Source organism: Ptychodera flava, chromosome 8 (genome assembly GCF_041260155.1).
Source record: "Ptychodera flava strain L36383 chromosome 8, AS_Pfla_20210202, whole genome shotgun sequence".
Classification (NCBI taxonomy): Eukaryota; Metazoa; Hemichordata; class Enteropneusta; family Ptychoderidae; genus Ptychodera; species Ptychodera flava.
The window spans coordinates 44,140,760-44,284,938 of record NC_091935.1 but is presented as its reverse complement, the minus strand read 5'-3'; the positions used below and the strand labels follow the sequence as shown (position 1 = coordinate 44,284,938).

Genomic DNA, 144,179 nt, shown 5'->3' with positions numbered 1-144,179 from the left:
ATTGAGTACATAAACTGATCTCAACCTTTTGTCACATTTTGCTAATCCTGCAAACAGAGTTTATGCAAGCTTTTGATTGACGGCCGGTTCAAATCACCAACAGTCATTGATTCCCCACCACAAACGCTTGAATTTCCTAAAAAATTGTCTTCCAGTCACGTAAGACTTTGAATGTAACCACAGAGTTTGATCGGCAGCAACTTCGCGCTGACCGCTTGGCAGACTGTCTTTGTTTTTGCGGCCGGGGAAAACTAAAAAGTGGCATTTTCTGGAGCGTGTGCCTGCGTGTTGCCTGTTTAGTGTCCACTTACACAATGAACGCCGCCATAACTTGGCGTCCTTTTAAAGGGAGGCTCCGCCTTTAAACTAACGACTCACAACAAAGCATTGGCATGCAGACAAATCATCGAAGACGGGCGGCAATGAGACAGGCATCGGATCACTATCTGTCGGAATTTCCTGCGTATCCGAGTAAGCAGCTTGTAGTGAAAACGTCGATGGTATGTCTACTGTAGGGCCAGCTGTACTAATCTTTACGGCCCTGATACGGCTTTTGCGGCCCGAGGTCGTACGGCGGAAGGGCCCGAGCGTGCGAGGGCCCGTACGCCGTGCGACCAAGGGCCGCAAAAGCCGTATCAGGGCCGTAAAGGTTTTATCATATACCTTATGGAATGATAAATATATAGTTTACATAATATTCAACATTGTTTAGGAGATAAAAATGCGTGCGATATCAAAAATTCATCGCCATTTGTGTCAGTTTTTCATAAATACGATGGCCGCTTCCCGTCGCGGATTGACATACATAATGACGTCATTTGTTTACCTGCAGAATTCTAGAACGCGCAAAGCAATATGCGTACTATTACGTGACCAACAGAGATCAAGGCTGAAATCGAGGTGTAAGAAGGACAAAAGCGTGATGTTGTTGTATTTTGGGGGTACACAACAAAGGGGGCTCACTGACGTACATTTGGCTGTCGCTCGACGCAACCGGACGTCGTTCTCACCGAAGTTCAGTTCAGTGAACATGACGTCTAGTCCTGGAGTCCCACAGGAAACTGCAGTCTAACTCTGCAGCAGCGGCACCGTACCGAGTAGAAAGCTATGTACAAATACGGTAAAGCACAGCCAACTACAGAAACAATAACAACAGTTGACTGTAAACAACAGGACCAGGGTTCATCATATCAAGCGCGCTTTAGACCAGCTGTACAGTCGCTTTTATACCCCTAGCTAGGTCATGTGACAAATACCAACCAACCCATAGAATTCCCTTGACAACTTCCACCGTTGAGGGCTCCAGCACAGATGATTGCCCAAATACAACACTCTTCCCCATTTTCTTTTGAAGAGATGGCTGTTATATTGTGGGCTCCAACACAAACGGTCGCCCAAATACAACACTCTTCCCTGTTTTCTTTTTGAAGAGATGGCCGTCTGCAGGTTACAAACTGGTAAAATCAGTTTCTTGTAATTTATACTGAACAGGCACGCACTTAGTATACACAGGATTTCACTAGAATTTAGAAATAAAAGCCGATGTTACCGGCGCGGCTCCACTGTCGCCACGCGCAACTACGATCTAAGCGAGCAGTTGTTTTCCAAATCTCGCGCTGGCTTTGTGTACGAATGGAACGTTTGCGGATAGCAACGCGCGTAGTAACCAGAATCGAGATAGTTCAGAAATGCACGCGATTGCCCATATTTGGGCACCGGGCCGGGGCGTGATACGTAAAAAAAATGCACGGATCTGAGGGCGCTTTCTCCCATAGCTTACACAGGCACGTGAATGTAGGTATATGGTACTTACAGTTTTTTCTCGATCAGTCGAGTTAGGTTCCTGCAATAGAGCATAATATCCTGTCAATTGTTCGGCTGGATTTGATTTTGCAATGACATTTTGATTAGAGTTAGAGTAATTTTTTTCGCCATTTCTGGCAGTACAGTCTGAAGATAATAGATCGATAGGCGATTTACTGCCACATACAGTGTCTGCATACGATTCTCGATTCGACCAGCTAGCACTTCGTCTTTGGTCTGGGTCTGCTCTTAGATGACTTTTTTTTTACTTTTGGCTGCGTTCCATATTTTTCAGTTTTTATGTTGATTTGTTCATGTGCATCAGATTGCTTTGCAACATCATCTTCAAGACATTTTACTTTGGTTTAGAAGCTTTAATTGAGTTCTTGAATGCGCGTCAAACGTTGTTGACTGTGCAGGCAACGCAGCTATGTCCTTAGACAGGGTAGAGACAGCAGAGTTCGTGTTAGGCCAAAAAAAGAATTATCATATACCCACATTCACGTGCCTGTGTAAAGCTATGGGAGAAAGCGCCCTCAGACCCGTGCATTTTTTTTACGTATCACGCCCGCGCCCCGGCCCGGTGCCCAAATATGGGCAATCGCGTGCATTTCTGAACTATCTCGATTCTGGTTACTACGCGCGTTGCTATCCGCAAACGTTCCATTCGTACACAAAGCCAGCGCGAGATTTGGAAAACGTCTGCTCGCTCAGATCGTAGTTGCGCGTGGCGACAGTGGAGTCGCGCTGATAACATCGGCTTTTATTTCTAAATTCTAGTGAAATCCTGTGTATACTAAGTGCGTGCCTGTTCAGTATAAATTACAAGGAACTGACATCACGCATTTGTCCTTCTTACACCTCGATTTCAGCCTTGATCTCTGTTGGTCACGTATAGTACGCATATTGCTTTGCGCGTTCTAGAACTCTGCAGGTAAAAAAATGACATCATTATGTATGTCAATCCGCGACGGGAAGCGGCCATCGTATTTATGAAAAACTGACACGAAAGGCGATGAATTTCTCCAAAACGATGCTGAATATTATGTAAACTACATGCTTATCATTCCATAAGGTATATGATAAAACCTTTACGGCCCTGATACGGCTTTTGCGGCCCTTGGTCGTACGGCGTACGGGCCCTCGCACGCTCGGGCCCTTCCGCCGTACGACCTCGGGCCGCAAAAGCCGTATCAGGGCCGTAAAGATTAAAAGAAATGTTTCTGGTCAGCGCGCGCGTCACTTGAACAACAGCGCGTCACCCTTTTTTTTCTGTTTGTGGCCGGCGGCCGTGGCTGACACCAAACCAAAATGGCTGAAGAGAAAGAGAAAATTCTTTGGGGGGCATGATCAGTGACTGCATGAACAGTATATATGTGACTATATTGATAAAACTATAAAACTGACCCTCCTCCCTCCCTTGAGAGAAAAAAAAATAAAAAAAAAAATAAATAAAATGCGCGTCGCCGCACCATTTTTAAAGAAGGACCTGACCAGAAACATTTCTTTTTTTTTTTTTGGCCTTACCTAGGTCAGCTCTAAGTTTGCTTGTACTCTTTTTCAAGAAGGCAATTTCTTTATGAAGTTGGCTTATATCTTGTTCATATTGTTGTCTCAACGCCAATACATCAGCCATAATAGTTGCTGTAATATCTTTTAGATTGCTGTCGGTACTATTTTCAGTAACTTCTTCGTTAGATAATTCGTCATCTTCAGCACCTGAAGGCTTTGTCACTTAACTTACTGACACTCGTGTTTGTTACAGTAAAGGCGCAATAATTGCTTGATTCTCTTCATCAAGGAACTGCATAAATCAAAGCAATCTTCCAGCTATTTATCTGGAACAGATAACTTTGCATTTCGTCTGTTGACACGTCGTGTAAGTACACCATCTGGACAATTTGCAGTTTGACGTACAAGAATGAAAAGATCGTTACGTAATTCATGAATTTCTTCTGTATTCTCATTCAACATGGATGGAAATTTCGAGATCCAGTGTTCTCTCGGCATCTTGTCATAGTTGTTCAATGCAGCAGAGAAAGAAAGAAATTGTCTAATTTACGGTCAACCGGAGCAGGGGGGCAGAAGACAGATCCCGTCCACACAGACTCCATACGTTTAGAACTTGCAGTCTTCAGAATCAATCCAAACTCTCTTCTTTGAACTGTCAAAAATCTGAAAAAAGGAGCACACTAAGGCGACGCGTGTTACGCACTGTAGCGCCCCCTTAAAGCTTTGCACCGGTGCATCTATTGAGAGGGCACTTCATGTTTGCGGAAAACACTGACTTAAACTGGCGAATCACAGCAAAGCATGGACATGCTTTTGCTGCGGTTCCTTACCCCTGCCCACTCCCTGGCTGGTGGTTGTATGGGGAGTGGGGCCCATACAACCACCAGCCAGCGAGTGGCAGGGCTGGTGGTAGTATGGGGAGTGGGGCCCATACAACCACCAGCCAGCGAGTAGCAGGGCTGGTGGAGTGGGGCCCATACAACCACCAGCCAGCGAGTAGCAGGGCTACGGAACCGCAGCAAAGCATGCTTTACTGTGTCTGTTTTTATTGATAACTAGTGTATTTGCTCCATCGCGATATTAAAGTCTATTCTGAGTGTATCATAATGAATTCACTAACGCTTCGATTCTTTTCTCACACTTCCCTTTGTAAGTTCTTCTCTTTCCCTTACTGTTTTAGAACAACTATAATTCAAGTACGAGAATTAATTATACTTGATTTGCGACTTGTTACATTTTAAAAGATGAAAGACGGGTCGGGGTAGATAATGTACTGCACTTTTAGAGTGCAATGGAAATATTTAGCATATCCTCTTCATAATCAGAACACAAACGACAGAGATTACAGTAGAGTGCAGAGGTTATTTCCGTAAAATCACCAATATTTGAAATCTAATTTGCTCCTACTCGTTTTCAATGTGTGGGTAATATTGAAGTTTTGATTTCACAAGTAAAGGCGGCGGGACTTCATTTTCTCTACACGTTTGAGAATGACTTCAAACAAGTTGTCGATTAGCAGAGAATTAAAAGATTTTCACCCTCCGAAAGTGTATACACAAGTACGTTATAAGCCCTATGAATTCTCCATCTCCTTCTCGACATATCAATGAATACACTGTATTCTTCATAGATTATTGACATTTATATATTAAAATTTATCGATATTGCTCATTAATACTGTGATTTCTATTACTCACTAAGCTGCCAGGCTGGACATATCATTCTTCAGTTTACAAGCGACGCCGAGTTTATCTGGGTCAACATTCATCGGAGGATATTCAGCGGGTACAAGTAGGAAAACTGTAGGTTCGAAGTTTCAGTATGGCAGAGTTATTGACACAGGGACAGGAGACGACCTACCAGAAGGCGTTACTTACAGAAATGTGTACGGATTTGCTAGAAGACTGAATTTACCATCGGGAGCCAGTAGACCAGGGGTGTATTACTGTGAGGCCAGTGCTGGAGGTGAAACAGAACGACTGCAAACAGTTTTGTGACAAAGGATGGTAAATATTCACAATTTTTCTTAACTTTGTTCTTAATGTTCCATAAGTTAAGTACGGAAAAGACATGCTAAATTGCTTCCTTTTTAGTGTTATTTTTGGTGCGTCTACAATCATTTTAAAATATGAACTGAAATACCAATTTAATATTTCAGCTTCTCAGGAAAGTTATTTTTACATTCGGGCTTATATGGATCAAATTTTACTATTCGCAACCGGGAGTACCTTTTCAAATTTTATCGGTCGGAACTGATATAAGCTGTTAAAATGCTAAATAGCTAAATTATCTGTAAAAGATATCAATTGCGGGTTTTGAGAACACTTCTGTTTAGGATAAATGACGTATTAAAATTTCTCTTAGTTATGTCAATATAACGAGTATCTCGCTTTTTAAACATACTCATCGCCTTTACTCCAGCCGTAACTGGGATACAAAATGCCAGATTCAAAGACAAGCCAAAATGGAAGCAATTAACTTTGTCAAATTGCTTTAATGGCTCTAAATACACAAAGATGCATACATTTTCTGAAAAGCAGAGTAGCAGGAAATTATGACGATGAAGGCTTGCGTCAGATTAATTTTATAACACATCGAAAAAAAATACCAAAAAGAGCCCTGTACAGGGTTTAGCCTTGCCTTAATTACACCGAACTAGCAGTTCTCTTACCATTTGTGCTGAAGAAGGTAGAGCAGACCGACAGCGAGTGAAATTTATAGAAAGGGTTTATTCGTCTGTGTTTATCGTTAGAATCAACTGCATTTTTGTACTGATTGACAACACGTAAACAAACTACTCGACCTCTCCAGTTCTAGGCATATCTTTTTCACGTCTGAACATTAGAGATAACTCTACTTGAGCATATTTTTCAGTAACCTGACATAAATCAATGAATCTGTCAAAAAGTAGACCTCCTCCAAGTCTGTGGGCCCATAAATATCACAGAAAGAATAAATTGACGGAATAAACTTTAGCAGACTGTCGCGTTATGGTAGACTGTTTGCAAATCATGGGGTCACGCACTGGCCCATATGTTTGGCCAGCCACATCTTCGCTTGCCAAGGTCTCTTGTCCGGGGCAGCTGTATGCTCCCCATGCAAGCGGACGATGGGCCAGCCAGTAAATGCTGGCGAGAAAAGTCAGGTGACTGGGGCCAAGTCTAGTCAAAAAGAAAACGGTAAGTGTGGTTCGTTGTAAAGGTTAACCAGCTTAGTGAGAATTGTAAAAGCGATGCCCATAATAACGAATCTCTGGTTTAGAGACCGTGTCAGGTAAACTGTCATAATTGTTCTGTTGACTTTAGGCTATCTGATTTCTACTCATCTACGTCTGTCTTGACCTTACACCCTTATTGTTAGTCACTGACAGGCTGGCATGATGCCTGATCTAATCGTCTTCTCCGCTCTTTTCAAGTTTTTTCAAGTTCAACATCTACGAAGGTCACTGTCATTAAATGTGAATACTAATACACTTAGATCAATTTTGTTTGTTCGGCTGCATCGCGTTTAGCTTAGGATGAGGTCTACAATGAACTTTGTTGTCAAATCTTCGCACTCAGAAAATATGATTTTAGTGATTTTATAATGAAGGAATATGAAAAATCTTTGACAATTAGCATGTATCTGCATGTGCAGCCAACTAGTAAGTTCTGTCAATTTTACAAAATCACCACAAAACCTATTTTTAAGCTGATACACAGATTTTACCTTGACCTTATAATTTAAAGGGGAAAGTGAAGCTCTTCGTAACTGCCTTTCCATCAGCATATGCAAAAACATACCCTTCCACTGAATTATAATGTCCTCGGCCCTTCAGTTTCTATGGTCTGCCCTCTCCACACTCACTACGATAGTTCAAGATCCCCACTCCCTTCTTCCCACCACTGACAGTTTTCTTCCGCCCATCAGATGCACATATTCCCACATGTACATTTCATCGATGCAACAATTTATCAATCGCCCAAATGTGAACCTGTATCTGGTTCAGGATTATACAGTGAGTCATTATACAATATTACCTAGAATCAATTTTATTGCAGCTGAAATCAAACCAGAGAGACAAACCGTGACGGTAGGATGGGGAGATGACGTAACATTGACCATGATGACGTCATTGAATGAAGCCTCGTTGAAATGGAGATATAATGGAACAGAGAAACCTGAATGGAAAGGTCACTATAGTATCCAGGTGCTTCATGCGAAGTCTAGCGATGCTGGAATTTATGAATGTTACATTGATGATTCACAACGCAAGGAAGGGAAACATGGATTCATGAGACTTATCGTTCGAGGTTTGTATAATTTTGATTAACAGCCCGGTTCACATTGATTCTTTTACAAATGCTTCTATATGTGATAATAACCTCTTTTCATAAAGATAAGGTGTCATGGGAATGAGTGGACAGTCAGGGATAATGATGAAATTAAGCCAGATTTATTTTCTTGCATTCATGTTTCTTAACATTGAGAACAATGGTAACGTTTCATTGTTTGTTGGCTTTGCTTTTTCAAAGAATATTTAAAATCCTTAAATCGTTTGTATTTTAACTTTAAAGATCGTTCGAGTCGATCGTTCGATTGTGGTAAACAGCAGTTTAACTCAGATTTTAAATAAACTATTGTTTAATCTTCAGATTGTCCCAGCGGTAAATGGGAGCCACCGAACTGCTTGAAAACATGTCCAACATGTTACAACGGAGGAGTATGCAAATCTGAGACTGGGAAGTGTATTTGTCCACCTGGATTTAAGGGACAGCAATGTGAAAATGGTAAATATGGGTTGCAAACAATCGCGATCTCGTGACTTTCTGATAAATTGAAGTGTTTCTGGTAATATGTGGCTAGAATGTTTCAATTAATTACTCATTTTAATAATCACAAATACAAATCACGGGGTCACCACTCAAGTTTGCATCCTAAGAAAGAAATTGCGTAGAATGTTGTGATATTTGAAATTGAGAAATTTAAATTTTCCACTCCGTCACATGTTATCTCTGTGAGGAAAATTACAGTTTTGATTTAGACAAAAATACTAAAAGCAGCAGACCAGCAAACCTTTGAAATAATGAGCGTGCGAAAAAATATCCCTTTGTAAATTCTATTTAAGACTGCTTTAACGTCAAATGATTTTAGTAAGGTGGTAAAATTACCTTACGTTTCTGTCAAGCCACGCCGCTTGCACTCTAGAATTACGAGGATTGTAATACCTGAGTAAGTGACAGAAATTCGATCACTATCTGTGTCACTATAAATATGATGAGTATAGGGCAGGGAGAAATTAATGATAGGATAACTAACCATGGCAATCTTTAATATGCAGCGTGTGGTAAGAACAAATGGGGCATTGAATGTGGACAGAGATGTTCTAGTCGCATTATGGATGCTTGTCGTAAAACAATGTACTGTATTTCTGATCCATATGGGTGTTCATGCAGTGCGTCTTACGGAGGATTAGACTGTGCAACAGGTAATAACCCTACTTTGATTTCTGTAAAATCGCTCTATGCTTTCATTAAAGATACAACAATACCACTATACCAGACATGTATATCTTCCTCCAACATAATCTGTACTGAAACAATTTACCAGAATTAACATATTATTGTTTCATCACACATCTACTGATTCAGCATGATTCTAGGCATTTCGTGAAAAATGATTCATTTTATCAGTTTGCCGTCATTATATCTATATTTGACGTCATCAAATTTTCCATTTCTTTCACCAACAAAAAGCTCCCTTTCTCATATCTTTCATAAATCAATTAATCGACCTTTTTCTTATTTATTTATTTATTTATTTATTTATTTATTTATTTATTTATTGTTCATTCATTCATGATTTATTGAATGGATATTTATTCGTCCTTTATTCACACAATTGTTGTTTGCAGATATCTAATGCGTAGGGCATATTTGATTCCTATTATTATCATAACTCTGTTGATCCGTTTAGAATGCAATGGAAAAAACCACCTCCTCAGTATGCCATGTTTTCGTACATGTACCCAGCGTTTTTGCAATAAATCAATTTGTGTAATTTGCGCCGGCTTTCTTTATTCTGCCGCTCACAATCTTTCAACGAAATAGAACCTGAAAAGGAAAGAAACACACGACATAATTAACAGAGAGAAAAATTCGAGCCGCCAATATCACTCAGTAGCTGCTTGTCACAATTGTGAAAATTTTGATAGCTGTAACAAGTAACAGCTCGCCATCATGATGTCACAAAGTACTTCAAACGCTTGCATTGCATAGATAACTAAAAATATACATTCACCGTCGTGGTTTCTGTCAAGAGGATTCAGGAATAATATAGTGAGTACATGCACAGAGCTTTATTTCCACTTGACGATGTCATGCAAGAATCGTGATTGTAAGAATACGATACCATAAAGAGACATCGGATTTACGACAATGTGTGTTAAAGATAGGAGAATCTATATGTTTCATTTATGCTTCGTTCACCACCAAGTGTTGAATGCTATTTCTTGAAATTCTTCTAAATTTATGATAATGTGATAGAATGTCAGTTGTGTGAGAACAGAAACCGCATGCGCATGCCTGAACCCATTCCCTTTGGTAATTAAATCTTTCCTCATTCTGCATTTCAACCATCGGGTATAATATCAGACAAAGCTAACTGTTCCAACGTTTGGCGGAAGTTTAAGTTTGTAGATTTTGAAGATCATGCGTAATGATATAGTTTGATTACAAATCGGGCGATCACTGTTAGAGCGATAATTCGTAAAAGGCAATCTCAATTAAAAACAGAAGCATAGCTGCAAGCTTCGCTAAAATTCTGAGTCACATAAAAGCAACAACAGGAAGTTAATTTAATGCATCATTTCCATGTACATGTTGGATGTTCATCCCTGCAGACTGTCCAGCTGGAAAGTACGGTTCAGGATGCACCCAATTATGTCACTGTACAACTAAGTGTGACAAGGCAACTGGAAAATGTGACGGTGGTTCATGTATGGAGGGATGGACGGGAACTAACTGTAACAGTGAGTGACAATGTATTATATTCCATTGTTTTCCATTTAGGAGCACTGAATCATTTACTCTTAATAACATAGTGCTTGTTCACTCCAGTGTTTTCATTGTTGAGTTGTTTCTTTTGTTTGTGTTTCTCTTCTGTATTTATGACAGAGAAATAATTTTTCGTTCAAGGTATGAAACATTCGATAAGTTGATTTGAAGGGACATGTCTCCTGTATCGGCTTTATCACTGAACAAATTGGCAAATTGTGCACCCTTTTTAATATCACACAATCAATGATCAAGGTCAACAAGCACTAATTCCAGGCTGACACTTTAAACGACTAATTTCAGTTCCAACGGCATGTCCGACTGGATTCTATGGTGAAGTGTGCAATTACAATTGTCATTGTGAAAACAAGGGTCCCTGTGATAAGACGAGTGGTGTGTGTTCAAACAACAAATGTGCAGCTGGATGGATCAATACTGACATCCCTGATTGCCAACAAGGTCAGTAGCCATGGACACACTCTTCAAATATTAAAATGGTAAACTAAGACGACTGGCAGAAAACTGCAAAATAGAACCAAGTGCCTGAAATCTAAAATTCACTCATTTACCGTAAAATGATAAATCCGTCTCGTGTCGGCTGACAGAAATATTATGTCCAATCAATGGATTTGTAGCAAACTTCTGTTTTTCTTCATCTGGAAGACCATTAATGAGTAGGCGGTTTATCGGCTTTGTCTTTAAAAGAATAGATTCAGTGGACACAATTTTCAAATCAGCACAGACTATCACCATGTAATCAGACGATGTGAACGAGAAAGGTGCCATTATAACGCAGTGTACGCAATTAGAGAATCTGCCGAAACATATCATGACCATTTGTCCTCCTGTGGTTGGGTTAAAAATAACGCATAGCCTTCCATTAGATGACGTTTCATCGAAATAATTGTACTCATAATCAGATATAATTGTTCCTTTGCGTGACACCTTTTTTTGCAGAAATACAAAACTCTTTACCATATAATTTGCATTTTGATTGATAACTTGAAAAACGTGCCATTAATTCGCAAATAGTCTGCTATTTACACTCTTGTCATGTGAAACATTTAATTTTTTTCTATGAATCTCTCAGATGGCACCAAGACATTAATCCAATCTCTAAAATACGTCAAAGTAAATCCTGGTGAAGAAACTTGGATAACATGTGAAGTCTTCGGGAATCCATTCTCATGGTCCGATGAATTAACGCTTCGAGATCTGTCAGAGCCAGACACGTCAATACCTAGCACAGCAACCCGTATGAGTGGGAAATACACATACTTCGCTAACTTTTCTATCAACACAGAAGATGAGAGAAGATACTCATTATCCCTGAAGAGTGGATCTTCAAAACAAATCACGGTTACCCAGTACGGTAAGTCACAGGATAAACTCCTAGATAGACACTCATCTCACCTCTTATAGTTAAGACAAATTTTCCGTAGTTTTCTGGTAGGAGAGCCCTAACTTTGTATTGAGGTAATTCACACATTATCATTTTCAGTAAATTGATATAATGGGCAAACACATCAAACTATGAAGACAATCTTTGATGTAATCTGCCTAAGTATACAATATTTCAGTTCTACCAAGATTCTCATCAAACAACCTACCGAATGTCAGCGTAGATGCAAGCACAGCAACAGTGAGATGGCAAAGATGGTCAGCAACCGATGATCTGGGTGATGGACCGATACAAGCATACATGGTGTACTACAAACGATCCGCAGATGCTGATTGGATATTACATGAAAATGTCGATGCTGGGGATTCGTCAACAAGTACATACAGCTCAGTCATCACTGGTCTTGATTGGTCAACTCGCTATGACGTCACAGTGACCTTGAAGAGACCAGGACCTAAAGGGGAGGGTAGCAAGGAATCCTTTGTGACAGTAACCACGCTCTGCGATGGTGAGTACTTCGTAATGGTAATACGCAATCACGCATACATTTTGTGCCAAGAAATTGCCAGCAGCTCCTTGCAGGCGAGCTGGCAGGGACATTTTTCTCATATCAACTCATGGGGAAAGGACGTTTGTGAATTTTTAAGGTAATTCTATGATTTACTCACTTTGCCAATTCGTAAAAAAGTAGTAATGGAGGTTAACACAGAACTTGGTCGTCGGACAGGGGTTGACCGAGAGGGAAGGAGAGCCATCTAACGGGGTAGAGGAGGACAGTAACTGTTCAAAGTTTTTGTAGTTGAGAGGGGTAGTGTGAGGGTTTGTGACGAGAAGAGCACCAGATACTACTTTTGTTATTGGGGGGGGGGGGAATGAGAAAAACTGGCGAAAACCTCGAACAGAGGGTCATTTTTAGACCGAAGCTGAAGGATTGAACAAACACTTTTCATTTCTCCTTCCGAATTTTAAACTGTTGAAATAACTTGAAAGAGTATTATTTCATACCTCTAGGTTCATGTTTGTTGTCTTGAAGCATTTTATCTGACCCTGAAGCTAGTCACGTGGAGACTTACAATGACATACCTGTATGACCGTTTGAATTATACTGTCATAGTCTGTATTGATTTACAGAGCCTACGGAAGAACCGGTCATTCTGAACGTGACATCTCCAGATCCACATACGTTGAAAATAGACATCGAGGTAAAAGTACCAATTATAACCTCCATTCATTTACCATTATTATATATGTGTATTGAATCGTGAAGAACATATTAATATCAGATCCCGTGTCTACTTCCTACTTACAAAAAATAATAGCTCCTTAATAATCCGTTGAGATGTAGCAAGACAACTGTTTAATTGTTTCTTGCATACCTATATTTTGTCGTTGCAGATTCCTGATCCATCGACGATAAGATGCCACGACAAAGGATACATAAATCACATGTCCGTTAAATACAAGAAGTCAGACACCCTAAGTGACTATGAACAGACCATTGTATCTGGCCACAGTTTCGGTAATGATGTCGTCGAGGGCCTCGTTGACGGCCTGCTGGCATACACGGAATACGATGTACTTGTTTCATTTTATAATTTCCATAAACAGAGCCCCTGGAGTTCAGTTTACAAGGCACGCACTGCGGAAGATGGTGAGAGTCAACCTACTAAGATTCGTTTTGAAGTATGTTTTGAATCGTGAAAGTTTCAAGTAAACCTACAGGAACGGCTGTAAGAACTTAACAAAGGAATTTCAGAACAGCCTGGAAATAAAGATGTCTGACCTGTTGTTATTACAAAAGAAACGTGCAACGAAATGAAAAAGAACGATAAAACAAAGTGCCACATTTTCGAAGTGTCAACCCAGCCAGTAACTGATCCATTCCTTCCTTACCCTATTTTTATATGGTCATCAATGTGATTGCTTTGATCTCATTTTCATCATTTTCTAATGCTTTCGCAGTACCATCCCAACCAAGGAACGTGACGGCAGAGGCAACCGTAACCGCACTTAAAGTCAATTGGTTAATTCCCGATCCAACGAATGGAGTCATCGATAAATATGAAATCCGGTACTGGAAAACTGGTGACCCAGTTTATAAGAAAGTGGGAATAATGATGGAAGATTTAAGAATTACAAATTCTTTTCTGATCACCAACTTGACGTATAAATCAAACTATACCATTCAGGTAATTATTAATATGTTGTCATGGGTATACTCGCTTGAAAACCTCGGACTCAATCCATTTATTTTGTGGAAAGAATCTCCTAAACACATGTCAAAGGTCAATGAACCTTAATACCAATGCCTACATTGCATTGCTGAAGTTCGAATGTTAAAAAAGTACTCCGCCAGACGTAGACAGCTTCTGACAATGACCAGCCCAACTGTTGGCCCTACCTATGTTATATAGCTATCCACTTGGTCTTTCTGAATCCTTCAAATGTACCGTTTACATCAAAGTTTCCATTCAACCGATATATTACCTTATCGCAGATTATTTCCTCAACGACGGAATGGTGTTAAATAAATTCATTTACAGAGTCTATCAGCAATAACCCAAGTTGTGTTTAGTTTGTTGAACATTCTTCCAAAATTTCTAACACTTCTATGCATTTGCTCCTGAAGTCACTATAAAAAAATTGCGAGACTTGAGCGAGAAAGCCTTACTTTCTCGCGATCGGTGAGAATCCCTTATCATTCTCACGGCTCTCAGTGATAATATTTTAATTCTCACTGGTGAGCAGTGAGAAATGCACTCCTTGGTGAGAATCAAGTATGATAACAGATTCTCCTGGTGAGACTGGAAATTCTCACCAAGCACAGTGGGTATTTTCACTGTGAGAATGTAACATACTCGTCATTCACTGGTGAGATTCAACCAGACTCACATTGGCATTGGTGAGAGTCGGCCAAACTTGTTGTTCACTGGTGAGAATCAATCTGGTTAATTGTCACCTGCAGTGAATTTGTTCGTTGTGATTTTAAATCTCAACATCATGTGCAGGTTATAATCTTATCTTCGTGTGAGCCTTTGAACCACAATGACTGCAACCGTGAAGTTGTTTACCCAAAAACTGATGAAGAGTAATTAAATAGATAGATAAAGGCCACTTTTCTTGTTTATGAGAAGAAAGCAAAGTCCGCTTGAACTGACTTTATTTTAAAGAAGCAATATTTACCAAGTGCAATGTGAGCAACACTGAATTAAATGCAAAAAATAAATGGCTCCCATTCTTTTTGCCTTGCAATAATTCTACTTTCTTCAAAAAATGATGTGCATTAAGAGCAGTTGACTTCTTAATCTGATTTTCCTAAAATATCCTACTTAATGCTGTACGCGAGCTTTCTGGAATGTAAGAGTTACGCGGGTTATGCAATACACGTCTCCCTCTCAAAACATTGCAATGATCAGAATATAATCACATGAACTGGCCCGGATCGCCCCCCCCCCCCCGTGTGACGTATAGACCAGGACAGATAAGAAAGCCATATTACTCGTATTGTACATTATCGAACGGAACATTTTTCCTGCACTGGTACCGTTCATATATATATATATATATATATATATATATATATATATATATATATATATATATATATATATATATATATATATATATATATATATATATATATATATATATATATATATATACTGGTACCGTTCATATATATATATATATATATATATATATATATATATATATATATATATATATATATATATATATATATATATATATATATATATATATATATATATATACACGCCGCAACACAGACCGATCTGTCGTGATCGATGCAGTGCTCTCATGATATGTTTACGAAAAAATGACGCTACAAATTCAGATACGGAAACATAGAAGGCATGTCAAACGAAATTTCGACTCGCTAAAGCTTTACCTATTCCAAAATATCGAAAGGGGTGCCGTCGATGGATTTAATAACTCGGGAATATCGCGGCGCGGCTCAAGTCGCACGACTAAATGTGGACTTCGTACTTTGCGATAACCAAAAAGCTACAACTCAATGTCAGTTCAAGGTGAACTGAATGAATAATTATCGTATGATCTTCGGGAAAGCAACATGGAACATCAAGTAATTCTACGAACAACGATAAATTTCCTTCATCGCACAATGCATTCCGTAAATTCTCGATCGAATCGAAACTGCAACGTAGGACTGTAGCGAAGACACAAGGCCGAACAAAACAAAATTGTGCTGTTCCGATAACCCGACCTACCCTATTTGTTACGACAGATAGTCAATCCTTTTTCGGGTAAAGCTTTCGCCAACGGCCCGCTGACGGCCATTGCAATCCACATCCTTTCGTACGGAAAATGTCGACCTTTTCCGGGCACACCCGTGGTCTGCTGCCAATTGACAGCAATTCCTATCTACGTGCTTTTTGTACAGGATATTTTCAACCTTTTTTCCGGCATACCTGTCCCCGGCATCCCATTGAATGCAATTCCAATGGTCGCACTTTACGGGAAATTTGTCCACCTGTCGTCCAATCGCCGCTCAAACCTTTAACTACCCGTGCTTGTGGTACCGAAGATTATCAGTCTTTATTAGCGGACACTTCTGTTACCTACTCCTGCCACCTGACATTCTTATTCACGCTCTTTCTGTCCGGAAAATTATCAGCTCTTTAGGGACTGGACGTAAATTAGCAGGGGGGAGGGCCGGGGGATTTGGGGGAGGGTCACAAATTTTTGAGCCTCTGTTTGGGGGAGGGTCACAATTTTTTGAGCTCCTCTAAGGGGGAGGGTCACAAATTTTTGGGCTTGTTGTCGGTGCACTAAAGGTAGAAAGCAAAATTGTTTGTATTGACAATTATGCTCACATGACATCACTCGCACACTGCCTCTTACTTTCTATTAAGTGCTCATTCCCAACTCTCTGTGTATCTCTTCCCCACCATTATCTTAAATAGGATTGTCTCTCTTGTTGCTATTCTTATCGCCATTAAGTTTGTAGCAAATCCAATCTATTGTTCCTCAGCTAACCTGTGGCACTCTGGCTGCCCAGTGTACATGTAGTGTGTTTCGTTAATAAACATTGGACAGTGTTTTTTGCTAAGATTGGGGAACATTGGCAACCCTGGTAAAATTTCTGTTGTCCGCTGGTATGACTGCACTGATATACCAAGGCTAACCCTGGTAAAATGACTTGGGAACCCTGGTAACATTTACTTAGGTACCGCCCTTAACAAAAACACTGCTGGATATTACCACAATATCTTGCATTGTTCCACTGATGTAGTCAATCTTGAACCTATAACTATTTGACAATATTATTTCTCATTCCACTTTTTGTTGATCAACAAAAGTTCCCTCTCTTTCATAAGCCACTTCCCTTTAAAGTTTAAGGCCAAGCTCCACCTTGCATCAGTCACTTTATAGGTACATGAATTTTAGTTTTTAGAGATACTATTGTTTAAAATTAAGAGTAAGTTTTGGTGTGATAATTAATAATTTTGATTCCAGGAAAGTGATTTTAGTATACTTAAATATTTCGGTACAGTCATCTAATTGGTATGGCTACTTGTGGCATTTTTCAAGTTTATATTGGCTTTACCTCGTGGGTACTATCTTTGGAATGGATAGTGTTCATTTGTGTTGTGAAGGCAGGATATATGACATTTGTTGAAATTTAATGTGGGTAATTTATACAGTGAATCAGCCATGTTGATCACGTATTCAGATTGAGCTTGATTAAATATGGTGATATCCAAATGTCATTTCAGAATATGGAGACTTGATTGGTCATGAAATAGTGTTTGCCACTTCTGTGTCAAATCAGGATCAGTCTATCCTCTATAATCTAGGCTGCTTTCTGTGATATGTTTAAAATGCAAAGAAACGCGGCACAAAAATTGACAAAATATTGTCAATGTTAAAACACCATAATTTCACACTATAGCATTCAATCTATGACCATACTTTGAATTGTTTGCTTAAATTATTGTTTGAATAGGCATAGCCTTTCTGTTGACCTTTCTCCACAAACAGGGCAACATGACCAAAATTTCTCATTGTCTACTGGAACACATAGTACATGTTATAAAACTGGATTTGATATGAGTGCAATGAGCACATGTACAGGTATTTTCAGTTCTCTGACTACACAGGTCTATCAGGGATATTATAAAATCCAGTGAACAATGGGGTCATGCACACATGTAGTTCTATATCTGTACCAGGAACACATTTTAATTTAAACATACATTGTACTTTCCCATATTTCCTCCCCATGTAGAGATTGAACTGCTCAATACATTGTACATGACCATATATCATTGTTATGGAGATCAGTGTCACATTGTATTTCCAGTATTCCCTCAATTGTCAATGTGATACATTCCAAAATTATGAATTTCACTGATATTTTGATAAATATTAAATTATAATTTCTTAAAAAAATGGCAGGCACTTAATATAAAAGAAAACATTTGAAGAGCATTACTTATCACAATCACTCTTAATGGAGTATAAGTGTGCTCTAGTCCATTATGAGCCAATTTGGCCATTCATTATTGGAATTATTGGACAGTCTGTTGAATCATAACATTCCACATCTGTAGTTCAAAGCCAAAGTGAAAGGGCACATATTTTATACTGCCTACTTTACATGATATATGCCATTGACTTGGTGTAGCAGTCTAAGCCCTACGAGAATGGTAAGAGTATTCAACTATTGGCTGCTGCTTTGATTGCCTCCAACAACGGCATACTCATCACACAGGTACAACCACTGTCGCAACGCAAACGCCTATGCACCCGGTAGAGAGAAAGCTCTTTGGGGTAAGTAGTCTTTGCGTAGCGACGGTGGTACACATATCCTCCTAGCGTAGGGCAATATTGCCGTTGTACCTCAATATTTGGACTGCTGTTTAGGTAGGACTAGGACATCAATTTGATCAAACCCTAAAAGGCAAACCCTTCAGTTTCGGAACTGCAGCTACATAAAGCAATATATGATACCACGGTACTACCAAAAGAGTGTGGTAGCTCCTAGCTTTGCATGGCAGGGCTGTGTGTTACCAGCGTTATACGGCCTGTGGTAGGAGGCCTGATAACGCGCGCTGGTACATGGTAACACAATGCAGCCCTGCCATGCAGAGCTAGGTCCACGGTGATACTGATACGCTCCTGCTTGGGAAAACAACACCGAGACTTGTGAATTGCAATATTGACATCCTTCTGATCCTTAATATATTTTTCATAAGCCAATAAGTCAATCATTTAAACATACAGACCTTTATTTCCTGAAAATGATAGGCTAAAATGTACAGTGTACGTCCAGAGAACTTCTTGGTACGGCGCGAAACTTGTAAACAAACTTGTATGCTTTGAAGGTATTTGAATATTTTTAGAATGATGTTCACAGTCACACTTGGAAGTAGTGACAATTTAGTCAAGTTGTAAGTGAAACATATTTGTGAAAATCATCATTAAATTAAGTACTTTCAATACTTAGACCTCAATCAATTTTGACAGTCAGGAAGAACGGACAGAAATAATTGAGAGAAATTAATGACTTACATGACGAATCTCTGACTTAAAATGACGTTGAAATTACTGTCATTTTCCAGAATACATGTACGTACAAAGCTTGCAGGTCAAGTGCAGAGGGTCAAGTATGATGGGAAATAGACCCAGAAGAAAGTTTTTAAATAGCTTTGAAACAAGCGGACCGCCAGTCTTGTTCAGTGGTCATCTAGTACCAAGACTTTAACTCTTTCACATAATGCTATGCTTGGTGTCTACCTCTATTGTGTACAACATACCGGTACATGATTCAACACTCAGCAGAGGACTGCACTTTCATATTGGAAATATTTGTGAGTTCAAATTGTGGTATAATCTTACATCCCTGTTCAGAAATGGCTAATATTATGATACTTTGGACAAAGCTATTTTTGTCAACATTTTACAGTACTATCTTGTCAATGCACCAATTATAAAAATATTCATTGCCACTATTTTAATACTTCAACAGTGCAATGGTCTTGCTGCTTGACACTCGGCTTGAATGAAAAGAATCTCTACTAGATGTGTACCAAGTTAAAGGGACAAAGTTGCTCATTATTGACATTATTTTGCCATTTAAATTTCTTTTGATAGATTATTCTCACTGTAATATGCTCACTCTCTGGTTATTGCAATTAAATTCTCACTTTTTATAAGGCACATTAACATGTGAAATTTACTGTGAAAATTTTTGGTACATACCTTAAATCAAATTATTAAGTGACCACATGTTATATCCATGCATGCATATGAGTTGAGCTGTGACAACCAGGGATTGCAATAAAACCCATTTCAGTGAGCAGCAGAAAAGCATATATATTCAACGGAAATTAAAATGACCAAAATTTTGTCAAAAATGAGTGACTTTGTCCCTTTAATGGCCAATGAAAATGGCTAAATTCCATGTTGCTGTTTTGTTAGTTTTGCCTGTCAGTCACTGTAATTTGAAACAATGGTGCATGGACAAGATGTTGGTTTTGTTGTTTACTTTGCAGGTCAGAGTTATATAAATTCATAAGATTTAAGAATTTTTCAGTATTAGCTGCTGTATTTTAGCATGATATGCTCTGTATTGATTCAGTTTGTCAGCCTAGCTTGATGACACTTTGGAGCAGTGGTGTCATTTTTGTGTCCAGTGAAGTCTTAAACTGTTTTTTGTGGTTTGTTCCACATTTACAAGTGTGCTGACAAAGTGGAAAATAGAGCATTTCATCAAACTTGTGCAGAAAATCAAACGATGAATTAATTTAATCATAGAGTTTATCCTATTGTGTTCCCGAGAACAATCCACCCATACCACACTGGAAACAAGAATACAAGTACTCCTTTATCTGGTGATTGGTTTACTAAGTTAACCTGTCCACCCCCAATTCCCTGTAAACAGGTCCACACTCACCATTGATAACAATGGGATTGGGCCAAACCATGGTGGTGTAAGAGTTAAACAGTATATTAAACCATTATCATAACAATCAAAATGCATATTGTGTAGGCAGAGAAATCAGGGGTTTCCCTTTTTATTAAAAGTACTGAAAAATCTGTAGCATAGAATTATCGAGATTTTTTCTACAAGATTAGTTTTACCCATGCTGGTCAAATGGGACTGACACCATGTCATTGAAAGTATTCTTAGCATATGTAAGGCTGACATCCATATCTAGACTTGTTCTTGTCACAAGCAGAAGCAAATAAAAAATTTGCAGACATCCCTTGCTGGTATCCATCTATATTGCCCTGTGTTGTAAATCCCTACCTCAATTTTTGATCGTTGAAGATTCGATCAATTTGTGATATTCTATTTTTTTGAAACTGGGGGAGGGTCACAAATTTTTCAGCCTTGCTTTGGGGGAGGGTCATAAATTTTTCAGCCTTGCTTTGGGGGAGGGTCATAAATTTTTGGTCACTCTCTTACGAAATCCCCCCGGCCCTCCCCCCTGCTAATTTACGTCCAGTCCCTTACCAAATACATCTGTCGCCAATTCCCGCCGCCCGACTTTCTAGTCCTCGGCAATTTAGGGGGTTGGTATGCCAAACCTTTATCAAGCTCATTCGTCGCCTAATTCCCGATACTCGACCACATACATCGATAGGTTTTTCGGCCATTTATTTTTTGCTGACTTATTCCTTATTGAAAGGCAAATTTCGATTAAAAAAGAAAATCAATATAAATTGATGTTTGGCAGGTATAGATATTACCATCTGCGGCAAGTATAGAAGCAGAATAAAATTTGTATATTTTTGTCTTTTTGACGAGAGGTTGGTAGTAATGCAGCGGCATACTTGTCGGCCTCGGCCCGTTTATTATAATTGAAATTTCAGCACTTTAGGTACGGAAGATAGTCAGCTGTTTATCGGGCACTTATCGCAAGCTGCCCGCTCAGAGTCATTCAATTTCACGGATCTGAGGTACGACAAATTGTCAATCCTTATTTGGGTAAAGCTTTCGTCAACGGCCCGCTGACGGCCATTGCAATCCACATTCTTTGGTACGAAAAATGTTTACCCTTTTCATACCTGTCTCCGGTAGCCCATTGAATGCAATTCGCACTTTAAGGTTCCAAAACAAGAAATTAACCTTTTCAATCTAACAATTCTGTCGTGGTTAATAAACTCAGAACCCCCGTTAGTTGTACATTTTCTGAAAGCCTAGATATGAGGGAACATTTTGGTAACAACAGTGTCACCATTGTTTACATAGGAGGCCCTTTTGTTTGTTTATTATGAGAGTTGCTATGTCAACACTTGTCGATATTACGATATCGCTGTCACGCCACGCTGTCACGCCGTGCGAACGGTAGAATGTTTGATAAAGCTGGTCTATAACATGATAAGAACTTTAATGGAATAACAACGCGATAACATAACAAGATTCAACATTTCATTCCCGGTTTTTAAAGAGTCTAGTCGATTCTCACCAATGAACGGTGAGTCTGATTGATTCTCATCAGTAAAATTGCCATTCTGACTAGGCTTGTTGAAAATTTCCAGTCTCACTGGTGAGAATTTGTTACCATCCTTGATTCTCACCAAGGAGTGCATTTCTCACTGCTCACCAATGAGAATTCAAAATGTCTCACCGATAGCAGTGAGAATAACTCGAGATTCTCACCAATCGCGAAAAGAAGCGTCACTTTCTCGCTCAAGGCTAGCAATTCTTTCCTATAGTGAGTTCATCTGAAGTTTTAAAAATATATTTCTTGTCATATTGACTGTTTCTGAATGTCATGTGCATTTAATAATCTCTCAGCTAGTTCAGGTTGTGCTTGGCATAGTGAATGGCATAGTGATGGTGAATTATTTTGTTTCATAAAAATGTCATATTCTCATTGTCCCGAATGGCTGGAATAAGTCACGCGACGAGAAAATTGATAAGGCTAAGAGTATACTGGATTGTAAAAAGTGACGTCAGGGATATTTTGTTATAGCCTGCGACATTAATCTTGAAAGTACCCGATCTTATGGTCTTGAGTGGAGTGTCGTCTGCACAGCACGCAGCTTTTAAGGGGCGGTAGATCGGACCACGATGAGCGATTATCCTCTGACAAAATGAGTGATATTTAGCATTATAATATGCTTGGCTGCAATCCGGCAATCTGATTGGCTGGAGCCGGGGTTTATATTCTCAACAAGAAGACCTGCGCGCCGCGTCACATTTTTGAGCTCGCGCAAATTTCGAACGCCAACTTGGAGTTCAACGCGTCGTAATGTCGAACAAGTCTATGGCTTCAGATTGTTTTTGATCGTTAAATTTTAGGCTAGTGCAGCTTGACGAACCAAAATATGAAGAGTTTCTGTAAGCAGCGGAGTCTGTGTAACAACACCACAATTTTTTTTAAAGTTTTATGAGCGTTTTTTTTTAAGAAAAAATTCTTCAAGTTCGATGTCTAATCGCGATATCGATGGGTTGCGTAACCGTAGTTTATGAATGCAACTGTGCACGCGCGCGCGTTCTCAAACGTTCTTTTTTAGAGTTTGTATGAGGCTGGGCGCTCCTGAACTGTCGTTCCAACTTCGGCCCTAAATAACGAAATTGTCCACTTGTTTTTAACTTCAACATATTATAATGAGGTTATAAACGGTGCGCTCGGGTATTTGGTTGCGGATATAAGACCTCTGGGGTGAAAATTAGCATATTTGGGTGAAATAATCACCTCGCTTCGCTCGGTGATTATTCCCGCCAAATATGCTAATTTTCACCCCAGAGGTCTTATATCCGCAACCAAATACCCTAGCTTGCCGTTTATAACCTCTAATTCCAACGACGAAGGAACTTGAAACCCTAATGACCGGGCAAGGCATATCTTACTACATGACACTTTCATGCTGTAACGGGCTTTGGTATTCTTGTTCGAACCACAACAACAAATATATATTGCAAACTTGGCCAGACTCTTTCTCCGCGTTTGCGGAAAATGTGCCAATTTAACAAAACAATATAAGCGAAGACATCCAATTGACATCCTTTGCCACACACGAATCTTTATTATTATGAGCACTTCAAGTTCTCGCACTGATGCAGAATATTAGTTCGTTATTGTTTGTTTGTTTGTTTGTTTGTTTCCTCGTGGAAAGAAAGCTGTTCATGCTCACGTGGCTGAATATTTCACTTTTCAGTTTTCAAGGGAGATGTCACCGGTTCAAGAAATTAGTATCCCTTGACATCAGCTTTTCAGAGCCAGTGGCAGTGCCCTGTGGTAGGAAATTCGAGAGCAACCAACAATATCTGTTTTGTGTGTCACGCGACTTTGTCCTGGTAATTCATAGAATGAACATGTGGCGCGTTATATTGACAGACACAGAGGCCTAATTTTGTTTATTTTAAAAAGATAATTGACTTAAGATACCTGTACGATAAAGCCAATACTGCAGTAAAGACGTTAGGTTATAAAGAAATCGATTGTAAAATACTGTCACTGCATGAAAAGCCAATAATACTTACTGTATTTGCATGGATTATTGCCTGTATTTTATCTGAAGAGTGCATATACGGATGAATACAGTCAAGAATCCATTGTTTGTATTCAGCAAGCCTGTATTCATGTGGATTCATGTAAATTCACGTGTATTATTCAATAATATAGTCAACTCATTAATGTGAATTTATCTGTATTACTGCGTTTTCATGCAGTGTGTAGCAATGAATCATTGTAGATGTCCTTATGTTTTATCTGAACGCATTTGTTCGGTATTGACTTGACAGATTCAGGCATCTACGACCGCTGGCCTTGGCCCTCCAAGCCAAGCTTTAGTCATCCAAACAACAGACATACGTAAGTATTTTTTCCGATATTATGTCAATGTTACATTTATCGATAGAGGGGGGAATTATTAAAAACTTCAGTTGCATTGAATTTCTTTCAAAGCATCCTGAAGACCCTAGTACTGTCAGAAATGTTTGGATTTCACTGACCTAAGAGTCACATCGCAATGTGCTTGCATAGGGTATTCAGTAGTCATTAATGATAATAAAGAAATATGGAAAATATGAAAATTATTGTTGTTGATGCTGTTATTATTATTTTCATCATTATCATCATCATCATCATAATGAAGCACTATTGGCAATTTTGAATTCCTACCAAAGTTTGCCAGCCTAGCGAAAATACTCCATCAGTGTATGTAGATAGAGTACTTTTCGCTAGGCTGGTAAACTTTGGTAGGAATTCAAAATTGCCAATGGTGCTTCATTATGATGATGATGATGATGATGATAATGATGAAAATAATAATAACAGCATCAACAACAATAATTTTCATATTCTTCATATTTCTTTGTTATCATTAATGACTACTGAATACCCTATGGTGCTTGTTGAAATCTTAAAATTGTAGAATATGTGCGACGTCTTGTACACACAGGGCATTCACGGTTTATATTTTTTTCTTAAAAGTGCCCGGCCCGCCTGGCAGTCTTGAAGTTCAAGAAATCAACGATAATAGTATCACTATAACATGGACAGAGCCGATCACATTCGCCGGTGATATTCAGAATTACGGAGTAAGTTATGTTCTTCCAAGATATTAAATTAGAAATTGCATATAGATCATGATGATCAGATCTACATTACACCACTTTTTAATCTCATTAACTGTTCAAAAAAGAAATATTTCTTGAATACTATGTCTTTTTCCGTGTTATCAAACATGTCTGCCATGATTCATTTCTTTCAGGTGTCATACCATTCCATTGAGTCAGTCTTCAAGACATTCGCAAACACGTCAATGTCATTCACATTGGATGGGAACAACCACGTATATACATTGGAAAATCTAGCCGCTGGTACACGGTATGAAATCAAAGTCAATGCTAGTACTGCAAAAGGATTTGGAGACAAGAAAACCATTGTGAGTGGAACAACGTTGTCAGGTAATAAGTTCAGCAAGATTTTTCTCAATGATTTACATGCAGAAAAGCAATGTTTTTGGATGAGTTCTCTGTTGTCTCCTTCTTCCTACGACTCAAATTAATTAAGCGGAATACAGATTACTTTTTTACAAATCGTGTCATTTTGAGATCATAGCCACTTCTTTCTAAATTATCTTCTTGCCATATCCGCTGAAAAGAATTTGAAACAAATGAAAAGAATCTTCAAAACATTTAGATATATGCTATAGTGTATGTTGCATCCATAATAGAAAATAATTGCTATTTTTATCATTGTTTTCATCTTACAACACAGTAAACCTTTCTACGATACTGCCAGTGACAGCCGAGATGATGAATTATACCGAACGAACCAGGAACACAGCAACTATCAAACTGCCTCAACTTGCAAAGGATACAACGCTGTCTCAAGATACGAAGTTCATGTATGAATAGAAATATTCTAAGATTATAAACCATATACTTTATTGTCGATGATCATGTAGCAGCGATTTTAATATTTGGAATTGATAGAATTCTCTAAACGTTTGCCTTATGAGTTCTAGCTCAGTTACCCAAGAAAAATTCATCATCGGACGCTTACCCATAACCCAACGCTTTGGTTAACCTCAGTCCCAACTGATAGGTTTTAACCTGTGCACACTCACTGCCCTGTAAACAGGTCCACAATCATCATTGATATAACAATTAGTTTTGGCCAAACCACTGTGGTGAAAAGGTTAAACGTCTGGGTGATAAAAGTCCAGGGATGTCTGCCCTGTTGATGTCAAGTATTATGAGACGGAGATCCATTTACATCTGTAATTCAAATATGAACGTTATCAGTCGTAAGAGTATAACTAAAACAATATCACAAAATTGTTGATATCTATGTCAATAGGGTCATCGTTGGAAATGCAATCGGGTCGTGACGAAATGAAGGGAACGCAGCAAACTTCAAAGCCATGGTGACTCGATCGTTTTGTCGGTCACAACACTTATCACATAAATGCTATTGACGTTTTGAAATGCTTCAGTTTTTCAATTCTTCAATACCTGTGACAATACCTTCAATGTTGCGTGACGTAGGTAACCTAAATTATTTCTTACGATCTCCCTTACACACTTATGCGCCTTTCATTTCATTTAGTGACTATATCGTGGTCGTTGATCGTGGTGAAAACGCAGCAATACCGAAGAAAACATTCAACGCAAAGATGTTGTATCACAACGAGACAGTCAACGCGTCTTACTATGTAGCGGCATCGTTTGCTTTGGCAAAAATACCATCGACGTTTGTCCTTGGTGATAATGGTCTGTATGGTGGGTTCAACAATTCACCGCTCGATTTCGGAATACAATATTACATCTACTATGGGCTGCGTAGTAATATCACAGGGGTAAGAAAATTGTCTTATAATACGGTAATGTACCAACTGTGAATCTAGGCATTATCTATGTAGCGATTTTCCAAATTCCTGAGAATATGTTTCACATTATTGTCAATGGAAAACTAACTGAGCTCTGAGTGAAACATTTTAAAGTAGTGTTTTCATTAATTAAGGCCGAAACGGAGCAGATATCAAATATTTTACAAACAGCTGCAATGTCGACTTCCAAGACGCATTCGGTTCTTCACCGCATTAACTTTTAGTTTCGTGTCATTGCAGAGTTATGTCTTCTACATGCCTGAAAATCCCCTCCTGTCAATCAAAGGTGCGTATTTTATCATATCAACAACGTTATTCCAACATAATGTATGCAAAATAAAAACAAACACACTTAATTTTTGTAGCAGATCGTCTTCTTCGCCATTTTCGAAGTGAGAAACGAATTGATATCTTTATTTTGAAATCACAACCATCACTGGCAATAAATATTTTAATTCTTATATATGCCAATTTTCATTACAAGTTTAATCACGGTATATTCTTCGAATCTGTACATCTAGACTGTGCCATTGGAAAGTATGGACCGATATGTAACAAGACGTGTCATTGCGCAGTCGGGTGCAACATAGAAACAGGAAAATGCAATATGGGCTTATGTGAACAGGAATGGAGCGGCTCAAAATGCCATAGTAAGTAAGAAAGTGCATGATACTCCGTGTAAATGGTCTTCTTTTATTGCGGATGAATGACCATTGCAGACGTTTTACTTCAAATATCTATAATTACGGAGACACAAATCCCGAATAAGTCAAATATGTAATGAAAGGTTGTTACTGAGTGTAATTTTGAAGTTAAGTCAAGTTTTGTGCATTGTGACGTAACTAGTACTCTCTCCGAATATAAAACTTAAGTGATATAAAAAACACTGGAACATAAGTAACCGCGGAGAATAGTCTAAAACGTGAGCAGAACAACTTCAATAAGTTGAAAAGTGGGCGAAAGTCGGCTGACTTAATGCCTTATAACCGATTGGCTAAGCATGCACATCAATGTCCATTGCGGCCCAGTGACGAAAGACACTGAGTGGAATCACAGCCACAATCATATACTGTCCTGTGAATATTGAGAGGAAATAAAGACATTAATGAAATCTAGAAACTGTTGAAGTGTTCAGGATAAACAGTAATTCTAAAACTGTTTGAATTTTGTCACCAAAGTTCACATTTTGCGGGTTTACTCTTACTATCCTTCGACGTAACCTTGGAAAAATAAATAGACCGCCATGTGTCTAAGGCTGGTGAAGTTTACATTACATGAGTCATAATTATTCTTTTTTAGTTCCCGACTTTTGCGAAGCTGGATATTATGGTGAGCTTTGTGATCAGAATTGTCATTGTAGCCGTAACTCTGAGTGTGATCGAAACACCAGTGTCTGCAGTAATGGCCAATGTGCACCGGGATGGATAGACGTGGATACCGATGGCTGTCAACAAGGTGTGTTCACTTCTGTTGTATGAACATTAACCAGCATATAAAAATGAGGAATGTACAATTAAGATATTCCAGATATTCGTTTTCAGTGATGCAATTGTTTCGATATCTTGAAAGATCTCGTTGATTCTTTTTTTGTATTTTCGTACAAACGTTTACTTAATTTTTTGTTTTGTGTCCTGGTTTCTCTGTAGACGGATCGAAGAAAATACGGTCTTTGCACAGTCTTAAAGTGAATCCTGGGGAAGAGACGTATATTGTATGTGAAGCCACTGCAAATCCTGTCATAGAACCTAAAGATCTCATTTTACTGGATCTGTCTGTCCACTCACATGTCAATCTTACTGATTGGTACATCAGTAAGAAATACGTGTTTGTCGCCAACTTCAGCATAACTGTTTACTCTCACACCTTGTATGCCCTTGCTATAGCGGGCGGTCCATCACATGGCATCGCTGTAGACCTATACGGTATGTAGGACACGCACAGTTATAACCATAACCATAATCTTCACTCGAAAATAGCAGATTGCAGGCATCGTCTTATGGCGACCAAACATTTTGAAATGATTTTTTGCGAGCGATAAACTCCATATGTGAAGTCTTACCAGTATTTACATCGACTAATGCGTTCAAGGAGTTATGACATGGACGTGGAGAGCAATGGCTGATATGGTGAAGAGGATAGCAAGCAGAAACGGTGTTGACCGATATGGTGAAGCAATACGAAGCCCTCCTTATTAAACCATAAACATTTATCTTAATTATTCAGACTTTTTCATCACAACTTTTGATCTGTGTGTACATCTCAATGCATTTTATTTCAGATCTACCAAGATTTTCACCGAGCAACCTACCGAATGTCAGCGTAGATGCAAGTACAGCAACAGTGAGATGGCAAAGATGGTCAGCAACCAATGATCTGGGTGATGGACCGATACAGGCATACATAGTGTACTACAAACTATCCACAGATGTTCATTGGATATACATGAAAATATCGATGTCGCAGATTCATCAACAAGTACATACAGTTCGTCATCACTGGTCTTGATTGGTCAACTCGCTATGACGTCACGGTGACCTTGAAGAGACCGGGACCTAGAGGAGAATGTAGCAAGGAATCATATAGGACAGTAACGACTCTCTGCGACGGTGAGTTGAAATTATAGGGTTCAAAAATTGCACTATGTGCTCACTTTACAAGTAGACAGATATACAACCAGCGGAGGTTTCTGCGAGAATCAGAGAAAAAAAATGTTGCTTTTTTGTTAAATAGAGCGAAAACGTTCTGAACGTACGTTTAGGCTATTTGCATAATTTTAAATATCGGGTATAATCTTAAGTTTTCGGTCGAAGATGATGTTCTCCTCGAGTTTTGATAAGTAAACCTTATCGCTGTTTCTCGCGCACTTGCATTAACATGAATATTCCTAGATTGCTTTCATTTTTACTGTATGTACACAAAACTTTACCGGTCCCTGAAATACTCAGCTTCAATTATGCATCAGTGTAGTCTTCCATCCTTGAGTATGGTTCTGTAGCTTCATGTCTGCAGTTAAACTTTGAATTGCCATGCAATCCTTTTACCTCGTTCGACCACATGATATCGATACTGCTGTTTCATTTATTTAATTATTTGATACTTGCCGCAACGGCTACAGAAAACAATGTACGTAGTTGCCAACTATTTACACAATACTTGACATAAGATATGTATAAAGGAAATCCAATATCGTGTGTATTTGTGTAATATAGTTCCATAACTTCTTATACAAGACAAGGGCCTTTAATAACTCGCCTTGAACTTTGTGGAGTGGTCATGTGATTTCTGCCCATGTTTCTTCCACTGTCAGTGTACCTTTCTGTAACATAAAGGGTACAAGAAAACTTTCTAACATTTTCGGACGCATGCGTAGTTCACCTTATATTTACAACACGGTAGTGACCACATCAGATTAACACTTTTAATTCTTGTTTCAGTACCCGATCAAGGTCCAAGTATTATAAGTACAGAGTCAACAACTCCAGAGATTATTAACATAAAAATCGAGGTAAAAATATTATGTTCTTTCATTTACGTTGCTAAGTTTGACGTTATTTGCTTACATTTAGAATTATAAGCAGAGTTTAAGTGGACAACAAAGTACAACGAACTACGAATTCTGCGAATTCAGTCAAATCCCAAATCCTAAATCCCGTCTCAGGTACACAATGCAGATACTGATGAAAAGAGATTACAGTTTTGTCACGCGTAACTGAAAATTACTAGCATTGTTCTGTAGTGACACTTTAATAAAATTTCACATGAACAATATTTAAGCAATAATGTATCCCCATCCGGCCCGTAATGGGCGAGAGCAAACTTTGCACGGCATAATGTACGAGGCGAAGCCGAGTACATTTGTCGTGCGAAGTTTGCTTGAGTCTATTATGCGCCGGGAGGGTGTATAATTTATCGCTATTATTTTATAGTTTTGGCAATGCAAGTGAATTTGTAGACGTAGAAAACATCTGAAGCCATGATGTCGGGTAATCGGATACATTATCAGTAATAATCTGAGGTTTGACGTCACAAAATTCACTGGTATGACAAAGGTATATCAATTAAACAGTCGAAGTTGTAAAGTCTTCCAATTTTACAGATTCTATTCTCTTTGTTGTAGTTCCATACATAAAGTATAAATTTAAACTTATCAAGCACCACCAACGGGGCATATCGAAAGATATGAGATATGATAGAATCCTTTACGTCAAACGAACGATTTGAACAAACTGCACGTAGGCTTACATAGAAGATTATTGTGTGACACCTACATTACTTGTGAAATTTACGGAATGTTTTTACAACTTAAAACTCTCCAATGAACTGGTTGCCAGAAGAAATGGTGTGTTCCAGTACATATATCAGTTAACTCAGTGAAGCAGCTGCCTGCTGAGTCTGGTGGATTCCTTATCAATCTTCAGACAATAAAACAGACTCTTGTTTAGGTATACGCCTAGTCAAGTAGCAAACTGCTTAGCTAAGTTTCTTGGTAATTACCTAATTAGAGTGCCGGTTACTCGTGCGTCCGGTGTAAGGTAGAATGCCCCTCGGGGAAAGATGTAAACTTTTCCAATTCTTTTCTGACCTACCACTTGTTGTGGCTCATTTTAAAGGTCTTGGTGTAAGAAAACTTTTCACTTCTGAGTTTTCCATGAATTGAAAACTTTATTTTTCCCCGTAGACTTAACACAGGGGTGGCTGCCATTTTGAATTTTAAATAACGGTAAATGTTGGGTTGTTTGTTTACGTTTCTCTAGTACCAAATTGCTCGTTGATCCCCCCCCCCAATTTATATTTTTGATATTTGAAAGAAAATGGTTGAAATATTCCTTAAGGATTGTTTGAGCACTTGAAAACTTTAAGTCTTTCATTTTAGAGGTGCATACTAACTTAAGGTAACAGAAGATTGTATTTTACGTGATATGGTAACTCTATAATTACTTTCTTCCAGGTGCCTGTATCTTCACAAGTCAAATGCACTTACAGTGGAGTACAGGGGTATATTGATAGTCTCCTCGTGAAATACAGGAAGCAAATACACAGGATGATTACGTCGAAATTGTTATGCGCAATACTTCTGTACGTGTACTTGCTTTGAGTGGACTGTTTGCATACACCAAGTATCAACTTTTGGTCTCATTTCGTAACAAGGACCAACAGAGTCCATGGAGTCAGGAATATATGGCGTGGACTGCTGAAGATGGTGAGTTGAAATTCTAAACGTAATGTCAACGTTTATGTAAGGTTTGAAACTTCAACTCAACTTCTTTCAGCAGACTAGAAATGTTACAGTGCAGTCTCAGCTCCTAAATGATAAAATCATAACTTTACCATTAATACAACTTGAAGGCAAGGATTATTATCTGTTTTGATCGATTTAAACATAGTCCGAATAAAAAACGCATTATTACTTTGTTCTGACACTCTTGTGTCTCTAAGTGTTTTATCTCTCAGAAAATAATCAGTATAGTGACATTTTACGTTACATTACAGTGCCATCAATACCAAGGAACGTGACTGTGCGTGCAGGTGCCGATTCTATGACGATCCAATGGTTGGTTCCCGAACCATGCAACGGTCTCATCAATGAATACAAAATACGATATTGGGAAATAGCAAAGCCGAGCCAAAATCACACCTTAATAATTACCGCCAACCTAGGGGATATCAACACAGCTACGGTATTCAACCTCACACACAAAGCGCATTACAAAGTCCAGGTCAGTGTGTTGGCTTAAATGTTCGTGATATTTGAAAGTCACAACGTAAACAACTGTACAAACGTCTGTAATTTTATTTCTGTGAGAGATTCGTCCTCTATAAGTTTTCAAATTCCTCTATATACAGAATACAATGACAGGGCAATTAAGTCTTACATAGAGTTTGAAATATTTGTGAAAATGCATACCATAGCAAGCAACGGTCCAGTGCTCAGTTTGGTTTTCACCTTCTGTTGCAGGTGCAAGCATCGACTGGTGCCGGGCTTGGCGAGTTCACTGATGTACTGAGTGTACACACTTCTGATCAAAGTAAGAGATAAAAACATTTTTCTTCTAATTTACGATTCATAGCATAATGAAACTCGGAATTGTCATGACTAAGTCTGATTCACAAATAATGGTTGGTTTGTTGGACGCAAAACCTTAACCCCCCCCCCCCCCACAATTCCATCCCTCCTCCCAGTTCTGATTCATTAACAGAGCAGTAACTGTAATATTTATAACATTGCCAGTATTTTTGTTCTGTATATCGACTAATTTCTAGTTTTACTTCTTTATATAGATCAAAACATTTCCAATGTTATTTGTCAATGATATCATATTTGTATATTTATCGATATACTATAGATCAGCAATTGTAAGACTTTGTAGATACAGAAGATATTTGAGAATAATGCCTTATTTGCCCAGCCATGATTCTGAGTTGATATCTCCACTATTTTAAATATGTAATTTATACCACAGTCCCTCCACTGTGTTTATGCATAACAGCAACATTATATTTCTGAGATGTTACATTTGTCAAATCTTCCTAGTCATCAACTTATATTTATGTGTATACATGTATAAATATATGTATGTCAAGTGCATTGTGATATCAACAACAGAAGTAAAGACTACACTGAAATTCACTTGCGGGCATTTCGACATGATATTTCGACACAGGAAGACAAAACTGAATAACATATCTCATGCATTAGTTTTAGTACTTAAGTATGTCTACCTGTTCATATTTCTTCTACCACAATTACCAAATTGTCATAAACCATCACCATTAATAGTTGGTGATTCTTCGGGATCACCGTATTTCATAGTACTGTGGTGGGTTTTTCAATGAAAGTTTTGAAATGGGGAGATAATTCCATAATTTGGTTAGCTGTGAGCACCGATGTATGAAAAGTACCTACAAACACGTTGTGTCCTTGTTTGAAAGGAATCAACATATTTATATACCCCTCCAACATCTCGATTTTCAGGACATAAAACTCCCACCCCCATAAAAGCAAGTCCTCTCAATTTCTCTCACCTCTCCCCATTGCTTCTGAACGTAACCTAATACGATATACTTTATATTTCTGAATATAGTTCCTGGGTTACCTGGTACTATTGGGGTTTCAGAAGTCCATGAAAATAAAATCAGCGTCTTTTGGACAGAACCTGTAGTCTACAGTGGTGATATTCAGCAATATGGGGTGAGTGTTATCTTTTAAGGCAGAACGCGCCTCGAATTGAAAAACATAAACTTTTACCCAAACTTTCCGTAAAGAAAAGTTCAACTATTCTCTGGCGAAATCCAGAATAACAATCAGGCGTCACCGTGCAAAATTTAGTACTGACCCAACATTTATCGACCCCTGAAATTCAAAATATTTGCTATTCCTATGAAAACTCTTTGGGAAAACTAAATTTTTCGATTTTCAAAAAAACAGGAAGCTTTTATTTAAGCAATAATTTACTCCCTTCCGGGACATAATGGACGAAAGCAAACTTTGCATGATATAATGTACTCGGCTTCGCCTCGTATTTTTAAAGTAAAAAGTTCTGGGGCTACTGTGCTAGGTAATCGGATACATTATCAGTAGTAATCTAGGGAATGACGTCACAAAATTTATTGGTCTTGACAAAACTGGAACATAATACTCCATAATCTTTAAAACGAAATCCAAAGAGTGATAGATAGACTAGCGAGGGTTTGTTAAAGTTTTACACTCGGAATATCTTTCTCCTAGGCGCATTCTACCTCAATCTAGACAAGTTATGTCGATTAGTTCAAAAACATTATCGTAGACCAAAATGATTTTGTGTACCTTGTTATGTATTGACATTAAGTTTTTTTTTCAATTGTATCTTTCGATATAGTCATACATGGGGAAATTGAGTCACAGTTGCGCTTATCTGAAAAGAATTGTCTTAACGCATTTGAAATTGATTTATTTTGGTATCAAATTTATAATTTCATAACAATCTTGGTATCAAATTTTTAATTTCCTTTACTAGACAAAAGCTTCTGAAGTGACATCATACCGCTAATAATAATTTAGGGAAGTTGACGTCTTAAAATAGAAAGTGCTAATTACTTTTTCTTTGATATTTTTCATATAGATTTAAAAACACAGCTTGTATGGCGGTGTTTTGTATGTTCAGAAAACGTGTTTTAATGAATGCAAATGTGAACATTTTTCCAGGTGATGTATTACCCGATGGAATCGATTTTCAGACATAAATTATTAAAAGCACGCTCTGTCTTACTGGAAGGAAATCGCTATACATACACACTTGATGAGCTAATGCCTGGAACAACTTATGGAATCCAAGTGAATGCCAGTACTTCAAAGGGGTTCGGCAAACCCAGGACACTCAAAGCTAGAACTTCATTTGCAGGTATGTATCACTGTATTTAATTCAATAGAGGACGTATATTTATCCAGTGGATGAAATCAGAGAAATGTTTGGATTGACAACCTTCCACACTTAGACTTTTACACTTAAATGTTAGAGATTACTATTGAATACTTTGCCTCCGTTTCGCATGGATGATTAGAATACAAAATTGATTGGGTTCTTACTATAAATACCTGAGTCTTGTTGCATCTGTAATATGCTTGAACAAAATCATCCTTGCAGTAGCTTATCTACGGTCGCATTTTATTACAGTAAAAATACCTTCTATTTCACTGTTTGATTGTAGCTTGGCCTAGCATATAATCTAGGATTTCAATGTTGCGAATTCGGGATTCATTAGATCCGAAAAGCCTCTAGGAAGTTATGACGTGAAGGAATTACTTTACGTAAACTGACAATTGATATAGTCTACTTTGGTCATAGAAGTCTTGCGTCGTTGTCGCATCATTTCATGCTAATTTTCATCTCAAATATGTTTCTGTTCAAATTACGTTCTCATTTGTCGTTCTTTCTCCATACAATTGCCTGTAATTACAACACCTCACCGTATTTAATATGTGACATCCACAAAGAATATTGCTCTGTTCAGACACTTGGTATCACTTTGATATATTTTCATCGTAATGACTGCTTCCTTATCTTGCAGATGATATACTGAAACAGTTACCGTTAGCTGACATGGTGAAACATAATGTTGAACATTCTGACACAAGAACAACAGTCAAATTGCCAGGACTCTCATATGATACAAGGATTTCAAAAGAAACAACACTCATGTGAGTATAGTGGATATAAATAAAACTAAGCTGTGCAGCAACGAAAACGAATAATGAAAAGCTGAAGTTTTACAATACTTCAACGAGCACATTTGATCGAGTAATCGTATTTTTCAACTGCAGGGTATAGACTATTTTAAATGATTGAAATTATGACAAGGGTAGGAAGTAGGCTCAGGTGACACCATTCCCAGTGATTTTTTCCCAAGAACAATGACAAACCGAAATCAGCGGTGTTAATAAAAAGAATATTAATTAACCCAGCGAGCAAAAATTTCTGTAATCTTAAAATGGCAATTGAACACACATATTACAGCCTTGGTTGATTGATGACCGTATCCATCTTATGTGAGTAATTGTCATTAAACATTCAGTAAACAAGTAATTTAAATTTGATTGGATGCTTGTTTTTGTCCTTTTAATTTGTTCATGTACTTTTGTGCATTCTAATACTCGCTGGCAGTTGCCGCCGAGGAGATGTATTCGGATCACCTTGATTTTAGCCTTGTCCTAATAATAATGGTTCATTTACATATTCGATGTATCGCAGTTTTGAACTTTTCACATTTTTATTGTAAAATATCCCATCCAGCACAATAAGATTGAATGTGCCCACGATTACAATAATGTAATTGTGTCTGATGAAATGGAAATATTGAATATTTCAGAGATTACATCATAATAGTGGCCTATGGAGAGAACTCCGCCGAAGAGAAACTTCGAAAAATAGACTTTGAAAGACTTGGCAGATACCGTACCAGTGGTTTAACGTACTATATCACGGCGTCTCTGCTATTGAAAGATTTGCCAAGCAGCTTTGTTGTGGGCGATGGTCGGTATATGGAGGCTTTAACAACGTTCCCCTGTTACCCGGAAAGAAGTATCATATCTTTTATGGACTTGGAAGTAATATTACCGGGGTGAGTTTATAAACCTTAGGTCTATCTGTTTATCCTGAAAGTGAATACTGAATGTCAACTTCAAGTGGTTTAGAAAACATATATTTACACATTTGTATTTTGTCGAGCAAACAAAAACAAAATATAATTTTTGCATAGTTAAACGTTACTTTCAACCGACTACCTGCGTATATAGGCATTTCAGTGAAATATTCCCAGAATGCATTGACCTACAGACTTTTGATATGATTTGATATTTATTCAACTTTATTTTCAGGACTATGAGTATTACTTCAGTGCAGATACATCAGTGTCATTCACCGGTAATATACCTTTTTATCCATCTCTATGTAAATACTCGATAGAGTTCAACACTTTTACCTTATAGCGGGCTATGAATCTCCAAAAGTACTACTTGCTATAGAGCATTGACAGGCTGAACGAAACAATATACGGATAAATAGAAAACTTTCAAGCTATAATAATAAAGGTGGTTAATACGCAATTACGTCAAATTTCACCACTTATTTAAAAAATATGATATTTACAGTCGATTTAATCGGCATTTTTGAAGGACAAATGACCAATTGTTATTCGTTTTTTCACTTCGATGGATCGCAGACTTCACAAGAATTCCGTGCTCGATGGTTTCGTTAAAATATTTAAAGTTATCAGATTCTCACTAATTTCTATTGACAGGACATCACGAATCTACTGGTCAGCCAAGTTCAACCCGTATAATACTCATCATTGTGTTGATTATCATTCTACTGATAGGGATTCTATTTGTTATTTATCTGTACTTGAAATGGTGAGTCATAAACTACGCCTGTATGATATCCAACAGTGTATGATATCCAACAGTATATGATATCCAACAGTGTATGATATCCAACAGTATATGATATCCAACAGTATATGATATCCAACACTATATGATATCCAACAGTGTATGATATCCAACAGTATATGATATCCAACAGTGTATGATATCCAACAGTATATGATATCTAACAGTGTATGATATCCAACTATTAAATATTCAAGTGTCTTTTTATGATGTGTCAGTAAAGACCAGTTGGTTCTCACAGTCGAATGAAAAACCCTAGCCTGTAATTACAACATATTGAATTGCACTACAGTGCGAAGCATTGCATAACGCATACGTTAGAAACAAATTTAATGCAAAGACGTCAAATTTAGCATCTAAAACTTAGCATTGTGCATCTTGGTTGTCATCGTAACCGAAAATTGATGTTCACCAGTAAACAGCGTCAACATAGACTGTGAAAATAAAATCTCCTCAGAATTTCCGTAGAACAATAGTTAGGATGCTTGATTATTAAGGAACAACATGACACTGAGTCCATGATTTAGAGAAACCGTTAAATTTTATTGAAACAGGATGCGATCTAAAGATACCAAGAAAAGCTTTAGCCACGTCGAATTGGAGATTCAGAATTCAACACCGAGTAACCAGAGTACGGCTGATCTTACTTCAACAGATCAAGGTAGGACTTATCTTGAAGATTTCTAAGGTTAACATGCATGTAAAGTTATCGCGATTGAGAACATAATCATAACGAATTGAAAGAAACTTATGAGGTTGTGACAGTTTCCCTGAACACTGAGACGTCATTGAAATATGAGAAGCCAAATCAATCAGTTTTCTTGTATTCGTTCTTTTCAATTTGTTTAGGGTATACGCGAATCTTGTGCATAATCATCAACATTTATCGTTGCAGCAAACACTACAAACTTAGAGCTGACGCCAGCATACCCTGGCAGCAGTGCGGACAGTCTCTTTGGAACTGCCAGTCATGTTTACAGTTCCTCGGTGGAGTAAGGTCGAAAAGACGGAGTTAACAACGGGAAGACAGTATTCAGAAAAAATAGTTTCCATAATGTCATGACAGATAAACCAGAATTCAATACACTTTCACACATTCAAAGAACACATCTCTGCATAACATAATGAAAAGCCTTTTGTGCAGTAAAAGGACATTCAAAATAAAGAAAACTGCATAATCAAGATTTGGTATAGCTATATTATCAGAATGGAAGGCCGACAAGGAATAAACGTCGAAAATACAATTGAACTTACACTTTACTGACATTATTCAGGAAAAATCAACAATTTATTTCCCGACACTGTAAGCTTACTCAAGATTAATTGTAAACCATAAGATAGTTACAAATGTTTTACATTTCCCCTTGGTAGATTCATCGCCAAGTGGTATACAGAAGTCGAATTTTATCACAGCTTGAATGACCCCTGATTTTTATTATTGCTTTATTAAGAGAATGGCTTATCGTTTCGATGTGGAAAATTTGAGAGGGGTTTCAAGTGTTTCATCTTTTGTTGCGTACTACCTTAATGCCAAATATGACCTTATTTTTTCTAGTGTGCTGGAGATCTTATCTGTATCTATACCTAGCGTTAGATTTTTGTCATTTGGATTTGTCTGACTGATTCGACTACATACATACAAAACATATAATTTTAGTGTTATTATATTTTATAACGATGCCAGCTGGACTGTGAATTAATGATTTTAAACCCATTTGTGTATCATAACAATTAAATCAGTCAAAAATTTTTAATTTTTTAATTTTGGAACACAAACTCTTCCTCTTTTGATTCGATTTGCTCTTAATTTAGCAAAATCTATACATCAATTTTTACAATGCTTCATTCTAATTCACATGAACCTCTAACGTAGAGTTTCATCTACGACTTTCAGTTGTATTTACAACTTCACCTTTCAGTTTCATTTACAACAAACTTCACCTTTCAGTTACTTCCAAGAAACGAAATCTTTTAGTTTGATTTAAAAGAAAACAAAGTCCTTCCCCTCAGATTTATTTTATTAAATCTGACTTCATTTTTTTTATTTGTACTGTATGTACTTTATTTTATGACGTACAGATTTGCATGAATGGAGTGGAGAGGGTGATATGTTAAGGAAATACGTTCCAAAATACATTCCAACGAACATTTAATCTGTTAGACACATCTATACGGTAACATATTCTCGGTTTGGAATAAAAATCAATTGTTTTGCTACTGGTTGTGTGAATTCATTTTGATTGCAATAAACATTGTTGTGTCAAAAAAAACTCACTCTGTGATGATTTTATACGCTGTAAGTTCATTCCACATGATCTACTATAATTTTTAAACCTCACAGTAGCGTGAGTAATGGGCAATAAAACTCACTTCTCGTAGCTGAGTTATAAACGTTGTCTGAGATTTAATCTGATCGGTTAACTGATCAATACGTCTAGCCAGAACAATTTAACTAAATCAAAAGAAGAACAGGAGATATAGGGACGATGACTGTATCTCTGACAACAACATATTATGGGGAAACTACTTTGGTGGGTGTTAACGTGTTATGTGAGATCGTGTCTGTTTAATTAAACGCGTTTGTTCAGATTAATTAATTGGCCATTATTGGCCAATACTGCACATCATTAGTTTGCGCAGTACAGTAGTAAAGCGTTGTTGGTGAGTCATAACACAAACGCCGATCCGTATCCATGGCACATGGATGGATCCATACTGCCGAAAGATTTCACCATTCAGATTTCGGCAATCGGATTTGTACAATTTGGCAGAAACGTTTCTTAAGAAACTCAAGAATACAGAATACACTTAATAATTTAGCAATAATCACACAGGTCCTATTTTCACAAATCTGTGGATACAGCCTCCCTGAGCAAACCAGATCGAGTGAACAGACCGACTAAGAGAAGATGGGTCCGAAGTAATGTCTGCAAAATGTCTCTAAAAGTTCAGAATACGATTGGCATTCAAAAACATGAATTTCAGGATATCTTTTGCTTATCTCTTGCCATGCGGGTTTCATTCATCCATTCATCTGTGCAACGACTCAGCTAAACGTTTGACTTTGTTATTGTGAAGGTTTCATTGATAAAGAATAAGTACAAAATTGATTTATTCACTTTATTTAAAAATGAAATGAAAATATACATGTTTAATCCAGCATTTTCGACAAAATCTGGAAACTGCAGTCGTTTATTGCATCCATAGGGAAGAACGTTTGCGGTTAAGGTGACGTCATAACCTCATCAAACTAATCGACGTGTTTTGGGACTACAGCACTGTCATCGTACTTCTAAAATTGCTTGTCAATACGGACAAATTAGACATCATGTGCGTAACTTCGCAGATTTCTTATCACATAAATCAACGACGACAACAACATCATATAGGTTACAGATAAAGCCAGACATATTATGAAGTAGATTTGCATTCTACAGCGCTACGAATCTCCACTTGTCGTGAACACTAATCTGCAAATCCAGAAAATGAATTTAGGAAAAAGTTCTTTCAAAATTGCGGTCGGGCGTGTCATCCCCCATGGATAATATGCTTCTAATTGTTTATGATATGTACCCCGCATCACCGCTTCCGCTGTGTCTGATGCACTTGTTGCAAATATATCGGTGTTCATCACCTCTTTTGAAAACTTTATCGCATTTTCGGTTTTTATGCTCCCGATAATGCATATCGTTATGGAGACATTAATATCTTGCATTGTGAATTCTTGACGGAGAGCTTCAAAGAAGCCACCCAGGGCAAATTTGGAAGCGCTGTAAGCTGCCGTGTAAGGTTGTCCACATTTACCTACAAGATAAAATAGTTCGAGAAAAGAGAAAACGTTATAACGCGAAAGACTGACGAAAATCGTCCTATGGTTTGAAATCCCGGCACCATGATAGCAAATCGACCGCACGGGTTTAATCGATGATGATAGGTAAGACAAATAATTTAAAGTTATCAGATACTACTTATGGAAACTTCTACTAAATATTTTACACACGTTCCATCAGAAATAGATTTGATAGCAGCCCTGTATCAAATTCAATCACCTACAACCGCTTTTTCGCTTAGCAATTCAGTTTCGTGTTTTGAAAACGTACTGACAAACGGTGTGAAGGTGGAGTCCTTACCGGCAAAACTGGACATTACAGTAATGCTGCCGTTGCTCTTCTTTAACATGGGTAGTGCATATGTGGCCAGATGGACGTAAGCTTTGAAATTGACGTCAAACATTCCATTAAGACGGTCAAATTGACCATTCCATAGTTCTAGCTTGTTCCCTGCGATGTGATTAAGAATTAAAATATCTAATCCATGAAATCGCTGTTCTGCCTCTTCGATCAATATCTTGGTATGGGACATGTTTCCCATATCCAATGGAATGTAGTGTGCTTCCTGTGCACCGAGTTCCATACACTTCTGTACAACCTGTGAAAGACAAAGTAAACAACAAGACCGTGTGTCTGCAAGATAGTGTTTGGCAATTGTTGGTTGGTCAAGGCATATCACGGGATGAGACAGAAAAAAAATAATTCGCAGTCATCATGGCGTATGCGGATAAGAGCAAACATATTTGAATGCAACTATGCCAACTACAAAGTTGTAAAAGAAATAAATGATTATTTTACCAAAAAGCATATCTTCTACGCGACTTGTTTTCTGTAATTATCAAATCATATCTTTGTAGTATATCTCATCAAAACTGGAGGTTATGATAAACACACACAAAAGTAGCGGAAGACAAGCATCACAAACTCTTTCCAACGGTAAAAAGTGTCTGCGATGTTGTTCAATTCACACGATTTATATTGTGCTATAGACTTGCTCCAACAAGTCTGTGGGCATATAAATATCAAAACATATAAATTTAAGGACCGAACATCAGCAAACCGTCGCCCTAATGGTAGACTGTTGCGTAGATCGTGGGGTGAACGCTTGGCGAGCCAGTAATTCAGCTGCAAAGAAAAGTCAGGCGATTGGTGTCAGTCTATAATTGTGATACTATGCCATGGTGTAATATTGTTTCATCTTACTTGCTGCAGGATATTTTCTCTCCTAGCTGTAATTAACAGCCTTGCACCGAGTTTTGCATAGCTGTATGCCAGCTCCTCTCCAATACCAGTACTGGCTCCAGTGACTATTACTCGTTTTCCTTTTATGGAATCTGGGGAGAAATGTGAGAATCTGGAGAATATAAGGTCGTCTGTTTTAACTAAGGTCACCCCACATACTGTTATACGTGGAGTGGACACCGGTAGAGGACATGCAGACACATCACGAAGATTAAAAAACGTTACTGAAATAAAAAAAAAATGTGTTAGGCCGGTCTGTGTTTGATGTAGTGTGTTCGAGATAGGCTATGTCAAATAACTTCTGGGGTCAACGTACGCATCTTCCGATAGTAACTTGAAGCTTAGTTTCGAAAAGGAGAGGAATGTATTCGTGCTAGATTTTCATAGATTTGTGATCGCAGTGGGGAAATTTTCGCAAATTACTGGAACACACACTATCATTTGCACATGGATTCTCAAGAAGACGAAATGAACGACGATCGAATCAATCTGATAAAATTAGATGTATATATAGGCCTTGAGATAGAAAACTCTTTTATTGATCGATTTGAGCAGGCAGTATACTAGTGTGCCATGCCATCCTCTTAGTTTGATTTTAGTGAGAAACATGGAGGACCATATTGAGGTCGCCAAATATGGACGGTTTGCTTCATAATTTGTTACAGCTTTTAGTTGAGTGTAAAGGTCATCCTAACTTCGTGGCGGCCTATTGTACTCCTGAAAATTGACGTTTATCTTTTGCACACAGATCAACAAAGCTCCGTACGAAAGACTATCATTTGTGAATGGCTGAAAGAGATTTTTGGTCAAAATTTAATGATATAAGTAAGAAGCGTCGGATAGGTAAATCACTGAAAAACAAAATATCCCGGTTTACCGAGCATACTGTCTGCCTTGTATGAATTTTATGAAAGAATTTTTTGAAAATTCCAAATTTTGAATTCTTGAGAGTGTGATGGGTATGACCGATATTGGTTGGGTGTCAAAATAAATATAGTATCATATTTTTTGTGAAACACTTTGGTTGTCTGAGGACCTTTGGTTGTCACAACAAATGCCAATCTCGAGATAGGTACCTACTAAGGACTTAGGGATATCGCGGCAATCTGATTAAATTCAAATGTAGTGTACGGCGTCTACTTACACGTACGTGGTATTCTCTTGCTGTCGCCTCTCGACAGAAAGAGAATACCGCGTACGAGTAAGTAGACGCCGTACTCAGACTCTACATCTGATTTTAATCAGATTGGATATCGCAGCAAAGTAAATGAAACTTTTTAAAAATTACTAAGTTTTACTCTGCCTTTCACAGATATATATCAACGCGTATGTATCTGAAGCTGATTTTCGATATGAATAGTGTAACAAAGCTCTGGCAAGCGATGGTGACGTTTTATTATGTAATCGTGGCTGCAATTGTTCCAGTTCAGTATCAACGTTAACGTGACGCAACGACGTCGGGACACGTTGTCCAGTGCCACTGCGGGTAGACTTGCTCCGAGCCTGTGGGCATATAAATATCAAAACAGAGTGGGTCTAAATTAAAGGAATTAACTTCAGCAGACCATGGAGGTAGTCCCTGCTACTTCCATAGCGTGCAACAGTCACTTCAAGGCACTTGGAGCTTACCTCCACGCTCTGAGCGAGGAGGTACTAGGTGTAGCCTACTATCTCCATGTCATGCTAGATGCTTCCCTTCTACGCCGTGCTTTGAGTAAGCTCAGTATGGATTTTATTCAGCCTCAACTGCCTCAGCACATTCCCTCAAAACAGGTTTTCGGAGGAATGCTCGCAGAGTTCAGCTCCGCTTCAATTTTCTTTTCACTCTGAGATAACGGTCGCGCTACGATAACGATCTCCGCAATTCACATGTCCGAAATATTATACTTTGCATGCTGAACACTGTTTTCATTGGTGGATGGTCTTGTGAGGTCAACGCACTGTCCGTGGTTCGACACGCCAACGTCGCGCGTCCCTCTGCTTATAATATCATCACAAAGAGGTACCATGGCACACAGGTACTTGCAGTGTTGCTCGGATCGTCGATCGGGGGCCCAGGATCGAATGCCGCAGTGTGTGGGCGAAGGCCGAACCTGGGTAGTAAGACCTAATCTTACTACTACCAAGGTTCGGCCTTCCGCCTCACACTAGCCTTCGATCCCGGGCCCGGCCTCCGATCAACTATCCAAGCAACACTGCAAGCACCTGTGTCGTGGGGCATGGCACGGATCAACGTTCAGCTGTCCGTGCTTGCACACACCGCAACCGGCGAGCAGAGCAACCTAGCATTCAAGCCAGAGGGAGACTGCGAGAGGTCAACATATGAATCTTGTAACGATTAGTAGATTGTATGGTTGCACGTACTTACCTGGATCAAATTTATCAACCATGTTATACGCAATGTATAGACCCAGAAGAATAAAAAAGAACTTCGCTGTTGTCGACATGTTTATTGTACTGTAGTAGCACGGTCCGCGTGATAGAGGGACCGTCTATAGCCGTTTACTGGGTACCCCACCACAGTCTCGATTACCCAGACTGCACTTGGCTTCTCATCCGGCCGACGCGCCATGCGCGTCACATGTGTCTTACCTCATATATCTGTATTTAAGGTCATATGGTGTCGCCGCGCGTACCACCACAGTGCAGCGCACCCATTAATTTCATCGGTAAGGTGGGCCGTAGCCAGGGCGTGTTCATTTATTCCAAGGTGAGGGGCAAGCCGAATGTCCTCGGGGTTGACTTTGCAATATCTGACTTCTGCAGTGCAGCATTTTCCTTTGCAACATCATTGGTGAATGGTCACGTGAGATAAACGTAAATTCAAAACCCAAAGGAAATATTCAGGTATTCCTATTTGTAAAATGAAATCCCTTAAATGAAAACACCATTTTTCTGTCATCAAAAAACCAACGACAAGTTACACTTTGAGGTATATCGAACAAGGTTTTTTTTTCGCGAAATATGAATCTTCAACACTGAAAGGAGTAAGCTTACCGGTTCAAATATTTTTATATACGAATCCACTGGCCATAACTACACTTTTATCGAATACAAATTGACCAGGTTCAATTGCTCGCCAGCTTGACTGGAGAATATTTCCCCTGTCACAGTGTATGCTCCCATTCAAGTATCAATTTCGTCAGCTGTTGCACCCAAACACCATCACTGTTACTATCATGGAGATTAATTTTCACTGTCAGAGTCAGTCAAAAAGAGTTTAAAATATCTATCGTTCTAAACGCATATGATATAATGCACGTCACATGAATGATTTTGGAGTAAACTTATAGTTCATATTACAGCACTCACCTTAGCTCTGTGGGCGAAGAAATTTTCTTCCATAAGTATATACTTTACGTCAGTTCAAGGTAAATAAATTACATGCGATGAATCTTCATTCATCAATCAACTGATATTGTCCAAACAAAACCACTTAGCCCTGTTCAATCATAGACGGTTGTTTATCTACTGTCTATGGTTCAATACATCTTATTTTAAAAAAATAGATATTTGGCAGTATTATCTCTTCTCTTCTTTCTCCCTCTTGGTAGAGTTTTCGATACTCTTATCAGCTAAAGTCGTTTCTTTTGAGCTTGTCGACTATCTCCTCACCAAAGTTGTCCGTTGGGGAAATTTTCATTAACTTTGCATATAAAACAGCCTAGTTGCCCACTATTTGTTTTGCCAAGCTAATTTTTTGAAGTCTTCGCGCACATTTTGCTAGGTACGTTTTCCTCCCATTTTTGATTAAAATCTTGTGGTCATATTTTGACAGGAGAAAAACTAAAGTAAACTGTTAGAAATAAACGACGATAGAAAAAAGAAGCAATATAGTTCCTATGATTGATACCATCCCTGAAAACCGGAACAATCATATGATTATGTACGCGCCTTGCCCCAACCAAGCAAGGCGCGAGCCGCACGACAGAAGCCCAAGCCCCACGGCAAACCAAGGCTACAATTATTGCAGCTAATAATTATGAAGATTTTAGATCTTAAAAGTGTTTAGGACAATAAATGAACAACAAGCGCAACTTCTGCAAATCGAGGAATACATTGCACAAAGGCTGGTGAGTAGTAAAGTAAACGTGGTCAACTGGGATGAAGTAAGAATTTTACACCCCATTTTATTCATTTATCTACATGAAGCGAAGGAAAAATTAACCATCCATGTAACTAAAGTGTGACCCTGACCTATATACGAACTCACGCACGCGCAGCAGTGCATTGTCCTGAACTAAGCGGGAAATTCCCTGCTGAGCATGTTTATACACGTTCCGAAGGTGTACGGGAAATTCCGTGTGAGTCATCACCATCAAACTAGCCTATATAAAGGACCCCCGTTGTCAGTCCGGCCGGCCGGTCGCGGAGTCTAGCTGATGTTGAACACGAAGTTCCTATCGGTACGAACTAACTTTCATATCCATTCAATCCATAATATCGTAGATATCGCTCCAGCGGCGGACTAAATCCTTCTTGTTTTTGAATTTCTAGCGCCTGATGAAATATGTCCTGAATAAGTTCTGACCCCGGAGCCTCTGTTGTTGCACCTTTTTCTTGTATTTGTGTAAGCAGCTGTTTATATTGAACATAATAATGTTTATATTTCTCTCGTCTCTTTGCTACACCTGTTTTCCCTTGTATTACATCAATAACAACACCTGGTATAGGAGTTAAGGCTAACAGTACCGGAACTGTCGGAATTGCCGCTATGACAGCAGAACTTACAAGAATTCCCTTAGTAATATTGAGAGCCATATCAATTCGACCCATTAATTTATAACTTCGTCGATATGCAGCACTTGTTCTTTCTATGTAATCAGCCAATTGTTCAACGCTTTCAACAACTGAGATGTGCATTTTTTTTTACTGTATATGTAAGGGATGATAAAAAATAATTGTAGTAATATAGAAATACAATATGGCAGAAGGAGGAGAAGATATACCAATCCAGGATTTCGTTGATGCAAATTTAAATGATGATGATGACGCTACTGCTGAAACATCCTTCATAAACAACGATAATGCCCTTGCAGAAGCCGAGCCTTTCCAGGCCGGCTCAAGCGACAGACCCGCAGGTGAGTCGTTGATTAGACAGAGAGGAGAAATTACAGATATAACGGCTAACCAATACTTAGATAGTAATAGGATTACTGATGCGCATAAACGAGAATTAATGCATACGAATGCTAGTATTAGGGATGGAGAGCTGTATTATCGAGACGCTAGGCTGACATCAAATAAAAGCACGAAATCTTTAATGCCCTCCTCAATAAAGGTAAGGGAGCTGCAGAATTTAAAAAAGATATATTAGGAATAGATCCAGATTTTGTATCAGAATTGACTGATAATGAAGCAAAAATGTTATTGAAAAGGCCGGCCGATAAACTCAAACCCTACGACATTGGACGACTCAGAGATAGAATAACAGATTTACGAGAAAATTTTAGCGATAATGCCGATGAAATACATACTATCGAAAATAAAATCGAAAAATGGAATAATGAAAACCCTGAGTATAGAGCTATTAATGATGAATTAAGGATTGCGAATATGCGTATTAGCGACCTTAACAATGAAAAAGTTAAAATAAGGCTAGAGAAAGAGAAGCTGAAAAACAGTTAAAGGAAATTCCTGAAGATCACACCCAAGGAAAAGAAAAGCCAAGAAACTACTAGCTGAACTCATAACAAGAGAAGCTAAAGTTGACAATCGAATTGAATACGAACATGGTAAAATCAGTGGGCACGTGAAAGTCTCGCTACTACTAGGTCTCTTCGTGATGTAATTTCCGATCCAGAATTATCACTCAGACTGAAGCTGACAGAATTATTTAAACGAAATGGTATTACAATCGCTGCAATACTGACTGCTCTTGGAATGACAATATCAACAATTGCCCTGGCTGTGACTAGAGGAGGAGGGGGAGCAGGGGGAGGAGGAGCAAACGCAGGAGGTTCAGGTCCGCCCAAAGTATATACAAAAGCGAAAGAAATTGTAAAGCAATTTGGCGAATGGTTAAAAACATTGGCCGCAAAAAGTGCTGCTGCAATACCAGGTTTAATCGGTTCCCTCGTCAGTTTTCTATTAAAAACAGCAGGATCGGTTGTTGGATTTGTTGGAGAACAGCTATGGATATTTTTAACTGGATTAACATTAGTCATTATAAATAAAATTATGTATTAATATATCACACCCCTACGGCATCAACATGTTTGGTGAAAAGAATATTGCAAAGTTTCTTTCTAAAAATAAAGACCTGTTTGGTTTCTCTGTCGAATTGGAATGGTGCAAACTCCGACGAGTAAATCGACATATCCTTCGAGCAAATCCAGGTGTCCGACTCAAAGATGATAATCTTTATCATAACATATTAGCTTTCGTGAAGGAATGTCAAAAGACTAACTTCTTTAAGCGACTAGAATTCATAGCTGTATTCCAGGATACTGAGGATGACCAAGAGGCTCATCATCTCCAAGAATATTGGGTTCTTCGATTGATTCGCGACACAGGCAATCGATTTATCTTTCAGTCAGACGGAAATATTTACGTAAAGATGTGATTAATTTTCTTTTTTTCTTCTACTATATACATTACACGAAAATGGGGTACGATAGAACATTATCACCGACTTTCACCAACCGAATACCGAATGGAACGAAGTCAGAAAGAACTCATCATGTGATTGCTCATAATCCAAGTGAGGCAGATCCAGGCCAGACACTTATCATACGATGTCCGAAGTTAGAAAGCGGAGTACTCTTAGTTCCAGATACTTTCGACCTGGTTTTTGATCTCGAAGTAATGGGAGATGAATATAACCGAGTAGTACAAATGTTGCAAAATTTGGTGGAGCGTATGAAACTCACATTTGAGGGTCAGACACTTTTCGATTTGAATAAATATAACCTTATTGAATGTTATCGCGATCTCTTCAAACATAAAAGGAGAGAACTAACATGACACTGTACGGAATTCAGAACGAAAATCTAAGAAAATTAAGAAGCGGTTCGACCGATGGAGATCAAAACGTCGTGGGCGATAAGTTACTTTTCGACACATATAAAACAAAATATGCTATTCGTCTCACTCATCCCCTAATAACAGGTCATGGAGTTGCATACCCAAAAGCGTTAGGGAGTCATATCGAATGGGAAATTACGTTGGCACCCGCCCCCCAATTACTTGTCAGTAATCAGGTTGTTACAACCAATTATAAATTAAAAAACATTCAAATGGAATACGAGACAATTTCTGACCTCGATCTCGCGAGGTCAACTGCTGGTTATTACAACGGTGGAAAAAGTTACCTTTACGAGCATATACATTATTTTAGAACAATCCCATTCAAAGAATCGGACACGGTTATCAATGAAAATATAAATGTACCACGACGTAGCATTAGAGGTATCGCTATACTCTTCACTAAAAATCAGAATCAGTCAGAACTGAACAGTGAACTTTTCTTTACCCTCCATTGAATCTGTGTCTGTATCAATCGAAGGCATTGCAAATAAAGTGTACGCTCAGAAGATGATACCAAGACAATTTTGGCGAGAGGTGCGACGGTATTTTGCTGAAGATAAAGATTGTGTGAAATTGATATAGATGAGGCCGATTATTTGAAGAATAAATTCTGTCTGTTTATCGATCTGCGTAGTTTTAAAGATATTGAGTTTCATGGAAATGGGTTTAAAAGTAATGAACACAAAGGACGGAATTCAACTTGAGATCCTGAAGAAAGATACCGCGTGGGGTGGCGATGACGCTCACAATGATAATATATTTGCCCACATTTATGTTATCAGTGATGCCCTAGTCTCTATTGAAAATAGTAGATTAATGTCTTTACAATATTAACCATGACCCGTCGTCCGTCCTATCGGCCATGTTTCTGCCAGCCATTCGCCCGTGTCTGGATTGTATAACTGCACACGTTTGATATCATTTGGCGCCATCATGATTTTACTACGCTTTTCACTACGGATTTCTCCAGCCTTTTTCCGTACAAACTGTACAAACTGTGCCGGCTCGGGCTTCTTCCCAGTTTCAAATAGATCTTTATAATCTTCAAAGTTCAAATGTTTTCTAACACAAACATCTTTCACCCCTTTATTTTTTTTCGTCTCCGAAGTTGGAGTTCGAAAAGCATACACTTTCGAGCGTATGCCGACAAATCAAGAATAGGTTCACCATTCAACTCATCTTTAAATTTACCTATCACTTTTTATTAATCTTCGGAAGTTGGGGGCCACCATGGTCCACTCATCCCACTAGTATCATATATAGACTTCTCACCATTCTTTTCCACATCTTCCCGAACTATATCATTGAAAGTTACGTCCGGGTCCGGGAGGGTATTGGTACACTGTAAACAAAACTGTCAGTATCCATGTAGGCTAATCGTATTCCAGGGAACTGGGCCCGAAAGTAATTGTAATGCGTCTCATACATAAGCAGCTTAGAAAGTTCCAGTACTGCGGCGCCGATGAAAACTGGTTTTACATATCTATGCTCATCCGTTTTCAGTTCCAGTAGGGCACTGTCGCAGGAATCACCATCCTCTTCGGAAGTTATGAAAGTTATATGTTTCATCTTTGGATTATACTTCTGAATCTTTTTACGTCCACTATCCGTGCCGTTCCAGTCCGAAACAAATTTAAAGTCTCTGTACTTTCGAACATCTTCTATTGTCTTACCGAACATTGCATTATTCATCAGCTTATAGAAATTCTTTTCAAATCTGTCCTCCCCTTTGCCCTCATTTTAGTGTTAAAGTCGATATATTTCGCGAGACATGGAGCTTCATCGAAAGCAAGCACCCGATAAATCTTTTTCAATCTCATTCCCATCCGAAGATAGAATTCCAGCAACTTGTAGTGTAAGACATAGGACTCCTATCCATCACACTTGTAATCAGTCGACCGCCCTGCCTCGGAATTCATAGTGATGCGGTGCTAATGGCAAATCGCTGTGTTCTTCATGTAATTCGGGGGATATTCTAAGTCTACTTCTAGAAAACTTGGTGGAAAGGTGGAACCAGGTCCCCACCCTCCGCCGGCTCCGCCCCCCGCTCCGCGCCCCCCTTCTTCCCATTCCTCCCACTCTTCCATCGTCATCCAATGAAGTCCGCCCGTAGGCATTGCCTGACTCATTGCCCAGCCGTAGAGATTGTTTGCATCGAGATATTTTATTTCGGTCACCGGCTTCTCCGGATCGTAATTCCCGTAAGCAGGATGATTTGTCTGTAAATAATGAATATTACACTGGCTGATGCCGCCTCGAATTCCCCGTTGTACGAAAGTCATCTGCTCAGCATCTTGAATGAGTTAAACTTATTACCCGTGTAAAGTAACATAGCATCCCATGTCAAGCCAGGCGCTGACATGTAATGGGCCGGATCTAACTATATGCTTCTAAACATGTGTCGACGAAAATTTTCGAATATATTAGCAAGAAGGAGAACATCCGTCTCACAATAGAATTCCATATAATCACGAATCGTCTTACATCCAACTTCGTCCCATACTCGCAAAGCATGTTCGTAATCGGACTCTGAAATCCCCTCTTCCGTCAATTCGCTATAAAATTCCCCCCTCTCCGGGAGCTGGTCCTCTCCCAGTCTGTCAACCGAGTCTAAATATTCGTAGGGGAAGAAACCTTTCGCCCTTTGAATGTCCGGGTACGAAAGTGGCGCCGCCGTCCACCCCTGGGTCTCCGGCACAGTTTTTGCCAACTTCGCCAATGACCCCATCATCAGCTGAGCACTGTCCATAAACTTTATAGAAAAGAAACGTCTCTTTATCTCCCTCTTCCCTCCGGCAACAACAATTGAGGCGTGAAAAATAAATGTTTTCGAGAGACCCATAATTCCTCCATTGCTCGTCTTAGCTATGATTTTAGGCTCTGGTCCGGAACCCCCATCATCTCCTTCGGTAACGATTTCATGTAATTCTTTCAAAATAAAAGAACCATCGTATCCCTTGAGGTTGTGAAAGTAGATAGGAATGGTTCTCGACGGCCGGCATCCTTCGCAATAGAAGGTCGCTCCTCCTTCACTACTCGGTATCCTGCCGGCTCTCCACATGCAATACAGACTGGATCACATCCGTCGCGCCGGTAATTAGAAGGATCCCTCATCGGTATTATTTTCCAATAATACGATTTAGAATAATACTCGGCCCGTTCTTTCATATCCTTTAGAAAGTCTGTAACACAGGAGAGACCTGTGAATGTTCTTTTACCATAAACAGTGGGTCGGCCCGGGCCTCGTTCCGAAGGTCCCCCACCCCGTTCCACCATAACATACGAAAGACAAATTGGAATGTGCCGGCCGGTCCCCTTCTCAATAATTGCCTCAGTATCTGCATAGACGACGTAGGGAGAAGGAACCTTCTTCCGATGTCCTTCAAATTGACACACTTCCTTAGGAAAATCTGGCTGGGCAGTGTCTGTTCCACAGTATACCTGATGTTTTTCTAATTCTTCTGTTGACTTAAAACCTCTTTTACAAACCATACAAATACACTTCCGTCTGCGCTCATTCTTTCGATTAGTACGAGAATTACGAAGGCGATTTTCCGCAGTAATTGGTACGAAGTGAGAACGGCCGCCGTCTTCGCCAACTATCAGTAAGATATTTGCTATTTGATTCCTATCACCTTCGGAACGGCTTCACCTTCGGCTCGCCGGCACTATATAACACAGTTATGTCGGACGGGGAGCGGGATCATTTTCGTAGATCTGAAATACTTGAAGTTTGATGCCTGGATTTTGCTGCTCGAAGCGCCTGAATACAGTCAGATCGGCGGGCGTGGGCGTGGGAATACCTTCCCAACAGTAGTCAGCCATAAATGGGGCGTACGTATTCCATTTTCTCCTTACCTGACCACATTTCTTTTCACGAAACTCGGGGTCGGCCAACTTTAAACTTGCTACGATGGCGTATTGAAAACAGTTCTCGCTGCCCGAAGGTAGCACCAGATCGCTAACACAATGCTTATTTTTTAACCATCTGGGAAGTTGGACTGCGCCAGCCCCAGCCCCGAGTAAAACTTCTACTAGAATTACTTCAAAATTAAGTATCTCCTCGAGAACGAGACCAGAACCCTCAACATTTTCAATTGTATCAAGCATACGATCGTAGCGATCTATTAATTGTTGCCCCCCATCCGATCCCGATCCTCTTACATCTTTTGTGTATGTATCATTTAATTTAACATACAATGAACGCGGTTGTGTATTACCAGTTTTCGGATCCGATAATTGACTTCCATTTCAGTATAAACAGAGTACATCTTTCGTTCCGAAGGTTTCTTTGACCATACCTTCAATATCCACCAGCTCCCCGATATCCTTGACTCGCTTGACTTCAGGAAATTTTTTTGTAAAACTGCTCCCTTGAATGCTGTATGTAACTGGCCATCTTTATGATATATACTATCCTAAAATTTTTAAAATGAAAAATAATTATTTTATGATAGGTCATCAAAATCCACTATAATATTTTTGTCAGCATTTATTTGTTTATATATCTCACCTAATCTTTCTAAGTCGACTAGTTCTTCCACATCTTGAATTTCTGGTTTATTAGGCGCAGCACAAAATATTAATCTCTCAACAGTGAAAGAAAGGCCACGCTTACTTAAGCGCGGTTTAAATGCTAAGAATTCTATCTTACTACCTTTTCGGATATTACGAGGTACAATAGCAGGATTTTCTCGGACTGGTAGTAACGGACTCACTGTTTTAAAACCGCAGTCAATTTCTTGAACCATATCAATACATGTAGCGAAATCGTGATTTCTCCCTCTCCCTCTTTTAAACTGAAATTTAAAATACCTCATGCCCGGCTGTGCCTCGCTCCCTCGCTTCTGATACACTTTAGATGGATTGTAAAATCCGATAGTATTCTTGGAGTGAGCGGCCAGGCTTGCAGCATAACTTTTAGCAGTGCTTGCATCGAAACTTTCACCTAGGGTACGGAATATTATTAAATCGGTAAACTTTTGAAGACTCAGTTGCCAACGGACACACACCCCATCGCATGTAGCAGGATCTCCTCCCGAACCATATTTAGGTCCGATGTTGAAAACTACTTCTAGCTCACTGTCTACGTATATGAAAGGATCTACATATTCACCAAATACTAATTTGCCTCCATCATCAATTTTGATGTTTTCTCCGGTTTCAAGTATTTTTATTGCATCTGAAATAGAAAGGATTGTCATTGTCTTATCGTATATATCTTAATAAAAAAAATTTTAAAAAAATTTCTATGATATAGTATCCCCAAAATGTCATACATATTCATAAATGGACCAACTGGAAGTGGTAAGAGTTACGATGCAGTAAATTTGGATCCGTATCACGTACCAGAATTTGACACTAGTTTTTCCAGCAACATTGCCGACTTTATAATGGGCGTGTCACCCCCGTTTCGATTGCCGATTTTCAGAACCAGTTTATAGAACATACGCTTAGTTTACAATGTCAGGCTGGGAGGAGGAGGGAGGTTTCCCTCCCTTCAGAACAATACATTATTTGTGACTCTTCCATAATTCAACATCTGACTTTTTCTCGAATCCGGGGCGTTTCCACGGAGTGGAGAAAAAAAGATTGTTTCTAGAGCATTTGACCATTTACCCAGTTTCATTATCATATTCAAAGATATGCCTTGGGATTATTGCAGGCGAATGTGTTGACTCGAGCCAGGTCGTACGAAATAGCCGCCTTAGAAGAACTAGAAGAGATTCACAACAAGTTCAAACAGACTTTCTTAGAAATTTGCCACGACTACAGACTTCCATGTTTGGTAATTCGGAACGCTCTTACCCCCCTCGTTCTCAAGAATATACTTAATCCAACAATTGATACCGAGACAGTCGGACCAGTAGAATATCCACGAGCTTTTGACTTTGGAATTGCATGGAGCGGCGGCAGCCAGGGATTTTAATAGACGGTTTCAAGGAGGAGGAACTTGAAAAAGCGTACTTCCCACCTGGTCAAGAACAACTAGAACAACCTCGAGTCTCACTAAAGAACCTACACAAACTTCTTAACGCTTGTGAATCTGTGTGTGCTTATAATGCTTCGTTTGACCTACGAGCACTTGACATTATGAAACCCTACGGTTCTGTAACACCGGACTTTGAAGTTACTTGTCTATGGCTCATGTCAGTTGTGTACATTATACTTCAACCAGAACTTATAGATAAAGCTGAAAAAGGGGGACTCGAAAGAACGGACTGTGGTAACATGAGAAGTCGTTTTGAAGATCTTGCAAACTTAATATGTTCAGGAACTGAGGGGGTACCACCTCATCCACATACGGCCGAAAAAGATGCAGTAAGTGAACATTACTTACGACAGTACATGATAAATACTTGGCCAGGTGGGGGGTGGAAGTGGGGTGGTAAACTGACACTTTCGGCTTTCAAGAAATTAAGACTTTTTCCATGGTACTTATTGAATAACTTTCGTAAATACTTACGTTAGTACTTACGTACTTGACAAGTACCATGGACAGGAACTTACGTAGTACTTGACAAGTACCATGGACAGGAACTTACGAAGTACTTACGTAGTACCAGCACAGGAACTTACGAAGTTCTAATAACATTTTCCTCCGGCTCCCAACTATTGAAACTTTCTGGATAACCTTTCCATTTTATCAGATAATATTTCTTTCCTCTAATTTTTTTCGTCTTCAAATTCGTTCTACTCTGTACAGCTCGTCGCGTTCTGAAGGTGCGCTCTGAGTTCATCAGAATAGAAAGTGCCGAGTATTTCCTCTCCATTCAGATCTTTTATTTTGTAAACTTGTGGCGTTCCTAGTCCAGCTGCGTACACAACTTTTGAAACCACGAAAATCTCCTCTGTCCAATTTGGCAAATATCCTTTCTTAAAAGTGGTCTTGTATTTTGTAATTCGGACACCGTTCTCCCGGCTTGAATTCAGGTTGGCTCCCCCGGCTGCCAACTCAGGACCGAATAGTGTATAAAATGCCTGCCAATCGTTCTCCTCTGTTACGTCCCTGGGTTTCATTTTGATACTTCCGTGAACGGTGTTATTGTAATTCTCGAGAAGGTGGGGTAGAATAGAAAGCCATTCACGTGTCTGTCTGTATGTAAAGTATTTCCACATCATCGTCTTGAGGGTCCGATTAAAACGTTCAACGACGCTAGCTTTTTTGTCACTGTAGGTGTGAAACCAATGAATGCCTGACTCCTGGAGCCACCCCTGCATTTTCTGATTAGTAAATTCCCGCCCCTCATCTGTCTGAAGTTTGTCGGGTCTTCTCCAGATTTCTTAATCACATCTTGTAGTGCCTTCAGAGTGTCATCGGCCGTTTTTGACTGTATTGGCCTAGCCCAGGCATATTTACTGAGTACATCGATTACTGTTAGCATGTATCGAATGTTATGATTCTCTTTTGTGAATTGGGGAGGGAATTCCACGAGATCCGCTTGCCACTGTGAGTCTATCGATGTTACAAAAACGCGTCGGCCGCCCGTAGCATGAGAACGAGGTACCGGTTTATGTAGATTATAAGTTAGCTGAGTTTTTAACCAGTCCTTCACCTCTTTCTTAGTGACGTGGAGTCCGCTGGCCCGTGCTGCGTCATACAATTTTTGTACACCTCCAAAACCAGTTTTCGGGTTGTAATATAATTCTCTAAGAGTGCCTTCGGTAGAACCTTCGGCTTCAGCTTCCATAATTGTTATATTATACGAAAAATTTTATGTCGTACGGATTCCGTAAACGAAATACTAGTTTACTGAATGGCCTACTTTCAATTGCTTGATTAGGCCCACGGCTTCCCGTTCTGACACCTCCATTCCATATTCTTTATAATAGTTTTGTTGTCTATCTTGTTCGGTGTGTAAAATAGTACTAACATCTGTATGTTTTCCCTGAATGGTTTACTAATACTAGTATATTGTTGAGTCAGAACCCAGACAGATAATCCATCGTGTCTTGCGCTGAAACCAAGTTGGACTAAAACGTTACTGCGCTTCTTCATATCTTTGGACGAGGCGCAGTCGTCGAGGATTATTAAAGTGTTCGTGCCGGCCCATTCTTTATGCACGTAGGTTAATGTATCATCCACTGCATCGAGTCCGACTGGAAATATAAACACATTATCATCGGTGAAAATGAATCTTCTATTATACGCTTTATTATTCATGAATGTTGGGCAAATGAATATCACATATTCGAATTTCCTTAAGTACGGACCGGTGAGGAGGTCCAACATAAATTCTGTTTTGCCAGAATATGTCGGACCAGTTATAATCATGTTGAATGGTGGGGTTACGTATATTGACATTTCCTCTGGATCTATATACTGTAAATTAATGAATCTCTTCTAGTTCTTTTAAGTTACTGGTTCGAGTTAGATGAAACCCAGTCACATCGACAGCATCTGAATGAACTATATAGTTAGTGACTTTATTCCAGTACCTACAATAGTAATGAATATTGCTAAAGATAACAAACCAATTTTACCATATTCGTGAATAGGGTCTGCAGATGCTGCCCGTTCTGGGGAGGGGAGGGGAGGCCCCCGAGTCGTGTCATTGTGAGGTGACTCTCCGGGCTCGTCCTGCCACTTCACAGGATCTCCCCCCTCCATCTCGTGTACAGCACTTTCTCGAACTTCCGTGTTTATATCACCGTTCACCCCGAAGGACATAGATTCTGTAGCGTATTGCAATTCATTATTATAACCCGAGATTGCCGGGCCCGAAAGAATGACCATCTCAGACGGCAAGAGAAGTAAATTGGGCGAAACTGCCATATCAAGTTTGACACCAGTATTCATTATTGTGTCTTGATATCGCCTATAACTAATTACTTTGTCGGTATTACGAATTTCATCTTCGAGGAGAACGCCGAATTCTTTTCGGACTTGCTCTGCACTGCCAGTATCGCCCACTATGGTACTGCGAATATTCGCTTGTGCGCCGAGTATGCAATATACGTAGGCTTCAAGGCTTTCATTGAGGCGGGCTAGGCCAGCCTTTGTTAGTCCCGAGTCTCCCTTCAGAGGAATGAAACTATTATATTGTCCCTCCGATCCATCATTTCGGAAGAAATAATAGTGTGGTCGGTCTTTGTCGGACAGTACATGTTTTTTCTTTCCAAAAATTGTATGTGTATAGAAAACGCCTCCGTCGGAGGAGAGGAAAAAGTCATGACCGTTGTATATCGCTTTTGGCTGTCGAACAGGGCCACGATTAGTGTAATATTCATATCCATAACCAAGACCCTTATTTTGACCTTTTCGATAACGAAAGTCGGACTTCGTTGGACTTATATTTCCAAATTCTGTACATAGAAGTTCATATTGGACGAGATTGTACGGATTGTCGCCCGCTTTGAAGGTGGGGGTATCGTCTGGAAGTGCAACGCCCATTTCATGAAGGATCCGACGTATTGTAAAGTATACATGGAAACGACAGAATGATCGTATTTGCGGCGGAAATTTCTTATCGAAGAGATGGGCGAATGATATACCACAACCAGTAGTGCTGCACCATACCGCGAAATTTAATTGCTGGTCCCAGTATTTCATCTTTGGGCTGCCCAGCCAGACATTACTTTCTTTGCTGTTCTATGAGTGATTACATTATCTTTGAACACATCCCGAGGATGGAAAGTAAATTTATCTGTCGGCGTTACATATATTTCTAAGTCCATGAGAATAGGTTTTATTCCCCCGTCCGTTTGGAAGGAATATCAGCATGCTGTACTGTCGGTACGCTCGTCTTATTCAATTGAAAAGCAACTGGGAATAGGTCTGTACTCATTATTCGTGTTTCTATATACAGATAGATTTAAATGGAGGAGAATTTTCTCGGAATCCCTGTCGGAATCCCTATCGGTACGATACTAACATTCCAGACCATGTTCATATTATATTTCGGATTCAGGTTTAAACGAATTTTTTATTTTTTACTAAGAATAGATAACATACTGCAAACAATGGAGAATTTAATAAAGTCATCGGCAGCGGCAAATATGGCAGCGCATTCCGAAGGGGCTTCGGCGCCTTCGGACAATAATCAATCCATAATAGAGACAAAACGTGAAAAAATACTCTGTGTCATCGCAAGTGGTCAAAGTAAGTTATTTTTTGGTAAGGAGATTTCAGTTGCTGACGTAGAAAAATGGAAAGATGAAACGGTGGTTAAAGCCTTCAAAATGTACGAAGCGAAATACAGTTCTCTTATAAGTGATACCATCACTCAAGTTTCATAGATCTAGGAGCCCGTGCAATCAGTCAGGTAGTTCCAATCGATGATCGAGATAACTATGCCACTGATCTTAAAAAGGATTTTATTCTAAACAGTGAAATAAAACGATTATCAGGACGGATAGGGTACACGTGGGGGCCCCTGATTGCTCTAATTTCCACCGTTTAATTACGGGTAAACATTTAAATTTTAAAAAAATCGGGTTTAATATAGTACCTGAAATAAATGGATTCAACTTCGCCGACTCAGCAAACGCTCCGCCAGGGACTCCGTCAGGGGCCCCGCCGACGACCCCCACACCGCAAACGGCTCCGCCGACTCCGACACAGCGCAACATAGAGAAAGTGACGTTACCGCCGAAGCATCCAGGGAGAGTTGCTGCGGGCAAGAAATTAGCGGAATGGAACAGGCAAAACAGGGAGAAGAAACTAAAAGCAATGGAGAGGGAGGGGGGGAGGGGATCGATGCGGTAGCAGACCTACCGCCTACAATGAAAGAACAGTGTGATAATAATTCACGCTGGTATAATAAATGTTATCTTGTTTTAGGAATTGTGGGAGTTTCATTGACTGCATTAGGGCTATATTGGGGGCGTGCTCGGCATACCCCCTGTCCCGTTAATCGATCGAGTCCAGATCGGAAAGATCCTCCCCAGAAAGCGAAAAAAACAGAGCACGTAGCAGCTCCCTCCGGAACAGTTCCGACGGGAGGGGAGGGGGAGGGGGAGGGAGGACCCAGCTCCTCTACATTGTATGAGATGGATTAACTCCCCATATTTTTTATTTTTATTTTTTATTTTATATACTAGTCAGCAATCATGGATATTAAAACAGTTGTAAACACAATGTACGATGGTATTGTAATCGCAGGACTTGCGATGGGATATCTTATGATCTCCAGCAAATTTCTGAAAATAGAGGTGGCGATCCAAGTCGACCAAATTTAACTCGATTGGCAAAATTAGGCGGTGCGACTGCTGCCGCGGTTGCGACCAAAGATCTCCTTGAACAGAAAAATATTATTCCTGCAGAACCTTATACTTCGTAATAATAATATTCATCGAACATTTATACTTAGTAATATATACATACAACGTACAACGATGATCATTTGGATTGAAAGCAAAACAGGTGAACCTGTTACTGTTAATTTTTACCCTTGTATTGACACGACACAGTTTACGAAGATAAGACTGCTAGAGTGCGGACTATATAATTCATGGCATAACATAACATCGACGAATAATGTAATAAAATATCAAGAAGGTGACCAACCGAAGAAGACTAAATCAATACGTCCAGGTAACTACAATATCGATACGTTAAACAAAGCAATCGGGTTGAAGCAAAAAATTAATTTTGAAAAACATCTGCCGACAAACCACGTTCTTCTAACTTTGGCTAAAGATGTTAAAGTTTATTTCAATGCTACAGGTAGCTTCGCCAACGTCGTTGGCTTTTCAGATAAGCCAGAGAACAACCCAGTTATAAAAAGTACTATGAGTCCGAAGAAAGTGGATTTCTTAACAGTCACTAAATATATAGTTCATTCAGATGTAGTCGATGTTACTGGAAATTATGTTTCATTGGTTCGGGTGCCTCCGGAGGATACATACAGGGGAAAGTAACGAACTGTTTACAAATACTTCCCATCCGGGATACGAGAGAAATAAGTGAAAAGGTTACTTACGATTTTAAAAACGGAGCAATTTCTATGCCATTGAGAAAGGGGGAGATTACATGAATTCAATGCGTATCTGGATAACAGATCAGGATGGGAACAATGATCGATTTCAATAACTGGCCAATTAGCTTTTGTATTGAATTATTGTAGTCCCGAAGCGGGGCCGGTGTAACCCTATCGGAAGATAAACCATCCCACGACCAATCCTCCAGCAATATAGATCATCTCATATTTCTTTTGCTCAGGACTGGGCTGATAATAATCTGAGAATTGCGCTAACGCTTGCGCTGGACTTGACGTAGAGTTGCTTTGCACCGCTTCTGCTTCTTCCAGGATTTCTGCATCTGTATCTCTTAATTCTGCCGCAGCATGTGCGTCCTTTGCCTGATTTTCTCTTTCCCAGTCAGCCTGTAGTAATCTTTTTTCTGACCAGACGTTGCGATCATGTTCAAATTTTTCTAATGCTTTATCATGCGAACTTTCTCTTCAATAAGAGCCTCACCATTCCCAGAAAGCTTTTGACCGATAATATTTCCTCCTGTGAATGCGTTGCATTTAATACAGCACCGAGAACTGTCATTCCTATAGCTGAAGCCATGATTGTGTATATTACAAGGTATTATTTTAATTTTCACTGTATATAGGTCCCTACGGAGTATGTCTGATCCAAGTGGCTTCGTCTAGGTACAATTCGTATGCAAAATCTTGAGCTTGAAGATCTGAGTGATGTTAAAGTTAACAATAATACTAAGATGGCTGCTAATCATAATAAGGATTACGTCCTTCGTTATAAAGACCGCGAAAAATATTCGTTTTAGCCAATGCTGCGGCGCCACCCCACGAGACATGCTGTAGATTTTCCGAACTTAAAGACATTGATGAAACTGTAATTGACGCCACAAAGGCTTCGAATGATTCTACTCCTTTTGCTCTGACATGGGATGGGGATAGTCAGAAATTCATGCCTTATAATGTGCCGCGTAACATCTTAGATATATTGGATAGTGAAATTGCAGGAGGTGTTGCTGAACCACCAGGAACTCCGAATGTGATTTATTTTGATAGCAATGTAAACAATATAAATTGTTAGATTTTCGTAGTTGGCTTACTCCTACAAATCCATACATTGCACTTCTTGGTATACCAATTCATCTTAAAATTAGTCCTCTTAATACAATAATGAAGGCAGATAATACACTAAGAAGGTGGATAACGAGGGGGAGAATTATTGCTCGTATACAGCTAGCGGAGTTCCAGTTAGATTATTTTGGGACACAACTTTAAAGAAACTGGGTCTGAAAAGTGTCGGTGATGAGGCAGCTGAATTAACTTTACAGACAGTAAATCAACAGATGACTGATAATATGAAAATACTTCACATGGTACAGTTCTCATTAGATGTGTAAGTTAGCTACTGGAGATGATTTGACGATTTGGTTGGATATTATGCTATGAAAACAGATAACAGAACAACTTGTGATATTATCATAAGTATTGATAAAGATCGGGAGGGGAAATGAGTATTGAATGTTTTGTTGGTGGGAATAGAATAGAGAACGACTTAGGAACTACATTTGTACGTAGAGATAAAAGAGTGAACACTTTAGATATCAGTACCATTCATCTGAAACGTCTCATATTATTTGAAGTAATGGTCTTCCGTCACATTTTAAGTTCAGAGGAAATTACTAAAATTTTATCTATCAGGTGAACAAGTTCGCCCCGATAGGAACTTCGTGTTCAACATCAGCTAGACTCCGCGACCGGCCGGCCGGACTGACAACGGGGGTCCTTTATATAGGCTAGTTTGATGGTGATGACTCACACGGAATTTCCCGTACACCTTCGGAACGTGTATAAACATGCTCAGCAGGGAATTTCCCGCTTAGTTCAGGACAATGCACTGCTGCGCGTGCGTGAGTTCGTATATAGGTCAGGGTCACACTTTAGTTACATGGATGGTTAATTTTCCTTCGCTTCATGTAGATAAATGAATAAAATGGGGTGTAAAATTCTTACTTCATCCCAGTTGACCACGTTTACTTACTACTCTGGTGGCACCAATTCAAAGCGGTGGTGAATACCATTCTCAGGTTTTCAAACACACTCATGACATGCATGTCTGGTTCATTGTCTTTCAGCTGGACGGCAATTGTTTGTGAATAGAGAGGTGTTCCACTTCAACAAAACATAGTCAACTCGCTTGACATAATGGCTTTTAATAAATGTAAAGCATTCAGACAGCCAAAAATGTCACCGTGGCGTGGGTATTTATGTAATTCGGCCATTTGCCTAGGTACCTTATGGACTGTTGACAGGGATAGAGTCACATTGGCTGGCGCGATGAAAACTTGGAGTATCTTGTTCAGAAAAGGGAACCGCAATACTCATATCAGAAAAAAACGCCGTCCAGTTGGTTATGACTTGTCACTTACACATACAGTATAATAATTGGCTTCACAATAAGAAGGTGCTGCCTTCAAACTTACTTTGAAAGAGACTTCTAACGGGGAAAGAAGACGGACTAACAGCTGTCATTGCAGATAATCATGCTATATAGTACCCCTACTTACCAGATTTTAGAAACCCTATAGACAATGCAGCTACATTTTATCGAGTGCATAATTGTCAATTTGAATGTGTTATTGCACTCACAAATTGGTTAAATGTACCCTACAGAGTTTTCAGTCTCCAGCAATTGACACTTCACAATTGACGAATATGTTGCATTTGTCCTGATTAAATTCAAATTGTCAGTTTCACAGCACAGCAGTCTTTTACTGCTGCCATACAGGACGAGACAGAGTAAACTTTCATCAGAACAATAATTTTAAAAACTGGCTTAAATATTAAGAGATAAGATCAATAATGTAAGTGTGGCCAATTTAGTAATGTAGGGCCTTTACAGATTGATTTCATTGAAAACAAGGCAGTATTGCTGAAGGCAATGAGTACTTGTGCCGTGATAGAGTAATTTTGAGGACAATATATACTAGTATTCAAATATGGTCTTGAATTTCCTCCTGTCAATTAGGCATTTGATTAACTGGTTATTAAACGAAGCAATGGCATGGCAACGGCAAAATATGTCTAGCAACTTTTGTGGATTTTGAGGCAGGGGTTCTTTATTTATAGTGGAAATTACTTAAACTCCTTCAATATTCAAATTAAAGCAAATTTCTTTTGTTGTCGATGGTAGATGTCTAATAAATATAAGTATGTGCACAAATAACATGGTGTTTGTTTAACTATATTATGGTGGAGATTTCAGAATCCGATCGTGACCACCCCCTCACAAAGTCTAATGGTGCGTCCCTAAGTGAATTGTTCTGGCATTGGGAAGCAAACTCAACATTACAGGATTTTATTAGAGCCAGTTAAAGGGCCTGAGAGGTAACTGCAAAATTTAACCAACCTCAAGTTACCATTTAATTTTCGCAGATATTCATTGCTATCTATAAATTTTGCTTATGGCAGAATAGGCAAACAAAGAAAAGTTTTTGTTAATTCTGCCATTTTCCAAAGCTTGCCATACTATTTGAAAAAAGGGTATAAATGGAGTGGATTCCTGTCCCATCCTGAAGTAGGTTGCACCATGTTGTATTTGTAAAGATGGAAAGATTGCACGTGCACCATTTTTGGTGTTTATCATAATTGTATGGCAGTACTGTGGCCATATTCGGGAAGAGAACTGGTTGCCTTACAGAAATCTATCCTTGTAGTTCAACTCAATGGATAATTATACTTGAATAAACATCGCAGAGTCAGAACATTTCCATGAACTAACTTTAATATAATAATAAAATCAAAAAATATTCTCAAAAGTTGTGCAAAATTTGCATCAACTTAATGAGTGTTTGATATAACCTACTAATCTATGAACTGCTAGACAAACTTTTGAACTGTTAATCAAGTGTCAAACATAGCACCAGAAATCGAAGCACAATCTGGAAACCTTTTTGAAAATAACACAACTTGCGAGCTTTTTCCTGAGTAACATTAAAAACACAACTGAATTAACTATATTATCAAACAATGTGTGCAATTATTACACGTAACTCTCTTGACAATTGGGTTTGGAAAAATACAAGATTTATCCACTAAACGAGTGGTAACCTACACATGTATGAAACTATTGAACACGTTTATCAAACATTCATTATCTATACAAGTTGAATAGTTGTTGAATGGAAATTGTCAGTGAAACATGGTTAATTTGCCATTCTATATGAACAATGAGAGGAAGTGAAAAACACAACATAATTGGCTTTTAAGGTTATTTTTATGACAATTAGCAAAATGTCACCACAACAGACACTGCATTTTTACAATTGGTAGACTTGCTTTGTTTAAAGTTCAATTAGCTGTATCTTCTAGCGAATTTTCCGTTAGTTTTGATTGAAATGATCACTGGCTCATGTTGAATAGCCTGTAAAATAACAGAGAATCGCATATTATTCGGAAACATTACGTGCCCTACAACTAAATAACATGTGATTTTACGACGAAATTTCAATTTTTGTCCGGACAGAAATACAAACTCTGTTGACACGCGGATTGCAACGTTGGCATTCTTCTGCACCTGCGCGAGCCATTTACAGCAATTTCAAAATAAATATTCATTACTTATGCCCGGTACTTACGTCGTAGTCCATTGTCCGAGCACGTTGCGTAGCCAGATGTCTGGCAATCCACGACGCAATGTTGTTTTGATCCCGCAATAAACGTGAACTTGTACATCTCGTGTGATCGCGGCGTCACCACATCTGCGTTCTCCCCAGCACGCTGAGCATGCCAGACGTCAACAAACGAGCTCGGAAGGGCAACACGTTTGAACAAAAATTAGCAGTTTTATGTGGCTATAACATCACTAATCATGTTTGTTTCTTCGTAAAACAACATTTTGCAACAAATATGAGCCTCCAACATGGAATTTTCTGAGGTAAAAAATGGTCAAAAGTTACAAATAATGGCCCTTTAACACTGCAGGATTACCGATTAATATACTGTCAGGAAATGGCCAAGTTAGCACTAATTTGGTGTATCCAGACGCAGATTCTGAAGTGATTGCATGCATGCATGCATGCAAGCTATTGTAAAACGATCATTGACAATGACATAGTCCCACTTGTAATAGGAGTATTAGTCTTGATGGGGCAGGGAAATGTGGTCATTAAGAAGTATCACTGCAGTGTACATGTTGAGATCTATGGGCACGTAGGTCTGTGTTGTTGTTCCCAATTTGAAACATCAGGCATGTCTAAGTTCTGGTTCTGAATGGGGAAAAAAGATCAGACCTCTAGCTGTATTGGCCAGCCAAGAAATACATATGTGCATAATAAATGAGGTACAAGATGTGACATCTTAGGTCTAATATCTTATCAAAATTGAAGGGTATAGAACTTGTGGTTACTGAGTTATGCATATATATGTATAATCAAGGTCAAAGGTCTTCAAAACATTTTGAAAAAAAACATGTATTGCTAATTAATGCCTATATGCCAAAATCAGACCTCTAGCTCTATTCGCTTGCCCAGAATTAGATATGTGCATAATTAATGAGGTAAAGCGTGTGTTGGCATAAGGTCTCCCATCCTACTAAATATAAAGAACATAGCACTTGTGGTTACTTATTTATTGGCATAAAACGTACATTTAAGGTGAGGTCATCGAGGTCACATGACATTTTGTCAAAAAATTTACCCTATAGTTATCCCTATATACCAAAAATCGGACATCCAGCTCTATTGGCTTGCCCAGAATTAGATATGTGCATAATTAATGAAGAATAATATGTGGCGTCATAAGGTGTCCAATCATACCAAATATGAAGGGTGTAGCACTTGTGGTTACTGAGTTGTGGACAAATATATATATTTGAGGTCAAAGGTCATTGAGGTCACGTGACATTTTGTCAAAATAATTTTATTGCTAAGTTATTCCTATATACCAAAAATCAGACCTCTAGCTCTATTGGCTCGCTCAAAATTAGATATGCGCATAATTAATGAGGTACAATATGTGGTGTCATAAGGTGTCCTATCATACCAAATATGAAGGGTGTAGCACTTGTGGTTACTGAGTTGTGGACAAATATGTATATTTGAGGTCAAAGGTCATTGAGGTCACGTGACGTTTTGTCAAACAAATTATATTGTTAACTTATCCCTATATACCAAAATCAGACCTCTAGCTCTATTGGCTCGCTCAAAATTAGATATGCGCATAATTAATGGGTACAATATGTGGCGTCATAAGGTGTCCCATCATACCAAATATGAAAGGTTTAGCACTTGTGGTTACTGAGTTATGGACAATAATGTATATTTGAGGTCAAAGGTCACCAAGGTCACATGATATTTTGTCAAAATGTCTGCGATATCTGCGTGAACCGATGGACTCACTGATGGACTTACGGACGGATATGACCCAATCTATAAGCCCCTGGACTTTATCCGTGAGGACAAAAAAGCTGTGTCACTGCATCCTTTAGGCAATATGAATACGATGAGAAACTAAATTTTTATTTTTCTTGGCCTTATACATGGGAGTCTATGGAGAACTGCCTTATACATGGGAGTCTATGGAGGTGTAAACTAAAAAGTCCTCTAACACGGCCAAATTCGATCGCATTGTGAAACAAATCGACGTGCATCTGTATGGGGTTGGGTACTATTCTTGTGCAAAGTTTGAAAGAAATTGACCAGGGCATAGATATATGCGTGAACGGACGGACGGACGGACTGACATGACCAAACCTATAACTCCCCCAGGACTTCGTCCGTGGGCACTAAAAACAACGCAACAGTTATTACAGCTACACCGGTGGTAGGTTCATATCCAGAGCCCCGTACGGTCTGCCGCCGTCGCTTGAACACAATCTCATAAACCTGGCCATATGGGCAACTGTGTATGGGCAGCTGGATGCTTGACTTCCCGGAGAAGGCGAGCTGTCACGTTCAAGCTCAGGATTCTTTGTCGATCAAATTTCAGTAAATTTACCTTAGATGAAATTTTGTCTATAGGCTGAAATTTCGCCGAAGTTTGACAAAATTACATCGATTTTCAGGTTCATATCAGACATTTTTGAGTTTTGAGTGCAGACAGAAATAAGTTTTGAGGCAACATGGCTGCGACCCCATGTTGACCCCTAGCCCTGCGTACGATGCTATGTGCTACAGCTAACACACAGCATCGTACGCAGGGCTAGCGAGAGAGTTGCCGACATCGACGGTTATTTACGAGAAGTGAATAAAAGACTGTCATTTTTGGAAGCGATCGAGTAGCTGAGGTAGGCTGGGATACGACTTGGGCCCAAGAACGCTGAATTTCGGCAGTAATTTGGCTTTTTACGTCAAGTCCCAAAATGGATTGAAGTCACCGACCCTACGTACGGGTCTTTGCAGGGCTGTGGTGAGCGGGGCGATTAGCTGTAGCGGAACACACAGCATCGTACGCAAGGCTAGTTGACCCCAAGTGAAAATGTGTTCGCGATCAAATCTTCCTATATTTTTTTCAGAATTTTCGACAAAATCATTGCTTCTTACATCTTTTGTAAAATATAAAATACTAAAATAAAAATGCGATGTGCCATGTCTCCTGATTTCTAAAATATCGTTCGTTGACCGTTCGACGGAATACTCATTTCGCAAACTTGTGACACAGTTGAAATTCAACACTGACCGCCAAATAATCTTAATGAGACGAGATCATTCTAGACATCCTCCAAATCATCCAACCATTCGCGTTAGAGTTCAGCTCGCTTAGAGTATCATAACATTCTTCGGCCTTCTTTAGATCGACCCTAATCTCTCCCATTTAGGAAATAAATACACAAGCTACCTTGACAAAACTTCGTGCACCATCCAGGACCAAACGCACTACAAATCTGTCTTGACGTCATCATCTCCTTACATGGTAATCGGCATACCGTATTTTTTAGCAAAGGAGACACAGAATACGTCGGAGTATTCAGTTTCAAAACGTATTACATTGTGTGATGTTGTCAAAAAAAGGTAATGTTACTGCAGTGGTATAAATTACAAAACATAAAAGTTCAAATCAGTTTATTTTGGACTGGCTTTACCCAACATTTCATATTGTTTCTTATGCCAGATTTGACCACGTGCTTACTGGCAACCCCTTTACATGCAAATTTTGTGTCAAATGGTACGTGTGTTCTCCTGGTAAAACAAACGTACGATTTCTAAATGAAGGAGGCGAAATTTGCCCTCAAAACTCGAAACCACCCCTTTATAATATGGGGTGTACTTAGCTATTTTGAACGAGCTACTCGAATCTGCAGCTCTATTTCGAAATGATGGTCTGGTTTTCTCAGCTCAAGGATAAGTGTTCTCCATCACTGTGGGCATTACTATTCTCAACTGGGGGTACAGTTTCCAGTCGTAATGTTTTTCATTGTGTCCGGGATATAAAACCTTTCCTTTTCACTCTTTTACTTTGATTAACACTAGTCCACATCTTGTCAGCGATTAAACATGTTTCAAGTTTAAATGTTAAATTCTGGTCTCGAGCCCTCTTGTTCGACCAAACTGAAATTACCCCTCCCACTTTGGCTCGTCCAGTGGGTGTAGCAAGGGTCGTGCCATCGCCTAGGAAACGGAGGGTGCATTAATTGTTGCATTTCGATGCACATTTTGATTGCTATTCAGAAGATTTTGTGGCAAAAACTCAGATAGAGAAGCATTAATATTCACATCTCACTTATTCAAGACTGGCTGAGAGCAGCACTTCCATTCAGTTAACATCATTACGCCATTTATTATGCCAAGAAAGATGAAGCCAAGACATTTTGCCCTCCCTGGTCTCAGCCAGAAATGGTTATACCTTACAGAGTTTTTTTCCCACGGAATGAAAACAAATGTACTTGGGCTGAGGCCCAAGTACAATAATGACAGGAAAGTAGAAGTGTACATTTTACAGTTCGTTCACCTCTTTCTCAATCGTATTTATGAAATACATAGGCAGCTATACGTTGTATAGCAACTCATCATAAGTGACCATCAATTGAATCCGATCTCTGGTCTCTATAGATTCCAACCATCAACCTCAACCCGCTAGTAATGGAAGAAGAGCGAAACTCTGCAAGCATACAATTCTGTACCACGACAACTGTACTTATCTAGCGGACAAACCATAGGGGGTCGCCTAAATGTCCCTTCCCAGGGGTGGGTAGGTGTTTCGTTGTATTGCTAATAAAGATATATTCTACCAACCTTTGCTGTTTTGGTCTTAACTTAGCACTACCCTTGACAATCTTGCGTTAACTTTTTATCACCATGCTGCATCTGTTATCAGAAGAATTTGATTGCCTAATGCGCCAAAGCAAGCGAGTGTAAATTACTAATCTGTGGACGCTGTCAACAGATATCACTGGATTATTACTTTGGCAAAGTCAACAACGAACGCGCCAGTAAGAAAACGGAAAAAACTGAACACCCGGTAACCGTTATTTTGTATAACATAAAATTCGTTGATGAAAAAAAGTGACCTTGACATACATCAATAGAGCAACAAAACTAATTAGTATCATGATCATGATTTTACATCTTTGTACATTACTTGTAACATCTATGCCTAAACAACTTTTCTTTGATTGTACCTCTTTGCAACATATATCAAAGTTGTTTTCACTCCACTAGATCAAATGCCTTTGAAAATTCTACAAAAGCACAGTAAAATTTGCATCTTTTGCTTGATAAGTATTTCTAAATAATTGACTGTATAAACATATTGTCAAGCGTCGAATAACCTCTGCGGAAAACCAGCCTGAGCCTCGTCAATTTTTCCAAGCGCTTCTGACCAGAAGGTCAAGTGCCAAAAAATGTGATCCACATACTACTATTCATCAGTTATTGCAATTTGGAAGAAAATCAGTTGAGATCTATGCAGTAGATTTACTATTGAAAAAACACCTATCTTATTCATGCGTCTTGGAGAAAATTAACAGCGATGTAGATGCAGAGACATTGAGACTGGCCGAGATTTGACGCTTTATGAGTATAGGGAACACGCAAGGAGGATTTCTTTGAAATGGTTTATCCCAGAAATTACGTGCTTCAAAGTAAAGATGATTTTGCTTATACTTTCCTCACTTGGAAGTTTCAACCATTCTTATAGTAGCAAATCAGAATAAAAATCAGGGGTTACCGTGCAAAGTTTGGTACCAGATAACAAATGAAACATTATTTGAAATTGAAATGGCCTCCATCCCTGTGAGAAAGACAATTTTTCGATTTTCGAAAATATAAGAGGTGAAAACTTTCTTACACCAAGAGCTTTAAAATAAGCCCCACAAGTGGTAGAGCAGCACAGAATGTGAAATATTGTGAGTCCGAATGCCTGTCCATGAGTTGCATTATACCTTAAGGCTTCATTCGCATATAAGATCAACGAACCTGGCAAGTTTGATGTTGACATGATAACGAGAATGAGATAAACTCGGGACCGGGACAAAATTTCAAAAAACAAGGTAGAGCCATTCACTAAATAAATGACAGATAGGAACAATTTATATTAGTGTCAAAGTATCCCCTAACCAGTCAAGATTCAATGTCACTGAGATCTGATGACAGATACTTTGTAATATCATTTTTGTCTCAGTTGAAGTAAGGTGAACTATTTCGTAAAGAACTCAACGGGAATACCATTCTTAATCGTTTACATTTGATCCCGCCTTAAACCAGTTAATAAGTCATTTGTCATCAAAGCTTAAGATACTTAGTACTTGATCTTCAAGTTGCAAAAGTAATTCACAAACATGAGTCATTTTTTCCAAAAAAAAAGTCAAGACCATATAAGCTTATCGAACAAAATTCAATTCAAATCAATGCAAAATTCCAACTTCATTGACTGTTTTTCTCTGCTCAAAGTATTTTAAGGTAAACATGGACGTATATTGTGTTTTGTATGTGCTACACAATCCCTTCAGAGATATTCTTTAAATGTATTATTAATGACACGGCGATGACGATATCAAACTTTATTTGGGCATTGGACAAATCACAGTAAATCTGCGTTATGCTGAGTGGAAATTATTGAAGTCAATTCAGCCTTTTTAATAGCTTTATCAAAATTACTAACAGGACTAAAATGTGGAAGAATAATGGAATTCAGGAAAAAAAATCGCACTCTGCCTCACCCCAAATTTTGCACGCCAAGGAAGGTGAAAAATAGCATACCGTGATGATGTCGTGCTGACTTCCATGATTGGACCACACAATGATGCGGTGGACGCGGCGCTACGCAGCCTTTTGACAAGAGCGCCCTCTATTCTCAGTTTACGGTGAGGTTAAGGTTCACAGTGGGCTGTGTGTCATGCCTCGGTTGTCGGTGACTGTTTATTAGGAGTGCACACATCAGGCAACTGGCAGAAGAGTACTCCAACGTATGCCAGCATTTACAACATTTGTGCGTCCGCACTTCACTAAATTCACTCAAGCACTTCGACAAAGCTGTTACCCTGTGGTGTATAACTTTCACTCAGCTAGGGAGTCTATTTGTAACCACGTTTCAAGTTCTCTTTCACGCACTTTTTCCAATATGGCCGAGCAACCTGCATTCACAACTTTCCCGCACTTTGCAACCAACGCTCTCCACGCCGGACAAGATGCCGATCAGTGGAAGTCGAAGGCTGTCGTTCCGCCAATTTCAATGTCGACAACATTCAAACAGTCAGCTCCTGGACAGCATTCGGTAAGTTCGAACGAACCCATCAATGCATCATGACATTACCTTAGCCGCGAGCTTACAGTCTGCTTGAAAGTAAAAGCACAATCTCAATCTGTACACGTAACGTAACCACGTACCGTGACGTTACGTATTTCGCTTGAATGTAAAAACTCCCAAGTATACACATAAGATATACCGTGTGTGTGTGTGTGTGTGTGTGTGTGTGTGTGTGTGTGTGTGTGTATAATATATATACATATATATATATATATATATATATATATGTGTGTGTGTGTGTGCCTGTGTCTGTCTGTCTGTCTGTAAATGAGAATAATATATATATATATATATATATATATATATATATATATATATATATATATATATATATGTATATATATATAACCAGTCATGTCAAAATCTGCCTTTGTGAAAGAAAAGAGAAAAGTCTATAAATGAAGTCTATATTCAAAAATCCAATCAATGTCAATGTTGATTTTTTGCAACTAATGTAGACATTTTGAATATCATGTATGTGAACACTAGTTGGTGATTTTCTGCGAGACAACAACTCTTGATGCAAAATCATATTAACATAAACTATAAAACATTTAGTACCAGTGAGGGTCCATGTTTGATGTGACCAGACTTTTTAAGTCTTGATGTATTGCATGAACACATATGTCATATTTTTGTTTTTGTAAATATATTTCTAGCTTTGGTGTGTGTTTGATTGCATCATGTCTACGTTTTACCACCAAGTTGGTTACTCTTTGACAAGACGTAGAATGATGATATAATGAAAAGCAGTGATACTTTTAATGTTAATAACACTTGAAATTAGTGACTAGAATTGGATAAAGAACTCCACATATTTAAAGGTCCAGGTTTATTTGTGTCATACAGTCTGTTTTTCACAAATCAGGCGTTTCTACTGTAAAGCTGTGTTATCAAATTTGCTTAGTCATAATTTTATCAGTTTGCTGTGCTTTTGGTCAGAGTTGCTGAGTTGCCTCAAATACAGATATAAAAATTGCTTAGTTGGCTCAAATACAGATATAAAAAGTTAAGGTTCCTTTTAGCTGCCGCTCTCTGAGTAAAACAGAGGGAAAAATTATTTTGTTTCTTTGTTTGGAAAACAGGAGAATAAAAAATTTTGAGATTTAGTTGTACTTATCTGTTTCAAACTTAATTCTCTCAAGCCTTTGATCTGAAAAGAATTCACTTGAGTCCAGATATATTCTTGCTAGGCATACATTTGTGCCTGAAATCCACCAATACAGGTGAAAATTATGTTTATCCATTATATTTCATTTGAGAAATAATATTTATTTTCTTTATATTCTCAACACAAGAATTTATAATAGAGGTACTTTGAAGTTTTTCATCTCATAGACTCTGAATATCAAAAGCTTCTTGCCAAGTGATTCAACATTTTAATATCAAAAGCTGCTTGCTAAGTAAATTAAAATGTTCACCTTATAGAAAACATACAGTTTTGACTTGAAAATTTTACAGATGTCATTGTCAAACAAAAATTGTCAGATTCTTCTCTGCAAAAGAAAATAGAGTGAAGCTGAAGTTGTCAATTTTCTCTCTATGTATTGTATCTAAGGTTGTCTTCCATTCTGAAGTAAGTGGTGTTGCTGCCGCTGGTTTTTCCAACAGTATGACCTCGCTGGTCTATAAATGTGTTTTTTTCAAATGGAAATTAGTTGATCAAGACCAGCCTGCCCAAGGCTATTGCTCATAATTCACGCAATAAATAACATAACAGATATTCATCATGTTGGTAATACTATACCAGTATGCTACCCCATTGTGTACATGTCACATGGGTAACACCCAGCGTGCGAAATTCACGCTAACCCGATTGCCCGAGACCAGCTATTTTTATGCCGGGCCAGTAACTCTTGAAAGATGTCCTGCTGTTCCTAAAGACGCGGGCCAGTAACTTTCACTATATGGAAAAGAGTTAACTCAAAGGTTTGCTAGCCTATATACCTGACAAAATTATTCAAAGAAACGAACTTTATTCTTTTAAGAGATTTGCGAAACGTGAAAATCGCAAAAGCTCAACAGACAGACACCTCGCCGCGACATTGCACTATTGGTATGTGAGGTGGTGAAATCTCCAACATAGGATATTTACCCACAGTTTTAGACAAGTCTAGTAGAGTCGGACCACGAAAATTGGGCTTGGCCAGACCGCGGGGCCAAATCTGCAAGGTACAAGTGAAACCCCCGATATTTTATCGAATATTTAGTCTACCCGCGATTTGACAAGTATAAAATCGTCAAGTATCGAGGTTAGGGTTGGATTGAGGAAGTCGGGCTTGTCAAGATCTGTTAGGTGGTAAAATCTCCGATATACATTGGATATTTGCCCGCGATTTAAAAGTCTAGAGTTGACTAGTATCGATATTGGAGTCACTAGCTGTGGGTCCATAGCTGTGGTGTTTTCGGACTGGGTTTCTGTCTTTTACGGGCTGGTTTTGGCCTTTACGTTTTTAACCCCGCCACCACACACGTGCAAGAGACCCAAGGCAAGTCACTGTCACGTAGCCTATAGTATCGATGTTAGAGTCAAGCCAATAAATATCAAGTAAATATCTGTGATTTCACGTATTGAGGCAAGTAATTCTAGAATTCTAGAATTGTCCAGTATCGTTTATTAGAGTCCTAAAATCGCCGATAGGTACCAGCCTGAAGTAAAATATCGGCAACGAGTCGTTCTTGTACACAGGCGCTCCTTAGCTGGGTAGTCTGCTAAGTAGATTAATTTTCAGCTCGATCTATCAATCCCGCAGTCGATATGCCCGCCACTGCAACCTATTTAGGTTGCAGTGGCGGGCACAACGACTACGGGATCGATAAATCGAGCCGAAAATCGATCTATTTAGCAGACTACCCAGCTAAGGAGCGTCTGTGTTCTTGTATGGTTCAGTACCGATATTTAGAACGGTGTATAGATTGTTATGTATGACAGAAATATTTTTGACGTCAAACTTCGATACGAAAAAGTAAATGTCCGATAGGCTATTTAAACATTGTGCAAAATCGCGCCGTGATTGTAACTTGACCTTGATTGCCATATGCCTTGGTCACCTGTAAAGGATTACATTTTTGTGATTAGTCTTTTCACGTGGGTTTTGACAGTTCAGTATCGTTTCTCTTAACCTTTTCAAGCCTGACTTTCTGTTAACTTACCACAGCAACCCCTATACATAGGGCTTTTAGCCCTGAAAGGGTTAATCAGTTGCCCTAGTTTTTTGTATTAATCCCTTCCTTAAATTTGATGATAGTTATCTTCCCTCAAAGAGGAGAAGCCAGAATTGTTTTTGAAAGGGTCAACTGTTGTAATGACTCTATTTGTGTGTGGTCCGGTGTTTGTGGTGCCAAAACTTATACCCATCCCTGATCGGAGTTCTGGACGCTTAGCTTTTTCATGTTGGCACATGTTTCAAGCCCACGCTTGAGCTCTTTTTCTCGACGTAGTAGAAATACTTGCTGTTAACGGCTTTTTTAGAAATAGAAATGTTTTATGTGTTTGTGCTTAACCTTTCACTAATTTCATAATTTTTTTTTGCACTGAGATCAATTGCCCAAACTTTTGGTTTGATAGTCATCTTCATTTGCTTTCCTCTAAAAAAATTGAAAGGCACAAAATCAGTTTGAGAAGTGGTGTCTTTTTATTTTTTCGATTAAATTTACTTGGCCCCTATACTGAGCGCGGGTAAAAAATCTGTTCTATGTTTGGATTTGACTTGAGGATCGGACCAGTTGATTTTCTTTAGGGCCAGTGATTTTTTAAAGTTGCTGGCCCGCTTGGCCAGTAGAGATTTTGTGTGAGCTTCACACACTGGTAACACCCAAGAAGAGGTGCTGTCTTAAACTAATGACATCATACCTGCCAAAGACAAAGCACAAATGTCCCATAATGTCTTCACTTGCACAGTTTGTTACCTCATACCACTTGGTGAATGTTGCTAGTCACATTTGTGCTATTTGTTTTCATTTCACTGAGACACATTTCATATGTGACACACACACTGACACACCCACACTCACACCCACACACACACCAGAGAGTAGCACAATTCAGTTTGGCATGACCTAGTTTCATCAGACAATTCATAAGTGTAGGTTACTGGTTTAGCTCAATCAGGTGACATTCTTATCATGTTTGATACCGATAGGGCCAAAGTGACCTACTTTGTGTTTTGTCCAGTCACTGACCGACTGACCGCCATTCCATCAAGTGTGCAGAGATGACAGTGCAAGACAAGTTGTACTGTGTACTCAGAGTATCTCATGGGTCATAATGTCATGCGTATGTTGTTCTGGTATATATTGAACTACTAATCTAGTCAATTATTGCTAGATTTTCACCTGAACAACCCATAGTGCTGACTAAGACTTTTCAGAGTGACTATCCATGCATACTTTTAACTGCACAATACTTTGGTCTCATTCAGTGCTTGTGAATACAAACAATTAACAAAAGTTTAGAATTACCAGAATTGCCATGCAGTCAGTAGTTTAGATTTCAAGATTTAGAACAGCAGTGTGCCGTCTAAGCCAGTCAGATGTATCACTGATATGCCGTACATGAGTGTTCTCTTTGACCTGAGAAAATTTAACACATCACATTTGTTGATACAAAGCTACATGACTTGACAATTTGAAGAAATTCCGAAATTGACTCAAAGAGTTCAAATATCTTCATTGTAAGAACATACATGATTTGCTTTATGGGGCTTCATCTTTCCAATTGATGGCAGTTTCCTCTTTACAATCCAGAGAAGGACAATAGAGGGTATACATGTACCTATGTTCAGAAAACCTAGCTGACAGACAAAATTCTACCTGACTCACAAATGATGACCTTTCAACTCTAGATAATTGGTGAAAGCTTGTCTGTCATATGCTGGCCTGTTTAGTGCAGATTAACCTTTGTATAAAATCTACATAATATTGTTTCCATACTGTAACCTGTGGGTTATCAACCAGGGGTGGATTTACGCCTGTTGGTCAGCCTCTGTGCCTTGATCATTACCATGTACCAATTATGAAGTATGGGTATAGGCTACATTTGAAACTGGCATTGAATAGCTCAAGAAGAAATCTGTATGCAGATTTCAACTGAAAGTCTCAACCATATAGTTTTCGTGCAATGTATGCAGATTTGCCACATACAGTATTTGTCTATTTAGGTATTTAGTGATGACAATCAATATATTGTTTCATTTTGTCATCAGGTGTGTGCCTCAACAAAATACATGTATGTTCATTTACCTTCTGAAATTCCTTAAATGAAAATGGTGGAACTTGGGACTTATTCAGCAAATCATGCAGACTTATAGACTTTTACAGTATCTTTGTATTGTGCACTGTACCTTTCACAAGAAAATACTCTACTTCATGATGATTGTGAGAATTAAGCAAGAATCAATTAGTTAAAATATGTTATTAAGATTTTTAGTTTAAGATACCAGCATTTCTCTAAGTCTGACATCAAGTAAACTTAATTCAGTTCAGAGTGCCTCCATTCTGATCCCTGGATGGAGATCTACAGTATTTGAATCAAGAGATATGTACTCAGGGCTGAACCAAAATTTAGATATGCTTTTTTCAATTGCTAGTTCTTCAATCTTCTTATCGTAGCAAATGAACTGTACACACTTCTATCATTTGAGCTGAAAGAGCCGTAATTTGTTAATTTAAACAATATGTTGCATTTTTTGCATGAATGAATTTGATGTTTTCCTTTTGTAAGCTACAGTCTATACAATACAGTCACCCTCTACATTGTATTAAAATGAAGTGTTTGGTCTAGACTGCTTTTTTTGGTCAAATTAGTAATCCAAGTAGTAAAAGAGCATTCATGAATAGTTTTTGTATCATATCAACGTGAATGGTGCTGTATTTATTGAGACTTTTCCGTAAAGTGTACAGTTTAATCATTTCAGAACATACACTACATGGTTAACATTTGTTCATACACATTTTAAAGGGGCAGATTTGTAATCAGCTTTATCTCTGAATGAATTGATTAGCTGGAAACAACTTTCATTGGAGAACAAAGGATGAGATTAAAAAAATTACATGCTAGTCAACATCAACTGGAACAACTTGCAAGAACTAGGAATTGCAAACTGCCCCTTTAAGGAACAACTTAGAACTACGTCTTCATTTTATATGAAACTTTATCAATACAAATTGCAATCCCTTGATCTTTTACCATGACTTTGTAAACTAAAGAAGTCCATTACTGGTAATTTTCTATCCTTCAAAGAGTTTATTTGTACTGATGACAGCAACCAGAGGATTCCAATATCAGATCCATAGCAAAGACTAAAAATTTCTGTTCTGAAAGTCATTCATTACTTTTCATTACACAGGGCTTTGAGTATGGTCGCAGTGGTAATCCAACCAGAAATTGCTTTGAAGAATGTGTTGCTTCCTTGGAAGATGGCAAATACTGTGAGTTCAGTCTGTGCTTTTGTTGTTCAATAACTGTGTCCACTACTTTATCAAATATAAAAGAGAAAATATGGCATAAAATACAATAACAGTTTTTGTGATAATGTTTTCTCATAAAGACAAGCTATCTTGAAGCAATATAGCTAGTTTGACTTATTGTATGACTTGCATTACAAATATCAATAACAGAGTCATAAGCTCTGACTTATGACAATCATTCCTAAATACTATATATTTTTCCTATATTCTTCCTCAATTATGTGGAAATACAAAACAATAGCCTTGTACATGCAGGATATTGTTCAATAGCTAATGTTAATGTCAACAAGTTTGGACAAGAATTACAAAGTTGTCAGCCACAGCATTGGACATTACATATGTACAGGCAATGCAGTTGTTGACACATAATGTGTTTCAGTATGATTTTGATTTTTAGAGTGGAACAAGAAACAGTATTTTCACACAGAATCCGTGGAAAATTCATTAAAAGTTACAAAAGTTAATGGCATGATAATGTTTGTTTACCTCAATAGTATTAACTTCTACACATGGTCTTTGCAGACTATGTGATAGATACATGTACAGTGTATACTTAGATTGGTTTTGATGTCATGTATCTGTAGGTTTGGCAACAGCATCTGGACTGGCAGCCACTCTGAATGTGACACATCTACTGAATGCCGGTGATCACATCGTTAGTATGGATGACCTCTATGGCGGAACCAATCGATACTTCCAGAAATGTGCCAGTAAACTGGGATTGCAGACAACTTTTGTAGATTGTAGAGATCCACAGAATGTCAAGAGTGCGATCAAAGCCAATACAAAGGTAATGGTGTTTTTACAGTTTCAAAGACCAGTACAGGATAAAATTGAACACAACAACAATCACAAAAAATTATAAATATTGCATCAATGAGCTTTATATTGTAGCCTTATGAACATTTTCTGTGTTCTATTATCTGCAGAGGTTGAAGTGATGACATTGTTGTTATGCAGTGACAAGAATAGTCACAGAACTTTTCAAACTTAAATTGTAGAATTTCAGAAAAACTGTGAAAAGTTCATAAACTCCTTGAGCTTCTTAATGAGTCTTCATACGCCAAAGACCAGAAAATGATTGTAAACATTTTAGAGTCTATATATCTGTCCCCAAGGCCTATTCTGCAGTGAGATTTTTGGCAGCTTTTCAGTATACCTGCAAAATGCCAATAAATTTTGATGAATGAATAAGATTTCATGTTGCTCTAGTTGATATTGACCAGTCATGTGATTATTTTCTGTATTTTCATTGGTAGATGGTCTGGATTGAAACGCCAACCAATCCCATGATGAAAATTGCAGATATACAAGCCATCTCAGAAGTTGTACATCAATTTAAAGATGTCTTTGTTGTTGTTGACAACACATTTGCATCTCCCTACTTCCAGGTAGGAGGTTGATGTTCATCTTTAAGTATAGAACTCTAGACATGTCAATCTTTTATGAAAACAAACCATTAATATTTCCTAATTTACAACCAAAGTTATCGCAATTTTGAGACGTGAAAAAAAATGATGTATTGCTCATATCTTTGATATCCACAATGATAGCCTGTAAAATCACTGATATCGGTGAGATGGGAGTGAAGCAGACAATACGGATAACTACCACCATCCTATCAAGGGCTGTGTTTATGTTGCTATTGTCATCTTTGATTAAATTTTGATGTGCAAGTCAGTAACAAACACAACTACAGGTACATGGTAATCTTGTCAGTAACACAACTCACCATTGATTCAAAATTTTAAGATTTGTCTCAGCTGTTATTGAAAAAAAGGCTACAGTTAGAGTAAGAAAAATTTCAAGTTGATATGCTTTAGTATGCAATAACATGATATAAATACACAATATTTGTGTTGACTTAGATTCATGCCTGAAATAGCCAATGATTTGTCTTTATATTGGCAAGAGAGTATTGAAAAAATATCAAGAAATTGAGATATTACCCATGGATTTATCAATTCTCTGTAAATTTATGGATGACGAAACGAGCATGACAGGTCATAAATCTGTTGAAACTTGCATTGAATGTTTAACAATGATATAATTCCTGTGTTCATGTTCTATACAGAGACCATTGGATTTTGGTGCTGATATTGTTGTACACTCTGTCACCAAGTATCTGAATGGTCACTCTGACTGTATCATGGGTGTCATTGTCACAAATAATGATGAACTTCATGAACGACTTAGGTTTCTGCAAAATGGTAAGAATTTATGTCTAATGAATAATTTGGGTTTTTTTATCTAGATTGACAGAAATACTCATAATGTTGTCAGTTTGTTTCAATAGGCTTTTTGAAATTTTACAAGTGTTTACGTACAAATCAATCATATTTATTGAAATAAGGCTGTAAGCCAAAGGAATGGCATTGTGCTCCACAATGGGATTTTGAATGGTATGACATCCCTGTTTATTTAGCAATCTATTCATATGTTGATAACCATAAAAAATACATTTTCACAACAAAAAAATATGCAAATTGTGGAGTGTTATGTAAATTACTGTCCCTCTCTTTTTCCAAGCTGTGGAGAACACTGAATGGTTCCGGGTTATAAAAATAATGTTAACAAAAAGTAGCAAAGAATAAGTGGTTGCAACCTGGACTGGTATCTATGGAGAATAATATTCCTGTCAAGGGATTTTCAGAGATTACCAACTTTTTATGTAAATTTACTGCTTCTCATGCAGAAACTATCACAACTGTAGTGAATTTTGCTGTGAAATACCAGAAGTACCGGTAATAATAAAAATCCTGTGAGATTTGTATCAACACTTTTATTTTGGCTATGATGACATTGCAAAATCTGCATTGGGTGATCTATGTTCACAGTCCTTGAGGGTTCATTGCAATGTGTTCTTGTACAAGATAGTACACTACCATAGTAGAAAGTGAAAGAGTACATTATCTGTGTATTTATAGGATTTCTGTCATTGCTATTTACAGAACACAATGAGCAGTTAAAGTGAAAGCACTGCCCTGAATCTGTAACATTAGGACCCAGTCATGCAAATTATATGTTATCAGAATTAATGTGTTTGTCATGTCTTTCTTTTGTCAGCCCTTGGTGCTGTTCCATCACCCTTTGATTGTTACCTTGCCAACCGCGGCTTGAAAACTCTACACTTGAGAATGCGTGAGCACCAACGTAATGCTTTTGCTGTGGCAAGGTACTTGGAGAATAATCCAAGGGTGGAGCAAGTCATCTTCCCAGGTAAGGTGTGACTCATGTGAAGATGTTGATACGTGAAAATTTCTGAATATGTGAACATTGTACCTCAACATGTATTCTCTATATATTTTGAACAAAGCATTATTTTTGATGTAGAATTTTAGCACAGCAATACTAAAAATTTGTATTTGATCTCAAAAGGGGTGAAATTTCTCATTTATGAAAAGACTTTGTTGTTATCAGTCATATTATGATATTGTTGCCACAATGACATTACCAGTTATTCCATTAACCCAAAATCCAAAATAAAGAAAAAAATGCTTTATTCAGCATTGACCTTGTACCTTAGAGACACTGGTATTTCTAGTACCTGCCTTTTAGAGCATTCATTTTAGAGATATTTGTAACCCTTGAATTCTAGCTATTAATCATGACATTCAGCACTATACCAACATATTTTGTATGATTGTCATGGCAGGATTGCCTTCACATCCTCAGCATGACTTAGCTAAGAAACAGATGAGAGGTTTCAGTGGGATGATCTCATTCTGCATCAAGGGAGGACTTCAAGAAGCATCAATGTTCTTGAAATCTGTGAAACTCTTCACTCTAGCTGAAAGTCTTGGAGGATATGAAAGTCTCTGTGAACATCCGTAAGTCACTTGTTCTGAAAGTTTTTGAGATCACAACATGACATTAAAGGGACTAAGTCGCTGTCTTTTCAAATTATTTCCATAATTTTGTTCAATATTGAGCAACTATGCAGTCCATGTAGTTCTGCACACTGAAACATGATAAATTGTTGGTCAGCAGATCTCTACTCCCTTCCTGCCTGTAGATATGACAGTGCTTTGATGTTAATTTGTGGTAAATACCACAAGTGATATCCCCAACAGATTAACATCTTATGTGTATACATAGACAAGGTCACAATCCCCCTACCACCGATTGGGAAACACCGATTGGGAAACGTTTATTGTTTTAACATGTGAAGTACTGGATTAAGAAATGTATGCGCATTATGGTTTGGCACTCTGTATTCCATACCCATTTTCGTAGCGTTTTTCTTTCGAACATTTGTTACCCAGAACCACTGATATATACTCTAATGTGTGAAGCCTACATTGACCATTTCAAAAAAATGAACAATCCATTAGGTTGTGGAGAGATCAGTCATTGGGTTTTATTGTTTTGATTTCCGTAAAACAAAATAGCAGTTACAGTAGCTCGCCTGCATTCCAGTGCAGTAAACAGCGTTTTCTCACTTTACCAGTCGCCTGATAATTAACTTTTACAACAGGTATCACATGAAATGTGGTGTTTGTTTTGGTGTGGGGATGGATTGTTTTCAAACCGAAATGAAGCCCTACAATTACAAACACAGACATCTTATCAGGCATTCCCAACCGGTGTGTGGAGGGACTGTGACAAAGTGTAAGCAGAGCTCTGATGATTGGTAATTCAACATATCTTTGTAAGCAGAACAACGTACTTCTCAGATGAACCAAAAAATAAATATTGAAAATATAGTGACTTTGACCCTTGAACTCCTGGCTGTAGTTGTGAGAAGTGTGAAATTAGAATGACTCAAGTGAAGCAAGTTTTCTGGTTTCAGAAGCTGAACAAGAGAGTATTGTTATATGCAGCTTGTATTTCTGAATTTATGTGTTGTTACAGAACCCATTTGTAAACCACCAATTTTGAATTTTCCTTTCTTTGACAGAGCTATTATGACACATTCATCAGTGCCTGAAGCAGAGCGTGCTGTCCTCGGTATCAGTGATACTCTGATCCGTCTTTCCGTTGGCATTGAAGACACAGATGACCTCATTGCAGATATTGACCAAGCTTTAAAAGCTGCTGTAAGTACATGTGAACATTCTATTCAAAACACTGATTCATCTTTGATGTGACAGGAGTGTTTTAGAATTCAGTTAGCTCGTAATAAAATTTTTTTGAGAGAGAGAGCTGCATGAATAAATGTGTAAATTGGTTTATTCTAGTATATGTAAGTAAGTGCATTTGTTTACCAGTATAGGTACATCACATATGTATGTATGTGAATACGTATATGTGTGTTTGTCTTTAAGACTTCTGATCTGCACATTTTACATTTGAATTGTGTTGAAACATCGTAAATTTAGCGTAGTAAAATTTCCACATGCGAATGAGTTTACATGTACAAACAGTAAAATACAAATTCAGGATTTTATACAGAACTATAGTTTGTTGGTTCCAAAGGATGTTGTCATCCACATTTGTTCAAATTATGCCCTCAACAATTGTGTAATTCTAATTGCTTGGTCCCACACAGAGCTGAGTCTTCTTTTGGCATTGTCAAGCATTAGATCAATGCTGTAATGATGTCACTGACACCTGTGCTAGATCTTTACCAATGTAAATACCAGGTTTGCATTCCCATCAAGTAGTGGCTCAGTATCATTGGTGCTATTTTCAACTTTGCTGCTTGCAGCTAGTAAAGTTTATTTTAACAATAGTCATGACAGATCAGTGCCTTCTATGAATTAAAAGTTCACTGTGTCTATTGCAACTAATTTGATTATACATGTCTTATTTTCAAAAATGAGTTCAAAAGACAAACCTTTGTTTGAGAAGGCCCATTTCTTCCAAATTTTACTAGTATGAAGCTTACCGGCAGTACAGTGCTCACCAATTGAAATGTCTTTGTCTTGAAATGTTTCAGTAATTTACTATATTTCTATCCACAGATACCTACCGTCTAGATAGTGGGTCAGTCCATGCTATGCTGCAGTGACTCCATATTGCAATCCTATATAGGCTGTAAGGCTGTTGTGGAGATCAGATTATTAACACACTTAAGAAAGAAAAAACTAACTTGCTAGATCAATGAAAATACAAATACAAAATAATGTTAAAATTTGAGAATTTACCATGGATATTCAAGGTATGCTTGTTGTCACGTTCAATAATACTGGTATTTCAAGATACTAGAGATTTTTATCATGTTTTGCTGGAATTATGTGTGTACATTTTAAGTTTTGATGACAGATGACGGCATAACATCAAGTAAGCGTGTATATTTTCCAAATCCCAAAACTTACTTTCAATATCATATTTTATGTGTGTTACACATCAAGTCCAAGGTTACAATGATTACACAGTGCTGTAAATTAATCTTCTATTACAGAGAACATGACAAAAGCAAGATACGTTTTAAAGTTCTGAACTTTAACAGAATGGTTCTACTCCGGAATAAAAAGGACGCGATGCGTTCTACAGACTCCGTACGCCCAAATAATCACGTGATGCCGGTACAAACAAACCCACATGTGTACTGAACGCGTATGGAAATACACGTACGTCTGTGCGCGTTTGCGCACATGGCTTTGTTGTACCGTGGTCGATTCGAATTCCGGGTTTGGCCTATTTTACAGACATTGCGCACAATTCAAGGTGATGTAAACAATTGTATCCAAACATTTGTTGACCAGGCAGGCAATAAAATGGGTCATTGAAAAAGATTGTTGTGAATTCCTGTTATTTCCCCTGTACTCTACATTTTTAAAGCAGTGATGTTGTGCAAGATGTGCAGTCTACAATCTCCCTCCCATTGTCTATGCACACTGAATATTTTTTTATTTTAACATTACCAGTACTTGCAACTTTTCAAAAATCTGTTCATATTCCAAACTGTCATGTTGGATGGATGGAGTCCTCACGGTACACATACATACAATTAAATGATAACACATGACAGTGAGGGTAATATCACGGTTTGTGGCATACCCAAGGGATGGTGATTCCGATCAAAATATTGCCCAAGCCGCAGGCCACAAATTGTGATATTGCCCGATCTTCATATGTTAGAAATTTTATTACACCGAACATTTAAAATCATCACAAAATCCAATATTTGTACTCCGAGCATTGAATGACAGTTTGAAATGATGCACAAATTTTCATATGACATATTTTAAATATCTTGTACGGCTAGTGGGCGAGAGTCTAGGGTATCAAAGAGCAAATCAAACCGTGTTATATCACTGTTTTCGAAATGTGACATGGCAGAGTTTTAGCAACTTACGAGATCATTACTATAGGTACTATAGGTGAGGTGTAATAAACAATATCATGACATATACAACAGACATGATTCATCACTCCCTGTACAGTTATATTGGTTTTGACAATGAGAGTGGATCTTGCATGTCAACCAAGCCCTTATGATAGACATTTCATATGTATAACAAAAAACTGACATATATGACATATACAACAGACATGATTCATCACTCCCTGTACAGTTATATTGGTTTTGACAATGAGAGTGGATCTTGCATGTCAACCAAGCCCTTATGATAGACATTTCATATGTATAACAAAAAACTGCTTCACTGAGACAAGCTGATCTGAACACCTAATACCATGATGGTCCATCCTAGCATTACCCAAGATCAGCATTCTGAATTTGATGTTTTGAGGCACACTTATAGGGAGTTTTGTACCATGGTCACTATCATTATAGCATTCTTCAAATTCATTGTCTGAATATGCATTGGCAACCATTGGATAGTTGACAAACATCTTTTAATTGCTTATCTCCACCACTGTAGGGCTAATATGCAGTGTCTCAAGCTTCTGACAAACTAGTTTGCTACATTGTCCATTCTACATGTTTGGTTATGTCAGCTGAGCATAGTCTCCCCAACCGTCTTTTGGAGGGAGGGTCCCTTCCAGGTAAACATCCAATCAGGTATATTACATTCCTACTTTCAGACTCCCTAAGTTGTTAATAATGACAACCTACCAATAAGAAACAACCTTCTGAGCCAATGCACATTGTCTTCAACAGAAAGGGAAACTTTAATCGCTCTCCATTAAATGCCACTGAGGGCAGTCTTTACCTCTATCACAACTATGTGGCAAATGCTGGGTAAGGTTGCTGATAAAGGTGGATTGTGACATGCTTTGTCACACTAGCACTACTTCAGTAGCGTGATAAGCAAGGCATCTGATGGAAATCACTGATAGAACAGTTGAAGAAACTTGGCTGTGATATTTACATGGATGTTTTCAAGAATTACAGCTTGGTAGAATTCCTTGCATCAATGTTCTCTGTTGTTATCAATAGCAAACTAGCCGATCTCACTTGAATCAATTCCAACACAACTTGACAGTATCCCTTTCCTGACTGACCTACAGCAAACTCAACCTCATGATTCTACCACAATCACTTATAATGAAAGTAAATGTATCGTTATTTCCAGCAGACCAAATTGTGCGTGGGCTCAGGGTTGGAGTGGTATAAAACAGTACACCAAAACATTGCAGCATTTTGGTTTGGGTTTTTCCTTTGCTGTTGATATTTGCCTTATTTAAGGAGTGGAATATATTTTTATTTTCAATACTTGGCACTTTGCAGTCATATCAGTAACTATCAGGTTCAAACTCACAATGTACAGCACCCAGTCACCTAGCTAAAGACATCACAGTCAAAACCATTTGGCTAAATCCCCACCTTTTCAATAACTGAGCCAAGTTGTTATAATTTTTCTGTCTGCAACCCCTCCACACACTGAAGAGCTAATGAAGCACTTACACACACACACATACTCTTCACCACACATAGCACACAAACTGTAACTAAGTTATCAGTGATCTCATAGAATACCTTGGTGTCTGTCATCCACCAATAAAACACATGACAAAGTCACCTTTCTAGGAAATGATTTTTTAATTCACTATGTAGGTACCTAAAGTATCATTCCACTTTCTCTTGAAAAAATAAGGCTTTGAAACTTAATAGTCTGAACAACAAGCAAATGGTAAAAATGAAAAAACGTCCAAGCAATGAAAATGATAAAAGCTTGAGGATGCAGTATCATTGAAGCACATACGTAGACTTTGTGAGAAACTAACAATGATACTCTACTTTGAACCTTTCAGTTAACATACTGAACACACTTGAACATGGGATGAAATATTTCGCATACCTAATTAGGTACAAAATATGACAAACAAATTCTTGGAGTGTGAATTTATTCAAAGTTATATGCAAACTTATATAGTCTGTCTTAACAAGGAGACTACCATTGGCCATGAAAACCAACAGGACTGGTGATTATCAGGGATTATTGCTGTGATATTGTGAGACTGTCGATCTAAAAAAACTCTTGAATATGGTGTTAATCAAACTACATCATTGGAAAGGGATTCCATCCAGGTGAACATGGAACACATGAAATGAACAATGTGTATAGTGGCAAGGACAATGTTTGTTTAACACTAAGTTACAATAATTATATGGGATAACAAACAGTACTTTTACGACTGGAAGGTACGATGTGAAAAATACCTTGTAGATTTCAACAATTTCTTTCTTTCATAGGTGCCTGGTCTAATTTCAATAAAACAGATGGTGTTTGAACTAAGAAAGAATTACATTTGGAAGTATAAGAGTGTATTGGCAGTGATTAGTCACTAAGGTCCATATCCATCTGTTCAGTGTTTTCCTTTGGACTGTAATCTCTCTCATCTTTTATATCTCTGTCATCATTTTGTTGTTCTTTGCTGCTGCTACTACTTTCACGTTCTTTGTCACTGTCGTATCCTTTCTCTTCTTCATCATAATCTCTGGTGACTTTCACCTCCTTGGATTTGCTTTCCCTGTGTTCTCTGTCGCGGTCTTTGTCTCTCTTGTGTTTCTTACTTCTCTCACGTTCCCGACTACGATCTCTTTCACGGTCACGTTCACGGTCACGATCTTTATCTTTCTTCTTGCGCCTGAGAAAAAAAATGTAGTCATAAATGAGAAGGGTAGGAATCTGATCATACATATTTATGTGTACAAAAGATCAGAAGCAAAGTCACCCTGGCAAGATTTCAAACAACTCAGAATCACAAAGGGAGAATATCTGACTTTCACTTTGTACTTGAGATATCAGAGTAACATGGTTACTTGCCACTGGCTTCACATCTGTCCATTAGGTTGAAATCATGATCCACGATTTACATATCTAAATTACTGTTTAGGAATAAGAGCTCCAAACATGGGTTATGGCTACCATGAACACCCACTATCTTTGCATACTTTACAGAAGGACTGCACAGCTGAATTTTGAATATTCAACAGATAAAACAATATCTCCCCTTCACATGCTTGTATAGATGTATTACAGAGTGGATTGGACACAACATAGAATACCAATGATAGCTAATCATAAATAGCATGATATGAGATACACTGGTAACTTCAAAGCACCTTGGTGACAGTTATGTACACCTGTCATATGAACAGGTCATTCCTGTATGTCAGGTTTTAACACTGGGAAAGTGTTAGCACTGTGTGATCTTATGACTGATGGTCCCAGATCACACTGAATGACAAAACTGATCTAAATGTGAGCAAACTACTATTATTGGTTTTGGAAGTTGTTTCAAAGTTTACCATAGTATCAATACTTGTTGTTAAGTTGCCACAGACTATAAACAGAAAATAGGCCTTCACTGAGTTGGATGGAGGTATCACTAGTTTTAGCATATATATGACATCACGTCAAGTCACAAATGTTCACAAACATCTAGAGATAGTTTGAGCTATAAACTTAGATATGCCTGTCACAAGAGATATGTCCAAATGACATGCTGTCTGGGTAAAGTTACACAACTTTCTGATATACAGCTTGTGGCATGGGCAATATCTCTTTTGCAACAAAGCATGCCAGTATGACCATTCAGACTTAAACCGCAAATGAACTGTAGACTGAGGTACTCACTTTGATCGTTTTGGTGAATCAGATGATGATCTTGACCTTCTTTTGGGGGATCTTCTAGTCCGTGACCTTGATCTACGGCTCCTTGGACTGCGACTTCTGCGACGGCGCTCCCTTAAAAAGGCAAGACAAATCCTTTTATGTTACTAGTGCACATTGTCACAGAAATGAAACAATGGAATCATGCAGATATCAGATGAAGTGTGTATATACATGGCAGGCAGTGTTCCCATTTTGTGAATATATATTTGCATTTGAAACCTTTGTTGTGAGTAAAATGGTTTTCTGTATGCTAGGGGTAACATGAAAAGTGACTGAACTTCTGCTTGGACATTTCTGTCACAGGGACAACATTACTATCATACACTGACAATATTCACAAATTTAGAAGGCTGAAGCCATACAGATATTGACTACTACTGCTACAACCATTTTCATCATGAGCTGATAAATATCATCGCCATACATTTATTATGATAGAAATGATTGAAACTTTGAGAAAGGGTACACCATTTTGTTCATTATGGATAGCACAAAACCCAATGTGACTAATGAACCAATGTCATGCAGACTTGCAACACTGATGATGAAAAACTTTCAAACTAAACATTTTGAAAGCATTCTTATCATTAGAGTCTAGCATGAAGTCTATACTCATATGATGATTTACGCTGTGCTGTCATATTTTTCCTGTTCATTTGCAAAATTTCATTTATAAATTCTCTGCCTCTTTCATTCTCACTCATCACTTTATCATTTTTCAAATGTCCATGATATATATGGTGTCATGTTTAGAACTGGCAGCTTTCTCAAATTGTTGGTATCAAATGCTTTAGTTACAGGTTTCAGCAAAATGATATTATGTACATCAGTTCTGTTTTTAGTTAAACATGTCCTCTGTTGAATTTTACATGAATCTAGGAGTTGTGGGATAAAACATTTACATACTGAAATGATTAACAGTACAGCTGTGCAGGCACAGTGAGAGTAAAGATATATTTCTAGTATCTGTTGTAATTCATTGAAGGTACATGTGATCTTTCATAAATGTAAACAGACTTCCTTTCTTAAAAGGCTGCATTTTTAGTGTAGTAAGAGTGTGTGTACCATGTGAATTGCATGGATGTTACCAAAACAACGTCACCTTTAATCCTTATCCTGCCAAGTTCATATTTCACTGTCAAGTCAAGTTGGTTAAAACTACTGAAGTACAACATGTCCCATATGGTGCATTTTAACGACAGTATGAACATTTGAAGGCCCCTGAAAACATAGATACTGTAAACAGTGGCTTTTATGTATGGGCTAAAGATGCTATAACATGCCAGCCAGGCGAAGTGGGTGAAAATTGATATGGTTTTTGCTCAATACCGCCTTTCACTGACTTGGCAGATGGGGATATGATACTGTCTGACAGGAAAAGGATTAAAATGTAGCTATACCAAGTGAAGTGAAACTATGGTCCAGGTTTTGTTGTCAGAGAACATGTATAGCTGTCATGTACTCAGACTGAAGTGGATACAAAGGAAATTTTACAACATGAATGAAAATTCAACTCCATGTTCAAAAGCTGAAAGATGGACTGCATATAGAGAATATTATCAGCATGTGATTGGCAATTGTTTAACTTTCATTACAGTGTCTCTACTGTATAATGTTAGAAGTACACTTTACATTAAAGTCAATGTAACATCACTTTTCATCAGTATTGAACTGTTTTGATCAGCTGTTGTAGTCTCTGTGTTACCTGTCTAATAATAGTTAATGACATTTTCACAAATCAATATTGACAGTTGGTAATAGGTGTAACTCATTTACAAATGGGATAGCATTATGGGTATGGCTCTCAGAGTTTGCACTAAATATGATAAATGAAAGTAAGACACCTCTCTCCTAATTGCAGCGTAAATTTAACAATGTTCTACGGTACATAAATACCATACCCTGGAACTCATCCAAGCTACATACTTAACTGCTAGCTGCAAATCCTTACAGATAATAATGACAAATGTGCTGTCAAAATTTTATAAATTGAAATAACAATATGCCTCTGTAAACATAGATACCACAGTCATATAATTTTTCCAGTCCAATGTCTGAAGCTCATATGGTGTATTTATCACAATGACAGGCGTAGAGCCATATCACCTATTCTTATTTTTGTCTGTGAGAATCTGTCAGCAGGCAATACTTGCCAGCAATCTAAATACATCTGGAAATGATATTCACAACATATTGTATATTAATTATGATGTAAAATCTTCATGTATCTCATTTTCAAATTCATGCTGAACTCAGTTATACAGCAAATGAATCTTGAAAACAGTTACAAGTTATCATACCCATAATTTTAAATAAAGTTATACCATTTCAGCAACTATATTTCTTTGTCAAGATTCCTGCTTAATACTCTTGGTAAGCAAATGTGGCTGTTTTCAAATTGAACCTATGTGATTGATATCCAATCAATTGTGCAAATACCGTGCAACACCATAATTTATTGCTGTATCCTTGTTTGTCTAGTTTTTTTTTTCCTTTCTGATATGGCATTTGTTAAAGGAGACATGTTACCGTGCAGTCATGTTTACCGAGCAGTCTTAATTCTCCATTAGCTGTAACTTTGCTACATTTCCAAGTACTTTTGTTCTGTTTGTACAGTACAGTTTCTTATCAGACTCCAAATATAAGGTCAAATTATGCCTACTATTCAACAAGTCAACACATCCTACTATTCAACCAGTCAGCACAGCCTGGATGTGCATAATGTCTATTGTAATTGTCAACAGATGAAACCATCTAAACTAGAATTCATTTGTCAATAATAACATCACATATAATGCACCAAGCATTGTGCTTGCACGGCTAATGCTGAGTATTTTGACATTTTATGGGGAAAAAAAGTAACTGTTTTTGTTTTCTTGAACAAAAATAATGAAAACATAATCAGAAGTTACAGCTACTGTCCTTCTATTTGCTGTGGGATTGGATGCACTGATGTGTCACCTACATCGCACAGCACAGACTCTGAGTAAAGTCTGGTCTGAAACAATGTGTCATATTGTGTTTTTTTGAAACCAATGCATGATACGTTGATATGGCTTCAAATGCATATTAAAATAAGGGTGCAAAATAGAGCACATTTACCCAGTCTTGTTACTATTCCCTGTTGCACCACTTGGACTGTTGAATAAAATATGACAGGGAAAATACTTCACCATTAGGCATACAAAATTATATCATATAAATGTGAAATATTACAAGATGTGATAAATGATAAATGGTAATTGTATCCTTGATCCGTGTATTTCCCAAGAATACAACCTTTGTGAGACTGGGTTTGCAGTTACACCTCTGCTACAGAGTGGCAAGTTGTACATGCCTTGTAAAACATTCAATGGACAAAAACCAGTAAAGAAAATTCATGACTGTAAGACAGTCACGTGAGTGGTGTTGTTGCTGAAGGCATCTTACATATCAGTACAGGTATGAGTGATCTTCAACATGGAAACAGTAATACTGATTAGAAATAGTTTTCTTTTTGATATTTTTTTGTTTGTTTCATGTTTATGAACTACAATTGATAGAAAGTTTTTTGCATGTTATACCAGTACATCAAGAATCAAGCAATGTGATATTGTAACAGACTGCTCATAATTTGAAAGATGGGATAATTCCCCTCAAGTAATCAATTTCTATGTGTCACTATAATGGCAAGAAATAAATGAACAGTAACTAATTCTTGCATTATTTCAAGTTTGTATGAATTTACGAAAAGAACTACGCATTCCCTACTGAAAGAATTCCAACTTAAAATTGCCAAGCACAGTAACTTCTGTAGCCATGTGTGTGTGTCAACTGCAAACCCACCCCGTCTGATTGTGAACTACTATGGCCATTCCACATGAATGTATCACAAAGAAATATTTTTTTACGCAAAATGATTGTATATGTCTTGATGTTGCAAAACATTCTGGCATATATGAGAAGTGAAATATGACACAAACAACTCTTGAGGTAAAATGTTTTAAAAATTGGTACTGTTTGTCTTGAGGAAACTTCAAAGATGTATGATGAACTATTTCAAAGTTCAAACATCTGATCAAATCAATTTTGTCGATACAAGGCATCACCAGAAAGTCAGACTGAGAATGGAGAGATGACTCTCCCTGTGGCATGATATGCAAATTTACAAAATCATCACTTGGACACCATACCAAGCCCAATAAAATTGAATATACCACTCCTCACATGATTCTGCAATGCATCACAACCTCCCCTGCCATTAGTTGAAAAGTCTCCGCACCTTCACCACAATTTCAAAACTATAACAGCCCCATTGTGTCACAGAATATTACAGGATTGCAGTAAGATTTGAAGCTGATACACTGAACTCTATCAATGATCTGATTTTAGTTGATTTTTAAAATGTGGTCTCTTCACAATGAAGAAATGATCCTGATATGACTGACACCAAGTCATTCTAAACATGATGGAACAACTTCCACATTAGCAGACTTCCTCTGTATCATGAAATTTTTGAGATAGAATCACTACTTACCTACTCCTACTACGTGTATAACGACCTCTGTAGCCACGTGGTGGTGTTCTTGACCTTTTGTGGTCTCTGTGGAAAACAGGAAAACATATGCAATTGTTGGTATCACAAGCGTATGCTTTGCTAGTGACATGTCTCTAAATGCATGTGATGCTATCCTCTGTTGCAATAAAACATTGAAATTTCACACAAACATGCTGAGCTGATATTATTATGCAGAAGTTTGAAAGCTTTTGCACCTGGCAAACATACACATAGACATACAGGCAACAATTGCCAACTGATCCAAATAGCTGCCACTACTATGTACATAACTATAAACAAACCTATGTGTATATGTTAAAACTTAATACAGGTGTAAGTTGTATTAATTGATTTTATTTATAATAGACTGACAGCATATGTATATATTTATATATATATATATATATATATATATATATATATATATATATATATATATATATATATATATATATATATATATATATATTTGGGAGATGAATAAACATCCTAGCAGAAAATAAATGTTCAGCTGACCTTGACCTAGATCTGGATCTTCTCCTATCTCTTCCTCTGCTACGTGATCGTGAACGCCTGCGACGGACTGTGAGATCGCCTCTTTGGAGATCTGGAATAACGTCCTCTTGACCTTGAACGTCTTCTAGAGCGAGACCTTGATCTACGCTTTGATCTAGAGCGAGACCGAGATCGCTTGTGCCTGTCTCTAGACCTTGAGCGTGACCTGCTCTTCTTTTTCTTGACATCTGTGTCATTATCTTTGAACTCTGTTGAAAGAAACAAAGGAAGAAAAAGAAATATTTGGAGATGATAAAGAGTTGCTGAAACAATGAACAACATGCTCTGAACAGGTCACTCCTTGCATTGATGTACTCATTGTGGAAAATTTCACGTGAAGAGATACCTGTTATCAGGAAATCAGCTGATATTGATGATGTCACTGCCTACCCTGGCAGTCAAGTTCAACAGCCCCTACCTCTCATGCTTTCATAGTAGCTCACAGAACAGACATATGTTGTTTGTATCGAGAAAGTTATTTACCATCAGTGCTTGAGCCTGCCTTTGGACCCAATTCTACAAGATAAAAACAAATTGAGATGGCCAAGGAGATATACACACATTTTGCTGTAATGAAAAGCTTGTTAGGTGCAAGTCTGTCCGCAGCAAACCAGCCACTTCAAAGTCACAAACTATCATGAATTCATCTTCTTATCAAGCATGCTGCAAGAGAACTATGTGCACAGGCCACATGCCTACTAGCACTCCTAAACAAACAGAAATGATTTCCAGCCATTATTCAAACAATTCTATGATGTTGAATAGTGTGTTTTAAATTATCATAGCTGAAGAAGACAATGCTCTTTTAACACCAACAGAATAAATACTGCCCAAAAACTACACCTTAAGCTGTGGAAATTCAAGGTGAAAACTCAAGAGCTGGCAAATTTAAACAGCTTTTTCCAATGCATTTATCCCTTATTGAAAGAACGGAATGCAACAGATCTTGATAGGAACACCAGCACTTCCAGCACTGAAATGTAAATCAGGAAAAGAGTTGTACTCCTCTGATATCAGTGTTCTGATGAATGGAACAAACACCTCACACAACATTTCAGTCACTCCCATAGTATTTCACCAGAACTTTTACAACCAGCAAGTGTATGATATGATAGCTCCCAAGTCCATGACACATGATCAAAGACATTCATGTAATATCAACATTACATGTTGATAACATGCTGACATGACATGCAGGTGGATGAAACATTAATGAGCAGGTATGTACCTGGGTCAATTGCAGCTTGTATTAAAGCCTGTGCATCCCGTACTCTTTTCATTGCCTCTTCCATTTCTCTTGCAGCAGCTTCAGGTGTCTTGGTTTGTGGCTTGACAATGGCATTGTTGGAATGATTAATTCTGTTGACACAACAAAAACAAACAAGTAAGAGCAAATATCATTTAATCATAGATTCTCAAGACCGCAATTGCAAGTCCCTCTTCATTAGAGTCTATGATTTAATGTAGACTGAAATTTTGACAACAATTACAGAATTCTTCCAATACTGAGTAATTTCTTGGAGGATCATTTTTGATTTACTAAAGTACACATTTCTTCTCAGGGTTGATACTGGTATCCATCAGGTACTGCATGTTTGCATTAAAGTTATCAAAATATTGATAATTCAAAGCTTTAGCACTGTTCTCTTCCTACTGTTGTGATTTTGATTCTGAATGATGCATACATGTACATGGTATGTACCCCGTGCATGTATACTTTTAGAATGTACAGATCTGACAGAGAGAATTCATTTTTAGTTCTTGAATAAACATACTTTTTGAAATATTGATTGTAATCTCGAAATTCCTAGGTCTCTAGGAAAACTCTGAAAGCATCCTTTCACGCTTGATATTATTGATTATACAATAATGAAACACTACTACATCGATTACAAACATGCCTATAAGGTATATTGTGCTTCAGGCAGCACTCAATTATAGACTCATTTTGAAACCTATGGAGTAAATAAAGCTTGCACCATCTTGTATCTCTGTGAAAATGACAATTTTCATTTGTTACCATATTCATAGTACTACAGGGTATAGCAGGTATTTTGAGTTGCAAATATTGGTACATCTTCGGTAATTTGTGTTTCTTCACCCAAAAATTTGCGTAGTGACCCCAGATTTTTAGTCTTGATTATGAAAGAGGATGCTTATTAAGTTTCCCAGTGGAAACTTTGAGCAAATGTTTACGACTTTCTGTTTCATGACATGTGTTACTGTGATAACTGCGGAAAATCCACCTCACATAAGGCTCACAATCAAAACATTCATTCATCTGATCTTTCTTCTTTTAGTTTTGTTGAGCAGCTGAAAGCAAAGGATCTATGCCATCTAGACTGTACTAAGATAGATCATATATACTTCTTCCTGTCACATAAAATACATGTACAGACTTCCTCCAGACTTACCAACAGTGGAAATATGTGAAGCTGTATAGACAATGAGACTTACTTTAGGGGTCTGCCACCGAACATAACTCCATTGTAGGTCAAGGCAGCTGCTACTGACTTCTGGTCACTGAATTCAACAAAGGCAAACCTAGTTGGCTGTGTTTCATCACCTGCCATACGCACGTATTTCACTTCACCAACTTGTGAGAAAAAATTTAACAACTGCTCAGCTGTGACAGTCTGTAGAAAAAAGAAGAAATAGAGACTTGGTTCTGAAGTCTGCATTTATTGAGTTTCCATAGATTTTGATTTCATGTATATACCAATGAAGTTGTTGTTTCTCTAAATAATCCTCATGAATGTTAGACAAAGCTCAATCAATCACACACCCAATTTCTCATTGTTTATTCACAAAATAATAGTTTGTTCAAAAAAGCAGTTAATATTTGATTTCAGAAGAGCTACAAAATTACAGGTCTGTGCACTGACCTGGGAATCAAGGTTTCCAACGTAGATAGTTCGCCTTATTTCCTCTATTTTGGAAGGATCCACATTGCCTGGCAGTGGTGGTGGCTGTGGTAGTCCTAGTGCTGCCAGAGTAGAATCAAACGGAGCTGTGATCTGTGCTGCACCAGCTAAACCAACTAAGCTTGGAACCTGTGAATGTAATTATCAGATACATGGATAGAAATCATTGTAATTTTAATGCTAATACCCTGAATGTAACTGTTGGGTGATTTTTACACATAACACATATTCCATTAAAACATAATGACATGATACAAGATAGCAAATGAAAAATTATGACACATCAGGAAAAATGTTTCAAACACAAACAAATATCTTAAAAGAAGAGACATTTTTGTTTTGAGTTGCTAATTCTAATCATTCACTGCTACAACTTTCTGAATGCTGAAGTGCTGCATCCAATCTCTTCTTTACAGAACTTATTAAAACCATAGACAGTGGAAGGAAGACCTCCACTCTCTATGATTATACATGGGATACAAATTATTGCCACATCATTAGTCATTAATTCTTTGTTAAAGCTGCAATAAAAACCAAGGTTATTAAACAGTCACAGTTTACTCGTCCACAAATGAATTATCACTGTGAAGGACTGACATGCGGGTACAACTAAAAACTCACACTAAGTTACTGGGTGATGTGAGATTGAAACCAAGGAACACATTATTTATGTTAGATTTACATCTACCATGGGGTAAAAGGGAGAACTAAATTATATAAAACTTCAAGCACACAATGAACTGATAATGGAACACCAAAATGGCAAATTCCAATTTTTCACAAATACCTTTGCAAAATCGGACAGCACTGTGAATACATGTCAAACTTTTTCTGAAATTGTATCTAATTATGAGGGAAAAATTTATGTGATAAGATATGAATACCACCTGCTAAATTTTCAAGCATGTAAGAATAAACAAGACAAATATGACAAACAAAAACATATATAATGTATTGCCTACCTGTCCCAGTATTCCTGGTGCAGGAGTCGGTAACAGCCCACCTACCTGTCCTAGAATTCCTGTAGCTGGAGTTGGTAAAAGTCCCCCACCTGATGGGGTTGGCATCAAACCTGCCACTGCATTAGCAGGGGCAGCTATTGCCAATGCTTTATGTTCATCTGGTATAATGCCTGCAAGAATATGGCAAGGTGAAGGAAATGTCACAATGTTCCTTAAGGCGATACCGAAGGATTCAAATTGCTGAGCAACGGTTGCTAAGAGTACTTTCCAAAATCAATCAAAATGCAAAGTTTTCATGGTTTTCTTTGCATAATAGAGATTTTCAGAACCATACAATTCCAAAAGACACAGGTTTGTCAGTGATGTCACACATATACAAATTTTCACAGCTCTATTTTAAAACTTTTCAGCTCCTACAAATTTGCACCAAATTTTCCAAAATTTCAGAATGTAACACATGAGATACCTGTTTAGAGCCCCTAGCATCGATTAGGTTATCTGTTCAAGTACAAACGAATTTTGAACAGAAAAATATCTACTGTGTCGTTTTGTGAATTTTGAAGGGTTTTTTACAGCGATATCTCATAAACAGTCCGGAATTTTTAGAAACGCATGCATATCTATATTCTCATCTATGACTTCAATAATCCTATAAAAGTCAGCTAAATTGGTTTACAATTGAGAGAGTTGAAAGATTTTGAGCATTTTCAGAATACCAGGAGTCGAAAATCCATAGAAAACAACGGAACGGTAAGATTTTGCACGTGCAAAAGTGCACGTTTGGAACATTGCCAGCGATTGCAACAAATGTGCGCTTTGAATCCTTTCGGTATCACCTTAAGTCTACTAAAGCTGCTTGTAAATTTCTTTTTATTCAGCTTGACTAAAGTTATGCAGGAGCCTTAACATGAATGTGAACAGTCAGTGCTGAATATGTATGTAGGTCTGTGTGTTCCTGCATCCCTGTGCAGGTTTCGTTGTAGAAAACAAGTGAAAGTCCCCATTGGAATGGTAAAGAAATATGCAAAATATTAAAGTTTGATACTGCGTTTAATACGTAGCATGGAATAAACTTGGGTGTGCTTACCATCGCCACAAGGAACAACTATCAGAGCCCTATCAATGAAAACAGTGTTTGTCAAATGTTGTGCCACACCAACTGATGTCGGATCTTCATATTTCACAAAACACACTCTTGATGTGACGGGTACTATTGAATCCCTGTAAAAACAAACAATACCAAACATTAAAAAAATTACAAAGGGGTAGAATGAAATGCAACATTGCAATATATGCTAATATATTCATGTAGTGACGTATTATTGTAGTGCGCATGTGCGGAATAAAGTATGACTCTCCTCATGCTTGAGACTAGTGAACAACGGCCTCCGTGTCTCTCTATACAATACATAGTACATATACTACAAGTGGCGACGAGGATAAAACATCAGTCACCTTAGAGTGCAAAGTGCATTGTTCGCGCAACGTGTGAGTTGTTTCGAACAAAATCGAGGTCGGAGAACGGAGAAAAAGCGGCAGATTCAATTCGGACTATCAAGCAGTTAGCAAGGAAGAGTGCCACGCCGTCGAGCGGAACTTGGGGCAGAGGATCGGAACAGTGGAAGCGATCCAGTAGCGAGAAGTAACTTCAAAGTAACTCGAAAAAACTTTGAACAGTTGTTCTACGCAGTGCAGTCGGGGAAAATCTCAGCGAATCTGAAGATTTAAGACTGTGTCACCCAAAGTTCAAGTTTTCAAGTACATTCCTTTGTCTTAAGCGATAATGGAAAACGCCACCAACCAACGAACAACGCCCGAATAACACGTGCTACGACTGAAGCTTTCGACAAGACAAAAAGTACTTTCAAGTCTTACTACAATAGGATGGAGAGGTTTTACCGTGTCAACGGCATCACGGAGGAGGAAGACCAGAAGGATGCACTTTTATATTGCATTGGTCAAACGGCTTTCTCGGAGTTGGAGGATATACTCCTGCCAGCAAAACCAGCAGACAAATCGCTAGCAGAGATTGTGGCGTGCTTGGAAAAGTACTACGATCCAGCGCGGATGGAACTTGCTGGAGCTTTCCATTTCCTGAAGCGAGACCAGAAGCCAGGCGAATCGGTGCAAGACTACATAACCGCGTTGAAGCAGAAGCTGCGGGACTGTAACTACAAGGAGTGCTGTCAAGGCAGAATTTTGCGGGACAAACTTGTAACGGGACTGTACAACTCGCGAATTCGTCAGCACTTCATGACTATGAAGGACATTTCAGAGTTGAGTTTCGTCGAAGCGTGCGAGATCGCGATATCGATGGAAGCGGGACTGCACCAGTCGAATCAAATGGCGAAGGACACTTCAAGTAAGGGACGATCAGTAAAGTAGTAAGCAAACGTGACTCTTCTAAGACTATACAGTGTTATAGGTGTGGAAATAATCATTTGGCTAAAGATTGCCCACACAAAAATGTTGAGTGTCATAAGTGTTCTAAACGTGGTCATTTTGCGAAATTTTGTAAGTCGAAACCAAAGGGCAAAGATAACAAAACTGGTAAAAAGCCGAAGTCTGGTAAGTCGAAATCAGTAAAGGCTGTCACTGAAGCAGATAGCGACAGTGATGATTCTAATTGTAATGTGTATCATGTTGAGTCCTCCATTAATATGAATGTAAGTGGAGAAAAATCTGGTTATTATGTAAAACTGGATGTTAATGGTAAATCAGTGTCCATGCAAGTAGACACGGCAGCTGACTACAGTATCATGTCAAAGTCAGAGTATGACAAGAATTTCCGGAAATTCCTTTGAGACAGTCGGGAATTAAATTGAAAAGCTACACTGGCGATACAATTTCCGTTAGTGGAGAAATTTCGGTCGAAGTGAGCTATGAAAGTCAGCGTGTCAACTTGCCACTGATAATAGTAGATCACCCTGGTAAACCAACATTACTTGGCGAAACTGGTTGCAAAAGTTGAAATTAAATTGGGGTAAGATTTTTACATGTGTAGCTGAAAAAGCTAACAAAGAAAGCGGTGATTGTATGACCCAGGGTTTGCTCTGGCTACTCAAGCTGATTAGCCTTTTTGGCTAATACAGTGTGAACACAAGTAGCCAGATTTTTCTTTTGAGAGGTGAGGTCAAGGGTCACACACATTCATCTCGAAGGGTCAAAGGTGATATCATTAAATACTCAAGAGTAATGATAACCAAATATTTCAGGTCTGCCACTTTCTCATCATCATATGTATCCTCAGTGCTGCTTTAATAGTTCAATAAAAAGAATGCTTCGTATCAAAACTCATGCATGACTATTGAACACCACTTGAACTTTCAAACGTCATCCAAAGAAATTGTGAAGTACAAAAAAATACAGAAAAGAGTAACATCCTCAAGATCTTCATGAACGTGGCATGGCATGCCATGATCACACACTGATATTGATACACGTCCGTGCATGGCCAAAAGACAGCAAAACTCAGTAACAATTTCCAAGCTAAGTAAACAGTGTTTTACAAAGCTGTTTAAATCAAACTGGTTTGCACAATCCCTCGATATAGAAGTGACATTTTGGTGACATTTCAGCTTGAATCATACCTTGAGATAAAATGTAAACGTGAAACAAAGACATCATGTGTGCTGCCATTCACGTTCAAGAGCATGGTTTGAACCCGTGAACTGGCATGTGCATTGGCTGCACGTAAAAGCAACTCTACTTTCTAAGATCAAACGGTCCGTGTCTTGTTAAAACAACAGCATAGCAGTGAAAATTGTAATGGTCACCGGTAAAACCGCTCTTCACAGATGAAAGGATGATCGCTGAAAACAACTGAAATTGCATGTTTAGACTTGGACTATGACAACCTCCCGGGAAAACAGGACAGCGTGAACGTGAACAATGGCGGACGTAACTAGAGTGGGACTATTCTATTTAGGTAACGGGGGACATTTCGGAGGGGCACAAGTACATGTATTGGGTATACGTGCCATTTTGCTCACGATACTATCACGGGAACTTCGATGTCCCATTAGCTTCTTTTATCTGAAAAGTAATTTTACCAACTTGTACGACCCATTATACTCTGAAAACAGTGGCAGGGCTTATACTTAGATGAGTACGATAGTACTATGGCGGAAGACTTCCCAAGAAGTAAAACAAAACACCGCAATGCAACAGAACATCGTAGAACAAAGTGACCGAACGTACAAATTTTGAGTCGCCAGTCTGGCGATTGTTCTGACCGTCTGAGTCGCCAATGAGTGAATCAATTCGCCATTTTGCCGTCTGGCGAGCGGTAGCGCGAACACTGATGACCGGTAATATGAAAGACAAACTAGATTCAGTCTTACGTAAGTACAGTAATGTGTTTTCTGATAGCTACGATGGTATGCGTGGGCACAAAGCTCACATCCGTGTGAAAGAAGGCGCCAAGCCTGTGTTTCATAAACCTCGTAGAGTTCCATATGCGCTCAGGGAAGCAGTGGAAACAGAGTTACAAAAGTTAGAGGAAAACGGTGTAATTGTTAAAGTAGACCGCTCTGAATGGGCGAGTCCTATTGTTGTCGTTCCCAAATCGAATAAATCTGTAAGAATATGCGGAGACTATAAAGTCAGTATTAATCCGGTAGTTGAGGATGAGCAATGTACTCTGCCAACTACTCAAGATTTGTATGTTCAATTGTCAGGGTCAAAGGTATTTTCACGATTAGATTTGACGCATGCGTATGCTCAATTGTCAGTTGATGATGAAAGTCGGAAGTACTTAACCATCAATACTCACAAAGGCCTGTATGCCTATACTAAGTTACCTTATGGTGTGAAGTCAGCACCAAAGATTTTCCAAAGTAAGATGGATTGTATCTTACAGGGTATTGAGAAATGTGTATGTAAACAAGATGATATTCTCATTGGAGGTAATAATGTTCATGAGAATCTTGATATTTTAGAGGAAGTCCTCAGAAGATTAAGTGATAACAATCTTCATGTTAATTTGTCGAAATGTGAATTTGTCAAAGCAAGTACTGTATATCTGGGTTTAGAATACAGTGGTGAAGGATTGAGACCTGTTGAATCGTCATTGCAAGCAATTAAGCAGGCTCCAATCCCAAAGAATGTCGCACAGTTGCGATCATTTCTAGGTATGGTACAATATTACCATCAGTTTTTACCGAATTTAGCCACAACTTTACAGCCACTCCATGAATTGTTAAAAGAAAGGAGTTGACTGGAAGTGGTCTGAAAATGTCAAAAGTGTATGAGAAATGTAAAGCAAAGTTAAGTAGTGAAACTTTACTTGTACACTATGATCCAAATAAGAAGCTGAAGTTAGATTGTGATGCTTCAAGTTATGGTGTGGGAGCTGTTCTCTCACATGTGTTTGAAAATGGTGACGAAAGACCAATAGCGTATGCCTCTAGAACTCTAAGCCCGAGTGAACGTAACTATGCCCAAATTGAGAGGGAAGCACTTTCACTGATATTTGGAGTTAAGAATATCCATGATTTCCTGTATGGGAGGAAATTCACTTTGGTTACGGACCATAAGCCATTGCTAGCAATCTTAGGTCCGAAATCAGGTATTCCTACCATAGCAGCTGCAAGAATGCAACGATGGGCACTGACTCTGCAGGCATATGACTATGATATAGAGTATCGTAACACACGAGCACACGCAAATTGTGATGCGTTGTCAAGACTACCAAGTCCAAGTACACAAGGTGCTGAGGACAGTGTATTTGCTGTTAGCATAATAGATGAGAGTTTCCCAGTTTTAGCTGATGATATTGCTAAGGAAACCAAAGTTAACCCACTTCTTAGTAAAGTGTATGATCTTGTATTGAATGGTTGGCCCAGTTATTTCAAAGATATGTCTGAGGCACTTAAGCCATTTTATCGTAGAAGAGATCAATTGTCAACGGAACAAGGTTGTATTTTATGGGTACTCGGGTAGTGATTCCAAAGAAGTTTCGTGAAAGGTTGTTAGACGAGCTTCATTGGGAACATCCTGGAGTATGTGCCATGAAAGCACTTGCCCGTAGTCATGTATGGTGGCCAAATATTGATGCGGATATTGAGAGTAAAGTGAAAGCATGTTCAGTTTGTCAAAGAGTAAGACAAATGCCAGCTAAATTACCTTTACATCCGTGGGTATGGCCAATGAAACCTTTTCAAAGAGTTCACATTGATTTTTGTGAAGATAAGAAATACTATTTCTTAGTTCTTGTTGATTGTCATTCTAAATGGGTAGATGTAAAACCTATGAAGAGAATCACAGCTGATCACACTATCGATGAGCTGAGATTAATCTTTGCAGAACATGGTCTACCTGAGCAGTTAGTTTCGGACAACGGTCCACAATTCACATCTGATGAATTTGGATTGTTCATGAAAAAGAATGGCATTCAGCATATTAAAGTAGCTCCATATCACCCAGCATCTAACGGCGCTGCTGAGAGAGCAGTGAGGCTGGTAAAAGAAGCCTTCACGAAACAAGTCTTAGCAGGAGATGCGTCTTTATCTCTGAAATGTAGAATTGGTAGATTTCTGTTTAGATACAGAACTACACCTCACAGTACAACAGGTGTAAGTCCAGCTGAGTTAATGTGCAAACGTCAGTTTCGTACTAGATTGCAATTGGTAAAACCAAGTCTTGCAAAGCGAGTAGAAAGAAACAAAATGCACAAAAAGAGCAGTTTGATCGTCATAGAAAACAAGAGAGATATTTTGAAATTGGTGATATTGTAAGAGTGAAAAATCCTAGAGCCGAGTCAAAACTTGATAAGTGGTTATTAGGCTCTGTAATTGAAGTCAAAGGACCTAGAAATTACATGGTCAAAATTGGGTCCACGACTAAAATGGTTCATGCAGATCATATGGTGAAAACCTATGAGGAAAGTGAACCAGAGTTCAAACAAACAAGTGTACCAATGGCTAGTGAATCAAAGGTGTACGTAAGGGATTTCAGTCCACAGTCAGTAAAAGAAATGCCTAGAGCAAATCCGACTGAAATACCAAATGTAAAACCTAAAGAAAATACTGCGGTTATAGTAAATGGTACCAGTAAATCTGACAAAGTAACACCAAGTCAGGAGACGTCAGTAAAACCAAGTGTAATTAAAGCTGCAAGCAGCGTTGGCGGGGCCCAAGCGATTAACATGGTTTCCAGTTCGTGCAGTGATTTTATTATTTGCAAAATTTCAGCTTGAAAACAGTCAAGTCCTTGTAAAGAAGAATTTTGAACATCATCTCATATTTACTGTCTGTTTCAATCGTAATCGTATGTTTTATGCAAAATACAATATGGCGGCAAAACCACGTGACCGATCAAATTGCCTTTCACAAACTTGAAAGAGCTCTCACTAAGAATGAAAAAAGTGGAATTTCATTGCCATCAGTGTTGTGGTTCTGGAGAATAAGATTTTAGAGATAAATTGCGATTTTCGCAAAATCAAATGTGGAGTCTGAAACTGAGCACGGTGAGCTACCGAAAATGTCTTTCAAAAGTACAAGACATATATGAATTAGATGCTACTCAATATTGACAATACTGGAAGGCTGAAATATTCCATCAAATTAATGTATTCATCTCTGAAATTTTGAGTGCAATAATTGCAAATTTGGTTGTAATTCCATTTAGTCATATATTTTTTCATTTCATCTTTACTGTTCAAAGTTTTACTTTTGTATAATTTTATGACAAGAATGTGAAAATTTAGAAAATCAAGCATGGTGACCCCATCTTTTGTTTGTAATATTTGATTATTCTCATATGCCAGAATTCAAAAATTTTTCCATGTGTTCTTCCTGTATTGCTTTCTGGCCTGATCTTGTTTAGGTATAATGTTTCACTGTCATGAGCGTCATTTGACACACACTATTCTTCAACTACCATGTACATCAGAGTCAGAGCTCTCTCTGTCACTGCTCACGTATGCAGTAACAGTAACACTACTGTACCAGTAACAGGGCAGTATCTGGTAGTGACAGTTGCCCATAGGCAGTAGCGGTATTATCTTTGATAATTTTGACAATATTTATGTTCAGTTTATACAACTGCGTTCGTGTTCTACTCTCTACAGTATGTTGAACTGTCCAGTATTCAGCTTGCTAGCACAGCCATTGTATGTGTACCATTCACCAATGCTGACAACTGACTGTCAGTCTGGACTCTAATTAAACTATCACCTAATACATATATACTGGCTTTGTCGAGAAACTGAACATTGTGTGTTTGAGCATGCTGTAGGGAGACAGCAAGAAACTGTAGTTGATATATTGGATAGAAATATTGGTAGAGTTGACTTTTCAGATCCTCAGATTCAGATCCTCAGATTTAGATCCTCAGATCTCAGACTTCTAGCTGCAATAATTGTAGCCCTTGGTTGGTGTGGGGATTGGGCTTCTGTCGTGCGGCTCGCGCCCTGGTTGGGGCAAGGCACGAGTTGCACGACAGAAACTCAATCCCCACCAACCAAGGGCTACAATTATTGCAGCTATCAGACTTCAGATCCTGTAACTTCAGATTCGAATTTACAAGCCTTTTACAATACCCGTATTAACAGTATGATTGCAATATTTAAAATAATAATTTGAATATGACATGTACAAGGCAGTTATGAAAACAAAAAAGTCTACATAAACGTTTTCGCTCAACAAGTTTCAACGAACACGGGTCTACAATTACAGATAAGCTAACTTGCTTCTTCCGACCCCTGAATTCTGACTAAGCCCGGGGTCACTGGCCTCCAACATTGATTAGTTATATTCCCTCTCCATAATTACGAACGATGGTAAAATACGGACTGTCGAAAGCCAGCATTTACATGATTACGGGTGTGTTTATCTCTATGAGGGAACGTTCACGTGATGACATAACAAGTGGAATCATTGCGCACCCTGTCTTCGACAGATGACGTTCTGATTCTGAGATCGAAGTTTTTAAGTTCAAGATTCAAGATAGAAATAAAATAATTTCTAAAGCCTTTTCAAATCTAAATTATATTTTATTTATCAGTATATTACATCAAACTTTGAAAATTGTGAAATTTTAATTATGAATCTGCGTCTGAAGTTATAGGATCTGAGGTCTGAGATCTGAGGATCTGAATCTGAGGATCTGAGGATCTGAATCTGAGGATCTGAAAAGTCAACTCTACCTAGAAATATTGCAAAAATCATCAACGGTTGGAGCTTGTGCCCTGTTACTGGCTCAAGTCTGATTTTTTACGACAAATCACAAATGTTCAGATTTTTTTCGAGATAAAAGTCATGGAATGTGACAAAATGGTTATAGATTCTGTTAATTATTACTAACATTACAACATTTGAATGACATAAAAATGGTATTCATTGTTCATTAAATTACCTACAAAAACTTGGAATCGGAAAATGTAAAACATAAAAGGAAACCAAAACATTTTCAAGTGCTCCCTACAGGTGGGGCAATATTTCAAGTTCCCTCTCTACTACCCTCAAAATTTTCGAATCACCGTTCCTGAATTTCTCCAGCCCCCTTAACCGTTTTTTTTTTGTGAACGTATCCGGTCCTTTGTAACAAACCTGCAATCGCTACCTGTGCTGTACTGTACATGTCGCGCTTTAACAGCACGAAACCTGCTTCAGCTTACCAGTTTTTCGAACGAATTAGATATCCATTTTCATACCAGTTCAAAAAGTAAAATACTCATAGACTTGAGATATTTGTGCATGTTAGACTTTCGATACATTGCTTTACGCTTGAATTTAGCATGGAGCTTTGGTAGCTCCATGAATTTTAGCAAGTGATGCTCGGACAGCGCGCACAACGTATCGATGACACTTGGGTCAGGGGTCATCACAAAAAAAATCAGTGCGTATTCACGTCCAGCTTGAATCATGCCACGGATCGCTGAAATCATGGATCATAAATCCAAATATTCATGTCTATTACTTAAACAGAACCCAATAATATAAAATACATAATGTTTTGATATTGAGAACCATCTTTTTGTTTCACTGACGATCAAGTTTAATGCTCAAATATCGCGACAAGAATTGCGCATTTGCACGATATGAATGCGGAAGTACGTTGACTCGGCAGACGAGCGAGCGCCTTCTCTGAAAATCTGTTTCCGATATCACGTCACAATACACTGAAAAATCTCGCGAATTCATCTCTACGGAAGCCAATCAACACAAGTTCCTAACGTCTGTAAAGATATTGTCTTGTTGCCAGCAATACACCACCAACATTTTCGCCGTTCAGGAGTACCTTACTCGCTCTACTTTGTAAAATAAGTATTTTAAACCTAGTTTCCTTCCCAACTGACAACAATCAATAAACAATTTGTAGTTGGTAATTGTAGCTGCCTTCTAGCTGCATCGTAAACTGTGATTTGTGAATGCTTTAGTGGGGTGAAGGCGATGTGAGACACCTGAGTGTGGTGAACGCGATAGCGGGGCGGGGTGAGCGCTACACAAAGGAGTTTATGCCGGAATCCCGGGGACACCGCGACATTGCACTTTTTATATGATATCCAATATTTACGGCTACTAGATTATACAATATCGAAGTTAGATTGGCTCGGCTAGATCTATAAGGTGGTGAAATATCCGATATATATCGGATATTTACCCGTAATTTGACAGAATTCAGTATCGCCTAGTATCAAGGTTAGAGTCAGTCCCTGGAATCATGGATGTAAAAAATAGCATGCTGGAATTAAGTCGGGTTTTACCAGAACAGTAAGGCGGTGAAATTTCCGATATATATCGGATATTTACCCGCGATTTGACAAAATCTAGTATCGTTTAGTATCGAAGTTACAGTCAGTCCATGAAGTCAGTTTTATGAAAACATGTACATGTATTTAAGGTGGTGAAATGTCCGATATATATCGAATCCCCGACTGAAACTAACTCACTACTGCACAGACTCAGATAACGCATTCCATTGCTAGGAAACCTGGCCTGCGCTGCCTAATTCCAAATAGGCCTAGGTTCGTATGGATATAGGAGAGACACCAAAGAAACTACGATTTTAAAAATTATTTTAATTTTTAACATTTCACCGACTTCAATTAACTCTAGGCGCATCGTACCGAGCATTTGTAATGCATTTGCATTGTTTGGATGTCTCAAAAACTACCGAAAGCGTACAATGACCGGACTATAAAACGGGGGGATCTTGAAACTTTTTGGCGCATGCTCATTTAAGCTTTTGTCAAATTCCAACGCTATCAACTCACTATGTTGGTTGCATGCCAAAGAAGTCTGCCGTCAGTCCCCGGGGGGGTCACTTCCATTACTTGCCTATATGTATACGTGCCGCCCAATGGGGTGGGTATTTCAGCAACTTGGTCTAAAATGGGGGTATCAATTCCACTGTAAACCAAGGTCTAAAATGGGGTTGATTTTTGAGTGCCACGCAAGAAGAAATTTCAACCGTCTGTTCCCGTCTCGCTCGCAGGGTTCTGAGCTGCACTTTATAAGCATCGATATATTTTTCTGTGGCAGGGGAACCATTAAAGAGACCCCCTGGCTTACGCCAAAGTACATATCGACTTGGTTGTCAAACACTGTCACTGATTGGTCAGAACTCCATATATGGAAGATTTTTGCCCAATAGAAAATACCCAAACAAAGTGGTTCCTAGTATTGATCATGACAGACAGGTCAACCATGGCCACATGAAGTAGTGTTGCTTTACAGATGAACAGCGAGGTTTGTTGTGAATTGCAATTTCAAAAAACCCACTAGTCAGACTGTAATTGCTGATAATTGATAATTTGTAGAAGCTTGGCCAAAATTCGGTGAGGGTGAAAGACAAAATTTTCTTTCATCAAATTTTTTTGGTATTTCCTTTGGAAATCATGGTTTGGCCAGCAACAACATAGTCCTAAACGCGGTACAGTGGTAGGCTTTGCCGGGGCAAATACTTGCTTTTCCGTTTTAAAAATTTTGACGCTTTGACTTTTGACCTGGGTCAAAGGTCATAAAGGTCTAAAATGGGGTCCTAAAATAACGGGATTTTAGGTCTAAAATGGGCCCTGGGTTTTATACCTGCGGCCGCACACCCCTACCACTTCTCTGAACAGGTACCCCCCCGGGCGTCAGTCATCGGCCGACGTACGACAAAGCGACAAATTATTTTGTTCAAAGAGTAGACAATTAAATGACAAAATATGTCGATAATATGGCTGATATAAGGATTATTTTTGATTCATTAGTAACAGTGATGGAACCGGCATAATTTACGATGGTGGACATGGTTTTCTCTCGCCTGCGCGATTGCGCAAATCGCGCATTTCCGAGCCATTGTCTGCCCTGGTAAAGTTACTGACAGCGAAAGTCGCGCACAAAACAAAGCAGGCGAAGACGCCGAAGGAAGTGGATGTTTACTGAGTGTTTCCACTATAATAAGTTGTGCAAACAAACATAAGATGCCAGGTCGCACCTATTTAGACCTAGAACTATGGCAAGAGCGTCCAACTTCTCCGATATTGGATATAGGCCTAAACCCGCGATTCGACAGAATCTAGTATCGTTCAGTATCGAAGTTAGAGTCAGTCCTTGGAAGTCGGGTTTGACCAGAAATGCAAGGTCACGATATATATCGGATATTTAACCGGGATTTGACAGAATATAGTATCGTCTAGTATCGATATTTGAGTCCCCAAATCACCAATAAATATCTAGTAAATATCGGCGACTTCACAGACCGTGCGTGCCGAGGCACAGGGCAAGTCATTCTAGTATTGTGTACTATCGATATCAGAGTCCCCAAATTGCCGATAAACATCCAATTAAATATCGACGATTTCACAGATCTGGCGTACCGAAGCACAGGGCAAGTCATTCTACTATTGTCTAGTATCGATATCAGAGTCCCCAAATCCCTGATAAATATCGGGTAAATTTCGGCGATCTCTTAGACCGGGCATGCAACTGCACAAAGCAATTACAGTGAAATTCGATCAAGCTGCAGAACTTCATTTAACAAGGTGCTGTTTCAATAGATATGTATCAGCGATTTTTACGACATTAACGGCTGGACTTGATGTGGTCTTGTTTACATTTTTAATCAGCTACATGCTCTCAGTTACACAACACACCAGGGCCACTCCATCCATGTCAGATAGAGAAACATAAACAAATCACCACACCTTGCAATGTCATGTATCTGTCTTTTTTATCATGATGAACAAGTGAGCGTGCATTCAGACACCTACATATAAAAATACCCGAATAGCTTCATTTATGGTCCTTGACACTCACATATCAGCTGTGCGTAGACCCCAGTAATTGTGCCCTGGCAGGACCTTGTCTCTATTCAGTCGATCACACCGGTCGGCCACCCCTTAAAGCAAGTGGCACACTCCTCTAAGTACTTCCATCGCAGTATACTCGACAACGTCACCTGGCGTACAAAAGCTGGTAGCAAAAGTTGCCTTACACAAGGGCCGAGATTAGGCACAGTCCATGTAGCCGACAATGAGATGCAAATGATATGCGGTCAAGGTCTCCTCAACTAACTTTCAGCTGGTTGCTCACTTTCTACTATTTTTATAGTATTTTATACAAAGGCACAGACTTATTCTACCTTCAACTTAAAACTGATAGTGATTTTGTAGCTCATTCTTTACTATTTTTCATACTTTTTGGTAGCCGGTAACAGACACTTCGTGTTCGTGTCGGCTACATGGACGATCTGCCGAGATTAGGGTTCGTGTGACTGCTAGCTGAATTTGACAGCGGGCATTGCAGTCTGTCGTGCCGTCTTTGACTTTCAAGTGTACAATATAACATACATCACTGATCGATCTTTTGACTGACGAGGTTTTAAAACTGCAGCCTTATGAACATTTGGGCGACTTAACCGATCCAAATGCCTTTCTCAAACTTGAAAGTGCTCGCACTATGAAAGATATGAGTAAAATTTCAGTTGAATGTGTGTATTGCTTCTGGAGAAGAAGATTTTTAATGGTGATTTAAACAAAATCCAATATGGCGGCAAAATTACGTGACTGATCAAAATGCCTTTCGCAAACTTAAAGGACTACCACTAGGGAAAATAAGTGTAAAATTTTAGTTCAATCAGTGTATTTGTTCTGGAGGAGAAGATTTTTAAAGATTAAATTACGATTTTTCACAAAATCCAATATAACGGCGAAACTACGAGACCGATTCGCACACTTGAAAGAGATCACACTTTAGATGATAGATGTAGAAGCTTTTTGCAAACTTGAAAGAGATCACTGTAAGGGTGACATGAGTAAAATTTCATATTAATCAGTGTTTTGGTTCTGGAGAAGAAGATTTTTAAAGATTAAATTACGATTTTTTGCAAAATTCAATATGGCGGCCAAACCACATGACCGATCCAAACGCCTTTCGCAAACTTGAAAGAGATCACACTTTAGATGATAGATGTAAAATTTTAGTTCAATCGTAGTGTTAGTTCTGGAGGAGAAGATTTTTAAAGATTAAATTGTGATTTCACAAATCCAATATGGCGGCCAAACCACGTGACCGATCGAAATGCCTTTTGCAAACTTGAAAGAGATCACTGTAAGCATGACATGAGTAAAATTCCAGCTTAATCAGTGTTTTGGTTCTGGAGAAGAAGATTTTTAAAGATTAAATTACGATTTTTTGCACAATCCAATATGGCGGCCAAACCACGTGACCAATCAAAACGCTTTTTGCAAACTTGAAAATAGATCACGCTGTAGATGACATTTAAAAAATTTTAGTTCAATTGGTGAATCTGTTCTGGAGAAGAAGATTTTTAAAGATTAAATTGTGATTTCAAAAATCCAATATGGCGGCCAAACCACGTGACCGATCGAAATCTCTTTTGCAAACTTAAAAAAGATCACTGTAAGGATGACATGAGTAAATTTGAGCTTAATCGATGTTTCAGTTCTGGAGTAGAAGATTTTTAAAGATTAAATGACTATTTTAGAAAATCCAATATGGTGGCCAAGGTCACGTGACCGCATGCGATTTTATTTGCAAATTCTAAAGACCTTAGGTCATGCTTACTATACAAAAAATTTCAAATCGACTAGACCCCTAGGTCTTCTGGAGAAGCCATTTTTAGGTTTTTGGAAAATCCAATATGGCCGCCAGGTCACGTGACCAATCAAAATTTCAAGGGTCAGGTGCACGAATACTAATTGATACCTACTAGCCCTGCAAATTTGAGAAGTTTTCGTTCAGCCGTTTAAGAGATCTAGGTCGACAAAGAATCGGCAGAAGAAGAAGAAAAAGAGGATTAAAGCTGCAAGCAGCGTTGGCGGGGCCCAAGCGGTTGCCATGGTTGAAAGTACTTGCACTGATGATACAATGTGCAAATTTTGAGCTTCCATGTGTCTCTAGTGTAGAGAAATCTTTAGACTAGTTGTTAACACATGTTGAAAATACATTTAAAAGCTCACGCTTCTCAATTCTCATTTAAAATGATTTTGAAAAGTATGCTTGACAGAGAGAGGCGAACAAGAATTTTAAGTACAATTGATGTATACCATCATAGCTCATTCTGGAAATTTACCATGTGTCCTATGTGTTGATAAATCCTTAAACTAGTTGTTATACATGAAAATTTCGTGTCAAAGATCGTTTTCCCCATTTCCCATTTACATGACTTTGAAAAATGTGTGTCATAGACAAAGGGGATATAGCATTACAACAAGTTTCCACTGATTGTAAGCCATACAGACTGATGTGATGACAAGAAAAATAAACTTTTTTCTTATCCTTGCGCGTGTCAATTCAGATCTGCTGCGTCCACCTATTTTCTGCTCATGAGGAAATAAATGAAAAAAACTGCAAAAAATACATCACGATAGTGCATGTATAAAACAGAACCGTAAACTAAATAATTGACACTAACATTCCATTCAGAACTGTACACGTATTTCACTCTTATATTACTCTGTGAAAATTTTGCAAATGCTGCACTTGAAGTCAACTGTTGCTGTACAAAAATAATAAAGCAACACTGCTGTACATTTATCTCCGCGTGCATTCGTATGTTGTTGTCATTTTTTTCCCGCGTTGTTGATTGAAGAATGAAAAATGAAACCTGCGTAAGTCTCATGGTTTCGCCGCCATATTGGATTTTGTGAAAAATCGTAATTTAATCTTTAAAAATCTTCTCCTCCAGAACAAATACACTGATTGAACTAAAATTTTACACTTACACTTACACTGCGTAACCACTTAATTTTTGAAATATGTCTAGGATAAGAAAGAAACGTTTTATTTTTCTTGGCGTACTAGTTGTTTTGATGACCTGTACACTATGAATTTCAAACTATTGGGTAGAACAAAAAGGTGTTCTTCAAAACCTGAAAAAGTCCAAATATTAAACTGCAAAAGTTACTGGCAATAACAAAGTATGGAGTTGTCACTCAGGAAACAAATGCTAAACATCGTGGTAAAAGTTAAAACTACTGTCTGTTTAATAAGATTACAATTTTCTACGGTAAAAGAGTGGGTCGCTGAACAAATCATAACAGCCTTGAGTACGATTCCTTCTTTTAAGTGTCAAATAATACTTGTCCTGAGCACTGTTTATGTTGAGTGAAATGCTCCCTTAGCTGTAACTTTAAAGGCTAGTTATACTTGTCAAAAGTTAGGCGTATGCGATGCAGCTATATGTAATAGTTACAAACCTGTAATCGCTTTCAATGCAGTACTGTTCATATCGCGCTATAGACAACGGCACGAAACCTGCTTCAGCATGCCAGTTTTTCAAACGAATTAGGGGCCGTCGATAATAAAAGCAGACGCACAAGAAACGTAATTCCTTCGTTTTACTTGAAACCCCCTCCCTCCCCCTCAAAACGAAAGTTCTTATGCGAAATCAACTTCATATTATGATGCTGTTTCTGATGAAACATGAAACATATGAAACATGAAACATGGGCGTGCGGCGATCCGCACGCCCATGAAAAAACACCGGAAGTTCACATTAATTACTAAACCTTCACTTTACGCGTTTCACTTTTTAAGACACAGAACATTTTAATGTATTTCGCATGAAGGAAAATGTTTCATGTATATGTTTCACGTTGAAAAAACTTGCAAGTTTTATTTCACATTTATGTCTTTTCGTTGTCTTTTTGTCTCCGTATTTTGTTGTCATTCTGTTCTTGAATATAGTATGCAAGGTAGTATTGCGTTCTCGCTGCAAAGTCGCACTTCGAAAACAATAGACGAAAATCCTTATGCGATTTTGACGCACGCAAAACGAAATGAGCTTAATACCCCTCCCCACCTAAACGAAAGAATAACGTTGTCGGTGCGTCAGCTTTTATTATCGACGGCCATAGCAGCTCAAAAGTAAAATAGTCTCAGACTAGAGAAATGTGTGCATTTTAGACTTTCAATACATTTGCTTTACGCTTGAATTTAGCATGGAGCTTTGGTAGCTCCATGAATTTAGCAAGCGATGCTCGGACAGCGCACAGGGTCAGGGATCATCACCAAAAACGTCAGTGCGTAAGTTCACGGCCAGCTTGAATCATGCCAGGGATCGCGGAAATCAAGGATCATAAATCCAAAATGTTCATGTCTATTATGTAAAGAGAACCCTAAAATATAAAGCACACAATGATTTGATATGGAGAAACATCTTTTTGTTTCAATGACGGTCAAGTTAAATGCTCAAATATCGCGACAAGACTTGCTCATTTGCACAATATTTAATGCGGAGGTACATCGACTGTACTCGGCGGACGAGCGAGCGCCTTCTCTGAAAATCTGTTTACAATATCACGTCAGAATACACTGAAAATTTTGCGAAATTTTTAAGGAAGCCAATTCACACAAGTTCCTAATGTCAGTAAAGATATTTTCTTGTTTGCAGCAATACACCACCAACATTTTCACCGTTCAGGAGTGCCTTACTCGCTCTACATTGAAAAAAAGCCGTATGCTTTTGACCATGCCGTTCCTAACTTCACAAATTCCAGTCGACTTTCCTACTCTCATCATAATCTTTCTTTCCATGTCATATCTTTACTTGCGCTTAGAACCTGCGTTAGGGGTGGTTTCTCTCCAATATTGGTGGAGCTGTTTAAGTCAAATCGAAAGTTTGCCGTTTTTGCTTAGTTTCACCGTCACTACGATCCTTCAGTGTTGACGATGACATGGCTGTCACTGCACGGAGTAATCTGTAGGCACATTGTACGAAGTTGTCCAACCCAAAACTTAGTAACATTGTAGTCAAATAGTCATGGTAAACATATGGGTACTTTTGGATTGTGAGCTATTTCGTCACAATTTTATTCATTACTGTATGTGTTACAAATTCTATCTTCTGACGCATAAGGTCAGGGATGCACAGAGATAAAGAATGATTACGTCTCAAGTTGAATGCAGGACAGCGCGTGGACAGACAAAGTGATGACGTCATACTGCAATTTTCGAATCGCAAGTTTGGCTAATTTTTGCCTAAATTTTCTCGGCAAACACTACTTTTTTCTCGCATTTGCGATTTTGCGAGCAGGCAGCGGAAACACTGCCTGCGTCATTGCGAACACAGGAAGGGCAACGCGCCTTATTTTCAAGCAGGCGATTTATGTTTGTTTTTCAGATTTCGTCCATTGAAAATCCTACCCGCACGCGAACGGCAAACAAAGAATTAATTGTGTGGCACCTAATGTAGAGTGTTTGGATAAAACACATAAGGAAAGTGCTAAATTAGTCATGGAGTTGATCGTTGAGACTAAATAGTGACAGTAGTAGTACTTGGAGCAAACGTTTCTAGCATTTTTGTTTCTGAACTTGGTCTCACTCAAGTCCACACACCAATTCGTAAATATTCAAAACCTTGGAATTGAGGAAGTGCATGTTTACTGAGTGTTCCCATTGTAATAAGCTGTGCAATCAAACATTCTGAACAGCTACACTAACAACTGATATGGTCGCACCTATTTAGACCTAGAACAATGGCAAGAGCGTCCAGGTCTGATTAACCATTTTACCTGCAGGCTGTGAGTGACGATTTTTCAAATCGCCGGCATTGAGTCGATAGCCTGTGATTTCAGCAACAATGACGCAATACAGTTTTCTACAATTATTTTACCTCTCACTTTCCGGTTTCAAAATGTTTATGACAAACAGCCTATAATGTTTATCCAATAAAACACCATTACTTCATAATATTGACATTTTAGTTTCAATTAGGGACTTAACGTCTATCTCATCGTCACCACGACTGTGCTCCAGCGTGTTGTTGTCGTAGGTATTGTAATGATATATTAATCATCACATGACAAACATCAATAACTGAAAAATGAGCTCGCGACAATTATTTTTTGCTGTAGTATGGACCAGATTTTACAGCGCGATGACAGACTTTACTCTCTGATATGAACGTAAAACACATAATCGATGCATATAGCTTGTTATAAGTTATTATCAATGCTTCTGACCAACGCCTTTTCACACTGCGTAGGGCTGGGATTGTGGGTTGCATAGAAATGCCAGATCAAGTTGACAGAAGCCAATGCAGTGCAGTCTAACCTGCGGAGTTAGGTGCGGAATTGTGTCTTTTCCTGAAAGCCATTTCTAAACTACGTGTATTCCCTATGGGGGCTAAACTAGCTAAAAACGATAAACACGGCAAAAAAACCCGATAATTATCACTTTCTAAATAGCGTTCTAAGTTTAGAAATTAGCTGTAGTTTAGAAAGTTTAGAAAGTCGGGCCTTTGGTTGAAAAATTTTTTCCAAGGATATATCGGATAAAAACGATAATTATCACTTTCTAAATAGCGTTCTAAGTTTAGAAATTAGCTGTAGTTTAGAAAGTCGGGCCTAAGGTTGAAATTTTTTCCCAAGGATATATCGGATAAAAACGATAATTATCACTTTCTAAATAGCGTTCTAAGTTTAGAAATTAGCTGTAGTTTAGAAAGTTTAGAAAGTCGGGCCTTTGGTTGAAAAATTTTTTCCAAGGATATATCGGATAAAAACGATAATTATCACTTTCTAAATAGCGTTCTAAGTTTAGAAATTAGCTGAAGTTTAGCTGAAGTTTAGAAAGTCGGGCCTTGGGTTGAAATTTTTTTCCAAGGCTATATCGGATAAAAACGATAATTATCACTTTCTAAATAGCGTTCTAAGTTTAGAAATTAGCTGTAGTTTAGAAAGTCGGGCCTAAGGTTGAAATTTTTTCCCAAGGATATATCGGATAAAAACGATAATTATCACTTTCTAAATAGCGTTCTAAGTTTAGAAATTAGCTGTAGTTTAGAAAGTTTAAAAAGTCGGGCCTTAGGTTGAAAATTTTTAGTAAAAGGATATATCGGATAAAAACGATAATTATCACTTTCTAAATAGCGTTCTAAGGTTTAGAAATTAGCTGAAGTTTAGCTAAGTTTAGAAAGTCGGGCCTTAGGTTGAAATTTTTTTCCAAGGATATATCGGATAAAAACGATAATTATCACTTTCTAAATAGCGTTCTAAGTTTAGAAATTAGCTGTAGTTTAGAAAGTCGGGCTTGGAGTGAAAAAAGTTTTCCAAAGATATATCGGATAAAAACGATAATTATCACTTTCTAAATAGCCTTCTAAGTTTAGAAATTAGCTGAAGTTTAGAAAGTTTAGAAAGTCGGGCTTAGGTTGAAAATTTTTTTCCAAGGATATATCGGATAAAAACGATAATTATCACTTTCTAAATAGCGTTCTAAGTTTAGAAATTAGCTGAAGTTTAGCTGAAGTTTAGAAAGTCGGGCCTTAGGTTGAAAATTTTTTTCCAAGGATATATCGGATAAAAACGATAATTATCACTTTCTAAATAGCGTTCTAAGTTTAGAAATTAGCTGAAGTTTAGCTGAAGTTTAGAAAGTCGGGCCTTAGGTTGAAAATTTTTTTCCAAGGATATATCGGATAAAAACAATAATTATCACTTTCTAAATAGCGTTCTAAGTTTAGAAATTAGCTGAAGTTTAGCTGAAGTTTAGAAAGTCGGGCCTTAGATTGAAAATTTTTTTCCAAGGATATATCGGATAAAAACGATAATTATCACTTTCTAAATAGCATTCTAAGTTTAGAAATTAGCTGAAGTTTAGCTGAAGTTTAGAAAGTCGGGCCTTAGGTTGAAATTTTTTTTCCAAGGATATATCGGATAAAAACGATAATTATCACTTTCTAAATAGCGTTCTAAGTTTAGAAATTAGCTGAAGTTTAGCTGAAGTTTAGAAAGTCGGGCCTTAGGTTGAAAATTTTTTTCCAAGGATATATCGGATAAAAACGATAATTATCACTTTCTAAATAGCGTTCTAAGTTTAGAAAATAGCTGTAGTTTAGAAAGTCGGGCTTGGAGTGGAAAAAGTTTTTTCCAAGGATATATCGGATAAAAACGATAATTATCACTTTCTAAATAGCGTTCTAAGTTTAAAATATAGCTGTAGTTTAGAAAGTCGGGGCTTAGGTTGAAATTTTTTTCCAAGGATATATCGGATAAAAACGATAATTATCACTTTCTAAATAGCGTTCTAAGTTTAGAAATTAGCTGTAGTTTAGAAAGTTGAGCTTTACGTTGAGAAACAACTCACCGGATATGTCGCATAAAAACGTTGGTACAGCATTTCTATTGTAATGTTTTCCCAGTGTTTCAAGGGAAAATGTGTGAGTTTGTAGGAGTAGTCTTGTAGAACCAGGAAAATACTATTAGTTTCCCAAGACGTAAGTTTTAAAATCCAAAGCTCAAATATGACTTGTCCAATAGACCCCGAGAGAGCATACTTCCTATAAAATTGACCATTGCGTTTGGCAAGAAGTTGAATGTTACGAAGTAGAGAAATGTGACAGTGAGTCGGCATAAACACAATTTGTGAAGAGAAATTGTAAATATTTGTTTTGTCCGTCAAAAACAAAAACAAAGTCTGTCAAATAACCACCCGGCTAGACTACGTGTTATGAAAAATAAACCAGATATTTGACGTGGAGACGAATGTACATAAAAGTAACCATACTGCCACATTTCAAATGACCAAGGTGTGTTGAGATTATCTTGATCACGTCCATTTGTGCAGATTAAGTAATGGTGCAAATTAATGCTAAGGGCCTTATTAAACGTGTTGCCCCTGTGGTTGCCAAGGTGTGTTGAGATTTGTCCACAACGATCGCGTCCATTTGTGCTGATTAATGCAAATTTATGCTAATGGTCTTATCAAATGTGTTGCCGGCCAGGCCGCCATCTTCCAGTTGCGTGCTCACAGTAAAAGATTGAATCATTCAGAAAATGGGGCCTGAAGTGAAAACAATTTTTCCTTGATATATCGGATAAAAACGATAATTATCGCTTTCTAAATAGCGTTCTAAGTTTAGAAAATAGCTGTAGTTTAGAGAGTCGGGGTTGGAGTGGAAAAAGTTTTCCAAGGATATATCGGATAAAAACGATAATTATCGCTTTCTAAATAGCGTTCTAAGTTTAGAAATTAGCTGTAGTTTAGAAAGTCGGAGTCAGTGGAAAAAAATTTTCCAAGGATATATCGGATAAAAACGTTGGTACACCATTTCTGTTGTCATCTGTATATTCCCTAGTGTTTCAAGGGGAAAAGTGTGAGCTTGTAGGAGCAGTCTTGTAGAACCTGGAAAATACTATCAGTTTTCCCCAGAAGCAAGTTCTAAAAGCCAAAGCTGAAATGTGACTTGTCCAATAGACCGACGAGATAGTACCTCCAAATTAATGCATTGGCCCTATCAAAAGTGTTGCCGGCCAGGCTGCCATCTCCAGGCTGCGTGTTCACAGTGAAATGTGGAGTGCGTGAGATGAAGTCCCGCAAACTTTTCCAAGAATATGTCGGAAAAAAGGCAGATACAACGTTTCTGTTGTAATATTCCCAAGTGTTTTTATTAAAGTAAAAAGTGTGAGTATGTAGGAGTTTTCTTGTAGAACCTGGAAAATACTATCAGTTTCCCTCAGAAGTAAGTTTTAAAATCCAAAGCTCAAATGGGACTTGTCCAATAAACCAAAAATGGAACAATACTACCACAGTTCCAATGACCAAGGTGTGTTCAATTACCATCGCGCGCGTCAATTTGTGCTTCAAGTGAATGCTAATGAGGCATTGATAAGGCTATTAGCATTAATTTGCACCACAATGGACACGATTGTCGTGGAACTATCCATGGATGTTACATCCATGAACTATCTGACCCTCTTCTTGTCTGTGTCTGAACACACCTTGGTAATGCGAATTGTGGCAGTATGGTTATTTACATTCGTCTTCATGTCACACATCTGGTTTATTTGTCATTAACACTAGCGGTGGCTATTTGACAGTCTTTGTTTTTGACAGTCAAAGAATAAACATTCACAATTTTTCGTCATCGCTCACTCAGAGCCACATTTTCTTTACATCCATGCTCTACTTCATGACATTCAATTCTTGCCCGTTGCAATGGTCAATTCAATAAGGGGTGCTTTTCTCGCGGCTTTATGGAAAAAAATCACATTTGAGCTTTGAATTTGCCGCTTGGCAAAACTGATACAGTATTTTCCTGATTCTATCCGACATATCCTGAAACAAATTTTTTTCACCCAAGGCCCGACTTTCTAAACTTCAGCTAATTTCTAAACTTAGAACGCTATTTAGAAAGTGATAATTATCGTTTTTATCCGATATATCCTCGAACAAATTTTTCACCCAAGGCCCGACTTTCTAAACTTCAGCTAATTTCTAAACTTAGAACGCTATTTAGAAAGTGATAATTATCGTTTTTATCCGATATATCCTTGGAAGAAATTTTTCACCCAAGCCCGACTTTCTAAACTTCAGCTAATTTCTAAACTTAGAACGCTATTTAGAAAGTGATAATTATCGTTTTTATCCGATATATCCTCGAACAAATTTTTCACCCAAGGCCCGACTTTCTAAACTTCAGCTAATTTATAAACTTAGAACGCTATTTAGAAAGTGATAATTATCATTTTTATCCAATATATCCTTGGAAAAATGTTTTCACCCGAGGCCCGACTTTCTAAACTTCAGCTAATTTCTAAACTTAGAACGCTATTTAGAAAGCGATAATTATCGTTTCTGGCTAAACTATCTAAGTTTAGATTTAGATTTAGACAATTCTAATTTAGCTTTCTAAACTTCCAGCTAAACTTTCTAAAAACGATAAAAACACAATTCTGCACCTTAATGAACCTGCGCGCCTTATCTCTGTTAAAAAAATACGGCTGCACTCAGACACCTTCACATAAAATTGCCCAAGTAGCTTCATTCATGATCCCTGTATTTACCCACGATTTGACAGAATTTATATCGTCTAGTATCGAAGCCGGAGTCAGTCCTTGGAAGTCGGGTTTGACCAGAACTGTGAGGTGGTGAAATCTCCGATATATATCGGACATTAACCCGCGATTTGTCAAAATCTAGCTAGTGTCGTCTAGTATCGAAGCTAGAGTCAGTACTTTGAAGTCGGGTTTGGCAAAACCTGTAATGTGGTGAAATCTTCGATATATACCAGACATATACCCGCGATTTGACAGAATTTATATCGTCTAGTATCGAAGCTAAAGTCAGAGCTGTAAAGTCAGTCCTTGGAAGTCGGGTTTGACCAAAACTTGCAAGGTCAGAAGAAGGTGGTGAAATCTCCAATATCGGATTTCCCCCCCCCCCCCCCAATTTGACAGAATCTATATCGTTCAGTATTAAAGTAAGAGTCAGTCCTTGGAAGTCGGGCTTGACCAGATCTGTAAGGTGGTGTAATTTCCGATATATATCGGATATTTACCGCGATTTGACAGAACCTAGTATTGTCTGATTTCGATATTAGACTCCCCAAATCGCTGATAACTATATACAGTATCTGGTAAATATCGGTGATTTCACTGACCTTGCGTGCCGAGGAACAGGGCAAGTCATTCTAGTATTGTCTACTATCGATATTAGAGTCCCAAAATTGCCGATAAACATCGAGTAAATATCGGCGATTTTACAGATCTGGCGTACCGAAGCACAGGGCAAGTCATTCTACTATCGTCTAGTATTGATATTAGAGTCCCAAAATCGCCGATAAATATCGGGCAAATTTCGGCAATTTCACAGACCGGGCATGCAATGGCACAAAGCAATTACATGACATTCGATCAAGCTGCAGAACAAGGTGTTGTTTTAATGGATAAGTATCACCGATTTTTACGACATTAAGAGCTTGGCTTGATGTGTTCTTGTTTACATTTTTTATCAGTTACATGCTCTCAGTTACATAAGACACCAGGGCCACTCCATGCATGTCAGATAGAGAAACAAAAACAAATCACCACACCTTGCAATGTCATGTATCTTTCTTTTTTACTCGTGACGAACAAGTGAGCATGCATTCAGACACCTACATATAAAATTACCCGAACAGCTTCATTTATGATCCTTGACACTCACATATTAGCTGTGCGTAGACCCCAGTAATTGTGCCCTGGCGGGACCTTGTCCCGCTCTTATTCAGTCAATCACAGCAGTCGGCCACCCCTTAAAGCTAGGAGCACACTCCTCTAAGTACTTCTGTGGCAGTATACTTGACAACGTCACCTGGCGTACAAAACCTGGCATCAATGTAACCTTACACAAGGGGCTGAGATTAGGGTTCGTGGGACTGCTAGCTGAATTAGACAGCGGGCATTGCAGTCTGTCATGTCGTCTTTGACTTTCAAGTGTACAATATAACATACATCACTGATCGATCTTCTGACTGACGAGGTTTTAAACAGCAGCCTTATGAACATTGGGGCAACTTAACCGACCCAAATGCCTTTCGCAAACTTGAAAGAGCTCGCACTAAGAAAGATATGAATAAAATTTCAGTTGAATCTGTGTATTGGTTTTTGAGAAGAAGATTTTTAAAGATTAAATTGAGATTTACACAAAATCCAATATGGCGGCTAAATTACGTGAGTTATTAAAATGCCTTTCGCAAACTTAAAAGGACTACCACTAAGGAAAATAAGTGTAAAATTTTAGTTCAATCGGTGTATTTGTTCTGGAGGAGAAGATTTTGAAAGATTAAATTGCGATTTCACAAAATTCAATATGGCGGCCAAACCACGTGACCGATCAAAACGCCTTTTGCAAACTTGAAAGACATCACACTTTAGATGATAGACGTAAAATTTTAGTTCAATCGGTGAATCGGTTCTGGAGAAGAAGATTTTTAAAGATTAAATTGTGATTCTACAAAATCCAATATGGCGGCCAAACTACGTGACCGATCCAAATGTTTTTTGCAAACTTGAAAGAGATCACTGTTAGGATGACATGAGTAAAATTTCAGCTTAATCGGTGTTTTTGTTCTGGAGGAGAAGATTTTTAAGGATTAAATTACGATTTTTTGCAAAATCCAATATGGCGGCCAAACCACGTGACCGATCCAAACGCCTTTTGCAAACTTGAAAGAGATCACACTTCAGATGATATATGTAAAATTTTAGTTCAATCGGTGAATCGGTTCTTGAGAAGAAGATTTTTAAAGAATAAATTGTGATTTCACAAAATCCAATATGGCGGCCAAACCACGTGACCGATCAAAATGATTTTTGCAAACTTGAAAGAGATCACTGTAAGGATGACATGAGTAAAATTTGAGCTCAATCGGTGTTTTGGTTCTGGAGAAGAAGATTTTTAAAGATTAAATGAGTATTTTAGAATATCCAATATGGCGGCCAAGGTCACGTGACCGCATGCGATTTTATTTGCAAATTCTAAAGACCTTAGGTCATGCTTGCTATGCAAAAAATTTCAAATCGACTAGACCCCTACGTCTTCTGGAGAAGCCATCTTTAGGTTTTTGGAAAATCCAATATGGCCGCCAGGTCACGTGACCAATCAAAATTTCAAGGGTCAGGTGCACGAGTACTAATTGGCTCCTATTAACCCTGCAAGTTTGAGAAGTTTTCGTTCAGCCGTTCGAGAGATCTAGGTGAGCAAAGAAACGGCAGAAGAAGAAGAAGAGGAAGTCAGTAGAACTTGAGCAATAACAATAGGGTCCCAGCCGGTCGGCTTGGGCCCCTAAAGAAGAGGAAGTAGTAGAACTTGAGCAATAACAATAGGGTCCCAGCCAGTCGGCTTGGGCCCCTAATTACTGAACCAGTTAGAAGATCAAATAGAGTTAGAAAACCAGTAGTGAAATTAGATCTGTAGATTTTGCAATGTAGTTTATTTGTAGAAAACTGGCATGTAACACTTTTCTTTTGAAAGGGGAAGCAGTGTAATATATGCTAATATATTCATGTAGTGACGTATTATTGTAGTGCGCATGTGCGGAATAAAGTATGACTCTCCTCATGCTTGAGACTAGTGAACAACGGCCTCTGTGTCTCTCTATACAATACATAGTACATATACTACAGCAACATTGCAATATTTAGCTGTTCTGATACAAAATTCACAGTGATTTCAATGCAATATACTCCGACTCCTCAATTTTGTTCTGAATGTATAATATGAGGATGCTGAATTATCTGAAAAAGCTTTGCAGTATCGTATTTCTCTAAAATATTGCCAAACAGGATGATTTGCTGTGAGCATTATTGTGACAATCATTGCACTCTCAGTCTCAAACTCAGGTTTTAAATTTCAATTAAAACTTTTGAAAATAGTACTGACAGATTGGACGGTGTCACAAGGTGACTATTTTCCATTTTAGCTGATTTATGTTCAGTGTACGTGAGGCTCCTGGTACTGTAGACAGTTGCTGCAGGAGACTTGCTCGAGGTTTTGCCTGAGGTTGTGACTACACCAGGCGAAACCTTGAGCCACTGTACTGTACTGAATGAAGGAAGCAACACATAGACAGCAGAGGGGCTACTGTAGTATAATATTAGTAGTGCCCTATTTTAATGTTTCTGCAAATTATGGTTTAATTTAGCGGTAGTAGAAGCATGATTTGAATGGAATGTTGGTAATTTTGGCCAATGCTTTTCAATAATTTTTTACATCAAGAGATGAGGTTACTTACTCTCCGGGAAATAGCTTGATGTCTTCAATATCTCCTAGAAATCCAAACAATGTCTTCATTTGATCCAATGTTGCACCGGGTGCAACATTTGTCACCTGGATGACTCGTGTTGTGCCACCCATTTTGGGTGCTGATTGCGACTGCGGTCAGGTTTGAGCGATCTGGAACAGTATAAACACTGGTAAGAAAATTCTTAATGAAACCCTTCAGCTGTACCAATTAAAATGTGGGGAAATTTACGTCTGGCATGCGTTTTTCGACGCCGCTGGTTTGTCGTGCGCTCTCTTTCCCTTTGCCACCTCGTTCCTGACTACATTATTGTGCTGACTAGATTGGCGCACACAATGTCTTGGTGCTTTTAAAAATTGGCCAAGCAGACTATTTTTATTATGTATGATTCAGAACATAATTTTACGACAACTTCAATATACATAGTACTCAAATTTCCCTTAATTTCGAACTATATATGCAGGCTGTGAAAGAGTCTAATTTCCCATCATGCCTAAAATTTCCAATATGGCGCCCTCGTTAGAACTAATTTCATGGAAATCAAAACGTAAATGCAGATAATTTAAGAACTGTGCAACTGTTCAAATGAGTGTATGTTTGCACCAGATATTTGTTACCGCATGGTAAGAGCCAGTTTATTTTATTTCAAATAGTTGTAACATTTTAATATTCATTCAAAACACATGGACATACGAGAGCGTCACCACTATGCATACACAGCGCTTTGTAATTGTAAACCCCAGAACGAGTGTACTTGCAAGAATATGTACACACCCGCGAATGAATTAATCTTTGTGGCTTAGAAAATGTGTAATTTTGATAAAGATGTGTGCTGTACACCAGCCAGTTTTGGTTAAAATTAGTCAAACAGGCAATCTGCAATGAATGATATCAAAAAAACGTACATGTAGTATAGTACTCGAGGAAAAACATTTACTCCATCGTCTTCGCTTCTCACTGGCCCGCGACTTGCTGTTGAATTGCTGGCTCTTCCAATGTGCAGTAGTGACGATAATGTATGCACGTCTAACCGATTATTCAGACTTCGGTTGCTTTACTGTGTACAGGCCTATTAAATGCATCATGTACATGGACCATGTCATGGTGTTACACTTAGGGTCCAGTCGACTAGAAACTGTCACATTGATGAAAGATATGTTGCAGAGCCCACTTTGTGCATGGTTATCATTCTATACAGGTTACACACACACGCACACCCACATCCACCCCACCCTTTGGTGATTGGTGACATCGTTTCCATGACAGACGTGTGTATAAAAGTTTGTGTGTGTGAGAGCATGTGTGTGATCATAGACCCTGAAAAAGATAGTGTGATAAACCTCAAATGCAAATAGATATCAAGCATTCAGGGTCACTTTCTGTACGGAAGATTTCTGCACTCAAGAAGGGATGAGGGTAGCTGCAAAATTGTAGCGCTACAGTGAGGTGGTCAGTGAGTTTGGGTTTTTTGCGACTTCGCTCACCATTAGTTACAATGCCGATGGCCCTGTAAGGTTCAAAATAAGCGCATCCCACTGGATGAGGCGTGTTGACGTGAAATCCTACATATTTACTGCATTTGGTGGTACCAATTTATCGCTACTGAATACTAAACTATACTACACTAACCTTGTCGTTTATGGGATTTGGAATTTGATCAAACACAATGACATCAATCCTGTTCCATAAACATTGAGTGTGGGGCATCTGTGTTTCTTAGAGCGGCCATTACTGGAAGTTGGTAATGGTGGCCCTCAGAAATGTTTATGGAACAATTTTGCAGCTTGGATGAGGGAGGAAGATCCATTCCGTTCTCCTTGATACACTCAGTCTCAAGCATGGATATATATTTGTAAAATTACCACTTCCATGGCTCAAGCAGACAAATATTTTTTAATTTTGAATTGCTTTTCCATCGGTTGCAAAATACAAATGTGACTTTCAGAAACATTTTACAGTATTCAATGTCATATTTTTTTCTCATTGATACCTACATATAGTACATAAACAGTTTGCAAGTACTATCACATTTTATGCATGTTTGGATATGAGCTCTATAGATGCATTTTGTATCATCACAATCTCCATGTGCAAATCGAAGTTTTTTCCAGAAATTGACAAGTTATGAAGATTGATCATTCGCAAAAGCGTACATTTATGAAAACTAAAAAAGTCTTTGATTTGTGAGATGATCACAACTCCCTACTAAATAATGGCTAACTGCTTTCTGGTTTATTTACATAATTTGACTGATAATTGTTTCTTTGGACATTTCTACAGAATCAGCATATCCTTATACTGAGGTTCTCACCGCATTACGCATATCTGTGTTACCTTTGTGGGCATAGATCACCAGACAAATGTGCATACTGCATACTGAAAATAAACCAACACATATTCTGATCCTGACCTGAACATGCTAAATAAGCACGATATATTAAATTTCCTAACAGTAACATGCAAGCTACACGCTTGTTGAGTGTAAAAAGCGGAGTTTGACTTTGCCATATGTTTCTTGATGTCAACCTGAATGTTACTATCTGACTTTGCCATATGTTTCTTGATGTCAACCTGAATGTTACTATCACTAGTAAAGTTAAAGAACAAATGCCATACTGTGTCTTTGAAAAACGAGTCATCGTTGATGACACAGTCCCCACTTGTTAATGGGTACTTCGATTACAGGTTCTCAGAGAGGATAGAGTCCTCTTCATTAGGTCTGTGATAAAAACACTTTTGAATAATTAGCATGATACATGTCTGAGTTGTAGTCCAGGACATGAAATAATCGTAATAAAATGGCCACACGGTGGCCATATTGAATCGTATCACAAAACAAATAAATGTGCATATGTATGACATAGGTCAATGTCCTTGTAGCAAATTTGATTAAAATCGGTTGAGATATGCCTGAGTTATGGCTTGTACATGAAAAAATCATAACAAAATGGCCGCACAGCAGCCATATTGGATGGTATCACAAAACAAATTAATGTGCATATGTATGACATTGGTCAATCTCCTTGTACCAACTTTGAATAATCTGCTTGATACATGTCTGAGTTATGGTTCTGGACATGAAAAAAACGTAATAAAATGGCCACACGGTGGCCATATTGGATCGTATCACAAATCCAATCAATGTGCATGTGCATGACATAGGTCAATGTCCTTGTACCAAGTTTGAATAAAATCGGTTGAGATATGCCTGAGTTACAGCTCTGTACATGAAAAAATCGCAACAAAATGGCCGCTGTGCGGCCATATTGGATTGTATCACAAAACAAATTGATGTGCATAGCTATGACATTGGTCAATGTCCTTGTACCAACTTTGAATAAAATCTGTTGAAACATGCCTGAGTAATGGCTCTGTACATGAAAAAATCATAACAAATTGGCCGCACGGCGGCCATATTGGATCGTATCACATAAAAAATTGACGTGCATATCTATGACATTAGTCAATGTCCTTGTACCAACTTTGAATAAAATCAGTTGAAACATGCCTGAGTTATGGCTCTGTACATGAAAAAATCGTAATAAAATGGCCGCCTGGCAGCCATATTGGATCGTATCACAAAACAAATCAACGTGCATCTGTATGACATGTGAGGTAATCCTTGTACCAAGTTTGAATGAAATCGCTCCAGGCATCTCTTAGATATCTGCGTGAACGGACGGACGGACGCACAGACGGACGCACGCACACACGCACGGACATGACCAAACCTATAAGTCCCCCCGGACGATGTCCGTGGGGACTAATAACTATGGTGGAGTACCTGTCCAATAAAAGGATTCACTCAGATTTTAGTTCTGCCAATCTCAAATAAGTTAATCCAGTCACTAGATATTGGATGTATAATTATTGTGGGTAATGTTTGTTTGTTTTTTTTCAGATTCATGTTATCTTGCCAAATTTGCAACATGGCAGCAACAGGAGACCAAATGAAATACAAGAGGGGGGATCAAGGAGAAACACCAGGTATGGGATTCAGTAAAAGAGACCTGGAAAGCCTTATAGTTGAAATTCCAGGAAAACAGAGTGAAAATCAAAGTAAACAAGGAAGAAGAAAGAGGTCAAGAAAAAGAGGTGGCAATCCTGGCACTTCTGACAGAGGTGAGGTTACTGAAAGAGTGGTTAGACATGAACGAAGAGGGAATACAGCAATTCCAAATGATGGAAGAAACAGAGAGACACATAGACAGGCCAGTACGTCTGGACAGAGTGGTGATACCAGTAATAAAGAATCAACTGAAGTAGATCCCTACTTTCAAAAGAGAAAGAAAAACAAGGGGAAAAGAAAAAATAAGAAAAAGAAAGAGCAAGAAACACAAGCTGCTGTGTCTGAGACTTCTGTGACGGATGATAAAATTCATCCAGGAGGAAACAAGGACAATGCTACCGAGAGCATCCCTGATACAACTTCTGCAAAGAGTATCAACAGTCAAAGTGAAGATCAACTTGGAAGCGATGCAACAGAACTAGCATTAAAGACTTTGGAAAAAGAATATGTATTCCAGCTGAAGGAGGTAAGTCTGACTAGAGTCCCATAATCCAATCTACTGTGTTCATGCTTAGAATAAAATCTACTATTTGTGAGGAGAGGAAAGATGCACAAAACTGAACAATAGAAAGCCAAAATATAACCAGGTACATGTATAGTTGTGGATCACTGAAGTACAATAATTTGATTATCACAATCAAGATGTACACTCTGTAAAATCCATTTAGTGATTCAACATAATGATTTTCCTTTCAGGGTGAAACCCCAATATATGGTTAATTTGCATTTATTCCCAGAAAGTCAGGACTTAATGAGGAATGCTACCATTCAAATGAATGCTCAGATATATTTTAAGTTTATCAGCATTTTGTTATCTTATTTTACATCTTTGGAAAGACATATAAACATTGAAGATACATGTATCTGTGCAAATTTTGTGGAAAAAAATATGCCCAGAAACAAAACCAATTCATCGCCGATTTGAGAAATGTACAATTCCCTTTGAGAGCGATAGACTTGAACTTTTGTGCAAATTTTCCTTTCAGACTTCAAACTCTGTGTGTGTTGCCATTCTTACATGTCATGTTACTAAGTGTGATATATTCATTCAATGGTATGAATTTTTGTTGTTTTAGAAATCCATCAAGTTTCCTCAAGCCAAGTTTCGATGTCAAGTTTGTGATTATCACTGTGACAGCATTACTGTATGTCAGCGTCATATCAAGGACAGAAAACATAAAAGATTCCTCCAGGTATGGTGTCACTGTAGCAGTTATTACTTGTATATAATGGTTCTCTCTTGACTGGTAACATCTTGATTTTAGTCAATATCTCAACAATAAAGACTTTCAAAGAAAAGTTAATATTGCAAACAACTGTAGGGATCTACAATTTGTCAAATATAATACTTTTACCATATCAACCCTATACCAATGTGTAGAGGTCCACCTTACCCGTTAAAAATATGATGTTGTGTCAAACTTTGCTGCTGAAAGGGTTACAGTTTACATGATCCAAACAATGAGACAGTAGCAACCTGGAAACATATGACGTGTAATATGTAGAAGGTAGGAATACTCCAATGGTGTTCGATGGTTTCTGAGTACATCTGTAATAGGTTGTTGCACTGAAATAGGTTGTTTCACCAAAAGTACAGCCTATAACTGTAGGTGTGTGGTCATACAGTTTAGTAGTTACATACTCAGACTAAGTGTTTAACCCTTTTCCTGCCGAGCGCCCTTGTCCGTTATTCTCCCAAGTCAGTAGAAAACCGCCCCATAATATGTGCCTGCAAAAGATTGGCTCTCCTGCATGTTATCCTGCCAGGCATTTTGGCAGAAATCGCCCATTTTCAGGGTAGTTTTAGCCGTACTTATACGTGTTAGACTTCGATAATTTCTACATGCCCGTAGACAGGGGAAGGAGCTCAAGGGTTGCTGCAAAAAAAATTGAGGTCACCGGCTTTGTTTGCCCCTGGGAGTGCGTCATTTTATTGCCGTTTCATGTTTATTTTTCGGAAATAAACTCCTTCAGTATTACGCACGTCCGCTAGGCACAAACATCACCTCACTCGTCTGTTAGTCAGAGACCCTGAGGGTCGTGCTAGGGGTGCAGAAGCACCGTCAAACCTGTCCTGTTTCCCCAGGGTAGGGTCAATTGAATACGTACCTTAAACGACTTGGCAGTGTAGCACAAAAACTACGTTTTTGCCGTTGTATTAACGACATGGCTGAGCCATTGAAGCACAGCTCAACGTAGTTTAGCCAGCTCAGTTGGGAGTTGGCTTACGAGTGTTACCGTTCATTACTGACTTAATCGAGTGGTCCTCAGTCAGGTACGGGTTTGTACCGACATGGCTTGGGCTGCAGCTAACCAGTGATAACCAGTCACTACACCCAAGTCTTCAGTCTCACTTTTGCGATGCATGGGTACAACGCAATATGCTTCCATTGTTCTAGCCATCGACGTGTCCACATGCCTGGCAGCCATATTGTACTGCTAGCTGGTTTGCATAACAAAAGCAGTCCCTGCTAAATGCAGGCGGTATCCCGTAGCATATTGACCTTATGTCACCTTTTGAATTCTCTGTACGCAAACAGCGTACGTAGTTACCAATGCGTCGGCAAGAGGATACGTTTGCCTGCAAACCAGAGCCAATACTTTGGACGATGGAATAAATAAAAAATCCAAAGCTACGTCCATTGAATGGCACGGCCAAGGCGGTGAAGGACGTTGCCTGGCTTGAACTTGCAGAGCTGAAGCCCAGCTTAGTACGTCGGACACCAGTTTGTAATGGTATTTCCGAGTCGTTCATATCCGTTCCATCGGAGGAACAAGTCGAGCCGTCCCGTCAAAAATACGTTCTCATTTTCAGTCATGCACAACTGAATAAGTGACTTTCGTCTCGCACCATCGGCATATCTGCCAAGTCGTTTGCAAGAGGTAGCCTTCTAGATTAGCATTGCCGAGTTGGTCAAGTTCGGCAGCAATCTCTATAGTGCCAGGCAGCCAAGTACGTCCAACTCCGCCAGAAAACGTCACCATGCTATCCTGCCAAGTCCGCTAAAAAGCGGTAAAAAAAAACAGCCCCCCTCGGGTGTGGGGGACTGGCGGACAGGTTTCTGCACCTTTCCCTGTCTATCGACTCCCTGCGAACCCATTTCGAGGGGAAAAGGCGTTCCTTGTCAGAAAACCTCTCCTCGGATGACCCTAAACGCACAGGGGATAGCAAAACGTAGTGCCGTCGACTTGGCAGGAAAGGGGGTACCCAAAAAGGGCCCGATTTCCACCGGGTTGGGAGAATAACGGTCACCAGTGCTTAGATTCTGGCTACACCGAATTTCAAGCGGATTTTCACCGACTTGGCAGGAAAAGGGTTAACATGAAATTATTTGTTTGAAAGATCCAGTTGATAGTACTTCAGGACAATCTAACACAGAATGGCAAGATCTCAACAATCTTCATTTCCATTTACAGTGCACTCTATCCTACTTTTTAAATCAAAGATTACTCAAGCAAGCAAACAGTAGCCGTTAAATCATTTCCGACATTGCCAACTTTATGTTTTATTTTTATGTAAGTTTGTTTCTCATTTTGAATGTTAAGTTGTGATGTAATTTTCAAATGCTTGGTTATTTTGTAGGCATGGGAAGAAGATCAGTACCTGCGTAATCTGCCTTCACCTAACAAAGCACACTTAGAAGCCATCAACACCCTCCTAACCACAGTGGAACAGGAACATGCTCTGACAACTCAGGATCTAGAAATAAGGAAAGAGATCATCCATGGACTCAACCAAGCTGTAAAGCCTCGCATTGCAGGTAGTAAGTAGAAGGCATGGGTAATGAAGGAATGGTGTCTTCTAATGTGCATTTGCTTTGTTTTGCAAGATTTTGGACCATAACAGCATTGAGGTGTAACGGCTACTTCACTGTCTGTGTCAACTTTCTTTTATGAAATTACGGTACTAATTACTTCATTACAAATTGCCTTGTGTGTGTCATTGCAATGCACTGCTCTTAACATTACACATGCCTTTTTCACAGTATGTTTTGTAGTTTTGTTGTACCTCACATTTCTTCCCCGTCTTCTGTCAAGTCAGTTGTGTTGATTACTACATGTTGTGACTCAAAGGTACCTTGTTGATGACATGCAATGTTGTGGGCCCCATAGTCGTCATTTGGCTGATACTGACCTGAACTATTTTCAACTTGACGACAACTTTAATATTTAAAAATGATCCAATAACACAATTTTTCATGACAGATAGCTATTGTGTAACATCATCCACCATGAATGACATTGAGAATCCTGTGTTTTAAAACCGTATAGGAAAATCAACAAACCATATAACCATGATTCAAATATGTCCATGCTCTGTTCAATGATGGAAATTGTCTTTTTCATGGATTTTCATCTATCTTAGAAATCTCAAGCAAATAATTTTCCTTCACAAATTAAATCCAAATAAAAACCATTGACCATCTGTACTTCTAATATTTTCACCAATCCTTGGTTGGGCAGGTAGTCCCATGTTGGAGCTGTAATATTACCAAATTGTAACTTTTGTTACATAAAATATGTCACCAGTTTTTGAAAACATGCTGAAATGTCCATGTCATGTCTGTGGTAAGTTAACTACTGATTTTGAAATTGTAACATGGCTAACAACTTATTCCGAAAAGGACAGTTATGAAACAAAAAAACTCAAATAGCATGATAATAAAGACATTTTATTCTTGTCTGTAGCATTTTAGTATCAACACTTTACCATTTGATATTCCTTGAACAGATTGCCACCTGTGTTTGTATGGATCCTCTGCTAATGGTTTTGGCCTCAAAGACAGTGATGTCAACATTGACGTCAACATTTCTAAAGGTCTACAGATTTCCAAAGTACTTCTGGAGATACACGAAATTCTGAAATCACATAGTGGTGAGTCAAACTTGTACATTTTAACGTTTGTAGTAAATGACAGTTCACAATATATGCAGATTTTCTGTACTGTTGTAGTTCTATTTATGAATGTCATTCATTATTGTAAACTATGCGATCATGGACTTGTACATCACTTTCAGTTTTTTAAGCATAAACATGAAGGAGGGAATGTCATCATCCTCATCTAGGCTAGGGTTTCTAGAGGACCTTGAATCAAATATTTAAGTGACAATAAATGTTTTTTTTATAAATATATTTCCATTGTTTTTGTTCTATAAAACAGTTCATTGTCATGTTTAAATGTAAGGTACAAGCCATACTAACAGAATACTGTGTGTACTGAGTGATAGAATTCGCAGTGTTATTGTTTACTATTGAATTCCAGTCTGAACAAGAAGTTGTTTGTCAACAATGACATAGGAAATCACAGCTATACAAGCTGTATAGACAAGTTGAACACTGGGCGTTTCAAACATGATTGTGGCAGTAGAACAAGATATTGTAATTAATGGTTCATCAAGCTTTATGTGGTTATTGTCTCACATGCCAATAATATACCATACATTGTTTCAGTGTTGCCTAAAAATGTTGATGTAAGTTTACCTATACATACTATATCTGTGTTTCAGATGCCTATACCAATGTTCAAAGTGAGTTTTCTATCAAGATACCATCGATTTATTTCATAGACAGAAAAAGGTAAGTTGACAGAATACTTTCTGTCATAAGTTTTGTTATACTTCAAACTACATATTTCATACCTCTCCATTTTGAAATTTCTGGGTTAAAAGTATGATTTAATGTTTTCATCCACAGGTAGACTGTTATGTGTGTGTCTGTTGATGACAGAGACAAAAGTGAAAGCACAAAAGCTGATCTGTACCGCTTTATCTACATTTACCTGTTTCTGCAGTGAAAGTGTTGTACGTACATGTGTGATTTTCCATGTAATATGATGGTGTATGATTGTACATGGTATCGATGTCAAGTTCAGTTCATATTTGAAATGTAGCAATGGCATTTTTATTCAAAGAGAAAATATGGGAAAAGCATGTCAAGGAAAGATAACCGATTTAATTGCTGCTCTACTCTTATTCCATGATGCTCTTTCTACAGTGGTTTGAAATGTACTCTGTGCTACACAGAGACCACTGCCTGCCAACAAACAACTGAGTTGCTGTCTACGTATGCCAAGATTGATCCACGCTTGAAAACTCTGGGTGTAGCATTCCGTTACTGGGGTAGACTGTGTCACATTGACAAACAGGATGAAGGTAGCCTGCCACCGCATGCATTTCCTCTCATGGTTATCTACTTCTTACAACAGTGCCAGCCACCAGTATTGCCAGTACTACATGGGGTGAGTATATCGTATGTAATTATTGCCTACAGCTGTCAGTGAAAACAGTTAAGCTTTGATCATCCACATGTCAATTATCCCAGTTGTTCATTTCAGTGTCTGCTTCATTTTCATGGTACAACATGGTGATAGTGGTTGCTATACTTTTCTACTAAATATATTGCATTACTTACATGTCTTGAAGGAAACTTGATCAATGTAATGACATGTTATTGTTCACTGGTACTGTGATGATCAAAGTGTGACCCTTAGACAATCAGAAGTTTGGATAAGGCCTGGCTGGGCACTCTTTTGGGCATCATTTTAGAAGTGGTATAGCCACAAACTGATGATGTCAAATCGCCGTACACAATACACAGTGCCATGATTACCAGGCGTCTGTGTTTTGTGTATGGCAATTTGACATCATCAGTTTGTGGCCATAGCACTTATAAAATGGTGGGGTCTTTTGATTTGAAATTCCAGAACTAAAACATTCTACCACATTTTAACCACTTCTCATTATCTACATTGTTTATTCTGGGCTTTGTATTTGACTGCTATGCAGACATGCATTTCATAGTCACTCATGTAATGCATTTCCCATATTTTAAATTTGTAAAAGTAAATAAACAGTGTTTAAATCTGCAGCAGTTGCGTCAAGCTTTCACTCAATGTACAACGGTGTATATGCATGCCTGCAAGCTTTGAAATGAACACTGACCATCCAATTATGATCTGATCAAACAACCCAACTATGTGCATAGCTTAACAAACTCCCTGTCCCCTGAAGGTTCCAATAATTGACAGTCTACAGTAAACAAACTGTTCAATGTCTGTAGAATGTGACTGGAATATGTATTGTCCATGCTTATCATCATTTTGTCAGTTGAGTTCCATTTCAAAAGTAACACAGTTTCTGTGAACCACTCTTTGAAGGCCAAGATGACATTAGAAATACTGACATTCAATATTTTGTATCTTTGCTGGGTTCAGTAATTGTACAACAAGTAATGCTATAGCCCCATTGTCAAACTCTAGTTATAAGTCTGATGGCAAAATACTCAAAACTGTATTTCAGTGTTGAATAAAAGGCATTACTTTACCATACAATTTGCCATGATATCTTTGCCATTAGTTTATACACTTCCAACAAAAGTATCTTGCAAAGAAGAGGCAATCAGCCTCCATAGACTGATCATGATGAAGAGATTCTTCTTCAAATTTAGAATAATGCTAGTTATGAGCTGAAGAGTAGAGATGATTATATCCAAATTTCCTGTGACTCATCAGTGTGTTGTTATATTGATTGTATTAGAATCACAAATGGTATAGGTCTTTTTGTAACTAAACATTTATATTTCAAAATTGCAGTGCAAAATTCAATAAACTCACAATCAGATTCAAAATCACAACATATAGTATAGTACTTACCAAACAAAGACATCAGTAACAGAACCACTCAACTATAAATTCCCACCTCAAAATATGCTTCAAAAGTTTAATTTTTGGTACTTCATAGTCATATAATTGAGATTTACGATATATGGAAAGGTCAGTCAAAGGTAGGTCAGGCAATTAATGTACAAGTATCATACTTGACTGTTTCAAACTTGTTAAATTTGTGTGAATTTGGATTTATACTCCCTCTTTAGAATGCAGACTACAAACATGGCTTTAGTGTGCAAAATAATATGAAGACATCACTAAGAAATAGACTTGCAGCAGACACATGTTCATAAATATAGGAGGACCTGAAATAAAGTCAAATTTGACTGTAATAAAGCTTTCTGTGTTTGGTCTTTAAAAAACATTATCTGTATCTATGTTACAGCTTCTACGTGAAGGGGAAACAGAAAGGAACAAATTGGTTGGCAAGGATGTTGTGTGCAGTTACTATGATAACCTAGAGACATTGGTAAGTATGAATTACATTGTTTTCCTTGCATTCTGTACTGTAATGCCAATTCACTCATTAATTGCAGCAAGTTCACAACACCAATTTGACATTTTCATTCCTAATGTTAATGAGTCACAGACCAATGACAACCCTGATAAAGTGTCAATTGGGAAGCCTTGCAAAATTCGCTGACATGTCGGCCTCGGAGAACCTTTACAGGATTTTGATATGTGTAGCTGAAAAAAATTGTCCAAGAAGGAAAGTGACCGTAGATGGTTTCATTGAAATAATCTACACAACCAAGATACTGCCTTCATAGATCAATGTCATGGCATAGGGAACCATGTCATCTGACCAATGACAGCCCTTTGGCGTGATGCTGGCCTAGTTCTACATAAGCTCTCTCCAATCAGTATGGGCATGCTTATGTACAATGTGTACTCATACATGTATGCTTTGTTACAAAAAAGATGTGTAGGAAAGTGAAATTTAACTGTCATCTGTTTGACAAATTCAAATTTTTCTAAGCAATATCACCTTATAACTTGATAACATGTACATAGCATATGTAGAGGGGTTTCCTTTTAGTATTGCACTTGCCATACTTTAACAACTAAGCTGAGTTGTGATAAAGAATGAACCTGAAGGGTGCTTTCTTTATAAGACTTATATTATGGGACTGTTGAAGTGTATGATATCAACAAGTCTATAAATTCAGAATTGTGATTGATGTAATAAGGTGTTGATATAATTTCTCAATAAAAAAGGCACACAACAATCCTTCAACAAATGAACTGTCTTGTGAGAACATCAGTAAATACATGTAGTGTACTGTATCAAAGATATCATACTACAGGAACTTTTTGAGAGCATTGAAGTAAATAGAATTCTGTGTATCAGTATGAACATTTTGATTTTCTGGTAGACCTTGGAATATTTCTTCTCATCCACAGTTGTTTGACTGAAATATTTATTTAGCCATGTCTTTGCTGTGTAGAAGAATACGATGAGCAATGGTTGATGGATATGTTAATTATAAATTTTGCTTTTTTAATTTCAGCCAAATGTCTGGAAATGTGAAAATAAAGCAGTACTGGTGAACTCTGGATTCAGTTGTTCAGATTTTATGGGCTAGAGTTTAAAATGGCAGATTTGGTTATCTGTATTCGACAGTCTTCACCTTTTGAAAAAGAGGCCAAAAAGTGGAGTACCAAAAAGATCGCTGTGGAAGGTGAGATTTTTCAATATTGCATAACCTTCACAATAGCCTCTCAGGTCTGTACAGTTTTTCAGTACAGTTTTTCAGTGTGAAAAGAAGGCACACCTTGTGATCCATTTGATTTAGACCTGGAATGACTTATACCATTTTCAGGTTTAACCCTTTTCCTGCCAAGTCGGTGAAAATCCGCTTGAAATTCGGTGTAGCTAGAATCTGAGCAGCCACGGCCGTTATCCTGCCAAGGCGGTGGAAATCGGGCTACTTTTTGGTACCCACTTTCCTGCCTAGTCGACGGAACTACGTGTAGCAAACCCTTGCTCGCGCTAGGGGTCGTTCGAGGACAGGTTTTGGGCGAGGAACGGCGTTTGCTCTCGAAATGGGTTCACAGAGAGTCCAAGGACAGGGAAAGGTGCGGAAGCTACCCAGCCAGTCCCCCACCCCGGTGGGGGACTGGTTTTTTTTTGGGGGACGAGTAGCGTACTTGGCAGGTTAGCACGTTGACGTATTCTAGCGGAGTTTGGGGTAACTTGGCTCTGAGGCACTACATAGATTGCGGCCGAAATTGACCGACTCGGCAACGCTAATCTGTAAGGCAACCGCCTAAGACCGCCTCAGCTGGCGGTGCAATTTTTTGCCAATGGTGCGAGACGAAAATCACGGACTTGGTCCTGATTGACGGGAAGTGCGGACGGATTTGACGGACTCGGCTTTCTCGAAGGCAACCGCCTAAGACCGCCTCAGCTGGCGGTGCAATTTTTTGCCAATGGTGCGAGACGAAAATCACGGACTTGGTCCTGATTGACGGGAAGTGCGAACGGATTTGACGGACTCGGCTTGATTAGTCCCTGACATGGAACTGATCCGAACGGACTTGAGCGACATTTGTGAAGGGTAACCACCGCTTTTAACCGACTTGTTACCTTCTCGAAAAGACTACCCACTCAGATGTCGGACGTTGTCGGCTGCACTTGGCTCTAGACGTTCAAGCCGTGCAACGAAACACACCGCCTCAGCCTTGCCATTCAGGAACATGGCCTCAAAATTTGATACCATTGTTCACCGACTTGGCAGCTGCGGTTAGGTGCGTGAACCGTTGTTCACCGACTTGTTACGCCTATGTTGTCCCTGTGAAGTTCGGCTAACGGCCGAGTCTAACGGGAGTTGGCAGACCTGTGTTTGGTTTATACCGTAGTATGACCGACTCAGGTAGAGGTACCTGTCGGTATATTCGAGTTTTACGCACTCGGGCGTCAATGACGGGTCGTCATCACCGCTGATGACGTAGACGTGCTGGCCACGTTATTTGAAGGAGCCATGTTTGCCCAACGGACGAGGCCGAGACAGCCGTTGACAATTTTGGCATCCTTCATCTTTGACCGCCTTAGTTGGGTAAGCCGCTCGGCAGGCGACGGTTATGACCTAAACAAGCCGCTGAAGCACTGTTCGTTGCCGTACAAGAACGAGACGGCCAGTCCATTACTGCTTAATGGGCAATCTGTCGGGTTGGCTTGTCACCGACTTGGATGACAATACACCCTGCGCAGGCGTACTTAGAAGGGACATGAGGTTAAAGATACGGGTTTCCCACCCGTACTAAACATGGGCTTGGGGCAACGTCCTTGGGTGGCAGGTGCGCATGCCACGTACCCAGCTGGACGGAATGTCAAGTTGAGATGCTAATGACATTGACTATGTTATGCTAAGTGCTCGATTGATTTGCATCGCAAATGAGTATTATTAGCATATCAAATGGTGCGGACAGGCAATTTACATGACGGGTAGGAATGTCAGCGCCGGTTGGTGGACTGATTGCCGTAGGTCCATTATAATAACAGGTGGATGCATATATTAACACCCCTGCGTCCAATCATGTCCAGGGCTTTGTTTCCCTGTGGCTTTAAAAGGAGGGACCTGCTAGTCTGTCGACACTGTTCCAGACATGAGCTTGACGGACCGCAATAGTTTTCTGAAGGCGAGCAGACGACTGAAGCTCAAAGATGCAGAGTCTCCGGGCGGTAGTGGTAGCGATCGTTGTGATGTCCCTAGTAAACGTTCTAAGAAGTCGGGCAAGAAACGCTCCCGTAAGGCGAAGCCATCTCCGGCTGAAAAACCCAGTGGTAAGCGTAAACGTAAGACCGATCGTTCTGCCGATGAGGATGATGACGGGTCACCGGTTGCCAGTGGTTCTCACCCGGCTGCTCCGGGAGAGACTACTTCACCTGCAGAGACTACATCTGCTCTTGTGGGAGATACTTCACCTGCACAGACTACGTCTGCTGCTGCTAGTGAGACAGTGAGTAATGAGACGGCTGATGCCATTGGTTCTCCCCCGGCTGCTCCGGGAGAGACACCTCCTGTTGCTACTATGAGCCCTCATCCTGCGTCAGGAGAGGTTCCTGTGCCCAGTGCGAAAGAGCTTGAGTCCTCGTCATCAGCAGAGGCTGCCGAGCCCGCTCCTGCCATAGTTTCGTGTGCTGCGATGTCCCCGCCCCCCGAAAAAGATAGTGCGGAGGGTTCGTTATCAGGATAGCCCACCTGATTTTGAGCCAGATATGATCCTTGATGCCGCTACGGGCGATTCAGGCCCAGACGCCCAGACGACGGTGATATCAC

General features: G+C 38.5%; 6 protein-coding genes across 6 annotated transcripts in view; 4 read left to right on the top strand and 2 right to left on the bottom strand.

The window, feature by feature from the left end:
* The first annotated feature begins 6,424 nt into the window (after window positions 1–6,424).
* Window positions 6,425–29,595, top strand: LOC139138113 (uncharacterized). The gene is made up of 21 exons (XM_070706336.1): window positions 6,425–6,494; window positions 7,356–7,607; window positions 7,950–8,084; window positions 8,636–8,782; window positions 10,196–10,324; window positions 10,653–10,808; window positions 11,440–11,721; window positions 11,930–12,259; window positions 12,883–12,953; window positions 13,147–13,402; window positions 13,714–13,940; window positions 24,497–24,566; window positions 25,188–25,294; window positions 25,468–25,663; window positions 25,977–26,106; window positions 26,811–27,060; window positions 27,331–27,376; window positions 27,612–27,740; window positions 28,390–28,545; window positions 28,737–29,012; window positions 29,369–29,595. Exons 1-21 carry the CDS (start codon window positions 6,425–6,427, stop codon window positions 29,593–29,595), a joined length of 3,642 nt encoding a protein of 1,213 aa, XP_070562437.1.
* Window positions 29,369–39,051, top strand: LOC139139403 (receptor-type tyrosine-protein phosphatase S-like). The gene is made up of 13 exons (XM_070708312.1): window positions 29,369–29,696; window positions 30,525–30,595; window positions 32,039–32,290; window positions 32,581–32,807; window positions 33,047–33,116; window positions 34,173–34,279; window positions 35,273–35,468; window positions 36,136–36,265; window positions 36,934–37,185; window positions 37,442–37,487; window positions 37,864–37,975; window positions 38,569–38,675; window positions 38,910–39,051. The coding sequence occupies exons 3-11, from the start codon at window positions 32,152–32,154 to the stop codon at window positions 37,903–37,905; spliced, it is 1,209 nt and encodes a 402-aa protein (XP_070564413.1). The 5' UTR covers window positions 29,369–29,696; window positions 30,525–30,595; window positions 32,039–32,151; the 3' UTR covers window positions 37,906–37,975; window positions 38,569–38,675; window positions 38,910–39,051.
* A 2,069-nt stretch (window positions 39,052–41,120) lies between these two features.
* LOC139139402 (hydroxysteroid 11-beta-dehydrogenase 1-like protein) lies at window positions 41,121–45,623 on the bottom strand. The gene is made up of 4 exons (XM_070708311.1): window positions 45,455–45,623; window positions 43,048–43,178; window positions 42,145–42,442; window positions 41,121–41,818 (listed from the first exon to the last, which is right to left on the bottom strand). Exons 1-4 carry the CDS (start codon window positions 45,531–45,533, stop codon window positions 41,454–41,456), a joined length of 873 nt encoding a protein of 290 aa, XP_070564412.1. The 5' UTR covers window positions 45,534–45,623; the 3' UTR covers window positions 41,121–41,453.
* Window positions 45,624–73,363: 27,740 nt separating this feature from the next.
* Window positions 73,364–86,500, top strand: LOC139139401 (cystathionine gamma-lyase-like). Its single transcript, XM_070708310.1, has 9 exons — window positions 73,364–73,748; window positions 80,129–80,210; window positions 80,834–81,039; window positions 81,509–81,640; window positions 82,324–82,459; window positions 83,316–83,468; window positions 83,905–84,079; window positions 85,150–85,288; window positions 86,156–86,500. Exons 1-9 carry the CDS (start codon window positions 73,443–73,445, stop codon window positions 86,168–86,170), a joined length of 1,344 nt encoding a protein of 447 aa, XP_070564411.1. The 5' UTR covers window positions 73,364–73,442; the 3' UTR covers window positions 86,171–86,500.
* Window positions 86,501–89,123: 2,623 nt separating this feature from the next.
* Window positions 89,124–128,463, bottom strand: LOC139139400 (serine/arginine-rich splicing factor 11-like). The gene is given in 13 exon segments (XM_070708308.1): window positions 89,124–90,191; window positions 91,184–91,294; window positions 94,325–94,360; window positions 95,739–95,804; window positions 96,276–96,338; window positions 96,340–96,523; window positions 96,798–96,830; window positions 97,543–97,673; window positions 98,772–98,950; window positions 99,200–99,367; window positions 100,201–100,370; window positions 101,288–101,421; window positions 128,152–128,463. Coding segments are annotated over 13 exon segments (1,707 nt in total). The 5' UTR covers window positions 128,274–128,463; the 3' UTR covers window positions 89,124–89,881.
* An 11,818-nt stretch (window positions 128,464–140,281) lies between these two features.
* Window positions 140,282–144,179, top strand: part of LOC139138112 (terminal uridylyltransferase 7-like) — a 17,094-nt gene continuing 13,196 nt past the window's right edge. The window contains exons 1-2 of the mRNA XM_070706335.1: window positions 140,282–140,365; window positions 141,408–141,578. Of these exons, the coding sequence (XP_070562436.1) occupies window positions 141,491–141,578 (88 nt within the window). The 5' untranslated portion in view covers window positions 140,282–140,365; window positions 141,408–141,490. The remainder of the gene's footprint in view (window positions 140,366–141,407; window positions 141,579–144,179) is intronic.

Excerpts from the sequence above, each read along its gene's own strand:
- LOC139138113 (XM_070706336.1), top strand. The coding sequence starts at position 6,425 with ATGGGCCAGCCAGTAAATGCTGGCGAGAAAAGTCAGGTGACTGGGGCC. Across the intron at positions 8,085-8,635 it reads GGGACAGCAATGTGAAAATG|CGTGTGGTAAGAACAAATGG; the intron begins GTAAATATGGGT and ends TTTAATATGCAG. Across the intron at positions 25,664-25,976 it reads GAGTGGAACAACGTTGTCAG|TAAACCTTTCTACGATACTG; the intron begins GTAATAAGTTCA and ends CTTACAACACAG.
- LOC139139403 (XM_070708312.1), top strand. The coding sequence starts at position 32,152 with ATGCGCAATACTTCTGTACGTGTACTTGCTTTGAGTGGACTGTTTGCA. Across the intron at positions 32,291-32,580 it reads GGCGTGGACTGCTGAAGATG|TGCCATCAATACCAAGGAAC; the intron begins GTGAGTTGAAAT and ends GTTACATTACAG. Across the intron at positions 36,266-36,933 it reads TCAAAAGAAACAACACTCAT|AGATTACATCATAATAGTGG; the intron begins GTGAGTATAGTG and ends TGAATATTTCAG.
- LOC139139402 (XM_070708311.1), bottom strand. The coding sequence starts at position 45,533 with ATGTCGACAACAGCGAAGTTCTTTTTTATTCTTCTGGGTCTATACATT. Across the intron at positions 43,179-45,454 it reads GGTTGATAAATTTGATCCAG|ATTCCATAAAAGGAAAACGA; the intron begins GTAAGTACGTGC and ends ATTTCTCCCCAG. Across the intron at positions 41,819-42,144 it reads TGTAATGTCCAGTTTTGCCG|GTAAATGTGGACAACCTTAC; the intron begins GTAAGGACTCCA and ends TTTATCTTGTAG.
- LOC139139401 (XM_070708310.1), top strand. The coding sequence starts at position 73,443 with ATGCCAGCATTTACAACATTTGTGCGTCCGCACTTCACTAAATTCACT. Across the intron at positions 73,749-80,128 it reads CAGCTCCTGGACAGCATTCG|GGCTTTGAGTATGGTCGCAG; the intron begins GTAAGTTCGAAC and ends TTCATTACACAG. Across the intron at positions 82,460-83,315 it reads ACTTAGGTTTCTGCAAAATG|CCCTTGGTGCTGTTCCATCA; the intron begins GTAAGAATTTAT and ends TTCTTTTGTCAG.